Source organism: Puntigrus tetrazona, chromosome 7 (genome assembly GCF_018831695.1).
Source record: "Puntigrus tetrazona isolate hp1 chromosome 7, ASM1883169v1, whole genome shotgun sequence".
Classification (NCBI taxonomy): domain Eukaryota; kingdom Metazoa; phylum Chordata; class Actinopteri; order Cypriniformes; family Cyprinidae; genus Puntigrus; species Puntigrus tetrazona.
Genome location: NC_056705.1, coordinates 34,446,931 through 34,591,109, shown reverse-complemented (window position 1 = coordinate 34,591,109; position 144,179 = coordinate 34,446,931). Strand labels below are relative to the sequence as shown.

General features: G+C 37.6%; 6 protein-coding genes across 7 annotated transcripts in view; 1 reads left to right on the top strand and 5 right to left on the bottom strand.

Moving 5' to 3' along the window:
• ank2b (ankyrin 2b, neuronal) overlaps positions 1 to 22,491 on the bottom strand; it is a 58,631-nt gene extending 36,140 nt beyond the window's left edge. Inside the window, exons 1-2 of the mRNA XM_043243228.1 lie at positions 22,069 to 22,491; positions 10,786 to 10,887 (exon numbers count right to left, since the gene is read on the bottom strand). Coding sequence (XP_043099163.1) covers positions 10,786 to 10,887; positions 22,069 to 22,197 — 231 coding nt within the window. The 5' untranslated portion in view covers positions 22,198 to 22,491. The remainder of the gene's footprint in view (positions 1 to 10,785; positions 10,888 to 22,068) is intronic.
• Positions 22,492 to 57,046: 34,555 nt separating this feature from the next.
• nsmaf (neutral sphingomyelinase (N-SMase) activation associated factor) lies at positions 57,047 to 71,855 on the bottom strand. The gene is made up of 31 exons (XM_043243621.1): positions 71,581 to 71,855; positions 70,443 to 70,532; positions 69,725 to 69,803; positions 69,585 to 69,649; positions 69,426 to 69,462; positions 69,286 to 69,336; positions 69,060 to 69,131; positions 68,935 to 68,982; positions 68,769 to 68,821; positions 68,290 to 68,419; positions 68,115 to 68,186; positions 67,930 to 68,038; positions 67,400 to 67,576; positions 67,217 to 67,296; positions 67,046 to 67,136; positions 66,580 to 66,643; positions 66,444 to 66,495; positions 66,185 to 66,305; positions 65,867 to 65,998; positions 65,709 to 65,751; positions 65,407 to 65,570; positions 62,444 to 62,552; positions 62,302 to 62,360; positions 62,091 to 62,155; positions 61,897 to 61,964; positions 61,654 to 61,777; positions 61,183 to 61,266; positions 59,701 to 59,851; positions 59,485 to 59,587; positions 59,247 to 59,356; positions 57,047 to 58,510 (listed from the first exon to the last, which is right to left on the bottom strand). The coding sequence occupies exons 1-31, from the start codon at positions 71,616 to 71,618 to the stop codon at positions 58,416 to 58,418; spliced, it is 2,736 nt and encodes a 911-aa protein (XP_043099556.1). The 5' UTR covers positions 71,619 to 71,855; the 3' UTR covers positions 57,047 to 58,415.
• Positions 71,856 to 74,020: 2,165 nt separating this feature from the next.
• ggh (gamma-glutamyl hydrolase (conjugase, folylpolygammaglutamyl hydrolase)) lies at positions 74,021 to 77,204 on the top strand. The gene is made up of 9 exons (XM_043244096.1): positions 74,021 to 74,196; positions 74,288 to 74,396; positions 74,728 to 74,778; positions 74,850 to 74,934; positions 75,301 to 75,439; positions 75,562 to 75,668; positions 76,175 to 76,265; positions 76,368 to 76,502; positions 76,649 to 77,204. The coding sequence occupies exons 1-9, from the start codon at positions 74,097 to 74,099 to the stop codon at positions 76,768 to 76,770; spliced, it is 939 nt and encodes a 312-aa protein (XP_043100031.1). The 5' UTR covers positions 74,021 to 74,096; the 3' UTR covers positions 76,771 to 77,204.
• On the bottom strand, positions 76,895 to 99,331 carry unm_hu7910 (un-named hu7910). Of its 2 annotated transcripts, XM_043244095.1 has the most exons (18): positions 99,148 to 99,317; positions 96,676 to 96,745; positions 95,083 to 95,232; positions 94,484 to 94,543; positions 83,404 to 83,460; positions 81,045 to 81,080; positions 80,747 to 80,944; positions 80,571 to 80,656; positions 80,402 to 80,488; positions 80,136 to 80,286; positions 79,891 to 80,027; positions 79,705 to 79,803; positions 79,519 to 79,608; positions 79,307 to 79,444; positions 78,824 to 78,959; positions 78,524 to 78,615; positions 78,268 to 78,401; positions 76,895 to 78,004 (listed from the first exon to the last, which is right to left on the bottom strand). In XM_043244095.1, the coding sequence occupies exons 2-18, from the start codon at positions 96,710 to 96,712 to the stop codon at positions 77,854 to 77,856; spliced, it is 1,839 nt and encodes a 612-aa protein (XP_043100030.1). In that variant the 5' UTR covers positions 96,713 to 96,745; positions 99,148 to 99,317; the 3' UTR covers positions 76,895 to 77,853. The 2 variants fall into 2 exon arrangements, with proteins under 2 accessions (XP_043100030.1, XP_043100029.1); XM_043244094.1 differs by lacking the exon at positions 96,676 to 96,745 and having other exon boundaries at positions 95,083 to 95,234; positions 99,148 to 99,331.
• Positions 99,332 to 100,725: 1,394 nt separating this feature from the next.
• Positions 100,726 to 108,734, bottom strand: LOC122349355 (syndecan binding protein (syntenin)). Its single transcript, XM_043245366.1, has 9 exons — positions 108,193 to 108,734; positions 107,661 to 107,734; positions 107,489 to 107,576; positions 107,097 to 107,203; positions 106,133 to 106,294; positions 105,833 to 106,008; positions 102,514 to 102,685; positions 102,309 to 102,400; positions 100,726 to 102,211 (listed from the first exon to the last, which is right to left on the bottom strand). Exons 2-9 carry the CDS (start codon positions 107,709 to 107,711, stop codon positions 102,157 to 102,159), a joined length of 903 nt encoding a protein of 300 aa, XP_043101301.1. The 5' UTR covers positions 107,712 to 107,734; positions 108,193 to 108,734; the 3' UTR covers positions 100,726 to 102,156.
• Positions 108,735 to 108,873: 139 nt separating this feature from the next.
• LOC122349354 (cytochrome P450 7A1) lies at positions 108,874 to 120,450 on the bottom strand. Its single transcript, XM_043245365.1, has 6 exons — positions 120,301 to 120,450; positions 119,724 to 119,964; positions 118,292 to 118,884; positions 117,374 to 117,498; positions 109,797 to 109,975; positions 108,874 to 109,430 (listed from the first exon to the last, which is right to left on the bottom strand). Exons 1-6 carry the CDS (start codon positions 120,378 to 120,380, stop codon positions 109,125 to 109,127), a joined length of 1,524 nt encoding a protein of 507 aa, XP_043101300.1. The 5' UTR covers positions 120,381 to 120,450; the 3' UTR covers positions 108,874 to 109,124.
• Between the last annotated feature and the right edge of the window lie 23,729 nt (positions 120,451 to 144,179).

Here is a 144,179-nt window from a genome sequence, read left to right as displayed (position 1 = left end):
AAAAGCATCATCATGATGTGCAGGGAGAAAAAAAAAAGTATACCCCCTCATCCATTTCCAAGGTGTGTTTTCTGTCTTTGAGATTACAAACTCAATATCTGAATGTATTAAAGATAGTTAAATGCACCAACGTGCAACGTGCAGCAATAGCAGTTTTATAAATTAATAAAATAAATGACTACTACTAAAAGATGACTACTGCTGAGCTGGCTAACTTAAAAGATGGTGTAATCTTGAAATCACACTGATGCGGGATCTCTTTGGCAGCCGATCACCGACACAACCTTCATAATGCTGTGAAGTACCTAGAAGCCTAACCGTCTACACCTCGCTTGTAACAACCTCAACAACCTAATTCGGAAAGCACAGTATGCGTTTATTACTTCATTATTTATAGAAAGACTACCTTTCAAAGGTTTAGACATGTTCTTTTTATTATCATTTTCCATATTTTATATTAAGCAAACAAAACTAGGACATAACACAAATGTAATTAGCGTAAATGCAATGCAATTATGTGATGAATATGTAGTTTTTTAATTAAAAAATTAAACATTCAACAATTTTCCCATATGTTCCTCTCAATCACATCAAGCCAAATGACGAGTACTTGCTGAATATATCATGTAACAAATGCTGTAAACTGTTCTCTAGATTTAGGGGGTGGCTCAATTTACAACTTGTCTTATGCAAGCCTGTGAAATTACTACTTGTTAAAAGCCACAGTATGGCTGTTATTGTACATTTAAATGGGAACATGCTAGATTAAACAGAACTGCCTGTTTTTATTGTATTTAAAGAGACTTTATGTAGAATCCCTTTAAAATTTAAATTCCGCTAAAAGCTGTTCACACATTGACAATTAAAAAAGATTATTATCTGTAACATACAAATTATTATCAAAATGTGATATTTAAATAAATACACTATAAACTCTTTAAATGTTCACTGGAATATGTCCAGCATTCTTTGTATCTTTTCATTCTTTATCTGGTCTACAGATAAACTACTTTGGTGGGGTCAAGGTCAACCTGACAGACCCTTCTGTAGAAAACCTCAGATCAGAAACAACACTATGCACATCTACTATGCTACCCCAAATAAACAGCGTGCTAGCCAGAGGACATTTGATACTGCAGACTGAGCGGTCATGTGCCTGCTGTTTACCACACTAGGCACACACTGTTGCCATAGCAGAGCTGTTAACAAGCTAACATGCTTTGCACGAGGTAGGCACTTGATAATAGAGCTCCTAAAATAGCAACAAACTATCTGAGTGCGTGATGAAGCACCAAGAAATATGTGGCGTAAAAGTGTGTCAAAATTTGGTGTCTCAAAATAATGAAAATAAATAAAAGAATATATAAATATGAAATGTTGCATAAAATAATTTGATACGTAACTAAACCCACCAGTAGGTGGTGACATATTTAAATTAAGTGAACCATAGAAACAAACCAGCTTATCATGAACGAAAACTCTCACCATTTCCACACAAGATAAATCTGCCTCTAAAATACACTTTAGTATGAGAATGATCATGGTTGCCAAGTGTTATTCCAAATTTAGGCGATTAAAACGGACTACTTTTAAAGGACCATTTGATACAACTTAAAGGACTAAGACTTTTTAATAAGAAATTGGTCACTCTCGTCATTATACATCCCTGTCATTATACTGTACAGTGCTTTGATGCAACCTGTGTTGTTAAAAGCGCTATATAAATAAAAATGATTGATTGATTGATTGACTCTTCTATGATTTTTTTGCAGAGGCCAGATTTACTTACAGCTTGCACCAGTGTAAAGCATATTTTGGAGTACCGTGCAGTGAGATGTGCAGTGAAAAATGAACAACAAAAAGGCAAGAATATTCCCAAAAGTCATTTTTGAGGCTGACCTTAAAGCGTATGCATTTGTAGGAGTTTCCCTTTAAGGGAGCATTAATGGGAGGACGGTATTTAAAAGTCCCATGTCGCGCAACGTTTTGGAGTTTTATTTTAGGTGTTGATGTCCTTAAGAATATACATTTGTGGTATAAGTCACAAAAACCATCTCAAATGTTTTTACAGCTCTGTCACTAGTCTAATTACCATTCACGAGCCTCTCTTCTGATTAGCCTGTTTTTTCGGAGGGACGTACGACCAGCCCAATCAAATGTAACAATGTCACAATTATGTCAGCACTAGCTGGATGCAAAGCTCTTTCAAAACAATGCAGATTCGGCTATATAAGGAGGTTAAAATATCATCTTCTTGACCATCAGAATACAGCCTCAAATTAGAAATATGATCGCATACGCCATGTTACTGCCTGACAAAAATCCGACGACAGTGTAATAAAACACTAAAATGAGCAGACTGCATCTCAGAACTATGTCGTTAAAACAACAAACTGACAATTTATGTATAATCGTGTTGCTGTAAATGCATTGTTGTGATTAGCTGGACTAATAACTAATTGGAACGTTAGCTGTAAAATTCACCTCATAGTAACAATCCATCCTTGTGAATGTACATTTACGTCTGTTAAATTCTCTGGGCGTCAAGGCAGAGAAAATGGAGGTAACCTTTCCCTCGTATGAAAACATTAAAGGGAAGTTTCCAGATTGGGCCATCTGAGCTTTCATTTTCTCAAAGCAGAATACCCGGTGCTTGGTTTTATGCCTATCGCCATTTCTAGCCAGTGGGGGACCTTAGGCAAGCTAAGGGAACTCATATCAATGTTAAAAAACCTCATAAAGTGCCATTTTCATGCCACGGGACCTTTAAATTAATCACATAACATGATCTAATAAGGTTTGCGGTAATTTAAAAAAAAGATACATCTGCTTTTTTTTTATTTGCATATAGATAACCCATAAAATCACCCAATAGATAACCCCAAAAACTTTCCACTTCTATGTGCACCTTGTTTGGAATTGCACTCTCGCGCTAATATGCCTAGTTTAGTAAATATGGCTAACTGTATTGAACTTGAAGCAGCCTTGCACAGACTGGTCAGTGTATGACATCAAAGTATTGCAAGAATGATTAGAGAGCAGACGGTTTCATTTGCTTTCAAATAGGGCTTTCAGTACTTTGGTGTCATACACCGACTGGTCTGTGCAACGCCACTTCGAGTTAAACACACTTACTGGCACCTCATTAATTGTCTCATAAAGAAACCTTCACCCCTTAGAAGCTCTAAATCTGAGTTGTAAATACTTGAGGAATGAGGCATAGAGATGAGCTTTTGAGAATATAATGCAGCATGTTGCAGGAAGAAGCAACTTTTCTGTTAGCAAAATAGAGCAAAAAGACTCAAAAGGTATATATAAAATTGATATCACACATGCATTGTGCTGATATTCTTGTCTATATTAATGTTAAGAATTCAGATTTGATTACAAAGTGCATGCCAAAAGTATGCAGATATTTACAGAATATTCATAATTCTATTTATTAATAAATAATATATATATATTTTATTTCAGTGAATCACAGTGAATTTTAAATGAAACAACTCGGATGCAGTTGAAGTGCAGATTTTCATCTTTAATTTAGTGGGTTGAACAAATAGATTGAAATAGACTGACTTGGCCATTAAAGAATATTCCATTTCTTTGTTTAAATAAACTCAAGGGTTGCTTTAGCTTTATGTTTTGTGTCATCTGTATTATGAAATGCTGTCCAATCAATTAGACTGCATTCAGCTGGATCTGAGCTCACAGTATGTCTCTGAACACCTCCGAATTCATTTGGCTGCTTCTGTCCTGTGTCACATCATCAATAAACACTAGTGTCCCAGTGCCACTGGCAACCATGCACGCCCAAAGCATCACACTGCCTCCGCGGTGTTTTACAGATGATGCGGCATGCTTTGGATCATGAGCTTTTCCACGCCTTTTTTCTTGCTAGTATTCTGGTAGAGGTTGATCTTGGTTTCATCTGTCCAAAGAATGTCTTTCCAAAACTGTGCTGGCTTTTTAGATGTTTCTTAGTAAAGTCCAATAGCCTTTCTATTTTTGAGGCTTATGGGTGGCTTGCACCTTGCAGTGCACCCTCTGTATTTGCTTTCATGCAGTCTTCTCTTTATGGTAGACTTGGATATTGATACGCCTACCTCCTGGAAAGTGTTGTTCACTTTGACTGGCTGATGTGAAGGGGTTTCTATTCAACATGGGAATGGATCTGCAATGATTGACCACTGTTGTCTTTAAGTGGACGTACAGGTCTTTTTGCGTTGCTGAGGTTACCAGTGCTTTTTTTTTTTTCTTTCTTTCTTTCTCAGGATTTGCCACTCCTAATATTGTAGCAATTTCTCGGATGGGTTTTTCTGTTTTCACAGAGAGCTCCTTTTACTGCATGTTGTCTGTTCACAGCAAAATCTTCCATTATGCCAGCACCACACCTCCAACTCCAGGCCTTTTATCTGCTTCATTGATAATGACATAACAAAGGAATTGCCCACACCTGCCCATGCAATATCCCTTGAGTCAATTGTCCAATTACGTTTGGTCCCTTTATAAAGAGGGTGGCACATGTTAAGGAGCTGAAACTCCTAAACCCTTCATCCAATTTGAATGTGGATACCCTCAGATGAAAGCCTAGAGTCTACACATTATGTACATGTACATTATATAACCATTGGAATAATGGTTAATACTAATTAGAATAGGATTCAGTAAACAGGTAAAGAAAAAAGAAAACTTGTTTCAGTTTCCGAATATTTATGGCCCTAACTGTATATGTGGGCTAAATGGGTTGAATATGAGCACCAATCATCTTTCCTCTTTGAGGACCAGAAAGAACTTCCATCAAAAAAAATATAAGTAAATGTAAGTAAATTCCTTAAGGGATAGGTTTTTTTCTCTCTCTCTAAAAACAGTTTGCTGGAGATTGTACTCTTAAAAAAACACAAATTATCCCTGTTACAGAAAACATTGTGGCACCAATTACTATGAAGGGGGATCCTTGGGTTTGTTTTAGCCCCAAGGTCCTATGAGTTCTTTATCAAGGCCTGAACATGTTAGATGATTACTTTTAATGTCCAGATAAAATAATAAGATATCCACTGTATTTTGCAATGTGTGAATAAGCTATTTTATTTGTTTTCATGTGCAAGACTGTGCCGCTAAAATAATAACTAAAATTGTAAAATAATACAAAAAAGAGGTGTTCTCTGAGGGACTGAGTGCTATAGCCGCATTCATCTTGATGCTAATGCTAATTAGCACATTAACACATTAGAAAAGGCAATTTGCAATGATTAATTATAAAACCTTACTCACTTCTTTTTTTAGTGAAGCTGAATCATGAATGATTCGCATAAACGTAGATGTATTTAGGTACTATAGATCAGGGTACATTGTCAAAATTCTTCAGCGGCTTAGATGTTGGGACTAAATGACTACTGCTATGTTCATTATTACATTCATTATTACATTCAACAAAAAAACTCCTCAGTCGCTTAGGAAGTCATTATGCTTGTTTGAAATGCACTTCGAGTGTAGTCAAGACAGACACTTCTAACCTTTCAAAGTGGAACAGATAACTATGAGATCAAAGACAGATATTGCGTTATTAACATGATGTAATTTCAGTTCTGTTGCTTTTATATGAACATAAATATGATGAACAAGACACTCAAAGTGCTTATATAACAATAACATATCTCAAACAGAGATTGCAGTGTCATAATGTTTGGAAATACTCATGCATAATTTAAATACATAATCACATGAAATAAAAACATAAAAAATGAAATAAAACATTTTAAAAGAGGACGCTGCATCACAGTTGTCTGAACTAATGAGCATAAGGCTGTGTTGACAGTCAGTCATTTCCCATCAGTCTACCCCCCAAGATTACTGCTATAAAAATAAGTCATGTCCAAAAGGTAAAGGGGGAGGTGTTGCTACAATTTATAGCAATATTCTTAGTAATTCTCAGAGGGTAGGCTTTAAGTATAACTTGTTTGAAGTTATGGTGCTGCATATAACAATATCTAGAAAAACAGGTGCTAGTGATAAATCCCCTATGATCCTTGCACTGGCTACTATATACAGGCCACCTGGGTACCATATAGATTTTATTTAATTGTGTTTTATTTAATACTGTCACATGGAACTGATGTTAATGGTTTTAAAATTCTGCAGGGAAGTGACGATATTTTGTGTCTTGTGTGAACTCTGTATAGCAAAAACCATCAAACTCTGCACCTTGTTACAAGTATGATAGAGCTATCACTTCCACCACAAGTAATATTCCTGATTTATCTCAATTCCTTAGCACATCCAATATAGCAGAAAAACTTGATGTAACAAACCATGTACTTTCTCTTGTCTAGCACTTTAGATACAGTTGCTCCTTTATGCTTAAGAAAGATGAAAGAAAACAATCTGACTCTATGGTGTAATGAGCACTAAAGTGAGCAGCCCAGAAAATGGAGCGCAGCTGGAAAAAACAAAACTAGAAGTATTTTGTATAGCCTGGCGGGAAAGTACCCTATCATACTGAAAAGCATTAAAAACTGCTAGATCTGATTATTTTTCATCTCTTTTAGAAGAAGACATACACAATCCCGGTATTCATTCAGTACAGCAACTAAATTAACGAAAAATAAAGCATTTCCCAAGATCACAGCAGTAATGACTTATCTTTTGACTGTTATTAATTCATCATTGTCCCCAAGATATATCTCCAAAACCTTCAAGCTGGTTGTTGTTAAGCCTCTCATAAAACTCTCATTTACACAATCTCACATAGCTTTGTTCAAAATTGACCTGAAAATTAAGTGCTGGTCGTCCAGTCAGAGGAGAACTGTGATTGATCTTGATTGATCTTGCTTTTGGCATGCTGCTTCCGGGTCGCAAGGGTTTTTTGCCACACATCAGTATGACATCAGCGCAAGGCTGGCATAACTCAAGCGTTTTTGCATAGATTTTGCTCATCTCAGACAAGCCACTTGTCCCTCTTGGGGAAAAAAAAGCATGGATTTTTAACATTATGGGTGGTTGTATACACACACTGCTAACACACATTTCAGTTCAAACTTACAAAAGTGTATGTAGCACTTAGGGTTGTTTAAAATATGCTTTATTTTTGTAATTCACACTAGTAAGTGCATACTCAGTGTTAAAAGGAATCGGTCATCGGTCATGAACTGAGAAATCCAAATTTATCTTTTGACATATAAGAGGTCCTGTAACATAAGTACAAAGTAGTCCTTGTGACATCAGTCTGTCAACTGTAATTTTGTGAAGCTACGAGAATACTTTTACAGAGGACAGACTGATTTCACATGGACTTTCAGTAATCTTTGTACTGGGCCTTTGATTGTGGTAGTACCCTTTCTGCCTATGGGAGGGTCAAAGTGCTCTCAGATTTCAAAAGAAATATCTTAATTTGTGTCCTAAACGTGTAAGATGGTCTAAAACTATTATATGTTTTTTATCATTTGCAAAGAGTATATTTAAGAGCAAAAGTGTCTTATAATGTAATAATTTATACAAAATACTCTTATGCTCTTCCAGGTGCTTATTAAAAGAAATATTTCTTGTACCCAATCTCTAGTAGCCTTAAAGATTTTGTCATTAATCACTTATGTCACTTGTCGTTCCAAACGTTTCTAAAATGGTGCCAAGTTGAGGTTACAGTGCTGAATTGTTATGTAAAGTCGTTATTTAGTTTTCTTTCCATACACAAAGTATTATCGTTGTTTCATAATGTCATGGCTGAATCACTGATGGCAGAAGGAATATTCAAACATGGTCTTTCATACTTTTCTAGACCTTGACAGTGTAATCTAATTGGAAGTAAATGGGACAGTCGCAAGACTTCCAGTTTCATCCAAAATATCTTCAATTGTGTTCTGAAGACGATTCTGAAAATTTTCATTTTGGGATGGAGTAACCCTTTAACTGCCTTGTTTCCATTTGTTTAAGTAATACACAAATTCTAAACAATGTATAATATGCATCAAGTCTTTTTGGTGCTGTGTTATATGTAAAAAATAGAAAATATAACATGCTAATTTGGCGTGATAAAGTATGTGGGGAAAAAAATGTTAACATTATTAATGCATTCCGGTTCAGCCCAGACCTTTACATCATCTTACACTGCTTGCTGCTGATAACATAATGATGACTAACTCTGTGAAGCCTATTAGAATAAATTTTTGTCTTGTATTTCATATAAAAAGATCTAGTGTAGAGATATCACACAACAAATATCTCCATGATTACGAATGTAATGTTGATTTTAGAAAACAGTTAATTAAATTAATATTTAGTTTTAGACGCAGTCTTGTCAGCAATTATGCTCAAATTTGTCAATGAAATAGAATGGGTGTACCTTTCTGAGTAACACACGGCCAAAACGGAATAAATCCACGTTTTAGAACAAACTGAGTAAGTAAATAATTCAGTGACCCATTTATTTGTTCTTGAATGAATAAGCTGTTTGTATGAGTTTGTTGAATGAATGAATGAATGATGCTGTGTTCCATTCTGAAGAGCTAACCCCTATGCCCTAATCCCATTCAAGGGCTTGCCCTTCAGAGTAAGAGCTTTGAAGGGATGAAGGGTGTAGGGGACCAAGACATTACCACACGCGTCTGCATTAACTAAACTTAATTAACTTAATTAAACTTGCGCAAAGAATCATGGGAGCTAAGTGTCCATCACTTTTACTACATAATCTTTCATTTCGAAGTGCCCTTTAAAGTTGCCAGGTTCTAAAGCATCCCCTTAGAACAGGGGTGTCAAACTCATTTTGCAGAGGGCCACTTCAAAATTGTCTGTATTCAAAGGGCCAGTTGTAACTGTAAGACTGTACAAATCCTTAACGTATTGTTAAACAACTGTTTCTTTAATTATTACTTTAAGTTATAAATATTGCATATGCATTTGCATAGATGTAAAAATATATGTAATTGCTCTGTGTAATTTGAACATAAATCCTTTTGTGGTAATTTATCAGATTTAGAAATCCAAATTACTCTATAAATCAAAGTAAAAATAAAAAACAAGTATCGTTACATTAACTTCGTTAAAAACTAACCCGACATTTATGGGACAACAAGTAATTGTGAGCTGCTAAGAACGTGTGACAGATATGCCACTGGTCTCATGAAAATGTGTAACAATAGCAATATTTGTATATGGCATGCGATTTATATGCAGAAATTGACTTTGACGTGCATATGACATGCGCATGTTTGGTGTGCATTTGATACACAATTAATGCTTGTAATAGAAAAGTCTCTCACTCAAAAACAATTAATTTTTTTCATTTGTATAGCACTTTTCATGATACACTTTTGCTTCACAGAAAAAGGACATTTCTACATTAGATTTAGTAGTTTACAATACATTTTAATAAAGAAATTGCACGTTCTGAAAGAGGGGGACACCATAAAACCACTAAAAAAGCTAGCTTGACCTGACTCATCCAGATTTAGATGCAAGACGTTAGAATCCATTCGCGAGCTTTATTCAGAAATCATGGCCTATTTTAGGCAGGTTCAAGGAAGCAGACAAAACAGGTATGTAGTAGGAAAATCACAAGAGCAGTCCAGTAAACAAGCGGCGGTCTAGGAACAGCGAACAGTTTCCAGGGATAATAGTCTGACAACGATCCGCGTGGGTCTAGGAGCGGTGAACAGTATACAGGAGGTTTGATGAGAAGAGTAATCCTTAAACGAAGTACGATCCAAACAGGGATAAACTGTGTTGGATGAAAGGGATATCCAAAAACCAAGGCAAAGATCAGAACACGAGAAACACAGGCAAGGTTAGACTAGGATAAACTAGGGAAATAACTCGGGGCACCGCTAAACAGTGATATGTGCTTGACATGGAGGGATAATCCAGGCAAACAAGCAATAATCCAAACAGGGGCAAAACAATATCCGAGCAGCAAGACAAAGAGGAATATCCAAATGCGCAGGCTTTGTCAGAACACAGGAAACGGACAAGGTAATACTAGGAAACTAGACTTCAAACTGGGAGTGGCTTCATGAGGTAGTTATACAATACTCTGCAGTGATGAATAGGAAGTCTGTTGTTTAGTAGCGTGTGCTTGATTGGAAGCAGTTGTGTATTTAGTGGCGTTTGTGGTTAGTGGAATCAGGTATGTGTGTGTCGTCAGTGCAGTGGGTAATGGGAATTGAAGTCCAGAGTGAAATACGATAGTGGTGTGGTGCAAGAGTCAATGTGAAGAGGGAGCAACATCTGGCGGTGAGTGCACAGAAGTTCAAGGACCAGATTCATGACATTATGTTTCTGCCGGTGGATGCCCACATTTCAGGTTGCGTTTATCAAACTCAGGAGAGAAGATCATTTTTAAGCATCTCCGTTTTCTTTGAGCGTGAATGAGAATCCACAATCCGCTATAATGCACTCTGGAGTCATTAACCAACAGAAACTGCCTCAAACACAGTATTAAAACAGGAAGAAAACTACGCAATCATTCCTTTAAGGCGTCCACGCAGTCCTCAGCAACAGAAAAATCCCTCAACTGTAATCCTAACCATTATGCACACCAAAGTTAATTTCTTCATATAGATAGAATGCCAAATAGAAACAGAAACTTGTGTTATTGATACGCACTTTCAGAATTCATGATACAAAGCAGCATAGATCTTTATTTGAAGACAATCACGTGCGAGACTGAAGCGATTTTGACACATGTTCCTTAGAACCTCCAACAAAACCATACAGGTCCAAATTTTGTTAGTAATTCCAGTGGGAAACCTATACACATTCCTTTATTTGACAAAATATATAAAGAGTGACTCTTACTTGATTACAAGTGCTGATATCAACACCGCCCTTCAAATACTCAAGAACCTTGTCAATATTTCCCGCTCTTGCTGCTCGAAGGAAACTGGTATTGCTGTCCGACTAGAAAAAAATAGAAAAAATCACATCATTAGTACAGGTTAACATCTTTACTTACATTTTATTAGTTCAGCAGTTGCTTTAAACTGAAACAACAAATAAATTCTGAATACAAGTGATTCAGTAACTCAACAAGTACTTGGCAATGTGTGCTTAAAATTGTCAATTTTTCAGGATAGTGCAATCTAGAACAGTGAGGGGTAAGAAATATTGTTAACATTTTGTTATATTTTACCTTAACGTTTAGTTTCTATAGCATGCAGTGACATTCTACATTAAATCGGTACAAGTAATGTTTGATGGTGATAAAGTTGGATTTCCGATTATTCTGTTCTACAGTAATGGGAATCATGAACAACATACAATAAACATTTTAAAAAACGTATTGAAATGCCCAAGGCTGTCAGAAAGGTTCAAGAAGTCTAGTGGTTAATGCAAAGATAGATTTGTAAGAAGCAGCTAAAAAATAAATAAATAAACATTACAGACTGCATAAAACTGCAATGCACCATTAGTACCTCAGCAGAAAGACTGCAGACACTCAATTTTTTTTATAAACAGCAGATGATGAGTAAAGAACTACACAGCACACTTACTAAACTGAGTATATAAATGTGAACCCTATGCAGAGCTTCAGAGAGAAAATCTATTTAGGGAGTGAGTGTTTATGTGCAATTAGGTAACACTTTATTCATTCTACTAACAGTAAGTAACTCTGTAACTACATGTCAACCAACAGTAGAATATTTAGCAGACTGTCTGATGTGTCCACAACATACTGACTGTGGGAAACTTTGCAAGCATATGTCAACTTATTCTATTAACCCTAAACCTACCTTAACAGTCTAGTCTGAGAGTTAGTAGACATGTAGTTGTGAATTAATGAGAATTAGTTGGCATATAGTTACAAAGTTACTTATAGTTACAGTAGAATGTCTAAAGCGGTATCAAAATAGTCTAACCTGCGTTTGTTTTTAAAACAGTTGGCAAAATCGGGCACAGCGAGCAAATTGTCAAAATGTTAGTTAAGTTTTTTACATTCTATATATTTAAAAAGACTCTATTATATAGGATCTGTTGGAATCAGAAGAAAAATTATAGAGCTGCACCATTTGAAGAAAACAAAGTCAGTAAAAAAGCTATGTTACTCCTCTCAATAAAAGCACAAATAAAGCTAATTTTAAACAAACTAAAATTTTGAACTAATGCTTGTGAAAACCTGAAATTCCACTATTTTTTCACTGTTTTGGTCTGTAGCTCAAAATTACCCCATGCGCATTCTGATTAATTTTGCCAGAATGGATCACTTAAATTATATGCATAATTTATATTTAGTACCTGCTGAGAGATGCCGGTTTCATTGCTACTTGTGTTTACTCTCTGAATAGTTTTGAAAAGGTTTCTATTAGCAATATTTTTGCAGTGTCAGTCATAGACGTGCCTGAAGATTCTGCACATTTACAGATCCTCTCATTATAACCAACAATGTTGACAATTATGGGATTTTTTAGCAGGAGTGCTGAACTAAGTGAATTTGCACTAAACTAAAATGATTGACAAATTGTTGCAATCATGCTGCTAAAATGACAGATGAAAATGCAGTACTGATTGTGTAAAGTGTATGAGTTAAGTGTAAACACTGAATAAAAATGGGAGCAATGCAATTAAATAGCTGCATTGAACTTTACTTTTTTTACCATTTTTTTCTGCATATGCTCATTTCAGTTTGTCTCACAGCTTCTCTCCTCTCCAGTGGACCGTTCCGAGTGTGACGCAACCTGTTTGTGTTTGTAAAGTGTCACTTCTCCAGGGGCTACAGCAGGCGTCTGTCTGGCTCCTAAACTGTGTTTGTCCCTGTTTGTGATCTCTATATAGAGGAGGCATCTTAGGATAACACTCTGGAGAGTTATGTCCGTGATTGTGCTTTATGAGAAATGTAGCTGCTATAAATCAGAACGTTTCATTTAAGAAGCGCTAACTTTCAGGTGGCTAAGATGACCATCTTCAACCAAATGAGTAAGTTAGTAAACATTGATTAAAGATCCTGTAAAATTAAAAGTTTTGTGTGTTTTAGTTTATGTATGTTAACCATTATCTGGCATTATATATGTCTCTTCCAAGCAAAAATACCAAAATTCTTGATAACCTTATGTTTGTTCAATAAAATGGACTCTAGAATGAGATTTTCCCTTCCCCAGATTAAAAGGCTAATAGGTTTACGTTAATTTACAGGCATTATTACTGTTTAACTGTAGAATATTTTACTATTTTATAAGCGATAAACAATAAAATGTTTAATATTTGTCAAAATAAGACTTTTGCTTAACCACCATAAATAGCCAACAAACATAATATAAGTCAATGGATCACTAGTTGGCTAGTTGAGCATAAAACATTCATTCAGAGAGTGCTTCTCTGCTTGAATCCATAAACTGTGTGAAGGTTTTATGAATAATTCAGTATCCCATGACAAGTAAAGCTAGAAACATTCTCATCCCAGCTCAGTAACCAAGGAGACCGGCAGTTCTGCCCTTCTTAGAAACCACACAACAAATGTTCTTGTCTGTCAAGACGAATAATACGTCTAAAATAATTCCCCGAATACCCTGCCAAAAAAAAAAAAAAAAATACCAGTTTAGATTAGCATGATCAAGCTAGTGTACCACTATGGCCATCAAGCAAATCTTAAATTGGTAAAACTAAGTAACCGGCCTGATCTGGAAGCTAATGCATTAAGTCTTGCTGGCTTAGCTAATTAAAGAAGAAAAAGTGTCCCCTAAAAGCATCAAAATAAACAAGCCTAGCTAACTTGCTTTTATCGTCTTATTAGCATGTTTCTATTTGTTATCATTAGCACTAATCTACATACAGTAAACTAAATCGTTTCAAAACCTAGTGTATTTGATGAAGAAAAAAACGTAGCCACTGCCTCGGTAGGATATCTTCTAGTATGTCTTGACATAAGAATAGGGACATGCAAAAAATGACGTATTAAAAGAAAACAACTTCATGCATAATTAACCCTTAAATGCGTTCATGTTTTATGCAATCTTTATTACATTATGCCTCAGGTTGCTAAAGACCCAAGATATGCATTTAAGGGTTAAACGTTATATTTATGCAAAGGATTGAAGAAAATAAATTGACACACTATAAAACCATGCAATTTTAGAACAAACGCATTCATTCAATGCATAAGAAAGAAACAAATCAGCATCTGTTGAAATGCTAAAATATCCAACCTAAAAACACAGCTGTACTTATAGTAAGAGAACGTGTCAAGCACCATTTTTACAAGTTTCCATGAACTGCAGTGTGCAAATGCAGTGTTGTTTTACCAATTTATGTATGTAATTACAGCAAACAGATTCACCCGACTTGCACTGCGTTTAGCAAACCACTCGGCAGGTGTCGTTGCTTCTGGCTTTGCCGAAGTGGTTTCTTTTAATTGAACTTCTAAATTAAGACCTTATGGAAGATTATGGCTCTTTGACACAGTGTCTATTGTTTAAAGGTCTAAATAAATAAGATAATATACATAACCTGACAACAGTTGTAATATTCAGTGATATGTAAATGTCTGATGATTGCACAAAATATCTAGAACATACAGCATGAAGGTTGTATTCGCTACTGTGCTATTTCAGTGTTCTTCAGTCTTCAGACTGTTCTTCAGTCACTGGCTTAAGGGTTAGAGAAAAAACTAAGTGGCTTAGATAAACTTGCAGTACTCATTTGATAGTTTAGGTTTTGCTTTGTTTTTTTTCTTCCTGCAGTGCTCAAGGACACCGGAAGTCAAGAGGATAGAGTTGTGTAGAGCAGCAGTTTTGAATACTGCAGTCAAAGTATTTTATTAGTCACGCTCAGCTTGACGCAGGAAACTAATGTCACAGTTTGTAGGTTAAGAGGCAACAAATTATAAACGCACAACACCACACACGCCAATTTTCAAAAATAAATCAAAAACAGCTGCCATTCAAGGCCAAATGACCCAAATGATCACTCATAATATATAGAAAGACAACACAAGCTTCTCTCTTTTTGTACTGACGTTCCATTCATCTGGTCAGAGAGTGCTTGTCATTCATTGTTTCATGATACAGTCACACAGGACGTTATGATGTCAAGTTTATACAGTCCAACTTGAGCACTTGTCATCCATCAATAATTAAGCTTTTGACAATATTTGCGAGAATGCAAGTAGATAGTGTGTCATTTGCTGGTACACTTAAAAAAAAGTATAACGTTGTTTTAACCCAACTTTGGGTCTAATATGGGCTGACCCAACTATTGGGTTAAATTACAATTTTAACCCAAAGATTGGATTAGTCAAAATTGGGATTAGTCTTTCCTGGAGGAGCTTCCATGGGAGATCCCGATTTTGGAGTATATGTATCATCTACTCTCCCAAGTTTGGACCACAATGCATTACTGGCTGCAAATATTGGGTTTGGCTTCTGAGTTATGGATTTACACTTATCCTATAAACCAATAGTGTAAATCTTATCAGCTGTTTGTTTGTTTGTTTTGGTGGCCACAAAAGGGACGACACTGGTGTTCCTGCTACAAAACAAAGGACATGTTCATTACGTGTGTGTTTTTTTTGCTGAACAGCTGCCATATTACTGCTACAGAAGTATGGACCTCAGATTTGGCTAAACAAAATATTTTTCAACCCAAATCTTTAAAGTTGGGTTAAAGCACAAAATTATGGCAAGCTTTCTGCTGGAATCCTGTGGGTGTAGAGTATGTGCAGACTAGTCACCCACAAGATTAAACAAGCATCCAATTCACCTACTGCTTTGTATTTCTGTCTGGTTCCATCTCCTCCCCACCCCCCTTAATACTTCATAAAATAAAAAAGAGGCAAAGCAGATCTAACTATAGCTGTTTACCAATTCAATCTCTGTAACTATCACTAATTGCTTATGAAATATTGCACAACACGCAGTCTACGTGCAGCAGAGATTTATACGACATTTGTGGCCTCGGTTGGCCAATAGCTGTTTGACTCCACAAAATACCTAGCATACTTATCTACTTTAACTTGACATCACATTTTTGATCCCACTCACATTCATATGAAAGGTCATGCCAGGATTATAGCTGCCATGGAAACAGCCTTTTTAAAACCTTACAACACAAAGAACAAAAATCCATGTTAGTCTGCCAAGCAGTCCCTGCTACCGCAGGTGAAAACAGTGTTGATGACTTTATTCGAAAACTGAAATACCTGCCAAAACAAAGTATCTGCATCTCTCCAACAACATAATTTAACTATCTATCCATCCATTAGAAGTCCCAGGGGATTGTATCAGAGCTGTTTCCTTGAGCCAATCCACAAAGGAAAGCAAGCCAAATAACTTTAACATCAATGACTACATATATGAGAAAACATTAATATAATACTGTAAGTAATCAAATAAAAGAACACTCAGATTAATTTTGCATGTTTTAAACACCATTTATGCTTGGTTGGGAGCAGCATCTTGAAAACATGAATACTTGATTGAATCAAAAAATGATCGGAATTGCTTTCCAAACAATTTACGCAGAAATTCATTCAGCTTGTGTTTTGTGAATGAGCTCCAATGTATTCACAAATGCTTTCTGCTCGTGTTTCACGAGTAATGAGTCTGAATATGGCAAACATATTTGCATAATGAAGACGCATACGGCAAAACAAACCAATTGGAGACACCTTACACATGCCCATAAGGCCATAAAATGTCCCAAATATATATAACCAGGGCAGCACTGTATTTTTGATGGACTAAGTAGAATAAAACCCATGTAAAACTGGGCCTTGTTAGCTGCTAAGTTTTGCTGCCTATCAAGAAGAATCTCATGAGCAGCTATATCAAATGCACAAAAATGTCACAGCAAACCTGGATTCACTGAATTCTTGATCATTTATCACCCGCAACTAAACTTTCAGGGAAACGTCACATTCAGCTTTGTAGCTAAATGTACAATAAACATCAAAGTGCTAATTCTGCACTTCCAAAAATCCAGATTTATCAACTTCATGTCTGCTATTATTGAATAGAATAGAAACACTTGGCAAAAATCTGCCTCATTTAAACTCTGTATGAGAAAGGTACCTAAGCAAATATGCATTAAAAAAATTAATCTTACCAGGGAGTCCATGCTTTCACTTTGACCTGATTCAATGTTTGTAAGCATATCATCTTGTGCAGGATTTTCGACTTTGTGTGCCTTACGCATCGCTGCATTGCCCATGGTGGATATACAAGAATGTAAAACGAAATCCTGAAACCATCAAATAAGGCTTATCCTTTGGGTTCCCATTTGTGAGAAGCACCACATGGTCCTACCAGTTTATCTATCACGCAGACAGATAACTAGTCCCTTCTTTAACCAGTGGCGCTTTACCACAGCTAACTACTGGGTGCTAATGCTTCTCCTTCATTGCTAATTTGAGCCCTGGCTATTTTTACACCCACAAGCCAAGCTATGCATGTCAATGGTGGCATGTTTGGGATGTGGGAACAGGGAGGATGACATGGCCAAAACAGGGAGGTAAGGTGGAAGATTGCAGGGGCTCCTTCTCAGCGCCCAGTGCTCCAATGGCCACCAAGGATCATGTTAACAGAAGTGCCTCTGTCCAATCAGCAAGCATGTCAATATCCAAGGTTATTTGCTTACATTACTGTAAATTGCTCAGTATTACTTTATACAGCTTCTGTATAAATAACATTGCATGTTTGTTGTTTACAATTTTCTAGTGCAAAATAAAAAAAGTAGTACAACAACTGATATTTGTTTATTGCTGAATGTATTGATTTAACCTTCATGATCAGTGACACAGTTCATGTGTCATTCCTTGTCCTTTCAGTTGCCATTTCTTGGTGGGTGTGTGTGCGCGAGTGTGTATGTGTTTAAAATAAAAGATTGAAATATGTGTGTGTGTTTGTGTGTGTGACGTTTAACACAGAAGCAAATGCTCTTGTTCTCCTTAGAGCTGGCATTTAATGAGCTCAAAAACAGACCTTCTCTAAACAATAAACCAACTGTTTTGGCTAAAATATTTCCCATTCAATGAAATATTTAAGCATGGAGCCCATTCAACAAAGGGCCCATTTGAAGGTCCGTCGACTTCAGCTAACCACAAACCACATTTTCAGTGTGGTGTAAAGAGACATTGTTTATCAGATTGTCATCATTATCAAAATACACTACATAAAATCCCTAAATCAAGCGATCATGTGGCTTCAGAAGAAATCCTTCCTAAGAATATTTACAAGACTCTTTACCCTCTCGTGACCGTCTTTACATCCTCATTCTTTGGCAGTTGAAGGATCTATTTAGAAGACATGCATCTTGATATTTAAGTAAAGATTTGCTCTAAGCTTCATAAAGCACAGATGAATTTTCCAATGCAAACCACCAATTACAAAGCCCCTCCCCGTATTATGCTCCATGCCTCTCCACTAAGCAAACATCACATTTCTGCACTGATAGAGGATTTTATTTCAATTTTCCCCTTGCTGAATCCAAACTAGAGGACGTAATCTTTTGGTCTGGACAGACAACAAACTCTTTTAATCTCCAGTAAACCATATGGCCGGGGGGGGTTCGGTGGAGCAAAAGAGCTGCGGGGAACATAACCGCTTTATACACACCAGGCAGAATTTTTAAGAGCCACTTATGTATATATATATATATTTATATATGTAACATAATGCTTTAAACTCAACTCACAGTTTCGTCCAAAAATAATCTCTTTGTGTTTGCCCATACATTACTCACTGCTACAGTACCAGGGTATTGTGGGTGGCTGTAAGGTGTTGCTGTCATGCTGCTAAGGTTATTATTTAACGTGCCTTTATGCGGTTGCTTGGGTAGTTCTGGGTGGTTGACTACCATTAAATCTCTATGATATTCTGGTCCTAGATGTACCTGTTCCCCTTCGGTTTTTGCAGTCTATTTAGTCACATGTTATTATGAAAAGTCATAAAGTAATAGAGTCATACAATGTTTAACAAGGATTCTCAAACTGGTCAATTGGTCACTGTTGTGTTCAATCACGTGTATTTTATTTTAATATCATGCTTTTAACATGATGCTGTAGCACTACAATTCATAATTTGATTGCTGTTTGACAGGACTTAACCAAACAAAGTCTGTGAAAACTCTGGCCAGACTTTTAATAGCACTAGCATCATTTAGAGACATAATGGTTGTTTAAAATGTCACATCCACATAACTATTAGAAATTAATGGCAGTGAACTTTCAATAGAACTTTTATGGCAGTCATTCTCCCTTTAACACACACACACACACAAACACACACACACATAAAATCAAACAAATAAAGTGTCTGGGGCTATGTTTCCATAGCAACTCAGACATCTGCACTGCAACACATTTTAAAACACTAAACCCGTGAATGTCCTTGATGTTGCTACAAAGCAGAAAGCTTGGACTGATGATGCACATTATCACCTCTGGACAAAGATAAATGAATATTCTAATCTCTTCTGCAATGTTATGTAGGTCAGCCATTGTACTTAGTATGTTTCAAGCAGTTATATTTACATGCATATTACCAATACCAATATATATTTTGACCAGATTATTTAGTCATACTTTTTTTGGAAAAGTGACCGGTCCATATTGGTCTCTTGAGTGAGATAGCTGTCACCTGAGAGTTCATTTAATAAATTATAAAATTAATTTTGTAAAGTTAATTTAAAAATTATACACTTGATCAAATATGCTACAGTTCAATGAACATGACATATTACATTAAAAAGAAAACCTCCACACAGGTAGTTAATCACACTTACTAGACCGAGGTCATTTTGCAATTATACTAAAATAACAATTTCCACATTATAAATAATCTGCATTATGCCAGAACCATCATCCCACAAAATATAAATAACACCTACAGATTCTCAAAATTATAGTATGTATTAATCTAAATTAACCGCAATGAAAAATGTAATTCGTTTTCCTGAAGATCGACTCATAACTCATGGGTGTGATTGCCAGGAATTATTATTATTTTCTTTTCTTTTTTTAATAATGTTATGACTAATGTTATGATGTTTGTTTTTATTTATAATTCTATATATTTTTGTTTTCATATTATATATATATATATATATATATATATATATATATATATATATATATATATATATATATATATATATATAACAGGGTCTAAAATAAACTCTTTCTCACCACTGGCTACAATATTTTAAAATTACTGCTCGATTATGAGTCCTACCTGTTGTAAACCTCTCAGTGACCTCTATATTAAAATAACATTTTTCTTTTGTTGTAAACGTCAAATATAACTCACTCCGGCATGAGTGTTTAATGGTAAACACATCAGAGATTAGTGGGCAGGCTGTCAATTCATAAAACGATCAGCTTTGTCCTCAGAAGTCAGTCATTAAATACAGCACACTGAAGCCTCTCCTCCACTGACATCCGTTCAAAATAAAAAGACAATCCGTTCTTACTCCCAAGGCATCAGATGTAATAATAATAAAAACAAAAATGATAGGCTATTGATGAAAAAAGTAGCCTTGTCTCCTCTACAGTGCATTAGTTCCTTTCCTTAACCAGTCGGCAGATTTTATTGGTCAACTGTCAAGAAAGGCTCAGACTTTTGACTGTAACTGAATGTAACGGATCAGAGAGATTTGCCACTTGCAGTCAGGAGAGGAATTGTGTGCCAAGTCTACTATCTGGATGTGCTATGCCATAAACTCTAAAATCTGCCAAAGTGGCAGTATCTTTCCAAAAGGTACACCTTTTATCTCTAGAGGGTGCATAGTCCATTACAGGTAGGCTACATATTAGTACATTACGAAAGGGTCTTGCCCCAAAAATAGCGTTTGTACCTTTCTTTGAGAGTGTACCGGTGCTATAAGGGTAAGGTTGGGATGTAGTTTAGGGCAATGTAATTTTGCATGAAAATATGCGGTGTTGGGGTGCCTCCAGGACCAGTGTTGGGAGTGTTTGTTTTCATCATTATATAGACGGATGTTAATTTCAAACCCTGCATTTTATTCAGAGCGAGTGTTTGACAGCGATGTGAAGTATTGTATAATCGATTACGCTGATTACAACTGGCCAAAAAAATACCCACCACTAATCTTTTTTTGACTTGTTTATGACGCAGTTTGTCCAATTACTATTGCTATATTTCATCAAGACTGATGTCCTGTACAGTGGAGCAATGCTCGCGAAACATTACAAGGATTACAACCATGTAATCGGTTGACACGAACAGCAGTTCTGAACATAAAGCTCGCCCTCTGCTCATAAAATGTTGTGTGTCTGCTAGGTTGTTATTGTTAAAGCGGCCATGTTTTACAGCATAAAAATTAAAGAGCCAGTAATTATTTAAAAACAGAGTCACTTACGCCAATATGCATAAACAGGCACTCCTTTGTGCTATTATATTCAGAATGCATGATAGATACACCCAAACACACATTGCTTCTGAGCGCCAAGTCTGCGCTAATAGACTGCAGCTCTGACTACGTCCGTGATTTCTCTTTGCTAAACACAGATAAAGCCTTTTGGTTTCTCACGCAACAACACAACGCTTTACTGTAAAGATGCACAAACATGAAGATATGTGTCATTGACAGGTGTCGCATCAATCAATAGCCAACGATTGTGACTGGATGCCGTGCATTAGGATGCCAGAATAGTATGTGTGCAGATTGAGAGGATGTGAAAGATGTGAAATATAAGGACGTACATATTTTGATGAATGAAGCACAGTAGTAATAAATATAATGGAAGAGATAATCCCACATTGTGGTTTTGGGTGTAACCTCACTCTGAAAAGGTTAAAAAACGCTCTTTTAAAGATCTGAAAGATGAGAGCTATAGTGGATATCATGCATCAGAGCGTATGAATAAAAACTACAGGCTTTAACAAATAAAAAAGCCATTTATTCAAAGTACTGACAAGAAATAAACTAAAATAAATAAGAGTACATCCCCGAAGCCTGTTGTAATGTTAGTGTTCTTTTCTCTCAGACAGGTGCATCTTGAGCCAGACTTGAATGCTGATGGATGGTTGATGGATGGTTGGATGAAAGGGTGGAGGAGGTATTCTGAGGGCCCGTGTCCCCGGTGCTCTGGTGGAAGTAAGGTGAGATGGAAAATGCCGACGCCTGCATTACCTTACACCTGCGCTCGGCTCTTTCACGCGAGCGCCTTCTTTTCTCACGGGCTTTCTCCAGCGCTTTCAAATCAGGAGCCTGTTCCATCTCCACTCGGGCCTTTTTGATGCTCGCTGCAGCATGCGCCATGGCAACGGTCCCTCAGTATCAGTAGCAATAAGCAGAAATCGAAGGAGGAATGATGTTAGCAATGAAGAAACGGGTCTTAGGTGACTTTCAAGCCCAAGGGCAGACGAGTAACACCCGCTGTCACAGCTCTGGAAGTACGCAGGGAGGTAGAGAGAGAGAAAAAGGAGAACAGAGAGAAGCAGTGACGCTCAACTCCTCCCACGGCAGGTCGAAATAGACAAGCAGAAGCAAGCAGCATCCTCCTTCTCCCGCTCTCCGGGAAACTACATTTAAGGTGTGAGCGTATGTGTGTTCGTGAGAGAGAGAGAGAGAGAGAGAGAGAGAGAGAGAGAGCGAGCGCTATAAAAGGGGTGGGGAAACTATATGAGCTTAGATAAAATAATCAGAGGTAAACAGGAAGAGGGAAATAGGGCAAACCCATCCCCCCATGTGTCCTCAAGCTGCCGTTAGCTGCTTAGCTTTGGATTGTGGCACAATCAGTCATTAGACAACACGCCTTCCTGACCAATCACATTTTTTCAGGGGTCTCTGGGCAGGGTGCTTGGGATGGAAGGGTGTGGCTACCGTACTGTATCTCTCACTGTTGCTGAAGACGAGAAAACGGGTGCAGCCATGCGAGAGAAACAGGAGGGGGAGATAAAAGATAAAAGATTAAAGACACCTCTCGGTCTTCTGCAATTCCCATCTCCTCTGTGTTCCCACTTCTCCCTCCCACCCGTCAAAAGAGGAATTGGTGCAGTCCGTCTCTGTGTGGTGATACTAGCTGATTTCTACACTCAGAGATGCTGCTCTCTTTCACCCAGTCTTTTTCAAATCCATACGCTCATATTACTGATTACTGTACATATTACGCTCATATTACTGTTCTTTTTATAAACATGATAAGAGACATATCTGTTATGATTCATGAGGCTATGATTAAAAAATATATATATACGTATATATATGTATATATATATATATATATATATATATATGTGTGTGTGTGTGTATATATATATATATATATATATATATATATATATATATATATATATATATATATATATATATATATATATAAATTAATGTATATTAACAACAAGGCAACATATAAAGACACACACCTAAGAGAACACAAATAATCCCTCCCTACAAATAAGTTCCCCCAGAACGGAAGACAAATAGGCGAAGGAGTAAGAATGGTTTGAAATTCTTTAAATATTAACATCTAAACATTTTCCCCTCTCTGAGTTATAGGTCTTGTGGTACAGTAATCAGAATTAATAAAAGTTAGCTATGTGAAATAGAGCTTGCAGTGACCCCTTCCTAAATATCTTTGGATCGCCTGAAGAAAACACGCTCAGACAGGACTCAAATTTGGACCTTCTTGCTGTGAGGCAACCCAAGTAGGTGTTTATAAAAATATCTAATTTAATGCAAATTTAATAAATATATTTGATGTAAAATTCTGTCGATGGTATTGGCTTATTTTTCTTTTTTTTCTCTGTCACAATCTGTCTATTAATAAGTATGGTGCAAACGTTCCTTAAAAAAATGACCAAAAGAAACGTTTAGTCTGTTGTTACACTTAAAGTACGCTGAAAAGGTGTACTGCTAATTAAGTTTAGGCATGCTACAACTAGCCTCACATTAAGTGTTATCCCTTATAATAAAACAATAGAAACAGAAACACACCTGTAGCTTGTTCCTAATTCATTTAATTAAAGCTACAGCAACTTGTTTGTGTTATAACACTTCCTGATCTCCACTTTAAAACTAAAAAAATCAGATGCGCACAATTTCTGAAACGAAATGCACATTCATTTTACAATGTAGATAAGAAAAATATGCGTTCTAAGATATGTCGATTTATGAAAACAATTGTACCAACTAGCCTGTACTAACTAGGCTGTTACTGATCATTCTCCAAAAATAAGACAGTCGTCAGTAAATCTTGGTGCACAGCTAATATTGTTACACCTAAGCAAATTCCCAACAAGAACACATAGACAACTATCCCTTATTGCTATGTTCAAATGGAAGTGTTTTATGCTAAGGACGTACAGCAGTTGCTAGCACTGGCTAGCCGTTCACTTGTAAATAGTTTTTACCATGGCGCCATCTGCTGGATATCTGTTCTCTAGAGCCTTCATCCCCAACCTCAATTTCAACAGATATTTAACTATAGTGTTTCAACAGTTCCCAAGAGTCGGTATACCAAAAGAGAAAGTATTGTCATTAGAGCTTGATCCGTAAAAAAAAGTTATTTGTGGATCCCTAATGATTAGTTTCATCAAACTAAATTATGGTGAATAATAACATCCTTTTATGTGACATCGGGATTTAGAGTGCAGAGAAGGTGACAGATCTGTAAGTCTGTGTGTGTGTGTGTGTGTGTGTGTGTGTCAAGAGTGGGAGTGTATTTGTACGTATTTGAGTGTTTTTTCGAGAGTGTCAGTAGGCCGACAGGGGTGACTCACAGATTACACTAGTGATGCCATCTGTTTGGTTTTTCTTACACACACACACACACGCTCTCACACATGCAGAAATGGCAAGCCTAACAGTAACCTCACACAAGCCTTTCTTATATGGCCCGCATTTGGCAATAGATGGTTTTTACTGTATACATCATCCATTTTTAAATAAAATGTTGAGACCCAAGAAAAGCTCATTAAACAAAATGGTCCCTTTTGAACAACCTGTTGAAAATAAGAAAGATTTTACCTATATGACAACTAAGTCTCATAATATTAGTAGACTGTCTGCTTAATATCTGCTAACACTTTAACGTGACAGTCTGACTGTAATTACATTTTCAAGTAAAGTCAATTTTATTCTAACCCTACACTGTAAAAAAAAAATACTGTGGTTTTAACTGTAAAAAAACTGAAAATGCTACCGTAAAAACCTGTTAAATAGCTAATTCCTGTAAAAATTTACAGGGAAAACCCATAATCTGACTTTCCCAGAATTCCCTGCATGTAAACTTTTCACTATGATTGTGTTTAGTGCTTCTATATATGTTACTGTGACTTTTTTCATCACCACCTGCATTTGGTGGTTATCAGTGTGTTTCAAAAGTACAAACAGATTTCATTATTAAAATTACAATATTTTTATGGTCAAATTCCGGAAAACCACAGCTGCCAAATGTTTTATGAAATGATTCTTGATGTTATAAACAAAATTCTTCCAGCAACATGAATTAAATGTTTGTTAAATATAATCTGGTTCAATAATGGTTAATAACAAATTATGTATACACTGCTCATAGAATGTCTAAAATACAGTTTATTATAATTATAATTATAAACATTGCTATGCTCCAAATGTAAAATAGCATCACATTAATGTGTGCAATATGATGTTTTTCTTTAATGTTTTCTTTAGCTTTCAAATAACCAAGAAACATGTAAACATGTATATCTGGACATTTTGCTTTAATACGTCTGTTCTTGCATTCAGAAATAACATTTTTCATAACTTGATAGGAACATTAGCGAGACAAGTGAGAGCTCGGGTATGTTTCTTCTGATACAAGTTTAGAGACGTGTAAAAAACAGGTAAAATATAAAGTTATCTTGCTTTTTTCTTTTCTTTAATAATATGAGTCTGGTGTAGGGTTGGATTGATTATAGGCATGTTGTATCGCATTAAGCTTTTAGCACCACTCACAAAACCTTTCATTTTCAAACTGACTTATATGTGAATGAACCAGAGTAATACAAGGTCAACACAATCACATTTTTCTCAAATGTAACGTAATATCATTATTGAAAAAATGTAGCCATAGGCACACATTGTTCATGAGCCTGCGTCGCCACCATGCTAATATCTTGATGACATTTATACACACATATGATTTTGGTGCATAAAACGTTTATACGGGAACCTCTATATTTCAAGTTTCTACCAAAAGATTACGCTGGATATTACTTGAATATATGCAAATTCATCTACTACTGCACACTTGATAATTTACAAGTTTCTGCAGTTATTGCATGTGATGCAATGTGGTGTAATGCATTTACATGACTTTTTATTTTTTAATGTTCACTATGATTTAAATATTTATCTCTAAATGTGATTATGAACCAATTGTAATTCAATATGCTGTGTGGAAAAAAAAAAAGCGCTTTAGAATTTGGGAGCAGTTTAAAAACTAGGGATTCGAATTTTATTGGCTAATGGTAGCTGGTGTTTTCCCATCTGTTCAAGCGGATGTTATCACATCTGTTCAGAAATCATAATTAGAGTGTAAACATCACAGAAATAATCATATCAAGACAGCGACTGTCACTAAGCTTTTATCAATCAAATGCTTTTTGGCTCGATCATCTGGTTCCTGACATGCAGCTATTATCGGGCATTACCGAAGGAAGGTAACTATAGGCCCTTGAACATTTTTATTTTAGCTGTGAGTCGCAAAAACGAATCACACCCCAACGTCGTGAGCTCTTAGGCCAAATTATTCTGTGCTAAAACAAAAAATTCTGAAATGACATGCTAAATAGTGAAATACAGTGTGGGGGGAAAAAGAGGAAATACAAAATAATACAATTCAGAGAGCGTAGATTTGAAAAGCTTTAGTCTTTTCGTTAGGCTTTATTCAGACAACCCTTAAAAGCACGTTCTGATTCAAATTCGATGTGTTCCTAGGTCAGGTTCCACACCTCTTCATCTAAACCTAGCCTTACCCATGAGTGATGCCTGAAATCAGATTCAATGATAGATGAATGACACTGGTGACTGATGACTTTTCTCATAACCCGCTATACAAACTCCATGCACAGGCGCTTTTATTTGGCACTTTTCGTATCTCACTATGTTTTTGTTTTGCCACGTACACATGGTCACATGACACACACGCTCACGGTCTGATTGTGTACAGATCCTGTGAAAAAAGCAGTACGTACCCTGTGAATGTAAACAGAACACTGTCTCTTCAATGTAATGTTTGTTTTGCCAGTTTTAAATTCGTACATCCTTATAAAAAATGTATTTTAACCTCAGGTACCATTGATTAATAATATAACATCATGCAACTAGCTATTTATTATTCGTCACAATGTATGTTTTAGTCCATTTCTCCCACTGTACATCATTAATGTACCACATGCAGAAATACAAAGCAAAAGAAATACGGATAATCAAGATCTTCACCAGAAAGTCTATGCTGGTGAATCAGTTTCACCAGCTCCATTTTGGACGAGAATAGCATTGCTTTTTTGGCCTAGCACTACCGACATAAACCAGCCTGGACCAACATGGAGTTCATGCTGTTGTATGCTGGATTTTTTCAGTGGTTCAGGTATGTCTCAGTTCCCTCCCAAGTAATATTTTCACGTGCTGTAACATCTAGCAGACAGAAATCTTCTCACTTTGAAAAGTACCTACAAGGAACATATTAGCACCACCTCAGTGACGGCTTATACACTTTATTTCTATTATTCTACAGTATAGTTAGTTACTCAAGTAACTAACATTAATTTGAAACTAATTGTCTACTAACTCTCAGAGTGGACTGTTAAGTTTAGGGTTAGTAGAATATATCGACATATACCTGCAAAGTTTCTCATAGTCAGTATATTGTGGACCCATCAAAATAAAGATATTAAGCAGACAGACTACTAATACTCTAATAACTGCTAGTTGGCATTTGCAAAGTTAGTGGAATGTCTAAAGTGCAGCATCGAATGAAAGTGTTCCACACAGCTTTTTAGCACGTTTATTTTTCTGAGATTGCACGTGGGGGGGGGGTTAAAGTTGATCGATTTTTTATTACTGGGTGAACTATCTCTTTATGGATTTTATGACTAATGACTGATGTGCTGATGGCTTAACATTTAGATGCAGTTATTTGGCCACAGACAATACTGAAATACGTATTATTGTGGGCCAGCAGTGTAAAGGCTGCATCGGACCTCTGTGGAACTTTGAAAGAAAAGCTAAAATGCTGCATAAAACTGCGATGACAATAAATTACGAGCATTTAGCTAATGCACAGAATAAAACCTTACCTGAGCTGTTGCTCTGGTCACCATTCCAACACTCATGGGTGTTTTTGGGAGGTATATCCAAAAAAACGGGAATAATGAATAAAGAAAATGACAGAATACTGAGATAAAAGCAGGGAACAAGGGGTTGTGAGGATGTCTGCTGAGGAATAGCACTGGATAGATGGATTACTGAGCACCAGGCTAGAGGTATTAGTACACTGTGATTACACACACACACACACAAAACACTGAGATGGTTGCAGGAAAAAATGCTTAGAGGATTAAGTGGCTAGAAATAGTGGAGTCTTCAACTGACCCAGAATCAGATCTTAGTACAGGTATGCAACAGAAAAGCCCTCAGGGAAACACAAGCTAATACACACAACGTCTGCAAAGACGATGTCCAGAGTCCTAACCGTCAGGCGGAGGAGCACATTCACGCCGCATTCACACCGTTTTCACCTGTTCTCTCCACGAGACAGGCTCCTCAGTATTTGCTTCTTGTCTAAAACCGGTGCAGATTAAACTTGGACAAACCTGTTAATCAAAAAAGACAAATCCACTGCAGTGGATTTGTGTGGTTTATGGGCATTAAATCTTACCAACCCCGAGCCAGAATCTCTTTCAGTGATATTACGTCCTATTACGAAACAATAGTTGGCTTGACCGAGAGAAGAGAGGGGAAAAACGGAAGGCAAAGCACAATTTAATACATTTTAATTTGCATGTGTGAAATCTCACTTTTATGAACACGCTGATGTGCGTTTTGGCTTTAATGCGCATATGAACGTCCATCCGTACCAGCGTTAAGGCGATACCAAAGATCAGATTGTTGAAAAACAACAACAACAAAATATTAAGTGGGCCCGTCAATGTGTTAATGCACAAAATTAAAATAGTAAGGATTATGCAGTCATTATGAGGAGCTTCATACAGCGTATTAAACTTGATAATGCTAATGATCTACAGGTAGGCATGACCTAATGACCAAACATATCTGTCTCCACTGTTGCGCAGACACCTTATCTCACCCAGTCCTTATGGAACCCTATTGTGTATTCTGATTTTGAATATGAATTTGACCCCAAAAAATGATTTACAGTACTACTGTAGCTGCAGACCAAATGCTAACTTGCATTTACTCATCTCACAAAAACAGAATGTTCAAAGCAAAATGAATGAAAAGAGTGAAAAGCAAGCTGAAAATATAACACAATGCAAACCTGCAATAATTAAATGTTAAATAACACACATATCCCTTATTTATTCAGCTGAACTTCATTAATATATAAAACAAGCAAGCCCAGCCCAGATGAGAAAAAAGTAATGCAAAAGTAATATTACGTAATACTTTCTATAAAAATTAACTAGGGAATAATGCAACATTGTAATGCATTACTTTTAAACGTACACTGATAGGTGACTCTTGTTAATATTAATATAAACAAGCATCTTAGAGCTTGTTGTTTGGGTTTGGCTCATAAAGTTATCTAGTTCATAAATTGCGCATGGGGCATGTCACTATATAACAATGCCACGTTTTTGGTGGTCTCAAGAATATTATAGTCATAATCCACAATGGAAAAAAATTATTCATTATTTTGCAATAAAGTTCTGTACTAAAAGGGATGTGACATCACAGTTTCTAAGTTTATTAAGGTCTCTAAAGGGAGTCAATTTCAAAGCGCTGTGGGGCAAACCAATAGAAACGCTATACAGAGATCCTCCTACAGATTCTATTAGCTGGTGTCGTTTTGCAAACTTGGAACGAAATCAATAACAGCCCAGGGGACAAAGTGTGCTGTCGAACAGAGCAGAGCCTTATGCAACTCTTTACAGCTTGTTTCCAACTCCATTCCAGCTAGCTACAATGATGGACGCGTGAAACAACGTATGCGATACAATCTATTTTATGATAATGAACAATTGACCTTTTAGCATTATGAAGGTCTATAATGTTCTGAAGTGTTCGTCTTTTACTCTCATTGCATATAGAAAAGAGCAGGTTGGGCATATGCTATAAAGGGTCTGTAAATGGTGGCAGAATTTCTGTTTTGGGGGTAACTAAACAGGTTTAGTGCTAATTAGTGCTAATCACCTTCTGAAAAGTAATCATACACACTTGGGGAAAAACAGTGGGCGAAATGTCATTGCTCCAGCACACAGGTCAGTTCTCCTTCTAACCAACAAAATCCCCTTTCTCAGATGAATAATTGATAAAACCCTAAGGCGACTGGATCGGTCCATTATTCAGTACAGCCTGAAGCTCAACCAAGGCATGGTTCATTAAATGAGGATATGATTTCCATATTTTCAATTTCGGGCTGAGATAATGGTTTGACGTTTTATACTCTCTTTAGGGTGACAATAACGTGAACAAAAGATACGTCTGCTTTAGAGATTATTGAGGGAAAAACCTCGTTACCCAAATAATAAAATGCTGATGGTGAATGAAAAGTTGTATTTTAAGATTTTCAAAATTACGTTTGTACGTTTAAAAACTTGTAAACCTTAATGTTCAAGGCCATATAACTTGTACTTGAGTAACTATTTCCAGTGCCTGGTCAGAAATAGTTTGTAACACAGTGTTAATATTGTATTCTCAATATATCCTGCTACTAGACTTGCAACACCCACTGCCAGGATGTTCTGGTAGTAACCAGGGAATTGCCATCTACTTCCCTGTTTATATTCTGTCTTGTTTTCTTTATTTGTTGTTGTCTTCGAAAGTAGTTAACAGAGTTAGAGAGAAATATGCAGCATGTCGTGTAGTGTAGCATGTCGAATAACCAGCTGGTTAACAATGTGCACCCGTGACTGCTTGTTAGCTTGTTGCTATGCAGTTGCCATGGTATTATGCGAATTTATGAATGAATTTGAATTCATAAACACGTACGGTATTCTGATTTCGTAATCAAAAAGACTACATACATGAACAAGCGATATCGCTTTTTTTTTTTATTAGATATTGAGTAAAAATCACTAAATAAGGTTAACAAATATGAAAACAGCACATTTTGGTGTCTAACCGGGTTTATATTGATTTTCACACAACAACAATCTTTCGATCTGTATGTAATCATGTGAAGCAGGGATGAATGGTCAACCCGAAAGGCTTCGTAATGTGCAATAATAAAAAAGCAATGTTCTACTAATGTGGAGACGTTTGTCTGGCGCTGTCGAACAAAAGAGACTATAGAGGGAATGGAAAAGACTTGAGTGGAGAAATGATATTCCCAAACATTAGGAGAATGTTTCCAGGATCTTGGTCAAAGATTCCAGTCTGACACTATCTTCACTGTTTCAGCTTCAATGGCTCTTTCTTAGAGAACCGAAAGCTCATAATCGATCCTTTCTTTAACAGTAAATAGAGACTCTGTTTATCATGCTATATCTCTCTTTCTTTTCCACCCAACCCCCAAATCTACAGCCTTCTCTAAATTTCAGTTCATCACCTTCTTTCTCTTTCCCTCTCACATTCACACACGACTTACATTACCTTTACTTAATTTAATTACATTTACCTTTTATTTATATAACATTTTTGTCACATACGTTTTATTTTTATTCATTTGTATTCATACACTGATGCGGTTAATACAGCTCGAGCGACCTAATTCAACATCATTCATACATTGACGTATGCGTTTAACAGCAAAGTAGGACCGTTCTTTCACTATTCCTTTAAGTGAAAGCTTCACATTTAAGGCACATAATAAATAAAAATGGATTATAATTGCTTAATTTTTACTGTGACTGTTGCACAATGTTCACTTTGTCTTTTGTGTTATCTGGGTGGTGACGAGGGAATGACTCTGGGATGAAGCAGAACGAAAAACTGTAACAATCGGATTAGAAGGACAAAAGATTTGGCCGAAACAGCGAGGAGAGCAGCAGGGTTTGATGGGTAACTGGATTTCCCTCTCTCTACAAGATTTTGCAGTCAAAGCAATGGGCTTTCCTGGCCACAGGCGTGCATAGTGAGGGAACGACAGCTGGAAAAGAAAGAATATTTATGGTAAATTGAATATGCATAGCTATAGTTTATGTCATCTTGTCTTTATAATAAGCCATTCTTTCCTTGTATGAACTTTCTTATTTTGTGAAAAGGTTATATGGCACGTCGGATTCAGTAAATGTGTGAGAAGCGACAGATCGTGTCGGCCAGGCAGTTAAAAAGTTGACTTTTGTCTATTTGGCATTTGAAACAACGTGCCAGGTAGCATTGCATTTGTTAAAGAGATTAAAAAATAAAGAAATGACACAAAATCATATTGTTTTGGTCTCATTTCTTAGTTTTCTTCTGAAGAAGATGCAGCAGCACACTTAATAAATACCTTACACACTTACAAACATATATTGTATGTTAGCGCGCACGCACACACACACACACACACACACACAAATTACAACCCTCAACCCTACTAGTGCATAGTTTCTCTGGCCATTTCCAGCCCCCATCTGTCATTGCGTTTCGCATCATGTAACACCCACCGCTGACCGAAAAAGCAGTCTTAAGTGAGAGGAAGTGTATTCAACCAGAACAAACAACAAACTTTTACAAACGATTAGGTACAAACCACAGTAATTTTACTGACAGTTTTATTATAACTTGCAAAGACCACATGCATGAAAAGGTGTTTATCATTCTGAAGAGTTAAAGATTTTAAGTATTCTGCTTAATTGCAGAACAACCAACATAAAACTGGACTTTTCAACAAAATATGACTTCCCTGCCGTTGTGCAAAGTGGTTGGCAAGGGGTTGCTATGCAGCTGCTAACACATATCTTTGGTTTCTAGGGATATTCTTAGCGGTTGCTAAGTTGTTACTGTCTAGTTCAAGTCAGAAGAGCCTGCCCTCCAAGTTGATTATATAATAGTATCATCTCTTAATATGATACAGATCAGAAAGTGAAAAGGAACCTCTGCCCAACAAGCCATTATTTGTGATACCGTTCATATTATGTCCATAGCAAAAACAACACATGTAAGGAGTCTGTTCAAATCGCTCCTTCAATTCGTGCCACCAACATTCTCACTAAGAAAATACTAATTTACAAGATAACACTACGAGTGCCAAGGTTAAGAAGCGATGGATGCTTAATATAGCTCTTTTCAAATTCCCTCCAGCATGGAGTCTGAAACATAAGGAGCGCATCAGAGCCACAGGTTCTGTGGGAACAAGATAGAAATGAATGCTGATGATAAAGCAGGAGCGAGAGACACAGTGTGGATGAGATCTGTGTTTAATCTTTGAAAATATTTCTACTACAAAATTAATTAAATGAAAGATAAATCACAAGTTAATCTGTTTTAGAGCAGCATATAAGAGATTGTAACGAAAAAAGATTGCATTTAGATAAATAAATGTAAGATTATATAATAATAATGCTCAATTTTATACATATTTTGCATTCTTGAGTTAAAAACAGCTGGAAAAGCAGGATACATTTTGGTACTGTGGCTTATAAGACACTAAAAAACTGCAAGACGTGACACAAAAGCCATTGGTTATCAGTTTCGACATTTTTTAATTTATTATTTCTTTATATTAAGTCCATGCAAAAATTTGCTAAATATATTCAATACCTTAAAGGCATAGCTCACCCAGAAATTCTGTCATTAATTACTCAACCTTATGTCGTTCTAAATGACCAAATTAAGGTTCTGGCCTTGTGACAGCAATGCAACTAAAATGTTCCGAGGCCCAGACATGAAAAAGAAAATTGTTAAATACAGCCATTGTTTATTTATTATTATTTTTTTCTTTGTGAGCAAAAAGTATTCTCATGCCCAGCAAACAATAGCCATCATTTCAACGCCTGGGTTAACTATAGACTAATTCATTTACACAGCGAATTGGACAAACTTAATGTGCGTACTGGGCTGCTTTTCAGTTCCTGCGGCTATCACTGTGTTGTTATGAAGTCCGTTGCGCAGACCATTAAAGAGACAGATTGTGGGGTGCACTAATTGACAGCTAACTGGGCTGTCAATACAAATCAGAAATGTAAAAAACTGGTCATTTTTAACCACCTTAATCTGTATTATATTTTAGGGTTTTAAAAAATTCCCTCATGTCCAAATTCAACACGAAGGGGTGGTCCACTACAGGTATGTTTATAAAACACACTACATTCATCAGAGAGCTTCTCTCTTTTTATGTACAATATAGGTCTAGATTTGTAATTAGTAAGCATTCAAGCATAAAAAATATGACAAAAAAGCTTTTCTTATGCTATTTTTTATAACTTTAAAAGCTTAATCGACAAAACCAACAAAAATTATAATTTTTTAAAAGTAAATAAATGCATAAATACATAAAAAATTCAAACAGGCAGGATTTAATACAATAACAACTCATTAACTCATCTAATCACCCCACTGTGGCCCTTAACCTAAAATATTAATAATTCAAAACGATAATTAATAATGAATGCTGCTTAACATGTCAGTCAGAGATTAGGCTGTTTGTATCTATTTATCTTCCCGACAGACATGTTTGAATTCTAAGAGTTTTGACCTTAAATTCCAAATTAAGATTTACAAAATAAGGTTTGTTTGGATTATTATTAACGATAAATGTATAAAAAAAAATTAAACTGTTGTTTTTCATCTAAAATGACACGTACACCTGCATTCTTGTACTGTAGTAAAGATTCATTCAGAATTTTGCTGATATCAGTTCACCGCTAAACAATGCAGAGAGGCAGTAAAATCTATCTCTACAAAACACTATTGCCTACACTGATTAAAAGCATACCCCAAGAGGCATTAAATAATTCCTTATTTGTCTTTTATTTCAAACGCAAACTAAAGGCTCTACTATCACCACTCGCCGACCCAAGGTCTCTCTTCAACATCCACATCTTTTTTTTTATGTCTTTTCATACAAAAGAGCTATTCTTCCCAGGCAGGAGATTAAAGGGAGGGGTTTTATTATGCTGCTTTCTTTTTCTTTTTTTCTGTTCTTGTATCTGGTCTTGTATCTGGTTTAAAAGAACCGTTCATTAATACCTCTAACACAGCAATACACCCTTACAATAAGCGCCTCGATTGCTCAGTCTTACCCCTTCGTGTTTTATTGTCTAATCCTATCTTCCACCCCCACCTCTCTACAACCTACTAGATTATGGAACCATCCCCACAGACTGACTGTTGTCTTGGTAACGGGCCCCACCCTATCTAATTCAGAGGTGGCATCATGTACACTGAAAATCTGGAGGATGCATATCTCTCTTCTTACTCAATATAATCTATACTTAAATACAATGTGCATTCACAAACAACAAAACTTGTATAACACACACACACACATATATATATATACACAATAATATATTATGTTACTATTATATATGCATTATCATTTTTAGCGCTCAATTGAATTTCTAAATTAATAGAAGCATACATTTCAAAAGGTAAAGCTACCATAATATAATAGTTGTAATTAATTATGCAAAATATATTTTATTACTACAGCGGACTTTTTTAGATTACACTAATCATATGCATTCCAAATAAAAAAAGTCAATAGTAAATGAAGCTGCTTTTTCCTACATATACGGTACACAAATTCAGTATTCTCCTATTATGATAAAATGAATACATTCTGCATTTCACAAAAATAGTATTATGACAACACTGAACCTTTCTAAAAAGGTTACATCTCAGGCTGGAGGACCCTTTTTTCAACCCCTCGTTGCTGTGGTAACAGCTGAATGTCATTTCAGGAAGCGTTTCCCATCTGCGATGCTGTTCGGCATCCAGGAGACGCCCCAGGCCTTGAGGCAGAGACAGTGTGAGTTGATCTATGGATTGTCAGTGGTAAACACATCATCTTGCATCATCTTTTACATGACAGAGACATTCTTATTGTTTGGTCTGCGAATCTGCCTTCAGGCATTACAGAAACGTATGCACAATAGCTCTAAGAAGGTAGCTGTTAACAGTCTCTAAAGTAGTCCAGGGCTCTGAAGTGGTCCTGGAAGGTCAGCGTCCTTCAGATTTTAGCACCAATACTGAGTTTACCCATCTGTCTGTAATATGAATGCAATTCTAAACACCTTATTTTTGGTTAGGAGATAGTGCTGAACTCAGCAGTACGAACATTTCTGTATTTGATGGAGCAGTAATTCTCTAGTTTTACAATATTAGAATATTCAGTTTTCAAATGAGAAAATATTAGTGGTGCTTGCTGTCAGGATGCTAGAGTATATTGGATTTAATGTGGTTTTGCGCAAAGGTTCGGTTCCTAAGGTTTTTTTTTCACTCGTTAAAAAATCATAAATTCAGATGCTTTGGAAAACAATAGCCAGACTCTCCTTAAGTACCTGCGCAATTTAATAAACCACTTTAAATCACTGTTTTTACTGCAGCACACATACACAACATGAATGGTGTGTTGTATTTATTATGTAGACACAAGGGTTTTCAAAACCCTCTAATTCCAACAGTGGTCAACATTAATAGGGATACTCATGACAAACCACCACTAATTACATTTTAGTGTAGTTTTTTGTCAGGATGCTTATGGAAGAATGAGGTAATGCTCACAAGGGAATGGGCTTTGTTTGCAGAGTTGCACTTCTCACGTGTCAAACCTGAGCTATGTGGGCTTTGTGCAGCATTCATCAGAATATGAGAACATCTTCCTCAGCAGCATACTCATCATCTTTGAAAGAATGTGTCTCTGTTGAGTGCTCCGTACTAAAGTTCCGATCACTCCCTGAGAATATTACCAATGATGACAAATGACCTCAGATAAAGGACTGCATAGAGAGAAAGTGGAACATAAGGATAAAGACAGTAATTGTCCAGGTAACTGAGATGTGTTGACCACCATCATGCACACTGACAAATGGAGTATACTTTAAAAGGCTACTCATTTGGCTATAAGCATACGCTAGGATATCTGTACAAGAAGTATTTCTTGGGCTTTAATCAGTACATCTGAACATCTTGAACATCTGGAATTGAAAATCCGTGAGCCAAATACACTGCCTCAGACTGTTCCACTGGCCATCAAAGAGGTGCCTATTGCACATAGTACTGACCTAAGGTTGAAGCATGACTATGACGTTGAGAAGAAATATCTGCCCCATCAGAATTTCTCTTCCAGGGCAGCAAAGCCTGACAGCAGACCCATGCCACCTTGACTTTGGGCTGTAAAGACACAAATGGCTCTTTGCACTGCATGGTACAGAACGGTACTGTTCGGTACATTTCAATTTTTTCCACTAGGTACAGTACCTAGAACCTTTTTAGTACCACCTCGGTTCCAAGCGTACCGTACCAAAACATAATGTGTAAACTCTGCTGACTGCTCCGCAGTCTTTACTAGCATTTCAAGAGCAAGATCAGCTAAAGTCACAAACTTATGCCCCAACACCCTGTGAAAAGTCCTGGTGGTGAGAACCTTGAGGATGGTGGTACTCAACCTTGAGGAAGAAATCCCAATGTACTGCCAAACTCTGGCCAGTGGTCCAGCACCAGTCAATCTTAGAGGTAATTTATGTTTCAAGTCTTGGCTAATGACTCATCCTTTTGATTATCAAACAGAAGAAAATATGTGAAACTCAATCTCTATTAGTATTTATTTCCTGGTGGTTTTCACAAAAAGCAGTAGATCCCTAGATGGTGTGATGGGGAGGGGCACACTGATTTTCTACTACAGTCCCAGCTTGTACAATGGGGGGATGGTATGAAGTGCTTGTGACAGAGTCTGTCTATTGAACATTAATGTCTGCACCAGCATGCCTGAACATGGGGGAAGAGGCCACATTTTACATCTTTGTGGGATTGCTCTCCAGAACAAACTGTGGTGAGAAGCTAGACTGAAGTCCTTAAAAAAGCGGTTTGAGTAGCTCAACCTCAAATCCACCCTCCAGCAGGATACTGGGAGAGAGAAATGCACTAGTAGGCTTGTCGTTTGGTGATGAAGAATTAATTGGAACACACTCATGACACAATGGCCACATAGCCATGCTCTGCAGTTCGGTACACTGCTGGTCGATTCGTAATTCTGGCAGAATATCACTAGAACTGCGAAACCTTCAGTGAAGATACAGGTAAAATGAGAGCATCACTGGGAGGTAAGGCTTGGTGAGAGAAATTTCTCTTCATCTTTATTTATATAGCGCTTTTAACAACACAGATTGCGTCAAAGCACTTAACATTATCAAATTGTAGAATAGAGTGTCAGTAATGTAAAATAACAAGATTAAACACTGAATTTTCAGTTAAAGACATTTCATTATTGAATTCAGAGATGTCATTGTCTAGCTCAGTTTAGTTTAAATAGTACCTGTGCAATTAAATCGATAATAATCACTAGAAATGTCCCCAACTAAGCAAGCCAGGGGCGACAACCTCCATCTGTGACAGAATGGAGAAAAACACCTTGTTGAAACCAGGCCAGTCAAAATGAATTATTTTATAGGTTAATGTATTTATTATATTTGTGTTTTCGAGAGACGCATGACTTATACACCACTAGTGTCACTAGACAAAATAGGCTAAAACTATTGCACACCGAAGAAAAGAAAATAAAGGCCATGTGACATAGATTCTTACGGGCTGTCATTCAGAAGATTAAGATCCTATGAAAGGGAATTGTGATGTGATTTATTAACATCAATTATTGGAAAGTATTCACTTAAATTTTACTGAAACTCAGTCAATATTTTTGTAAAGGCCAATATCTAAAGAATAAGGATGTGTCTGGGCCTTGTACTGAAAGGTTTATCACTTAAAAATTGTGTGTCAGCCACCTACCAAAGAGCGTATGCTGTCTGTGTCCAGCAAGTATTGTCCAAAATGGTGCTACGCTGAACCAAAGGAGATAAACTGTTGAATAAATTTGTCATTTTTACAACATTATGGTTGATGGCAGATGGAGTGCTCTGACGTCTTTCATACTTTTCTGGGCCAAGACAGTGGCAGCTGTTTGGAAGTCAATGGGGACAGTTACAAGCCTAAATACCTTAAATTGTGTTCCAAAGATGAACAGAGCCTTCACATTTTTTCAACGACATGGGGGTAAGTGATTAACGACAAAATTGTAATTTTGGAATAACCCTTTAAGGTATTAGGACATAAGTGTCAGCTCTTAGAGATTGCATGAGTGCATTAGCAATTGTTCACAGAACAATTCTGGAAAAATTGTATTTCATGTTTCATCTATGAATTAGACTACATTCAATTAATGAACAGACATGCTTTATTTGCGTGTTGTACATGGGTTCCATAAGCAATTCTGCAGTGGTTTTCAACAAGTGGTGAGGACAAAGCTGACTTGTGGTTGGCTCACATCATACATACAAAAATCATGCATACGCACTATGAACTATTTTCCCTTTATTTGCAGATTTGTGTAATTTTAATTAGAAGATATTTATCAATATTTTGCAATAACAGTTTTTATTTAATTATACATGACCAAGGTTCACTGGAAATGCATGCTTCTACCTACATTTCTGCGATACTCAATTAACGTATTCTATTCTATTCTATTCTATTCCTTTTTACACAAAATATCAGTGCCACAGTTTCGATTAATAAAGTCAAAAATTGAAAAATTTAACAAAACAGCTAAATATGCAAAAGGAAGTTGAAACAGCATGGCATTTTATATCACTTCTGCATTTGTTCACACCATTGGACAGGTATATATGTCTATATCAGCATAACAAAAACGTGCCAGAGAGAACCACTTGTTTTTACTGCCGTAAAATGCGTACTGTATATATTGCAATGTGTTATGTATGGCGTATGTGTTGTGTGCATTTGATTAATAAAACATTACATTGAAAATTGGCTTATGGTTTTAGCCCCACTCACGTACGTTTGATAAGAATATAGATAGACAGGTCTATCACATTCTGGCCCACACATTCATTTCCTAATTCTTTTAGACCTTACTGTCATTTCTGCTTAACACATCTTAATATTTCACAGAAGATTTACCTCCAAATGCGCCTCAAAAAATTCTGTCTGGCTTTCTCATTAGTACAGTCAGCAGAGAAACAGATGCCTGCTCAACAAATCCCTGCTTAGATTAAACTTCAATCACCCTGCATCCCTCCTTAGCCACCCCATCCAACACCGACCAAGTGGGGCTGGGTTAGAAGGGGGGACATATCAATAATGCAGACATTATTGATCTTGCATGATCCCTCATCGCCTTTCCTCAGTTCCAGCATGAAAGCTAAAACACATTGCTGAGTTGCTGCTAATTCAGCGCAAAGACCTTTTGGACGGTGTTCCAGTAGCATATATTACAAAACAAATTTACAAAAGTGGTGATAAATATACTGAAGCAAAGTGTCCTTCTATTTTCACCCATTGATTTCTATTTCTTTTTTAATCGGTTTATATTATTAGATGATGTAATACATATTTACTCTTACATTTAGTTGTGGATTTTAAAATCTGTGCCTTTAATGAAACTTCAAGCAGCACTGAAAGGTTTGTCCAATAAACGACGAAGCCAAATTGTAGATGCTTAGGTCTGAATTTGGCTACTGTTTTGAATCAATATTTCAAGTCTGATTTAAAATATGGGTTCCGAAGCAAAACTAATTGCAAACTGTGACCTTAATGTATTATATGTGCCTATACATTATACGCTTTTGTCATCATATTAGCGGTTACATAATATTATGAAGTTATGCGGGCAGCAGGAAATAATAAAAATTAAAGTTCCTCATCTCCTTTTACAAGTCTCTAGTTGCTCTAGTTTTCTCGTAATCACTTATTTTCAGTTCAAAGCCAAGAATGGCTGAGACTTTAAGCACTCCAGTAGCAACAACAGCATTATTCTCTCATTTTGAACCACATACATTTATTTTGTCTGACATGGTTGAAATCATTCCATTTTACTATTACATTCATACTGAGAAAACAGTATTTTCGATCTCCCAACCCTCACAAACACCCTTAGCATATGTAAAACTATTCGTATATTTTTAATAGCCAATATATAGTATGTTTATTTCGAGCTATCGATTGGCGCCCAAAAGGTATATTGTACTATCCTTTTCGAGACAAACACAAACACGCATACACACGCGTACACAAAGGGCTACATAAAAAAACGTGATGTTGTTTCTTATATTGAACAGATATGTGTAAAGCGTACTCAAGCATACACACAAAGGGCAGCGGACCCGCCCCACTCTCAACGTCAAACACACGGAACAAAGGTGTTTCACAGCAAGAGATGCTTTGGACATTATTGCACTCACAGTGACTCACAACAGTCTCAATTTGCAATATTAAATATGTGCTGTATATTGTTGTTGGGTTTTTTTTGTATATACCATTTTTTGGGAGGGTGGGCGGAATATAATCATTTTGAGAAGTAGACTAATACAACATCTATGCTGTATTAGGATTTTTTTTTTTAAACCTGATAAAGAAAAATAGCAATGGAGGAAACAAAAAAACAAAAAAATTGAAAAGGGTGGGCACCTGTCAGTCAAAACACTTTAATCAGAAAATGAATAGACATATAAAATTATTGTATAGACTTCAAATCACACAAACGAGAAGAAAAGCTAAGCACTTTTGAACACACAACGCCTATTTCCACTTCAATACAGATTACTCAAAAATCAAAACCAGCATGCCTTGCAAAATCAAGGATCCGATCCAACGCAAGCAAACATAACGCAACATACATCCATGTACATGCACAAGACTTTCCACCTGTCCATCAACTGACCTCTTAAGAATGATCACATTGTCATTTAAGCAGCAGTTACAAAGAAAACTAACACCTTCACTTTGTTTTTCAAATCTATTAAAAAGAGTTTATTAAAGTAAATCACCAACAACTACAACTCAATTCCAAACTGTACTTATGATATCCAGTAATACTGGAATTTTAGCATAAACGGCATCAAGAACTTTCACAAGCGCTTACATCCTCTGATACTACATCAAGACAGAGCAGGTCTTTAAAGTGAAGCCCATGTTTACCTTCTTTGGCCGCCTCCTCCTCCCTCCAAGTCCATTGAGTTTGTCTGTAGCCTCCATCCTGAGATGGGACTGAGTGTCTTCATTCATTACCCTCTGAAAGGAGTTAGCGTATCCCTCTTGTTGTCTTTTCTTAAAAGTTAAGTGCTCTGTAAGTCCTTGGTTCAACCATCCAAAGGAGATCCCCTCCACTCTCTATAGTCTCCTAGTTCACAGTGATGGTAGTAACAAATAAAGAGCGAGGGAATGGAAAGGGGGAGTGGCCAAGAGAGGAAGAGAGAGAGAGAGAGAGAGAGAGAGAGAGAGAGAGAGAGAAAAAGAGAGAGAGCGACAGAAGCTGCCCGCTAAAATAAGGAGGGTGATGGGTTTGGAGGGAGGAGGGAAGCACAATGGTGTCACCATGGTAACAACTCCCACCAGTGTTTATTGGGAAGCGCAGCCAGTCCCAGTTGCCACCCATGTGTGTGTGTGTGTGCGTGTGTGTGTGTGTGTGTCACTTATTTTATCTTCTATAAATGGCAAGAAAAACGTAAAAAGGTGAATGTCAATGTTTTATGTTAAACTATTTATGTACATATAACAGTATTCCAGTCGGTGTTGTGTTGGATTCATGTAACATTATATTACCGTTTACTAAAAGTGTATATGCATTTCATTACAGTAAGGCGAATATTATACTTATTCAATATAAATTGCTATTTATACTGAATTTATATTGAAAAAGAACTACAAAAAAGTACAAACGTGCAGCTACGATAAACAAAAGCCTACCCACAATAGCAATAACAAGGCAAGATGTTCAGCTAAATATCTAAGTGTGTTTTATTTTGTCCAAATCGGAACAGTGTAACCTTAGCAAACTGGCTGCAATGTTTTTCCTGCCCGGTGAAAAGAGCTCTGTGTGATCTTTACACAGAAGAGATGCTGCTCATGTTAATGATTGCCCCTGGTCATGTCCCACTGCAACACAGCTGACAGAACATCATTACAAATCACAGCTGCTGCTTTAACAACAGTGGTGCTGTGGAGGTTATTACACTACAATACTACATTCTAATTAAAAGCGGCCGGAGGTTAAGCAGCCTTGTTAGAATTGACAAAGCATTACCCTTTTCACATAACGCATAAAACTGGTTCCGATCGGCTCACCTGAACGGTGTTCAATGTTAGCGGCCAATTGGAGACTGGTGCTCTAACAAGGAAGCTAAGGACTGTAGTCTTCAGCATCAGTTCTAGCGTGGCTCTTGAGGCACAGCTAGTACATCATACTTATTTTGTATTATGTATTATACTTATATACATTATACTTATCTTGTTTGTGAACTTTAAACATTCTGTCTACTAGATACATTCTTAATAATTAGAATAAAAGTCATATTTATAATGTGTAGATTAATTTAAGCAAACTGAGGGGGAAATCTTTATATTTGCCTTTTGTATATTGATATGGTGCAAGGCAGACGTACCGCACAGGTTTCGATGTACAGTCATTTAATTACCGGCCTTTTAAAAATCGCCAACCAAGTGACTTTGTGGTGTCAGCCATGCCAGCCGGACCACCTGAACTTCTTGGCACCCAAAGGTTGTTAGCATCGTTCTTGGGAGAACAGACAGATGGGAAGGTGTGTGTACATCCACATCATAACCACATCAAAGTTTCATTTTCACTGATGAAGATTTTAAGATGACTGAATATCTACCTTTCTACCTAAAGTAATACATTGGAGCAGGCTCTAATGTAATGTGACATTTGAAACTCTATTTGAAATTTGTATCGTATAATGCACAACATATAAAGAGTGTATTAAAAGAACAGGATACATATTAGGGATGTACTAATAGCAGACTGGATAATTGTGTGACTTCTCTTTAATTAATATAGCGCAGCTGCCATGCACCCAGACAGACATGCTTCCCAAGGTTTAGTATTACATGTGCATCAGTGAGCCTATTCATCGATTTCTATGGGCTCAATACTGAAAAGCAATAAAAGTGTAGTCCCCACTACATTCAAACAGTGTCTGAATGTCATACATAATGACTTTAAACATAAGTGTTAGTTGGTTTGATCTTTGCATGCTCTGCATGTTCAGAAACTACTGTACTATCAACCTACCAGTTTTGACCTTATTCTGCTCCCTAAATTAAATATTTCTGGGATCATATAAATCAAAGTACTCGTTATTGCCTCGACGGTGTGCTTTAGGTTTGGTACGCGTCCTTCAAGCTTCCTTGGAAAGGGTTTTTAACTCGCATAAAACTAACCATGGGGGTACCACAGGCTTCAGTCCTAGGCCCGCTCAACTTCTTGATATTCACAAATTTGCCAGGACCTACATTGCAAAAATAAATCAATAAAGATATATTAACCATAAGTTTGCTTAAAATTGATCATTTTACATGAACGGCTATTAACATCACACGTTAGCACCATTCTACTTCAGATCAGACTATTTTCTAGAAGTCTATTCAAAGGTCTTAGGGTAACAACAGAGTTAACAATGTGAAAAGTTCATGTTCAGCACACCCCAAACAAATAAAGGGGCAGCTTCACCTCCCCCAGCTGACTCGGCTTCCCTTCCCCCTGTGTCCCCCACAATCAAATCAGTTAAACCAAATGGGTTCAGGGGGGCTGACCAAAATGGACTACCAGTCATTAGGGGCTTATGGGGCTGACCCAACAAATAACTGCCTACAGTATCTGTTAACTGGTAAGAACTGGTACAAATTCAATAGTCCAGCTAGCTAATTACACTAACTGCACAGATACATTACCACAGGAAATATTAATTTATCACGTTCAGTGAGGAGAAGTGCCACTCGAATGCATTGGACTGGAGTGATGGACCGATCTACAAAAGCATTCTTTGGTAAAACAGCGCTGATGCTTGCAACTGACCAATAACCTGTCCAAAACGGATTGTTAATTGAATTTTCTGGGCGGATTCGGTGGGAAAATCTGTGATATTTTTCAAAATTAGTGCTCGCGTGAATGAAAGATGGTGCGAGGCAGACTGTGTGTGTATGTGTGTAAGCACGTGTATGGGCACCTTGATCCCTGCTGGGAAACTTTCAGGCCTGGGGAAAACGTGTTGCCATAGAGACACATGAATATCCATAGCAACTGCCGCTGAAACGGTCAATATCATAAGATGAGCAGTATTAGGGAAATATGATGGGGAATCAAAGCAGCGTGTGTTTTAGGAGAAGATGATAGGATGAAGGTTGTTATCTCATGCATAGTGAAATGCTTGTGTATATGCTTGAGTGTGTGTGTGTGTGTGTGTGTGTGTCTTCTGGTATGCCACACCTAAGTTCATCAATAGGTTGATAATATATCACTGTTGATATTTGTTCATATTATTTTACAAAGTTATTTCAGAACGTCCCATTTTTATCTATAAATATCAACCACTGTTTATAAAGAATATATAAATAAAGAAATGCGAACCAGTTAAATTGTTACCAAATGAATCTGTCTAAAAAATAAGCACAGCTTTATGATTTGCTCAAAACATCAGTCGGATTAAATCAATATTTCACAAACGGGGTCAATGGGTGTGTGTTCGCATTGATGTGTTGAATGTGATTGCATTTACAATCCACAAGAGGACAGCACTTCCTTTGCTTTCTGCTTAAATCATTATTCCAATATTTCGGCTTTAAGACATTGTTCACTAAAAGAAGCGTTGCTTTTTGTTTCATTTATACATTTACCACAGTGTATCCAAAATGTAGCACCAATGGTCTCTCAAAAAAAATAAAAAAATAATTTAAAAAAAAATGTATTGGTGGACGTTTCCAGTAGTGGACAAAATAAAAGCATAAATAAATATCACTCCAAACTATCCCTGAACTAACTAATTACAAAAAACAAGAATAATATAAGAGCACTTTTGAAAGCACCGTTATGTTGCTTTAAAAAGATTATTATAAAGATTTTGACCCTGTTCAAATCAAGCAGAGGAAGAATAGAAGTGTACTTCGGGCCAAGGTGAAGCATACTGTATGAGCTTCAGAGATTTAACTGCAATATGCAAAGAGGTCTGCCAGGAGTAAACGGTAGCCAAAGACCTCTCCATTCCTATTCATCAGGCACAGAATCATGATGAGATTAGAAATCTGACAGATACACAGGAAAAAAGAGGTACAAGGAAATTCTAAATGTTTCTATTTTTCCTTTACAGAGGTTTTAGTCCCCATATAACCAGTAATTAATATTCCTGATAAGCACATTATTATCCTTTTAAATTCGTGTTTATTTTGGTCACACATAGTGTAACTATACAATTTAGTATTGGTAATATTAATGAATGTACTTACATTTACTTACTATAGAGTTAAGGTTTTATTAGGTTTGCTAGCGCCACTGTAACCTAGCACCTAAAGGTTAGAAGTGTTTGTAGACTGAGTGAGTGCAGCATGGGGATGAGGCTCAGAAATCAGCAATTTCTGGGTTTTTGACCCTAAAAAAAGTTATTGGCGCTGGAAATATAACACGCAAATGTTGCAGAGATCAAGAGAAAGAATGTGTAGGTGTGTGTGTGTGTGTAACAATGTGATCACAAAATGATCCTGTCTATTTCCCATAAATAGAATTTCTGGACTGCATCTCCTATTTCTCATTTCTTCCTGTTACTTATACTCACTTACATAGCAGAAAGCTTATCTTATCACCCTTGAGTAAGATCAGGTTTCATTAAAGAGAGGGTTGTTTCAGAGAAAGTGATAGATCTGAGTATGGATAGGGCACTAGCGGGTGGGATCGGTGGGACTGAATAATGGGCACTGCATGTTTATCTGTGTGTTCAACATAAATAGCATCTATATTTTAATAACAGTTGTGAGCTGTCTCTCCACTGCGCAATACTGATTACATTAAATCCTTTTTAGGTCAAAACATTCACGAAAACCATTTTCAGTAACACTGCTATGTTGCCATGTGCAAAGAAAATTATGCGGTTAAAAAAAAATGTAATCTACAGATTAAATATGCAAACTAAAATATTTTTTGCGTTTATAATAACTACTAGTCAAAAGATTACATACACTTCACCTCAAAAACCTAAAAAAAAGATGATCTAAAGGCTTGTGCTAAGTATAGAAATTTGATGATGACATGATAATCAAAATAGGTTTTCTATGGATATTTCCATACAAATATATTTTATTAATAAAATGTTAAAAAGCTGATAAGCAGGACTACAGCAAATAACATTCTGCATGCCTCTTATGAACTGAAATGAATCAAGGATTGTTGTCTTAATTGAAAATACAATTTAATCTTATCCACAGGTCATTAGCTGAGTTCTAAACAAATCATTGGAGAAAGATTTGGCTGATTCCGATAAGACATACGCTTAAAAAAATTAAGAAATATATCCTAAAGTAACAACCAACAGGGTATTTTTGATAATATTTTTGACTGTAGTAAGCTATATGATGGATTTGGAATTATTATTAAACAATAAAATTTAGATGAAGTAGATGAAGATTGTTGAGAATTATAAGAGTTGCAGCCTAGGAAGGATGAGACCAAGAAGAGCAGTGATAACCCCTCAAAACTAAAAATCATATGCCAATATTCCTAAATACAAGATGACAGCGAAAATCTCAATGGCTTATGCAACAAACACATTGCCTTTACCCAATGACCCAATGAGTATGTTGCCAAAACCCACATACTTAACCAGATGACCTAACAAGTATGTAACCTGAGACATTTACACAACAACAGCAATGTTCTTAATAACAATAATAATAATAATAATACATTTTATATTCCCAACAGAACCAAAAGCAAGCATGTTCACTATACAACCGCAGCTTTAAGAACAAACATGTTCCTAATACAACTAGAGCTAAGAACTAAAATGTTCCTAAAACAACTACATGCGTGTTCCCAATACAGTTACAGCTTAAAGGGGACCTATTATGCAAAAATTACTTTTATGTGGTGTGTTTGCACTGTGCGCAAAACCGACATTACTGGTGATATGTCAGCGCCAAAGAGGAATTACAAGTGTTGTGTTTTGGTGTGCACCAATGAACATAGGAACATAGCTCTATAGTCTCCCTCCATCTGAGAAACTAAGGACACGGAGGAAATGTACCAAAAAAAAAAATCAATAAAGTCACGCCAATTATTTTACATTAAACTGCCTCATAAACGAGGGTCACCCGCTGAAAAGAGGGATCAATATCAATGCTTTGTTCATGAACTTCAGATCCAGGTGCGTGCTTCATAATTTGTTTTCAAGTTGCCTTTCTGAAAGAGCCTCTTGGCACTCTATAAGACTAATGTTGCTAAAGCTATCAGTTGCTGACAGTTTCAGTGTGTGATTGTTGTGTGTTGCCAGTGTGCTGGTGTAATGAGAAATCGAGTCCCCCGCCTTGACATCTGGTTTGTTTAGTACACTGACAAAATAAATACAGAAATATTAATGTAAATGGTTTATGGCTTACTATATAGTGCATGACAGAACAAAATAGTGCATAATGAAACAAATTAAATGTAAATAATTAGTTAATTAATTTTATTTTTTAAATAAAACATTTGACGTTTAACAATTAATTTAACACAATTTAAAAAACTATTTAATACAGACATTCATTGTTATGTAGTTTATAATGACAAGTTTATAATATTGTAGGAATTGTAATCAGGCACTAAAGAGAGTGCCTATTAAAAGTAATTTAAGCCACTGGGGTCACATGGGGATTTAGAGGGGGGACTCGATTTCTCACCACACCGGAAGGAGTATTAGCTCTTAAAGCTTCTAAAAAGGGGGCCAGGAGTACCAGTTCATTTCCATTTAAAGGGACATACCCTCATACCCTAAGTGGCAAATTAAAGGTGACACATCATGAAAATCTGATTTTCCAGATTTTGAATGCTTTAAGGTCCCCAGTGGATCTACCAACAAAAGAAGCGTGAAAAAGATTGACCCAGTAACTTTGTTCTGATAAGCCTTTTTTTGCAAGCCTTTTTAAAAAAAGAAAGCGCATCTTATCTGGATCTCATTACAATATTATCATCCTTTAATCTGTACATTATCACACATGTCACGTCATTTTGATTTTGCAACAACAACAGTGCAGCAGTTGTAACAGTACTCACATGCTGTTTAAACTAACAAGTTTAAACTTGATAGGTTTAGCATGATAAACATGATAATCAGAACCAACACAGATGTTTTTAGCAGGTACAAGCTGCAATGACACGGCTCTTCTCTGGAAAAGGGAGTAGGGAACATTTGAGGGAGGTAGATCTGTGATAAAATCCACTCCTAGGTGTGACCAGGGGCAATTTGGCACAGGTAACGGCAGGAACTTGCCAGATGGTAAGTGGAACATATAGAAACTCATATAGAAAGCAGAGTGGATTGTTAGGAGCTGGCTCGTGGGTTCAGGATCTTCATCATTCTTCATGGCATTGTGGATCCATGACAAGTCATCAGCTTTCACATTCCTAGGACCTGGACGTTACGTAATGGTGAAATTAAATCTGGTGAAAATGAGACCCCATTTAGCTGGTCTTGGGTTTAACCTTTTGGCATCACAGAGGTATTGGGAGATTTTTGTGGTCTGTTAACACTGTGAATGGTTGTGCTGCTCCCTCCAGCCAGTGGCGCCACTCTTCTAAGGCCAGCTTCATGGCTAGAAGCTCTCTGTTGCCAATGTCATAGTTCATCTTCACAGGGCTAAGCTTCCTAGAGAAGAAGGCGCATTCATGGAGTCTGGCTGGACTCCCCTGCTGCTGAGATAACACACCTCCTACTCCTGTAGTAGAGGCATTCACTTCAGGATGAACCAGAAGAGGTACAATGGTGAATGCTTTTCTTAAGGATGGTGAAAGCTTCGGTGGCTGCAGGTATTCAGAACACAGACTTGGGTTTTCCTTTCAACAGACTTGTCAACAAGTTGATGGAAGGTGCATTTTTTACCCTTGAATAGAGATCAAGTCAAGTCAAGTCTGCTTTATTGTCAATTCTCAAGGATGGGAGGGAGTTCAGCTTCCTGACAGCCAGATGTATGAAGTTGTATGAAGCAAACTAAAGAAGCTGTGTGTCAGGTGGGTAGGATCACCTGCAATGCAGGGGGCTTTGCGGGTGAGATGGGTACTGTAAATGTCCCGGAGGGATGGGAGAGAGACACCAATGATCTTTTCAGCTGCTTTTACTATGTGTTTTTCTGCAAGACGCGTTGCAGGCACCATACCAAACAGTAATGCAGCTGGTCAGGATGCTCTCGATGGTGCCTCTGTAGAAGATGCATATGATGGGGGCTGGGGCTCTTGCTCTTCTCAGTTTGTGGAGGAAGTAGAGACGCTGTTGTGCTTTCCTGGCTAGTGCTGTAGTGTTGTTAATCCAGGAGAGGTCCTCTGTGATGTGAACACCCTGGAACTTAGTGCTGCTCATTCTCTTCATAACCACAACATTGGTGGTCAGAGTAGCATGCTGAGTGTTCACTCTCCTGAAGTCAGCAACAATCTCCTTTGTCTTCTCACACTGTCCAGGGATAGCATAATCTCCTGGCTGTTGGAAGGAAGTGGAGTCTTCTGTGCTGAGTTGCTGTGTACTGCCTCAAAGCAAGCAAAAAAGGTGTTCAGCTCATTCAGAAGCGAGATGGAGCTGTTGCAGGTCTGGGGTGGGGGCTTGTAGTTTGTGATGGTCTCAATCCGCTGCCACAGATGGTGTTCTCTCAACCGTTGAAGGACCTCCACAACATGGTGGTGATATTCGGACTCACTCTGGTAATAAATGATGATGTCAGTGATGTAGACAATGCTGAATCTGTGGAGGCAATTCCAGAGTATCTCATACAAAAAGTCCTGGAATACAGAGGGATCATTGATAGTGGCCAGGTGTGGTGGTAGTTGTGAAGTCTTTGAAGTGGGCATATCAGGTGGGTATATCCATGGATCTCTTTTCCACTGGGTTTTCCATGGTCATGGAAGTCACTTGGAGTGAAAATGTGAAGAAGATGGTTTATTCGGGAAACATTCAGGGAAACAGTCCTTGCCCCACTTCAGGACCTCATCCGAGCTCCAGGATAAGATAGGATTATGTTTCACCAACCACAGCGCCCTAAGATGATGTCAGCGTTCGACCCCTCCAGAACCATTAGGTAGATTTCCTTGGAGTGTAAGTAGTCCAATGAGCAGTGTGAGGGGTCCAACACTTTTATGCAAATCTCTCAGAGTCAAAGGCTTCCCCATTTTCGACTGGAGCTTCAACTGCAAACTCCTGGAAAGGGTCTGGTTGGCTCATTAGTGTTTGCTGTGGTCAGATCCGATCTTCTGTAACAAAAGGGGCTCAGACAACAGGTAAGATAAAAGTCTTTTGTTTATTTCAACACTCAATGAGCAGATGTTAATCAAGTTGGAGAAGGTTCAGGTAAGTGAGTAGTCCATATGATAGTTTTACCATAAATGAAACCATAGATGAAGTAACAGGTCTTTGTATCTTGTAGGATGTCTGTAGTAGCACACACACAATGACAGATGGGGATACTGGAGACACTTGGAGACCTGGGAGGAACACAGGAGACACTTGGAGGACTATGAGGAACACAGGAGGTAAGTAACAGATAGAAAGCATTTGCTAAAGCAGAGCAATGATAGTGAGCCCACTTCGTAGGTATGAGATCGGACAAGTGCTGAGGGTGAGGTGTATGCTTATATACTAGTGCTAATTGGATGATTGGATGAGTGAATAGTGCATGTGCTTAGAACTCAGGTAACAGTGATCGTTGTGGTTGATTGGTGGCCGATGGAGTCTGGCAGATCCGTGACAATTCCAAGCAGATTCAGTTAGCATGGTAATGGCTTTTGTAAATTTTGTGAACAAATGCATTTTTTTTGGTTAACTTTTCAGATTGTGTATGTGGCTTTGATTCAGAAACAACTGGTCTGATCTGTTACCACACATGGATCAAAATTCACAGCATAATTCTATAAACTACATCATTTTACAATCAGAAAAAGTGAATGGGATAAGTATGCATCCTGGGACAAATGACTAAAGTCGTTTGTTCTGTTGTCTCACTGGCACTGATGACAAACTAAATCCGTTGTGAAGTTAGTCAGTGGGAAAGAATTTTCACAAAACAGCAGAAACAGAAAAGCCAAGAAGGCTTGCCCTATGAATGGTTTTACAGCAAAGAAGACAAGGCTGTGTCTTTGTTTTCCGGAAAGAACCAACAAGGAGCCATTCACATACACACATGTACTGCACAGCACTGCTCATGAATGGTTGCTTCTAACAAGACAAATGCACCCCATCTGTGAACTTTATAAGTGGGTTGTAAACAATCATGTGAACAATTTGAGATATTCCTGATTAACAAGATCCCAAGAGGGTGGATTAAATAATTGCCTTAATCCCAAACTAATCTACTTCCCCCTACATGGCAAAGAATTTCTAGTCTAGAAATTAAAGCAGCCAGTCAGATGACCTGCAGGTGAACTCAGTGTAATTCAAAAGGTTGAAATCTTTCACCAAAAACTTACAGTTTTCATTAACAAGAACCATAGTAGGCAATTACATGGACTTTTATGTTTTGTACATTCATGTATATTTTGAATATACATCTATAATAAATGCAAATGAGCTTCACTCAGGATATTTAAGCATCTTTGACAATATCTTACTGCATGTTATGGGCATTTGATGCAAAGTGAATCTCCTGATAAGTGAAAAAATATATCTTTATTTTAAGACACAAAATAATAACAAATTATTTATAAGTAGTGACAATGTTTTTAACATGTCAGCTGTCCATGTTCTTTACACTTAATTTTACTACTTTATTGTCTTCTCTATTATATTTGTCAATACAACAACCTAATACAAAAACTGTTTTCTGATTTTTGCACAAATTATGATAGGTATGACATAAACTGATAAACTAATTTTATCAGACACTTTATGTCTTACACATTAGGCATTAAAACTATATTAAAGAAAATGTTTATTATTGCTTAATGCATCAAGGCACGTGCATATTCTGGGCTCATCTGCTTGCCTGCATATAATCTGAATCATCAATAAGGTGCATAATTTCATCTGGTAAAAACTTAAACATTCTGCCTAAACGAAAAAAACAAAAAGGATGTGGATGCGGATGATAAAATTATGACACAGTGATAATGAAACAAGTGTCACACTCAAAATCTACTTATACCGCTTTAAATGGAAAAATAGATTTTTCAGTGTAGGTCTTTTGAACATCTTACATATCTTTAAATATGCATGTGCCATCACTTTGTTTCTGTGTGTGTGTACCAGTGCCTATGACAGACAGCCCTGCCAAACAATCTGCCACCACGGAGCTGAGCACAGGCTCCTCCTCAGGAGACTTTAATGACTGTGCCATCACCTGCTGAAACCCACATGACTCACAGATCAGCATAGATTTAACCCTTTAAACAAAAGACACAAACAACATCCAACTCTACACCATAAGACACAACCATCTCTAAGTTAAAGCACCTTTCAAAAAATCTTTAATTTGGAGATTAAATGAGAATACGAAGAGATTAGGAACCTGCAATCTACTACTAAAAAAAAAAGAGCAACACAATAATAAAAATCATTTTCAACATCATGCATTTATCAATATTGTTTTCACGACTGATACTATCAAATACTCCTATAAAAATAAAATTAAATTAAATTAAATAAACAACAGTATGGGTCATATGTTAACCCTAAATTATAGAAGCAATGCGAATAGGCTATATTTTGCATTAAAACTATTTTAGACACGTAACTATTAAAGCCATTCAGGATTTGTTGTATCTTGTAATTCCTCATCCCTATTATTAGTTCAACTCGACGGGATGTTTTATAATAATAATTCTTTAATATTAATTCAATATTCGAAATTGCACCTCTGCAATATAGACACGTTTGTAATGAATATAAGAACATTACCCTGCCTCATGTCATTGCTCTCTTTATGTGCGGCATAACTTCTGTGTGCCATAAACGTCCCAGGACAGGTGGGTGTCATTACATAATTATGAATAATAAATAACGAAAACAATAATTACATTGGCGTTTGTTGATACTGAATCAAGTTAAACTTATTAAAGCAAAAACAACTCAAAATAGACATGCTGTAAGAACCATTAGCTTACAACGCGTTGCTCAGACATCATTCATTCGTCGTGTAAAGTCCTCTACCTTCGGAGGCTGGTCGCGTGCTGCTGGGGACCGGAGGTCTACTCCGTGCGACGATGTTGGAGAAGCCATGTTCCTCTCCGTGCACCTTCAGGAGCAGGACACACCACCGCAGTGATTTCTTCCGAGCAGGACGAGCACTTTCAGAACAGTCTTAAAACGCCACATGTACCCCGTCCATCCGTTCGGCTGCCACGGGCATCTGAATGACCTACAGGAACTATGTTTCAGGGACAGTGGGCGCTAATTGCGCGACACGTAATCTTCCGTCGCCGGTGCTTCGGTTTGTTATTGAGCGCGCCCTTCCACACCCTCCGTGCAACAGTTTTGTCACCAAATCACAGCGGACAGGCACACACACACACACACACACACACACACACACACACACACACACACACACACACACAGAGAGAGAGAGAGAGAGAGAGAGAGCGTAAGAGTGTGGCTTGGGTAAGAGAAAACACACTGGGAGGGCAGCAGTTGCAGACGTCTGAATGTCATTCTTTAAATAGCAAAATATCACAAAGCTATGGAAACTTAAGCGTCACCGTTTAGTGTATATTTCATAAGTTTATTTGAATCTGTCGACACAGAAAGCAAGCTTTTGCCACAAAACACCTTAACATACAGTGCGGATATTACTGTTAAGTTATTAATAATAATAAACATTATCTTAAAGAGTGAAAGTTTAGCCTGTAGTGGCATGACAGACAAAAAATAAAATACACAGGGCTTTCCAAAAAAAAAAAGAAGAATACTCATATACTCTCGTTTGTTTCAGTTTTGTCATGCTGTCAGCATTGCAGTCCTTTTCCAGAAGATAAGAGACTGCTACTGAGAGACTCCACAGGTTTTGTGTCCTGTGAGGCTGTTATATTTACTCTATACAAGTAATCTTTCTTTTTATGATACTTACACAATGTGCGCTTATAGACTGCATCAAAGCAGGCATAAAAAGGAAAGTAGAAAAACACTTTTAAATGAGCTTTATTTAGCTATAAGCAGTGTATTCCTTTCACGATTCAGATGCCATCATCCAGATTAGTTCCAGTTTTGTTCATCTGATAGTGCAAGTCAGTGTGGTTGTAACAAATAACTGAAACTCTTTCAGATCCTAAAAGAACAAGATAAAACATTCAGGGTACTACGGATGATCAAAACTATAAATCAATCATTTTAATCTAGCTACATTGTAGGAATGAACTGGATTAATTGCAAACACTGAAATGCATCTAATGCATTGGTAAGCGTAAAGAAAAGCAATCGCTTCTTGTCAGTTATGTAACTTACTGTTCAGTTTGACCTCTGGACAAATATAAACCTCATATAGCAGGTGTAGGAAAGGGCCGGTCACATTTTTCAAATGTGTCAACTGCGTGAGCAGGGCACACCGGAGCGGGTCCCTGCAGTGTTTAGCTCCAACCATAATTAAACACACCTGAACCAACTGATCAACATTTTACTAGATATACTTAAACCTCCCAGGCAGCTGCGTTGAGACAAAATGCAGCCCTCCAGGATCAAGTATGGTGCCCCCTGCACTTGACCCTTTCTTTCCGTCCTCTGCCAGTTGTTCAGTTGTTATATAATTGGAATAAAGTGATTAAGGTGGGTTGACTAATCAATCAGTTCCTTTGAATGGGTGTAAAAATGTTTAAGATTCACACAAGAATACCAAAGCGGTAATTAACCACATTAACTTACGTTCCATTAACACTGGCGTAATTAAAATAGAGTACACTAGACGCCTACATGTTCAACCGAGTTTAAAAAGTGACTGAATTACTGGAACACTGAAAGAAACTTTATTTGAAATGCATTGGCTATGGCTTATGTACATAAAATGTTGTTTATTGAAAAAATATTCTAATCTAGCCCTGAAAATTAACTATTTTGAAGGCTCTTGGACTCCAAAGAACCATAGTCATTATATCCAAATGGACCCCTTTCTCAGAAGAAAGCTTCCAAAATTCTTCCTAGAGCCCAATAACTCATCCAGCAAAATCACAGAAGACCCAGGTACAACACTGAGAGAACCGCGGGCTTTTCTTGAAACAATAAATGTCACCAATCGTGAGTATCTGGAAGACATCAACCAAAAATGGCATTCATGGAAATGGCGAGAAAAAAAAAACTAGTACTAAACCAAAAGCAGATTAAGACTGAATTTTGCCAAAACACCTTGATGATCCTTAAACGCTTTGGGATATCATTTTGTGGACTAATTAGTTGAAAACGTAAGACATTACACTGGCATAAACCAAAAGAAAAGAAAACGGTCACTACAGTCAGTCACGTGCTGGATGCTTCAAATACTTGTAATATTTAAAAATAATATGAACTGCGTTGAAGTTAAAGAGCGACTAGATGAAGTGGCAAGCTCTGAATGGCTCAAACCATTAGGGTTTTGGAGAGGCATGGTCAGTCTTGAACCCAACTGAGATTCTGGACCTTCCAATGCGTCTAAACTAAAGCAGTTTTATGAATAAGAGTGCCAACTTCATTATAAAAGCTTCATCATTCTATAACAATGAACACACTAAAGGAGAGTTTTGAACAATGCAAATATATAATGAGACTAAGGGTAGTTTTAATCTAATCATGTAATCAGTTTTAATCATGTAACTATTTGTAAAAAAAAAAAAAAAAAAAGAAAGAAAAAGTATAACATAAATGGAGAAACACAACATTACTTTAGAATTCCAGCAGTTTTTCTTCAAACAGGCAATAAAATACATAGTTAAAAAAACCAACGCACATTAAAACCCAAAACATACAGAACGGAAAATGAGTCCAACATATAACCTAATATACTAAAACACACATTAAATGCCACTTTTTTGTATTTTTTTTAATCTAAAAATGAAAATACCGTTATAATGTACTCACCCTCTTGTGGTTCCAAAGCTGTATGCATTTCTACATTTCTTTTTTTTTACAGAACATAAAAGTGTGTGGGGGGGAAAAAGTTTGACCAAATACCTTCATTTGTGTTCCAAAGAAAATAAAGAAAGTTATACATGCTTGGAAAAAAATATGGGCATGGCGGTCATTTTCGAGAGAACTACCCCTTTAATAACTTGAGAGCTCGTTGAGGGTTTACATAATATTGTGATATAGATTTAATTTATATTTTAAATACATAACACAGAGAGTTCTTCACTGAAGAGCAATTTTTCAAGGCATTGTAGTAACATAAATAAGAGTGTATGAAATATAAAATTTGTATATACAGAAATGCATCCATAACCTGTTAAGCTTATTATATTGCAGAATGTTTTACTCTAACTTTTACTTAAATATATATATTGTAATACGTAATGTTTTTGGATACATTTTAGCTGAAGATGCACGCATATTTAAACAGTGGGCATTAAAAGTAACGCTCAAGTTCAAACTATTAAAAACTAAGGCACGTTAAAAAAAAAAAAAGAGCCCCATCAAATATTTATCGCTCAAAAAGTCTGCAGCAAACCTTCAGTACTTAAAATATGTACTATGCATAACTACTTAATACTTATGATCATTGCTCAGTCACCGATAATAAAGGTGTCTAGAGTTGATATCAGAATTTTGTCAAATTTGCAAGCATGATGTATTTTGATTTTTAATAAGCATGACTTGGCGGTTACATTTATCAAAGCGATAATAATACTGACAATCATAATAACTGATTGTCTTTCATAAATCGTATGAATTGTTGCCGTTTTATCCATGTTTTCAAAGAGATTCGACATGCCAAATGTTATACATGTATAATAAAAATAAAAAAAAACAACACCGAGCCAAACAGGACATCCGTATCTTCCGCTAACGTTCAAGCTAGCTTTCAGATCCAACAAAACATAAATAATAATGTAAAACCTCTACAGTGCTTGTATTTTTTTAAAACCCTGCAATGCATACAACCAACCTCATCATAAAACATTGACCAATTATATCAAGATTTCTATTTGGGAGTTTAGTACTGTCCCGTGGGATCACATGGTAAAAAGAGACCTTGGTCCGAACGGTCTGAAAAATGTCTGGATTGTTTTATCGAACGTTACTGAAGTGCTACTGTTAATATTCCGGTTTCCAAAGAATGATCTGTTTGTCCGCACCGCCCGTGATGATGGTACTGCACTGTTCATTCATCCACAAACACGTGACTGCACCTGCATTAAAGACACACAACCGGCTTCATATGAAATATGATATAAAAATTAAAATAACCCAGTGTAGTTAAAAAAAAAAAGTAGGCTTTTAGTCAACATTTATGTATTTCCATTCAGTGCAATGCATTGTTTGCTTAGCAATAAATGAATATCCAACAACTAGAATTTGTTTTACGTCAAAACATAAAGTGTGGGTGTGAGTTTCTTCCTGTACGGAGCATTTAAAGGGATAGTTCACCCAAAAATGAGACTCTCGTATCATTCCAAACCCATAAGATCTTCATTCGTCTTCGGGAAACACATTACATTTTTTTTGATGAGCTCTCTGACCCTCCACAGGCATAAACGATGCTGATTACGATGCAGAAATTATTATGTTATTATTGTAGCTTTGACTGCTTTTAGACTATTTTACCAATAATAACTTGTTCATGAAGGGTCAGAGAACTATCGGATTCCTTAAAAAATATCTTAATTTATGTTCCGAAAATGAAAGAAGGTCTTGTGGGTTTAGAAAAAACATGAGGGTAAGCAATTAATAACAGAAATGACATTTTTCAGTGAACTATCCTTTTAAAATGCCTAAAATCACTCCATTTCGGGTAGGATGCAGACTTAAGCCCCGACAATGATAGCTGATCACACATTTCCCAAAAGCAACTATGGGAACAAGTTCGGTTGTTCAGAAAATGCTACCATAGTCGTCCATCGATGCTTTCTGGGCAGACTCACTTACCTGAGTGAGCAGGTATCTTGTGAATAACTTTACTGCTAATGAGGTCCCATACACTCAGATCTCCTGACATCCCTCCAGATAACACAGTGTTACCATCCCAGCAGAAACACCTAAGAGGAGGAAAGTCGGAACACTTGTATATAAAAATATCTAGGAATATTTACCGTGCATGTTAATATAATAGGTCCTTAACATGAAACACTGTGCAAATATATGTGTGTGTGTGTGTTCTGGTCACCTCTGCTCTTGCTCTGCATGTACAGTAGCAATAAGCATGCCTGTCTGCACATCCGTAACCACCAAACACGAGTCCTCCCCGACGCTCAGTACATGTCTGCTGTCTGAACACAGAAAGAAAGTATCATATTATATCATATTACCCCTCAAAAAAATGGCAAAAGTCGAAGAGATCTTGATAAACATTCTTACATAAATATGCATCGCACACACTCACCAGGACTGAAGGCCACCTGATGAATCTTTCCAGAATGGCAGGTCAGCTGATGTAGCGGGAGAGGGTTGGCAATGTCCCAAAGAGTGAGTGTTCCTTCTTTAGTACCCGTTGCCAAAAGTGTGTGAGCTGGGCTGAGATCTAAAGTATTAACCTGGAAATATGTACATACAATATAAAACGTTACGATGAATTGTCTTCATTAGGCCACAAACAGAATCAGTGCACTCAAACACGCGTGATTAAAACGCAATAATGGAATGGCATGGGATTTATTTAGACACTTTGTATAACATGGTGGGAAGACATACACAACCTTTTACATACTGAATATGCCAGGTTTAACCAATTTAGGGAATAGAACACTCAATCCGAGCATCCAAGTATTTGCCATCCTCAAGAAAGGGCTAAAACTACATCTCTCTCATCTCTATTTGAACCTCTAGTTCAAGTTCACAGTCTATTTTAATTATATATATATATTTGCCAAAAGTAGCCATAGGGTTCAATATGATGTCGATCAACACTTTGCAGCTATAACAGCTTCAACCCTTCTAGGAAGGCTGTCCACAAGGTTTAGGAGTGTGTTTATGAGAATTTTTGACTATTCTTCCAGAAACGCATTTGTGAGGTCACACACTGATGTTGGACGAGAAGACTTGGCTCTCAGTTCAGGACTCTGTGAAGGCCAGTCAAGTTCATCCATGTCTTTATGGACCTTGCTTTGTGCACTGGCGCACAGTCATGTAAGAACAGGAAGGGGCCAGCTCCAAACTGTTCCCACAAAGTTGGGAGCATGGAATTGTCCAAAACGTCTTGGTATGCTGAAGCATTCAGAGTTCCTTTCACTGGAACTAAGGGGCCAAGCCCAGCTCCTGAAAAACAACCCCACACCACAATCCCCCATCCACCAAACTTTACACTTGGCACAATGCAGTCAGACAAGCACTGTTCTCCTAACAACCGCCAAACCCAGACTCGTCCATCAGATTTCCAGATGGAGAAGCGTGATTCATCACTTCAGAGAACGCATCTCCACTGCTCTAGAGTTCAGTGTTGGCGTGCTTTACACCACTCTATGCGCATTGGTCTTGATCTAATCTGAAGGCCACATAAAGTTTGGAGGTCTGTAGCAAGAAAGTTGGTGTCCTCTGCATCCGCTGACCCCGCTCCATCAGTTTACATGGCCTACCAGTTGATGTCGTTCCCAAACGCTTCCACGTTTTTATAATTCAGCTGACAGTTGACAGTGGAGTGAGAAAATTTCACGACTGGATTTATTGCACAGGCAGCATCCTATCACAGTTTCACGCTGAAATTCACTGAGCTCCTGAGAGCGACCCATTCTTTCACAAATGTTTGTAAAAACAGTCTGCATGCCTAGGTGCTTGATTTTATACACCTGTGGCCATGGAAGTGATTGAAACACCTGATTTTGGATAAATACTTTTGGCAATATAGAGTATATATATCTTCAGCACTTACCCCGGCCTCATGTTCAAATTCAGCAAGCAGATCAAACTGAGTCTTTTTATTATTGGACATGTCATCTGCTACACATTTCCAAATCTGTTGAAGAAAAACAGAGAAAGTAGGAAGTTAAACCTGTAGGTGATTTATATTAAAAAAGTAATTTGCTCTGAAGTATATTTAATAATTTAAATTATATATAAGAAATTAGAATATACCACTACATATTTTTTTAAATACACTTAAAGTTAAGAACAGATTTCATAAGTTCTTAAATTCACATAGAATATCAAGATCCTTTTGAAATGGGTTTTTTTTCAGTACATCAGGAAAAACTATGAAAAGTATTTTTAACACTCAGTTTCAAGTAAACAGGAAACCGTAGAATACTCTTGATAACTGCACAATACATGCAGATTTGCTCATAACTAAGTTGTTGTAAATGTTTCGCAAGAAACCAAACTTGGCCGGATTCATTTAGAACACCTTCACGGTAGAATCCCAAGAAGCTGTGTAAAGTTTGTCATCCCTCCAGCAAATATGACTAACTGCATCATCGTGACCCATCAAAGTGTCTTGTTTTCTTCCGTACGCTATTGAGTAAAAATATCTACAGGAAACAAGAAAGGGATTGAAGAGCAGTTGAACAGAAAAAGGAACAGAAGAGTGATAAATAAATTGATTACATTTTCATATGGATACATTTGTGGTTACTATGTAAATTCTTACATATTGTTGTCCCAGGAGGAGCACACAACAATCTTATCATCAGGCAGCACCAGACAGGAAGACAGTGCCTTGAGGGTAATTAGAGAAAAATGTTTTAGTTAGAGGTTAGCCAAAAATCATATACATACATTTTCACTTTTTCATTTTACACTCCTTGGAGTCACTGTGTTTACTACGGTCTCTTGAAAGCTTACCATGTTTGAAAAAGACACACTTCTTTGCAGTCCATTTTCTTTCGAGAACATCTTCAACGTTGAGTCTATGGGGAAAAAAGGACATGCTTACTTATACTTACTGTGAGAGGTGACCATTTAAGAATCATTTAAGTTCTGAGGACCTAAACTCAGCTAATATATGGGAATCTTTTATACACCAATGAGACTAAATAACTGATGAGTTCCTAACCTTGAGAAGTTGAGAAGATGAAATCCCCACTGAGGGTCACAGCAACGCCTGTTACTGCTCTGCGGAACCAAAATAAAATTCATTATTAATCCTTGCTTTCAAACGCACAATTACAACGATAAGCTACTTAACAGATACTCACTCTTTGTGTATTTTGTGGCAAGACTGCAAGGCAAGTTTGTTCATGTTGCTCCAGGCCATTTTCTTACTCTCCTCAGTCAGGTCCTCAAATGATTCCATACTTGGAGACGCTACACAAAACACTTTACGTTAGTAGGATTTTAACAAAAACAGAAACATTTTCTAATAAAATGACACTTATAAAGCCTCATTTGCATACAGGTACATCTAAAAAAAATTTAATATTGTTAAAAAAATTTTAAACTAATTTTAAAACAAGGGAAACTTTCATATATTTTAGATGCATTACATGTGAAGCACATTTAAAAGTTTTTTTTGTCTTAACTTTGACAATTAAAGCCTAAGCTTATCAAAATCCAGTATCTCAAAATCTATCCAAAAAAAAAAAAAATATTTTCAAAATCAGGAAAGTTCAAGTTCTTCAAAGTATGTTAATTTCTGCACTCCTGCAGCATGCTTGGTCGGGGCTCTTTTAGCACAAACTGCAGCATCAGTGAGGAGCGGCATGGAAGTGATCAGCCTGTGGCTCTGCTGAGACTGCTGTTGTTGGAATCGACTTTTTCTCTTCTTTCTCTTCAAAATATACCATAGATTTCCACATGGGGTTCGGGTCAGGCATGTTGACCGACCAATCAAGCTCAGTAATATAATGGTCGGCAAAGCCCTTGGAAGTGGTTTTGGCACTGTAGGCAGGTGCTAAAGTCCTGCTGGAAAAGTAAATCAGCATCTTCCTGAAGTTTTTTTAGCAGATGGAAGAATAAAGTGTGTCAAAATCACCTGACGGAAGGCTGCATTAACTTTTGACTTGATGAAACATAATGGACTGATTTCAGAAACCTTACACTGGACCTCAAGCTGCTTGGGTTTTGTGACTCTCCAGTCTTCCTCCGGACTCAAGACTTTGATTTCCAAATGAAATGCAAAATTAAATTTTTTTGGACCTTGGACCACTGAGTAACAATCCAGATATTTTTCTCCCAATTATGATGCTTCTGGTTATGATGTCTTAGTAGCCCTTTCCCTGAAGACGTCTGAGCGTGGAGACTCCTGATACACTGACTTCAGCTTCATTCCACTCTTTGTGAAGCTCTCCCAAGTGTTTGAATCAGTTTTGCTTGGAAGTATTCTCAAGCTTCCAGTCATCCCTGTTGCTTAAACACCTTTTCCTACCCGATGTCTTTCTTTGCATTAAATATGCTTTGATACAGCACTCTGTGAACAGCCAGCCCTTTCAGTAGTGGCCTTCCGTGAATTCTGTGAAGGCTGTCAGTGATTGTCTTCCGAACCACAGCCAAGTCTTCTCAATTACGGCATCAAAAACAAGAAATAACTGGAATTTCTATTGTAGGGTGGTCATTTAATTGAAACTCAAATATAAATGTTCTAATATTTTGAGATACTGGATTTTGATTTTTATGCTCTAATCATAAAATATATATTGTCGATCTAAAAATAAAAAGGTTCTATTTGCATTCTGAGCAGTTTTGAGATATTGAGCTAAAACGTTTTTGCATTCCATAGACTTGTGGAAATAGAACCCTTTTTTTTGAACCTTTTAATTCCAAGGCAAGAAAAACCTGAATAAAGCATGAAACAATTTATGCCACAGATGCTAGAAGAGCAGGTGTGATTCTAAGGCATGGTTTTCATAACCTGAGTTCCAAGGGCTACGATGAAAAGGAAGCAGGGGACTTTAAGACTTACTGAAAATTCCCACTGCTATGATTGAATAACACTGTGCTTATAAAATACGTGATACACTAAACCTAGAACTCTTTTGAACACATTTACTCTTTATGTTTTTGCTATAACACTAAATAGTCAAAGATGCATTTCTACATTTATACTTGTATTTCTCTCTAAAACAGCAATTTTTCATAAATTAAAGAAAAAAGCTCACAAGATCACATCTTTGATTAAATTCATGTTCAACCATGCTGCTGCAGAATGCATTTTAATGTGAGATGAAATAGGAAAAAAAAAAAAAAAAACATTTATTAAAAGTGAATACTCCAAATAATTATTTCAGCTGTTTCTGCAAAGCGAGAAACAGAAGCTGCAGAAAGGTCTCTGTGGTCATTTCTGAGAACAGCTGGAAATAGTTTGTGGTGAGCAGTTTATTTTCTGATCTGATTATTTGTGTTTCCAACTAGATCTGCTGAAAACTCAAGGAGGTGTAGACCAGAGACATTTGTTATTTTCTACTTTCATTACACTACAATGCAATCTGAAAGAAATTGGTCAAAATGGATACATTTTCAAACAACATATGAAAAATTTGCATAAAATTGTGCTTCATTTGACTTTTTGCAGCTTATCTTGCTAAATATGATTGGATTCCAACAAAGCTTCAAAGGGTTACTCAAGCTCAATTTGTTGAATAAAGTTGATATTTTCTTTTACTTCCATATAAAAGTATAAACACTGATTTAGTATTTCAACTTCATCAAGCATGAGTTTTTTTAACTTGATGCATCATGCATGACTTTTTTGAATGACCAATCATTTCAATTGATTGGACCCATATTCATCAACTGATCTCATTTACAGCATGCACTGAAAAACTTGTATAGCAATTCAAGTGCACTCAGTCCTGGAATATTTTCATCAAAAACTGTTTCTTTCGACTGTGTTCTGGAACGCCAAAGGGGGTAGTAAGTAACCCTTTAAACTATCCTTTATCCTTATTAAAACAACTTAACTTTGTTTAACCAAGACGCTATAATATCACTCCATACACCTACATCTGTTTGGCGAAGGTCATTGATAAGCTGAATAATTGCAGCAATAATGTTTCATAAAATAATTGTAATTTGATTGATCAATGACCAAGGGAAAATGTGGGTCTCAAAGCCGTATCAGCTGAAAAACAAACATTTATGCTCGCACCGCTAATGCGCACTTTAAAGTAAAACCTGAACTAAAGCAAACAATTAGCGCAGCGCATGTGTGATTCTGTGGTACCTGGCGAGGGCTCGCTGCTGCTGCTGAAGCTGGGGGTTGCCGAGAGGTTGTGGAAGCGTGGAGTGATCCTCTGAGGATGAGGAGTGACAAACAGCTGTCGCGGCGTTTGTCCGAACTCCAGTATCTGAGTTAGCATGGCTATTTTCTGATCTGGGTCCTCGATGCTGCAGAGACACACACATGCACACTGACAAATGTACACTGACGAATATAAAAAAAACATAAAAATCGGATCAAAAAAAAAATATTCAGGCAGTCAAGCCATTTCATTTAGAGATATATTTCAACCGAACGAAGTTTACCTATCGCAGTCGACTCCTCCTTCATACGTCAATGGATGGAAAACTGTAATATAGCAAACATCATTGTATTTCTCCATAATAAAATAATCAGTAACACACTAATCCTTTATTATCGTTTTATAACTGAATAGTTATTTATCTGCTTTTGTCTATTTTACCATTATGGGCAGCCACAGCTTCACTTCCCCTCTGTTTGTAGCCGAAAATCAGATCAATCCACTCGTGCAGGTGTTCAGACACATACTGGCTCTCCAGTGCCGAACGCATTTTCTCCAAAAAGTCATCTGGATCTGCATGCACACAACACGGAGAAACGTAAACTCCTCTGTCATCGTCTCGTCTATCTCACCTCGCTCGTTGAAAAAAATTAAACGTGATCCGCGCGCGACTGTCCATACCAGCACTTTAAAATGCATGAAGAAATATATGTGTACACCACGCAGGGGAGTGACAAGAACACAAGAAAGAATGAGCACCTGATGCCCACGGAGGAAATTCGACATTTTCAACCCTGCCTCCTCCCTGCCTCCTGCCCAGATTCAAACCTAGCAGATTCTTCAGAAAGCTGCCATCGCTTCCATAGAACTCAGGAATCAGCTGTAAATACACAGATAACAAAAAAAAACAAGTACTTACTGCATGACCTATAATTGGACGGGTTCACAAATAGTCAATTTTACGTCACTTAAAACAGTAATTTAATCAGGTTTAAAGGCAGGACATTCGACAACTCACCTCTTTGAAATCTGTGCCTCCTTCTAAACAATTCTTCCATGTTTCACCAATACTGCATACACGGACGCACATTAATGTAAGCAGATGTTTTTCAGTATGTGTGTGTGTGTGTGTGTTTGCTGGTGTGTGCAAATACCTGTTGAACATTCTGTCCGCCTGATCAAATCGTCCGTTCTGTAGGCAAAGCATGTGCTCTGGAGCTGCAGGAGAGCAAAAGACGGCATACAAAAGCTAAATGCATTTTTTCAGATCTATAGATTGCATGGTTTGCTCTGAAACGGGGACATCGATTATTTAAAGTTGTTTTTTTCCTTCCTTCGTTTTTTAGATGGACCGATCACTGGATTTATTTATTGCTCGCCGCATGAACAGTAACGAACGCATAAATGGCAACATTAACGGTACATCAAGTTGGATTGAGAAATTAGCTTGAATTTACGTGCTCAGATGCAAACAGTAGACTTCCTCATCGCTTGTATCACTTCCGTCGAAATCGGAAGAGGTCGTCCATTAAATAGACGAAACTCAAACATTATGTGTAACTTCATTTAACTCCCGTCCAAATACTGCTACAGAAGCGTAAAGCTAAAACCAATCCTTACCGACTCTGACGAGGTAGAAAAGCACGTATCCAGGTGATGAATAATGACTGCCGTACATAAAACGAGGTTCAGGCATGTCTCTGTAGCGTTCCTACAGCGCACACACGAGACACAAGACAGTTATAATAATAAGGAACATCTGTATATTTAAAAACGATAAGTCTTTCTCACCAGTAATCTCTCCAGTCTCTCCGTGTTCAAAGCTCCGATCGGTTTGCCGAGATCTCGAAATGAAGCAGGGTTCAGCAAATCTGAAAACAAGATCTTTTTCAGCATAAGTGTGTGTGTGTGTGTGTGTGTGTGTGTGTGTGTGTTGTGTTCTCAGGTGTGTGACTGCGTTAGAGAGAGACTGACCCAGCTGTGCGCTGCTGTAGTCACTGATGACCCAGGGGAACACCGGATACTGGGACAGATCATTCACACTGCGGTCTGCTAAGTTGTTCAGATGAAGCAGGTACTGATAGTTGGAGATGTGACCTCTCTGCCACTGCAGCATGTAGCTCTCGGCCGTGCACTCCGCTATATGGTTTTCTACATCACATTCACGCAGATCTTCAGTAAATACAAACGCGTTTAACCTGCTACGTGCACGCTTACAAATTCTGTTTGTTCTAGATCCTGCTCGAAAACCAGGATCTGCATTTGAAACAGCGTTACAGCTAGCTGGTATTAAATGCTTCTAATATGTCTGGTAGAACAGGTTCTGCTCCTTCGTGCTCCGTTCAAGTCGTACTTACAAGTAACAGCAATTCCACTACAATGTCATAACTAATAAGATTTTATTTTTCTCCCAATTGCTAAACACTCCTATGTTTAACCGAAATACAGCCCGTGATTTGTCAGCGAACCCTTAAATAATACGCGCACATCAAAATAAACCCTACCGAGAAAAGTTGCTATGTAGTAGTAAAGCTCGTCTCTTTCTTTAGTGCTGTAGAACTTCAGGTAGATATCGGAGCACAGATCATTCTCTGTGCAGAACACCTCCAGGCCCTTAACACATAAACACACACACGACATTAGGTCTTTGCCTTTGTCTGACACATACATATAACAAATAAGCACTCACCAAAGGCCTCAACCCATGTCTTCGTTTGTAGATGCGTCTTACACTATGTAACCCAATCTGCACCACTAAATCCTTTTAGAAACACAGAAACGCACATAAAAACTGCAGGGAAGGAACTGCACTGTCGATAAAAAAAAAAAAAGGAATATATGCCCAAGAAAGCACAAATACTCACAGGATATCCGTTCATAGGCTGGAAGTACAGATTGCCATCAGTGATGCAAACGTGACCAGCGTTTGTCACCAAAGGAGAAACCATCTCTGCCACACACTCCATGTGTGGGATTTCTGTCACATGCTGAAAACTGCAGACGCAAACGTTACGGTTAATCCTTTACTAGACCGCAAGTCAGAAATAAGAGAGGTTTGGGGTCTGTTAACTCTCTGAATACTACTAATAATAATATAGGAAACACATACTACTGTTCAAAGGTTTGTCATTTTTTTAAAAGTCTCTTCAGCTCAAAATGGAGAAAAAAAAAAAAAAAAAAAAAAGGGAAAGTCATACAACTACACAAATTTAAAATTATATATATATATATATATATATAATATATATATATAATTTATATATATATATATATAAATATATTAATTTTATATATATATAAAATTAATATGATACGAATGAATGAGATACTTGTTGGTTCTTACCTGTTTTTATCAAAACATGTTCTTGCTAACCTGGACTGCAGTATAGCTGCAACCTTCAGCAGAAAGACACATCAAACACAGATCACCCATAAATCTTACAAAAATAAAATAAGGGTAAAACAACAACGTTCTTATTATTAATGTACATTTCATTAACTTTACTGACCATCGCTGTTTGGTCACCCTGCTTGTCCAGACAGGATGCTCTGTGTAACTGAAAAAATTGCCAAATTATTTAAACAAATGAGACGAAAAGTCCCAGGGATCAGAAATCTGAAGGAGAAGGCAAACCTGTAATAAGATCTGCACAACATCCTCTGTTTTTCCCGGCACTTCCAATTGAAATGTGACCTTTTTCTCTCCCTAACATGCATCAAACAATCAATCAATACATTAAATACAAAAAAAAATTAACAAATATTATGTCTTAAAAACAGATGAAAATATCAATGTTGTAAATATTGGTTTCCCGCCCGCTTCTCATCTATCTTGGACAAAGACAGAAAAATTAACTCACCCTTTCATATTTATAAGGAGCAACCACATTTTCTTCTTTAATCAGATAAATCTGAGAATAATAATAATAATAATAATAATAAATACAAATCTGAAACTTTGTATATTAAAGAATGAAGAGGAACTGTGAGGCACACTCACCTGCTTGGTTTCTATAAGAATACAGGCAGGTTTACTTCTGCAAACATGCGTAAAAAGGAATTGAAAAAGAAGATCATTAAAACGATATCCACGCAAAATTGAGCTAAACCTAAATACGTCAAACAAATGATTAATGAGAACGTTAATGATCGGTATTACTCTATGAAAGGGTTGTGCCCAGTTCCCTCCGCTGCTGCTATTGCTTTGCAGTCTTTCAGAAGAATCTGCAAGAAACACATTTTCACATTGTAAAACGAGAAAAACAGCAACGAAGTTTGATGATAATGTGAAGATCGTACCTTTAAAATAGGCTTAACAGCAACATCGGGTTCAAAAATGACTGATTTGGAACAGATTTTTAGTGAGCCACTTGTTCGCCTGCGTACAAAAACAGATTAAAAGAGTTATTAAAGTCGGCAAAGATGTATTTGTTTAGTGACAAATTAAGTCACACAGAGGAAAGGAAGATTATCAGCAAACAATGAAACAGCTTTCTTTATTCCGACACGAAGCTTTTGCTATAATGTACCATATCATACTCATACTACATACTATTATGCTTTCTGTCTTTTTCAGCACAGTATGGAAAAAAAAAACTCACCTTTTCCAGAGAGAGAAAAAATCATTTGAAGCGTGAGTAAATTATGACAAATGTTTCATTTCTGTTTGAATCAACAAATCAGGTAAGGGTTCGGGGAATATCTTATTGTTTCAAAAATGAACCCAATGGCATCGAATCAGGTTCAGGCTCTTGTGTGTCGTGTTAGTGTTCGGACGCATGCCTGTGATGCTATGGACTGTTAACACAAGTGTTGGTAAACAGCACGAAAAAGCTGTCTCTAGCTAGGTTTTACATTTCATGATTACAGTTTTACAATTGACTCTGGTACAAGGGCTCTTCAAAGTCAAGTGGACTCCCTGTTACCAGACAAACACACAGCCAAGCAATTCAGTGTCACATTCTGAAAACCTCTTGCATTTCTCTAATAAATTATTCAAGTAATTGAGCTAGCTCACCTGTTTGCCTCCAGACCTCTGCTGGACAGATTATATGCAGTGTGCTGTTCAAAATAATGTTCCTCCAGATCCAGCAGCAGCAGCGAGAATCTGTACGTGAACACAGAAAACATAAAAAAAACATCTCTAGGAGTCCATATAATGCCAGAGAAAAGCATGGAACAGTATAGTACAGTATAAACTAGCACCTAAAAGTTCATAAACTAAATTATCTCCACGGTATCCCATAAAAAAAGCCAGAGGACTAAGCAAAACAATAGATATGCAAGAAAAAAATAGTAATATTTTAAGATATAAATCATCACTTCTGGCTAACTCGTCTTTTAAATTAAGAGAGCATTTTCAGTTTTGGGTCAAGTATGCTTTCGGTTTTAAATTGTAATAAAAAAATGCATTGTTTCAGTATACACACAGTTAAGGCCTGTTCACACCAAGGACAATAATCAGAGAAGAAGTTGCAAATGAGCAGGAAAATTCACGTTTTTAAACTAAATATTACTCGGGAACTTTTTTTTTATTATTTCAATTACTGCAACATTCTATAAATAAATAAATAAAACCATGGGCACTGCCTGGAGGGACTAAACAAATTAATAAACATAAATATAAGCCTACTGTATGACATCGCTGGTCACGTGACAGCAACAATCCTCATATCATGTGATTGCAATCAAAAAATAAATAAACTGCAAAAAAATAAACAAAAAAAAAGTTTATTTCTAAATTAGGTCAAAACTAAAACGTACTGCGATCAAAATGAGATTGTGAGTCTAAACAAATATTCACACGCTTGAAACAAACAAGGGACCGGGAATGATAAATGAATTGGACACCTCTCTCTCTCTCTCATTACAAGCTATGCTAGGAAAAAATGATAATTAAAGTCATAATGCAAGTATTAACAAGACAAGCTTAATGCGCATGTATACTCGCACATAAACGCTACGCGCAACCCCCCTGATACATGTGTTTGACGCGTTCACCGGCCTATGAGGAGCACGACCCAGCGACATAAAGTCGCGTAAAAAGGCCTGAAGTGAGAGTTCTACGGGACGGACGTGAGAGAGAACACCCGCCGGATCCGTCCCGGGACGCCAGCATAAACAAAGCGTCCGCTAAAACACGAATGCAACGATACCGTTCTTTGCTGCGATCCTTCTTCGTAACGAAAGCCATGAGGATCAGCGCCCGCTGCAGACATGTAAACACGGAAGTCCTCTGAAACGGAAGAACCGGCTGATTCGCTTCTCGTGCTGCCGCGGAGAAATAAATCACTATATACGGTTTTGGAATCTGCGTGTTTACCCGTCCGTAACTTTCTGTTTACGGGATCAAATGTAAAATTCCACTTGCGTATTTTAATTCCGGTCCTTGGTTATTATTGGCTGAGCCACGTGACACGTCGAACCCCCGCCAGAACAAAACACAAAAAAGAAAAACCGACATTCTATTACTTTTTATTAAATACCACTTACTGTTCTAGCTTCTTACGGTCATTTTCATTCCGTACTGCATATACTGCATATATATATATATATATATATATATATATATATATTATTAGCTAATCAAGGGGCTGTGTGATAATTATGGCTGTTTCTCAAACGGGAGGCTGCATCCTATGGAGGACGCGTTTCATAGGCATATTACAAAAATGTACGCTTAAAATAATAATAATAATATAATAATATATGTTAGGTTGGAACTTAAGTCTGCGAAATGGTGACTGCCACCTGACCCACCTGTGTCAACTGCATTCCTGCACTGCCTTATAAATATCTCTTGTGGACATATGGGAGAATAGCATTTGAACACTCTGCTCTTTTGGCATACTGATTTTAGCATATCATTAGCATATAAAAGTAGAAAAAAGTGCAGGAGGCAGGAGCTGGACCGGTTTGTTCTGCGTCCCGGATGAGCACCAGAAATAAATATCTTTTTGAGCACCGAACTTTGGTTGCAGCTCCCACATGAAATTAGATAGTTGTTGTTAGTTGGTGTATTATATGATTAAAAACTTAACCACAGCAAACAATCACAGAAGTCTGACAAATGATCTCGGGTGAAATTAGATATGAGTGGGTACTGGAAACAGGACGTTAATATGTGGGATTTTAATGAATTCCGCTAGGAATAATAACAAATAAATCAACATGGTGATTTTAAATGATTTTTTGGGAAAAACAAAAATGCTTGATCATAACCATCGTTGACGTCGCAAATGATTGCATGAATACATTTCTACGGATAAAACAAGATGCGTGTGTGTCCCAGCAAGGTTGCACACTCCATCAGGAAGGCCCTCTGGCGTAAACCCTGTGCCAGATGGCTGTGTGGATAGTTCTTCTGGGACGAGGCCTAATGTCAGGTATGCTCACGATTTTAGGCCAGATTTTTATTTGTCAACATTTTATTTATTTATTTTTCCCAGGTTGCACACCAAAGCTTGACACATGAGTGCACAAAGTAAAAATAACAAAGTAAAAATAATTATATATATATATATATATATATATATATATATATATATATATATATATATATATATATATATATATTTTTTTTTTTTTTTTATTATTATTATTTTTTATTATTATTTTTTTTTTACATTTAATTAAACATAAGATACAATTGTTGAAATAGTTTGTTGTAGGAGACATGTAAATGTATGTATAGGATGCAAAACACATCATCCAACTTACTTTGCCGACAATAAATAAACAGGGATAGTGCAGGTAACATGGAGAAAGAGTATTCACTGGTCATTTTCATATATTACTAGTTGAAAATTAGAGTCGGAACATTAAGGGGAAACACAAGATAAATGTGGTCATCCATAGGGTCACCATACATGCCATTTTTCTGGGACCCATCCTGGCCTGGATTTCTACGTCGTTTTGATCAGTCTACATTTTTTAGGCAATATAGAAATCCTGGCCAGGATGTGTCCATGAAAAATGGCACGTATGGTCACCCTAGTCATCCAGAAACAGTAAAACGTATAATCCTTTCTGTGTTGCATATGAAAGATAAATATTTCATCTAGACCTAGTCTGATAGGTAGCAGGATGCGCCTTCTTCGACGGTTTACACAGTAAAACATCACATGAACCAGAGCGCAATGGTCTCTATAATTCTTAAATGGAGGTCTGAAACAATCACAAATCTTTATAGAACTGAGAAATTGTGGAGAAGGTCCTTGGTGAGAGAAGAACCTGATAGTGAAAAATCAAGAAAACTTTCTTATGGACAGCTATCACCAAAAGCCTTTGGAAGCCTTTCCTCGGTGGAAGACCCATGGAGTCCTGTTTAAAAATCGAAAATGTTACAGACGCACATTAATTCAACTATACCCGACAACGTTTGTTGGCGCTTGTCGCAATTCATGTCTAAAGAAAACCCCATCCTAATGACATCATCCTATGGTCAAAATTAGACAGTAGGCAACAAAAAATATTGAGGGGTCTATTCTGCCACTGAAACAAATGACAAATAGAGTCACTGAAAATATATTTCATTATTATGATATTTATTTTTATGTTAATGATTATTATGCAGGTTTTTGATGCGGCGTTCGTTTGATGACGTCATGAACCCGGAAGCGAGCTGGAACTGTCGCGTGGAGAAGCGCAACATTTCCAAGCTGAAGAAAACATGCTTCACGTCTACCTCGCCTGCCTTTTTACACTTTCAGACGCCGCGTCTGCTATTCGTATCGGAACACCGATAAAAACAAACGACAGACCAATAATCGGTGAGTTGCAATTAACATGTATGCCGGCTCCAAACACAGCGTTTTATCATTACGTATTTCATGAAGTAAACTATATCTAAATCCCGTCTAGGTGTTCTCGCCCAGGATGTGTATGACCCGTCGCCACACAGAAACTCGTATATTGCGGCGTCCTACGTCAAGTTTCTGGAATCCGCTGGCGCTCGTGTTGTGCCTGTGACGTAAGAGAAAAGTGAAAGTACTCTCACTGTAAACATGCAGGGGGTTGTTGAATTAAAACGCAGTGTTGTATACTGAAATTTTGTTAAAGTGAAAGCAATATGTGAATCTCGTTCATAAATAGTACTTTTTTTCAGTACGTAACATTTATTCCAACAGTATTGTGTTTATTTCAGCATATAACTGCACACAATAACTAGCAAATTAGTTACATGCTTTTAAAATAAATTATGAATAAATAAAGCAGTGTCTGCTCTTTATATTTATACGCCTTCAATGCTGCCCTTTTTCTATGAATGTGCAAGATTTTATTTTTTTTAAATACGTCTTCAGGATAAATAAATCTGATGATGAGTACAGAAGGCTCTTCAAATCCATAAATGGGTACGTAAAGTCTTCTATAATTATATCAGTCATTACGAGGGATTTGTGACACCTTTTTTCTCTCTTTCTAGAGTCCTTTTTCCTGGTGGCGGAGCCAGTTTAGAATCATCTGGCTATTCCAAGACGGCTGCCATTTTCTACAGACTTGCTCTTGAGGTTTGTGCACAAACGGACAAATTGGTACAAATATTCAGCAGAACAAGTACTTTTTTTGAGCGACATTGTAAGGTAAAACAGAAACAAGTTAAATTTGTAGACATTTTGAAATAAAATACAATCGGAGCTGCAGAGGTCAGACTTTGGGTTTATAGTCCGTTTTGTGAGTTGTGTTTATGAGTGACAAAAGATGTCTGGCTAAACATTAACCTCTAAAGTCATAATGATCTCCATTTTACAAACATATACACTACATTTTTGTTGTTTGGATTTTCTCTTATGTTGGTTATAAGAGGAATACTGTACAGTATGTTGGTGTAATTTAAATTTTTCAGCCAATTTATACCTATGTTTTTGTGTTAACAGGCCAATTCAAATGGTGATTACTTTCCTGTCTGGGGAACCTGTTTAGGATTTGAACTTCTCACATTACTAACAAGTGGAAAGTTGCTGTTGTCCCACACCAACACCAGTGGTATTGCCTTACCACTGAACTTCACACACGGTAAAGCCATTTTTTTAATAATTAACTGTAAAATCTAATACATTTACACTGCTATATGTGAAAATATGTTAGGAATAAGTGTTGTAGCCGTCTTATTGTTGATTTTTTCCAATGCTATTTAGATGTTAGAGACAGTAAACTGTTCAAAGACTTTCCTGAAGATCTTATGAAATCACTGGAAACAGAACAACTCACGGAGAACTCTCATCAGTGGAGTCTTACTACTGAGGTAGAGTAGCAAATATTACTAATCACCATTCAACAACTTTTTGAACTGTGTTGCTCTTAGATGCTCGTTTTAAAATACATAGATTTTTGCCATCAGAATGTCCATAGATGCTAGTATGGATTAACATTTTAAAATAAACTGATTAACAAGTTCGTGTTTCATTTTTTTAAACTTTTAATTTAATATTGTGTGCTTTACTGGTAAACAGTTGTACACAACAGGAGAAAATACACCTTCATATCCTAGTAAACCGTGTTTAATACGTTTGTTTGGAATGTATTCACTGAACGTAGTAATAGTTTAACACTTTACAGCTTTACCAGACATTTAGCATACAGTATACACGCAAATGCACAACATCATGTCCATAAAAGAAACGTGATCCAACGGAGGTGACTGGGAAATATTAATTCAATACTGCAATATTAATATGATGCATGGCAATGGTCATTTTATATTTTTGTTGGATTAAATAAAATGAGGCAATTTAACACTTTTAAATCTAGAACTTTACCAAGAGTGAGACCCTGAGAAAGTTCTACAAAGTTTTGAGTACCAATACCGCTGGACAAAACGAGTTTGTGTCCACAATGGAAGGTGAGTGATAATAATCAGATGGATTGGTAGAAGAAGCATATAGACTTTTTATAGACATATAGCTTTTTGCCTTTTTCTGTTTGTTTCTATGCATACCCACAGCATATGATTTCCCCATCTACGCTACTCAGTGGCATCCAGAGAAGAATGCTTTTGAGTGGACCCGGCCGTATGTTCCCCACACGCCTTCAGCCATTAAGACCACGTTCTACACGGCTTACTTTTTTGTGAATGAAGGTATGGTTGATAATAATAATAATACTGAGCAACATGAAATGTGTTTTTATCAGCTCTTAATTAATTGCGTTAAAGGAATCTAATTTAATTAAGAAGTTAGACCTTCACAGAGTAACTTTCTCCTCCTTATTTTGTTGATTTTACAGCAAAGAAAAGTTTTCACAGCTTTCCTAATGCAGAGGAAGAGGAAAAAGCTTTGATCTATAACTACAAACCTGAATACACTGGACCTCTGAGTGCATTTGAACAGATCTATTTTTTTAATTAGATTAATTCTTTAAATGTACAGAGTCTTTATTAGTGCTTTCTTTTTATAATTATTATTATTATTATTATTTAATTTTAAGTTTGAAACGTCGCGTACACACAACATGAAAATGAATCAAACTGAATTATAACTGAGATAAATTATTATTATTGTTCTTTTTAGACATATCAAAATGGAATGCTTCCCAAACAACGCAAAGAACATTCATTTTCACATGATGAAATGATGTAAATAAACACGTATACAAAAAACGTGCAGAATTTGTAGTGTTAATAACATGTGCTTGCTGTGAATCTGAAGAAAACATACCAACATCACATTTCACAAAAACAACAACAAAAACAAAGTCATTTCTTTAGTTTGATGACCTGGATGAGTTCTTTACAGGTCTCCCAAGCGCACAAGATCTTAATAAAATTTCCATGGTTGGGAAAGGCACGAAGTGATTTTTTATGGCTGTGCACTCATCAACACATACGCTCATTTATGTATTCACCTGAACATACATTATATAAAGTAACCCACAACATACAGTGCAAAGTTCAATCATGGTTCTATAAAAAGCGACTGAGGTCTCCTTTTTTCCAGAAAGAAAGAGCAAATGCAACTCATTCCTTCGTATTCTGATCTGATCTCTTAATTGGTCCCATCACACGCACCTCACTGTACTATTATTTTTCTAAAGGTATCACTTCAATCTAACCTAAAATATGAATCTCAAAAATGTACATTTTAATCCTTAGTGTATCTTTCATTTTACCGTTTACTGTTGAGCCCTAAAACACACTTCTGAAACATGATTACAATTTGTATTTGCTTTACCGGAATTAAGATATTGAATATCGGGTGAACTGTCTTTTTAAAAACCTTGACCTTCTGTTTTTTTAAATAAGCATACTTCTATCATTTACAACTAATCGGCATGATTGTTTTTCATAGGACTTATACATTCACATCGCCTTGTAACCCACAGGACAGCACGATAGATGTGTGATTTATGAAATCTGTGATTGGCTAAGGACAGTAAATCTGTCACTTCGATTGGCGGTTGACCTACTTCTCAAAACTTTCTGAACAAGTCATCTATATTGGTGACAGAGTCTGCCTCTGTACTTGGGTGAGCTCCGGATGCCAGACATCCACAATGAAGATGAGTCTGTAGCTTTCTGCTTCCTGCCAGACTTCATGTTCGAAAGAGTCGTCAAATATTAACACTTTTCCTTCCTCCCACTCCCTGAAAGACAATCATCGTTTACTGAATGCAACAGTAAAAGCCATGTCATAAATTCCAAAAATAATCAATTAATAAAATTAAACCAATAAATCCAAGGTTCAATCCTTATTTACGTTTGATGCTCGTCAAGCGTTCATTTAAATACTAGCGACCAACTAGTTTGAGTGGAATTGGGTTTTTCAACAGTGAAACATTTTAAAAAGCTTTGTAGTCGATGCAGTTTTAATGGACGTGTGTAAACTTGTGTTTCTGATTTAACTGACCTGGTTTGGTTTGTACAACGGATCCTGCATCCCTTAGAAGGGATGACGAGGCCTAAATGCATTCGTAGACGACAGTTGGTGGGACCAGTGTGAGGCCATACATGAGTACCAGCTTGCATTACTGAAAATTTTATCTAAAAGAGGAAGATATAAATGAGTAGGCAATATTTAATAAACAAAAATGAGCACTGTAAAAAGAGACATGGTAAAGCTACATATATATATATATATATATATATATGATTTCTGGACAGACCTGGCCTCTTTTGCAGCTTGTGGCCTCTGCATAACGTTCCAGCAAACCACAGGTTTTAGGGACGTACTGACATGAAGCAGCAACCTTTCGACCTGAGGAGGAGTAAAAAAATGTGAAATTCTGCATTACATGTGAAATTCCTTAAAGCAAGAACCACTAAAAAGAAAATCCTGGGTTATGCGCTAAAATCCATATGTCCCTACACAGGTCAAGCTGTTACAAAACAGGTGGATGGATGTATATCCAGTGCAATTATATAAGGAATTTGTATTTTTATATTATACATTAATTATACTTTACCCTGCTGCCACAGTGTAAACTGGCCCCAGTCTCCCGTCTCTCTCAGATTTTCATCTTCGGGCAGGAACTGTCCACTGTTGCCGTCTAACACTGACAGTGCTTCATCTTTAATGGTCAACCAGTTCCGTTCCAATGTCTGTAAAGACATATGAACACAATGAAAACAAAGCAGAGATAGACAAGCATACAAAAAGCATAATAATTCTAGGGGCAGATATGGCCTAATGGTTAGGGATTTTTTTTCTCTCCTGCTCTCAAAGCCTGCATTTACATGATCCAACAAGACAGCAAAAACAGTCCCCTCTGGCCACTGTGCAGGACTTGTATCTGTCACTCCCAAGATGAATTGATACTAAGGAGGAGGCCCTACACCATACTAATGAATTTTTGTGGTCTAAAACCAGGGATTTCAAGTTTCATTGCCCAACCCCTGTGTGTGTATGTATGCATCTACACACGTCTTTGTGTCATATGTGTCTTTACCTTGACTAAAGCTGTATATCCAGTCTCCTCAGCTGTCCACCAGGGTTGAGCACGAAGCCCTGGGACATTATACAGTGATCTCTGCCATACAGACGCAAAGTGACCTCGCTGATGTCCAGCCTCATACCAGTCATAGGCCTAAAAACATGCACTTTTTATTTTCTGTAAACTTCCTTTTAATAATCTCTTACTAATAATTGCTTTCATCTTACACTCTTGTCTCCTGTTCTCTGTAAAGCATCTCCGAGATGAAAGTAAAACCTTCCGTCATCAGTTCCTGGCTCTCCAGACTCCAAACCCTCCTAAGCACACCAAACACGGAGAAACATTCAATCGCTTGTATGTGTGTGTGAGTGGAAGTAAATGCTGTACATTTCTGTTCATAAAATCTGAATTACTCTGAGGTACGGTATGCTCTCCTCAATCTTGTTTTCGGATTTAAGTATGAACCCGTAATGCACTTTAGCAAATCCATCATGTGGGGCATGAGCTAAAACCTAAAGAGGCATTTCAAAAAGGAGAAAATTAGTAAGTCATATCATATTGCTAAACGTAATAACAACAACGACGATACAATATCTTACCTCCTCATATATACGTTTTGCACCCTTGTTGTCACCCAGAAGCAGATGTGCCACTCCCAAGTCATTCTTTAAGCTGACGTCTTCTGGGAAAATCTCAACTAGCTTCTCCAAAGTAGCCAAAGATCCCCTTGTACGACCTGAATGGAAACGTGACAAAGGAACATCTTTTGGGAATGTTCTCGTATTGTTATCCAGAACAGTCAGTGAAAAGTCACTATAATTCTACAGCTGCATTACTTGCGTACCTAAGAACTGCTGTCTGTCTGCACGTCTCTTTAATGTTGCTTTGGTGAGGTCAGGCGGTACGTCTGGGAGCTCGGCTACTTCTCTGTATGTGTTCACTGCCTTCAGAAGCATCTCATTACTGCGCATTTTCTCAGCCAAATCATCTTCTGCCTGGACATACATCATACTTCTCAGGAAAAATAACTATTTTGTTAAGGATTTTCTGCAAAATAATGAGAGTGACTATTATGTGATTTAATCAGTAACTTTAATGATTATGTGTTACCTGGGCTTTGCCATATCGGCATCTCGGACTTTGTGGGAATTTCTGGACAAGAGCTTCAAAAGCTTGGAGAGATTCCTCAATTTTCCCCTGAAAAAAAACGTAATTGTTTGATTTTGAAAACTACCATCTCCCAACATTTTTGGTTCATTTTAACAGTATTGATTCTTACCTTCTTGCGTAATTTCTCTGCAGCGTTGATCTCAGATTTGATCGTTTTGTCAAATTTGTTAAGAAGCTTTGGTTTCTTCTTTTTGGCTGTAAAAGAATTCACTGCAGCATTAGACGTACTGTTTCACACTGTTTGGTTTGTTTTAAAAGAACAACATTAAAACAAGTTGAACATACCTTCTTTTTCTTCTTTGGACTCTACTGAGGGTTCTTCGGGGAGTTCTGTTGTCTCAGTGATTGATTCGGGTGTGGAGACTGATGTAGGCACGGGTTGAGTTTCAGGTGGCAACTCTGGCTCTTGGTTTGCAGGTCTTGATTCCTCTGTTGTTAACTCTAATGAAGGTTCAGCATCGTGTGGAGTGTGTGATGTGGATTCTTTACAGGACACAAAAAGTGTACTTTAACATAACTATAATACAAAATGTACACAATACATAAACCACACATAATTATTTTAGTTAAATATTTATCTTACCTTTGTTTTCGCCAGATGGAGATTCTGCATGTAACTCTGAAATGCCAAAAAAAAAAAAAAAAAAAAAAAAAAAAAAACATTTAAAAGAAAGAATTTTGTCTTGTGTCTTCATTTTAAGTTTCATTTTAGTCTCTAAATGCTGGTCTTAGTCTTTCAGTGCAGCTGAAAACTGGTATTCATCTTCTTTGTTGGGACTAATTTAGCTTGAATGAAGGACTTGCAACCCTGCAGTATCAATATGAAACAAAATGACATTCTCAGGACATGCACCAAGTAACAAAATGTGGTGTCTTTGAAAGAAATTGTAAATACATATAATTTTCATATTATATATATATATATATATATATATATATATATATATATATATATATATATATATATATAAAATTAAATTAGAAATTCAACTTCGTAAAGCAAAAACCCTTAGGTGATGCTATGCACTACTTCCACGTCAAAGGCGGTTTTTACAGATATGAGCTATAGAATGGATTTAAGCGCGAGCACACACACACACACTCTCTAAAATCAAAACTGTGCATATGAACACTATAAATGAGACCATAATACTAATCCTTCAAGGTCTCAGATAAAAATCAGCACAAATGGCTCAGCAGGTTGACTTTAATTTCAAAATACATAAATTATCCAATAGTTTAATATTGTTTAATGCAACATATCTGCAAAGATGATGTGTATTTGTAAAGGCTTTTAGGTGACTAAAGAGTACTTTCATTTTTCTATATCTCTGAATTCCACTTTTATGCTCATTTTGATCAAACAGATGCATTTTTTTATTTTTATTGTATAGGTGTTTCATCCAGATGGATCCAGCGTTTTGAGAGAGTCAACCTAATATTTTTTTTAAACTGGTCCCAGAGTGGATAAATCTGAAAAAGCCCTGTAGGGGGGGGTTCTCGTTTGGACAGACAATCCAATTTTAGAAAACGTCCATCAGCCCACGTCACGTAACAAAAACATGACCAAACACTGAACGATTGTCTTTTTTAACCAACATAAACACAGATTAATAAATGTATTGTTCTATATTAGTTTGTATATTTGAGCTGATTTAAAACGTGAAAAAAATGGAAAAATCTAAAATGGAAAATTAAAACCGTCATTAGGTGGCAGCAAATCATGTTAATAAGCGAGTCATTGAGACTGAACAGAGTCATTTAAATATTGATTCATTCAGAAATGAAACAAGGTCATGTTCCTCAGAGACAATCATTTTTGTTATAGGTATAGCAAAAGCTTTATTCCCACCAAGGGCATCCATTTAATAATTTAATGTAAAATTTTAATATTCACTCAATGTTATTATTTCATACTGTTTTATAATGTAATAAAATACTAAGGTGCAGATTATTGCCACTGTTTGCATTAACTAGTATAAATAGCAGAAAATATTACAGTGTTAATATAATCTATAGCTATTTTCATCTATTGTTATGCGCACTTAGCGCAAACAGTCACTGCCAAGACGTTTATATTTGTTGAGGCTCTGTCTGAAAACAAATGAAAAGAGTATGACTAAGTGCATTACTGACTGACTACAAAATTGCCATGCAGTGTATTAATCATTTTTGTCAAGAGTTTCCATAATAACGTAAAATAAAGCAATGTTATTTTTTATTGCAAGATCTGAGGCTGTATCTCCAGATGATACTTTGGCAGACTGACATGAAACTTCGTATTTGCAATATTACTATTCCCCTAACAACGTCACAACAATTTTCATCTCCAAAATTAAGTGACATTTCTGTCATTAGTGTGCCAAAACCATGTTTTTTCACTTTTTGTCATAAGCCCTCAAACTTGTTTGGTTTAAATATGCACTTCTAATGAGGTTCACAGACATCATCTGTGTGACACTAGATGGCACTAGTAAGTATTCTACGGATGTTTGGGTCCCTACAACTTAAGCACTACACTACACTGTGAATAAGAAAGTTGGCATTCTTCTTTTGAGGACATCCTAACATTAACAGCCAGTCAAAATTCAGTGGTGAATGAAGTCAAATCTGTATAGACAAATTGGACATATACGGTCATGTACACTGTGTGAAAATGACTGTAAAAGATTATTTCTTTTAAATCCTTGCTTTAACCTCTAACAAGGATATATCTAGTTTTTATCTATGCAATTTATCCACAATTATACATTTTCAAAACCTACTTTTTCTAATCCTTTAATGACATATCAATTAATTTTTTAACCATTTTCTTTGTATTCTGTGTGAATGAGTTCTGATCCTGGTGTATAATTGTTTGGAAAATACTGGCATCGCTTTTATTTTCGCTGTCATGGTGTAGTCGGTCATGGCATGAAGAATTGCTTCTATCATTTACTTACCTTTTTTTCCTAAGGGGCTCTTGGGTGATGCCACCATAACAGGCTTCTCTGTCAGACCTGTATGAATGTTGAGTTATATCAGACACATTCACAGCAAGAAGGAAAGGAAGACAAAGAGAAAGGCAATTCTACAAAATATATAAAAATTATAGTATTGCTAGAATACAGCATTACTTTATATAAAAATTATCTTGGGTTGCTAATAAATACAGATAAACTTCTTGTATCAGTGGACACAGAAATGAGTATGAGTATTTATTTATATATAAATAAAAGATAAATAAAAGATTAGATTCGATTCGATTCAACTTTGTCATAACACATGTACAAGTACAAGGTAACGAAATGCAGTTTAGGTCTAACCAGGAGTGCAATCAGTGGGGGGCAGAACTCAGTATTGAGACAGCTCTGGTAAAAAAAGCTGTTCCTCAGTCTACTTGTTCTAGTCTGGGTGAATCTGAATCGCCTGCTTGATGGCAGGAGGGAAAACAGTTTGTGGGCAGGATGAGAGGAGTCCTTAATAATACTGCGTGCTCGACGCAAACAGTGTTTTTTCTGGATGTACTCAATGGATGGAAGTGGAGTTCCAGTGATGCGCTGGGCAGTTTTCACCATCCGCTGCAGTGCCTTACGCTCAGCAACAGAGCAGCTCCCATACCAGACTGTGACACAATTTATTAGGATGCTCTCTATTGTACAGCGATAGAAGTTCACCAGGATGGCTGAGGACAGCTGGTTCTTCTTAAGTTTCCTCAGGAAGAATAAACGCTGGTGAGCCTTCTTGACCAGGCTGGAGGTGTTGGTGGTCCAGGACAGATCTTCAGAGATGTGGGTTCCCAGGAACTTGATGCATGAGACTGGCTCAACAGCAATCCCATTAATGTGGATGGGATCATGTGTGCCTCTTCTCACCTTCCTGAAGTCCACAATGAGCTCCTTGGTTTTGGTAGTGTTAAGGAGCAGATTATTGTCTTTGCACCACGTGGCCAGACACTGGACCTCCTCCCTGTAGGCAGTCTCATCGTTGTTGCTGATGAGACCGATCACCGTAGTATCGTCTGCAAACTTGATGGAGTTAGATCCAAACACAGGCCTGCAGTCGTGGGTGAAGAGGGAGTAGAGGAAAGTGCTCAGCACACAGTCTTGTGGTACGCCAGTGTTGAGAGTGACAGTAGTGGAGCGGATGTAGCCTGACCTAATATGCTGAGGTCTGTTGGTCAGGAAGTCCATAACCCAGTTACACAGTGAGATGTTAATGTCAAGATCTGAGTTTGGTAATTAACTTAGAGGGTATGACAGTGTTGAATGCTGAGCTGAAGTCAACAAACAGCATCCGTGCGCAAGTGTTTTTATTGTCCAAGTGTGTGAGTACAGAGTGCAGTGCAATGGAGACTGCATCCTCAGGCAAACTGGTGGGGGTCCAGTGTGGAAGGCAGAGAGTCCTTCAGATGTGACAAGACTAGTCGCTCAAGACTAGTGGTGGTGGTTGGGTTTGTAATCACTGATGGCCTGGATGCCCTGCCACTTGCGTCGAAGATCAGAGTTGGAAAAGTGCTCCTCTAGCTTCAGCTTGTAGCAGTACTTGACCTTTTTGATGCCCCTCTTCAGATATGTGCTGTAGGCCTGTGCGTCACCTGATCTGAAGGCAGTGTTGCATGCTTTCAACAGAAGGCGCACCTCCTTGTTCATCCATGGCTTCTGATTTGGGTATGTGGTGATCTGTTTCTGGGTAGTAACATTATGGTGTGGTCTATGGTGGTGTTGATGTAACCCAGAACAGAGGAAGTTTAGTGATCTATATCCGTATGAGAGCCACAGGTAGCCTGGGAAGCAAACATACTCCAGTATGTGTGTTGAAACCTGTCCTGGAGTGTGGAGTCAGCCCCTGCTGGCCAAACTTTGATGGCCCTCACTGATGGCTTCACACGGTTGATGAGGGGGGAGTATTTGGGGGTGAGGAACAAAGAAAGGTGATCCGATTGTCCGAGATGGGGAAGGGGGGTCACAGCATAGGCTTCAACCATGTTTGTGTATACATGGTCCAAAGTTTTGTTTCCTCTGGTGTGACAGAAAACGTTTTGGTGAAATTTAAATGGGATCACCGCCTGCAAGTTAGAGTGATAAAAATCCCCCGCAACAATAAATGCAGCCTCTGGGTGAGCAGACTGTTGGTTACTGATGGCTGCATGAAGAACGTTCATAGCAAGCTTGGCATCAGCATTGGGAGGAATATAAGCAGCAGTTACAATGGTGGAAGTGAACTCCCGTGGCAGATAATCTACTCTTAACCACTAGAAACTCTAAGGTTAGCTGAGCAGTATATATATATATATATATATATATATATATATATATATATATATATATATATATATATATATATATATATATATTAAATAGAGTTACTTATTAGTTACTATATTATTATATTATTAAATACAGTTAAATATACATGTCTTTTGCGTATGCATGCCATTTTCCCTGAAAACATTAATTCTGTAACATTATTAAAGCATTGCTGTGTGTTGAAACAGACATGCAACCTGACTAGTTTGAGTAATGGCAGATGGGAAAATTGCTTAGCAGGTTTATTCATTTATTTATTTTCAGAAATCTAGAAACATTACTCTTGTCTGTTTGGTAGCACTATTGGTAAAGAATTAACACACTTCAACTTCAAAACATTAACAAAATTCTACCATAACACTGTTGTTATATGATTAACATAATTAAACCTTCACGTTTCACACAAAAATAAAATGATTCACACAATAACAAATAGTTATCAATCAAAGAACCAGTGAGATCAAGGTCGTACTATAGTGAACAAAATAAACCAAAATGTAAACACAAATAAAACAACTATCAGGTAAAAAACAATACAATTTAGCAGACATTGTCTGAACTGAAAATGTTGCTTGAAAAACTGCAGACAATTGCTGAATAAATATAAGCAAATGTTAAAATCTTGATCCTCAAAGTAGCTGCATAGCTTCACTTCCTGAACTTAAGTAGTGTCTTCGCTTATTAGCTCTTTCATTGGCTCAGAAAAAGCAGAACTGATGATACTGATCAGTCAAAATCTGATATTTATTAGCATTTTACAATTTTTTTTAATATGACCTATTAGGACCAACTGTCTGCACTGTCATTTTGCAAATCAGATGAAACCGCATGTTTGTTCAGTATATCTAAACTGAATGTCATGGTAATGATTTAAGTGCTAAGCAAGAGATTTTCTTGCTAGTGAGAACAACTGTCTGTGTGAATAGAGAAGATAAAAAAGGCAAACAAACTAATCAACAATCTTCATGTATTCATATAGCATCTCAAAGTGGTGCTAATCTTAACGCAAAAGAAGCGTTTTACGCATTCATGAACACAGTGTTTAAAATGATCATTCCAAAAATACAAATAATAATAAAAAAAATAAATGTCATAGTACACACTACTGTGTTGTGACATATAAGCCATGTCACGAATGAAAAAACGAAAACTATGAAATATAATCCATGTGCAATTTTAAAACTTTAAAACTAATTATTACTGTAATTCACGCCACTAAATAGATTTGAGTTAGCAGCACCCTTACATAACCTATTTTTTATATCATTGTATCAGCCAAGTCAAGTCAAGTTTACACCTGGCATTAACTCTTTTATATTTCTATTATATCTTGACACCGTTTAGTTTGACTGCGCTCATGTCTTCACTGCGTTATCAGATAAACGGAATCGGGTTTCCATGTCCCTTCTTTCAAATGTTTCTACAATATAAAATGTTATTAATTATTAATCTCATTGTGCTAAAAGTGTGTTTGATTATCACTGAACCAGATGAATGCGGCAACATACTACACTGCACCTTAACTGTACTTGACAGTGTTAAAAGAAACGCTCATTCTCCAACTCCCCCAGAGTTAATGAGTTGAGATTTACCGTTTCGAAATGTATTCGGCCAATCTCCAGTCCTGGCGATAGCACTTTTAGCATAGCTTAGCATAGATCATTGAATCCAATTAGACCAGTAGCATCACGTTCAAAAATGACCAAAGAGTTTCAATATTTTTCCTGTTTAAAACTCGACTCTTCTGTAGTTTTGTTGTGCACTAAGACCAGCGGAAAATGAAAAGTTGTGATTTTCTTTGCCGATATGACTAGGAACTACACTCCCATCCCAGCGTAATAATCAAGGAAATTTGCGCCTGAAACAGCCAAAGCCTCTTGCTTTGCACAGGGAGCGTGGCTCGCAAGCTAGGGACTATTTTCCACAGGCGCCGTGTGATATCACTGTGCCTTCCTTGATTATTACGCCGGAATGGGAGCATAGTTCCAAGTCATATCGGCCTTGTACTTTCTGGGAATATAAGTAGGCATCTGGCAAACAGACAAGAAAAATGAATATGCATTTACACGTTCATAAAGAGTCAAAAGTCTACCCTAAACCAGACCACCACCAAACTTTGTGGCCTGCAAGATCTTGGGTGCATTTACTCGAAAGATTAATGCCATGTGTACAGGAGCCCCGAACAGAGCGCAGTCAAGATATCCTTAATAAAGTAGTTAACTACAGTAAGAGCGGCAATATTAATAAATACAAAATTCCTTGAAGCTAAGAGTTTAAACTTAATAAATATATATGACTAATAATACATAACTTTCAATTGATATTTAATTCCACAACTAGGTAAGTTTTTATCTGGCATTAAAACAAAGAGTATAGCACATACTAATAAATATTCACAGAGTAAAATTATTGAAACACACCGATCTACACAACTCGCTATTTTCATAATTCAGAAGTCCAGGCTGAATGGCTCATTGCAGACGTGTTTCCTGGAGTCCTCCGACACCGCACTTTTTTGAATGCGTCCCATTTCAAATCTTGGGGTCTCTACTTTGTGAGGTGATGACGTGAATCAAGTGTTTGATTGAACGGTTGAAGAGGGCTCAAGCAACGGGCTTGAAAACCACTGGCTTGTTGGATCTAAGAAATCACGTTTGGTTGCACGAAACCTCCAATCACAGCTGGGTCCTCCATCACTCAGCTGTACCGTGGGACCAACGGTAACGTAGAGTTATGTTTTACTACACCGCTAGCTAAAAAGTAGCCTGTTAGCATTTTGAAGAGCTTTCACCGTCACTAAGTTAGTAGTAACTCTACTTCATTTACTTTGCAGCACGGTTCCTTGTAAACGCCTCAGGAGTTTTTATTTCCAATCAAATGTCACGGTTATGGCGGTTTACTTTTTATTTCTTGCTATTTTTCTTCGAAGACTTAAGTAGATCACGAGTAGATATTTTCTCATCTCTGGTATTTTTTTCATCTGCTGATTCTTTTTCATTTTCTGACTGACCAACTTTTTGTCCATGAGCTTTTTTATTTAATTTAGCCTCTTTTTCTTGTTTGTAATTGTTCGCATTTTCTTTTTCCTCCTTTAAATTTTTCTCTGTTTGCCCCTTTGGTGAACTTTCTTTTACTTTGCTAAGCTTTTCCTTTTCTGCTTTCTCTTTCTCCAGTCTTTGTTTTTCTGCTTTTTCTTTATTGAGTCTTTCTTTTTCTGCCTTTTCTTTGGCCAGTCTTTCCTCTTTTGCCTTTTCTTTCTCAAGTCTTTCTTTTTCTGCCTTCTCTTTCTCCATTTTTGCTTTTTCTGCTTTTTCTTTAGCCAAACTTTCTTTTTCTGCCTTTTCTTTAGCAAGTCTTTCTTTTTCTGCCTTTTCCTTATCAAGTCTTTCTTTTTCTGCCTTCTCTTTCTCCATTTTTGCTTTCTCTGCTTTTTCTTTTTCTGCCTTTTCTTTCTCAAGTCTCTCTTTTTCTGCCTTTTCTTTGGCCAGTCTTTCTTTTTCTGCCTTTTCTTTGGCCAGTCTTTCTTTTTCTGCCTTTTCTTTGGCCAGTCTTTCTTTTTCTGCTTTCTCTTTTTCTGCCTTTTCTTTGGCCAATCTTTCTTTTTCTGCTTTCTCTTTCTCCAATCTTTCCTTTTCTGCCTTTTCTTTGACCAATCTTTCCTTTTCTGCCTTTTCTTTAGCAAGTCTCTCTTTTTCTGCTTTCTCTTTTTCTGCCTTTTCTTTGGCCAGTCTTTCTTTTTCTGCCTTTTCTTTAGCAAGTCTTTCTTTTTCTGCTTTCTCTTTTTCTGCCTTTTCTTTGGCCAGTCTTTCTTTTTCTGCCTTTTCTTTAGCAAGTCTTTCTTTTTCTGCCTTTTCTTTGGCCAATCTTTCCTTTTCTGCCTTTTCTTTAGCAAGTCTCTCTTTTTCTGCTTTCTCTTTCTCCAATCTTTCCTTTTCTGCCTTTTCTTTGGCCAGTCTTTCTTTTTCTGCCTTTTCTTTGGCCAATCTTTCCTTTTCTGCCTTTTCTTTAGCAAGTCTCTCTTTTTCTGCTTTCTCTTTCTCCAATCTTTCTTTTTCTGCCTTTTCTTTGGCCAGTCTTTCTTTTTCTGCCTTTTCTTTAGCAAGTCTCTCTTTTTCTGCTTTCTCTTTCTCCAATCTTTCTTTTTCTGCCTTTTCTTTGGCCAGTCTTTCTTTTTCTGCCTTTTCTTTAGCAAGTCTCTCTTTTTCTGCTTTCTCTTTCTCAATCTTTCTTTTTCTGCCTTTTCTTTGGCTCTTTCTTTTCTTTTTCTTTGGCCAATCTTTCTTTTTCTGCCTTTTCTTTAGCAAGTCTCTCTTTTTCCGCTTTCTCTTTCTCCAGTCTCTCTTTTTCTGCCTTTTCTTTGGCCAATCTTTCTTTTTCTGCCTTTTCTTTAGCAAGTCTCTCTTTTTCTGCTTTCTCTTTCTCCAGTCTTTCTTTTTCTGCCTTTTCTTTGGCCAATCTTTCTTTCTCTGCCTTCTCTTTCTCCATTTTTTCTTTTTCTACCCTTTCTTTCTCCAGTTTTTCTTTAGCAAGTCTTTCCATTTCTGCTTTCTCTTTCTCCATCTTTTCCTTTTCCGCCTTTTCTTTAGCAAGTCTCTCTTTTTCTGCCTTTTCTTTCTCCACTTTTTCTTTAGCCAGTCTTTCCATTTCTGCTTTTTCTTTCTCCATCTTTTCCTTTTCTGCTTTTTCTCTGGCTAGTTTTTCTTGTTCCACTCTTTCTCTCTCTGCTTTCTGTTGTTCTCTTTGTTTCCGTTCCTCTTGAAGCTTAGCTTCTGCTTCTTCTTTGACTTTTTTCGCAGCAAGAGCAGCTCGTCTCTCCTCTTCCTCTTGAGCCAAAACATTACGGACTTCAGCCAGGGCTAGTTTGGCAATCTTTTTAGCTTCAATCTTCTCATGAATAATTCTTAGCTGCTCCTTCAGAGCTGCTTTCAGCTTTCGCCCAATATCCCTGGTAGGATGTTCTGAGAATGAGTGGGACAAAAGTTCATCTCAGAAGGCTCATCATTCTCAAGTCCCATGCAAACACGCATTGAGCTGTCTTAAGTGCGAATAACTTTTTATAATTACTGAGAAAGGAAAATCCACATTCAGATTTTTCATTTAGAATTAGGATTCCTTTTTGATGACATTCCATTTATTTGTCAATTTTAAGAATAAATTTGCAAGCTATCAGTAATTTTAGTTCAAGTCTGCGCTGCTTCAGTAAATTATTGATTAAGTGCAATTTGAAAATACAACTGAAAAACTCCAATTGTGATGCATCTGATGAAATTACATTTTTAGTCACGCACACACTCAGAATTTGTATGTATATGCATAAAAACATACGCATTGTGTGTTCTGCCGAAAAAAAAAAAAACATCATGCAGGTGTTGGAACAACATGAGAGTGAGTTCGTCATGACAGACCTATTTTTTGAGCATTACTGAAGCTAATTTATTATGCTGCTAATTCCATAACTCATGCGAAGTACCTGTGTCTTTAAGCCCCACTTCTTTAGGTCTCTCATCTGCATTGAAAAAGGGGCAAACAGAACTTAATGACATGGAAAGATGTTTATTGTCGCAACAAGTTACAGAACGCATGCTCTTCTATAATCCAACATCCAGAGCAAACACATTTAGTTGAATACTAAAACATATTTAAAATAAGTAAACGGGAATGCGTTGGGTGAGATGTTGCAAGTAATCAGATGATTTTTAGTGTTTAGTTCTTTCAAACTAATAAAAAAAACCCAACTAAATTTAGGGTTAGTTCACACAAGAATGAAAATTGTGTCACCATTTATTCAACCTTATAACATTCAGTTTATCTTTAGAAAACGAATGAAGTTTTCCTTTATTTCGCCTTAGCATGATAAGAATGATAAATAGACTTCCACAAATCCACATGCAAACTAACTATCACCAGACAATATGGTCTACAGCAGTAATTAAACACTGTAAAAAAAACAATGAAAAAATGGAAACCTTTAGAACTTTTAGAAAATTGGCCTTGTCAGAAAGCGTATCCCCGTGGTTAAGACGTTACAGGTTTTCAGAAGAGGCAAAATATTGGCCTGCATCAACTACAATGAGCTCACTGAAATTCAGTGAGCAACTGCCCAATGCATTATTAAAACCTAGGAGCTGGGTCACCTTTTGGTTCACTATAAAAGTCACGTAAGAACTGTAGTCTTGAAGGACTATTGATTAAATAGAAAAAAATCTAAACAACCGACTATGAAGCACTGGTCAGGTCTAGTCTAGTCTCTCTAGACGGTAAAATGAAGTCAGCTGAGTACTTAATGACCATCCAATGACAACACTCACATATTACAGGACGACAATGCCAAAATTCATCTCTCTTGAATTGTCACAGAGTGGTTCAGGAAGCACAATGAATCATTTCACAAACTGGGCACCACAGATTCCTGACCTTAACACACAGAGCTGGGTAGATAAGTTATATGCGTTAAATAAGTATTAGGTAATAAGTTTGATTACTTTTGACCTGATTAAATAGAATAATCTTAAAATATATTTTATTTTTCGTTGCATTTTAATATAGTACATTTATTATTGTTACTGATGTCGTATGCATGTAATTCTATTACTATCCTATTATCAACTCACACTGCCGTCAGTATGTCCTCTTGACGTAACAAGACAACCAAGAACGTGATGCATACTCTATTTGTAATATATTTGTTATTTCATTACTTAGACCTGCTACATCTCATCTCATCTGCCACAGATACTTTTTGGCGTGTTTGTCTGAGACGCTTTTAGTTCACGTGACAGAACAATTATAATAACTCTCCAAAATGTTTGCCTAGGTGACCCGCTTCGAACTGCTGAATCGAACTGATTTTGTTCGAAATGAATGATCAGTTTGTTATTCGATTAGGTTTGAAGCATATCAGGGCCTTAAGAGGCTCATATATGAGAACACCAAGCCAAAAGCTAACAATTCAGTCAAACGTACCACAACGTCCACGTACTATGGTAAAGCTCAAATGAAATTAAACCTAACATCAGCCAAAACGATATGACTAGGAACAAATAATATACTGATGCGATCACAAATGCCTATTAAGCGTACCTAAAACGAAAAGTATCTCGTTTCATCACTACAGAACCATCAGAACCAGCGGCAAATGTCGGATGTACGATCCCAGCTTGAGGCTGCTCCATGTGGATACATGAGCACCGAGCGCTCATTAAATCACACGCAGCCCCAAAAACGGCCTCGAAATACACCTAAGGGACGATTCTAGTCGAACATTCAACGTTTAGCTTCACTCCGGGTCGAGAGGGTTACTTTCAAAATGTATTCCAATATAGTTACAAATTATTCAATAAAAAAAATTAGGTAGGCTGCAAAGTTAGTTACTTTTTTTTTTGTGAACAAATTGTATGTAGATTTTGTTAATGTACGAGTACATTACTGATGTGATGCTACAATGTTGAAGCATACTGCATTACACACACCTCTCTATATAAATGTTGCAACACAGACTGCATCATGCAGGGGTCTACAAAGATGTGCATCAGGCAAATATACGGAGCGTCACTTAAAAATAAATTCAAAAGAAAGCTTCAATTATCGTATTAATTCAAATATAGGTAAAACAAACAAACAAAAAAGCTTTTCAAATTGACAAATAGATTTAATGTAAGTTCATGTATTTGTTCAAAAATGCAGCTAAATCTACCAAATGCTTTAAGTGATCAATGAAAACAATAATACCTATGCAAAAATCACATTTACATTAACAAACTCTTTTTTGTTTCAAATAACTATTCATTTGTCAATTTGATAAGATTATTCTCAATCATAAACTCACGAATCCACTTCAGTCAAGTTCGGGTGCCAAGAGCAAAGCCAAAATAAAAAGCTTGTTTCCTCAAACAACACACCAGTCAATAGCTTCTAACATGCGAGTCTTATAGGAAAGCTGCATCTTTTTGCAGCTCTCTCAGTGCAACCGTCAAACACTAAGTATAGGTGTACAGGCCACAAGACTGTCTTTACACGGAAGCTTGGAATGGCCTGCTTGGATACTGTCTCCCTCTGTTGTGATATTTTTTCTTAAGGTTTTTTCCTTAGTAGCCACAGTAGCATTTTCTGAAGGGAAGAAAGTTATATGATACCGATAAATAGAAAGGCATAGATACACACGTACAGAAAGATAAATAAAGCTTGACTTTATCTACAGATTGTAACAAACTATTCTTGGAGCAAAGCCAATTCATATGTTCATGTGCAGCTTTAGTGGAAATTATTTCATGCTTTATAAAATTTCCACTGTCTCGACATTAATTTTTTTAAAAATAATAATAGAAAATTGGAACAAAATTTGATAAAAGAATCTCCCAGATCAAATCCCAGCGATGATCCTAAATGTCATAAATAAAGTTTATTATATGAGCTTTGAGGTGCCAGCCTCACTGACACGATACCAAACAGTTTCATGCTACGAATTTTGTAACACCTCAAATGACAGGAAACCTCAAAAAGAGACACTTCTGCATTTGACAGACAGAGTACACTACCATGTTCACGACGGCCTCGCTTTTAAATTTAGTGGCCCGGAAAAAGCTTGCTTAGACCACTTTTCTCATCTTAAGTCTGAACAATGCCAATGTAAATAAATAAAAGAAAAGAGAGACAGAAAGACACTTTTGATTGGTATTGTCACTTCAGTCAGTCACGTCAGAAAATAACCACATAGACAAGTAAGAGTCTCACTTACCCAACAGAACTTTGGCATCTTCTACGTCAAAGTCCCCATCGCCATCAGCATCGTACACTCCTCCAAGAGCAAAGACAAAAAGACAATGCTTGTGAAATGAGCAAGTAAATAGGGTCCAACTCAGCAAGACAGTACACCAAATGCATTCCTAAACTGATTTTTTTTTGTCTTTTGTTGGTCGTGTACATCCACGATGTTGGGACCCATTCACACCGAGCATGACTTAACAATAAAAACAATAAAAAGTCTTTCAACTCAATGTATGACAACATTTCTAAATCTTCCCAGGATAATTATTTTTTTAAAAAGTTCATTAATATATTTCCTGAATAAAAAAGCTCAATTAAAATATGTTTTATATTCAATAGATTTTTTTCTCTTCCCCTTTCATTGATAATTCGACACCTTGAATACTGATCATATTGTTTTCGAAATGATAACAGTTTATATCTTGATTCAGTAATGTGTTCATTTTATACAGATATCTAGATCGGCATTAATCTTTAGGTGACAAATCGTTTATTTAAAAAGAACTAATAATTTTACCACATAATGTGAGACGTTTACATGCAAAACTGTAAAAAAAAACAACAACTTACCAACCACACTGTTGTAGTCAACTAGGTCAAACCACATGACCCCTACAGACAGCCACGCTCCCAGCAAAGCCAGCACCAACAGCCAGCTGAAGACAGAGTTTCCCTCCGTCTTCTTTTCGCTCTTAATGGCTGTATTTGCACCTGGAGAGTCTGAGAAGATACACAGGAACGAGATACTCAAAACTATTAATGTACGATGAAAACTGAATTCAGAATAAGGTTAGGTTTTCAAGCATGCTAGTTAAGCAAAAGCAGAAAAAGCTATTATTTTTATGTAACCCCCAGCATCAGAAAATTATAGAATTATTTTCTTACCCTCTTGCCATTCCAAATCCATAAGGCTTTTGTTCATATTCAAAACAATAATGATGACTATGCTAAATACACCATCTACTGAAAACTATCTTCTCGATAATAAAATAAACACCAAATATGAGTGCTATGTAATGTAATATCCAGCCATTTTATCCCTCACAGCACAGGCTCATGTTCATTCCTGGCAAAATGTTGATCTTGTGCTACTCTGATTAAATGGTTAGTTGACCCAAACATCATTAGTCGCTCTGGATTCAGTTTTATGTTAGGTGCACGTAATTCATTTTACTTCAGATGTCATCGGCAATGTTTATGGTCATTTTGGGCAGGATAGCGATATATTTAAACCGCTTCGGCGGTATGGTGTCCTGCTGGACTGTATGTAAAACTAGTGTTTCCTGGTCTTTATTGGAAGAAATATGATTCTCCGTCAGTATGCGAAGACCATTTTATTAAGTGCACTTAGTTACAGCCTTTTATTCATGTTTTTAAATGAAAATCGAGCTGGGTGGTTATGCATGTACACATATGCGCTCATCTCTGTTACATTTCAGTATTGGCCATTAAAAAAAAAAAACAGTACACGACATTGTACGTTTCTGAGCAAACTATCAAAAAAGTTTTCAGTTCAGTAATACTAGCTCTTCTGCCATTGTGCGCTTCTTATTCTACTAAAGGTCTTGTAACGTCCTGAAATTAGGTCAAATATTGAATGCAAAAAGCCACAGGGAATGGTTCGCTCACGGAGGCGAATAACAAAGGGTTAAAAAAAAATAACACGACTGTATAACAGATTGTATTACACTTGACTGGCAAGGTCGCCTGTATGTTAAATGCACACACGGACATGTGATCATACACCAACAGCTCTAATTTTCAACTCAAACTATGAAAGGGGAGTGGCTACATATAAGTGGGCGTGACCTCAAGAGGTCGACAGGGACAGTGCAATTAGTATCACAATGATTAGACAATCCAAAACGCATCCAATTATCAAACTTTTAAACATACATTTGTTAAATGAAAATGTAAAAATAATTACAAAAAGTCGTCACAACCAATGCAACAGCGGCACGTTATGAACGAACTACAAACGGCGCGACAAAACAAAACACGATACACAAACACACAAAGAGATGAACTTTAGACTTCATGCTCAAACCGGCACTAAGGTCAACAACCCCATGTTGAAACGTCACACTAGATTCTGACAGATACAGATTTTGCTCACACCACACCAGTAAAAGAACCAGCAAAAAAAAACACGTCAGACTGTACCTGTCATTTTGGCTCCATCTACACTGGTTTCAGCCATGCTTGGAGGTTTCTAGTTTTTCCAAACTAAACTGTAAAAGAAAAGCAAAGCTTTTTCTGCTCACATGAAGCACATCTCACTGGTTTAGCTGCAACACGATATATGCTCGGCACCTCCTGGGTATTTTTAGAGCTGCTGTACACACACCCTCTTTTGGACCTCATATGGAGACAACAGTTATAGCTAACACACACACACTAACACAATTGACCCTCACTGAGTCCGCCTCCCTACATTACTGTTTCATCGAAGAAAAACCACCAGACCAAGTTGCAACTTTGAGGGGTTTTTTTTAGTGTTAAAATAACACCTAAACTGAACTTTGTAATAAAATGTTTAAAAAACATCATGCCAGTACCAAAATACATCCAAGCTAAATATGGTACATTCTGTTTAGGTAAATATATCAGAGTAAGATGAGAGAAGACCTTTAAAAGAATGAGTATTTACTTGTATATTGTAAAATGATGTAAGATGATGATGCTGCGTTATTTTTCTTTATATTATATTTATATCTACCTGAGGAAAGGCAATGTGAACAGCTGAATATATATATATTTTTTTTTTACAGTGAAAACACATACCTAACAAAACCAAACAACTATGTAACTTTGGGATTCCTTAAACATATTTTAAACTGTTGATATGATTCTTTAGGCTCTTAAAGAAAAGAGTATTACATGCTTTGGTTAACATTTCTTAGTGGTAGTGTAAAACACACTTTTTACAGTAAAAATCAACGTTGTTTTCATCAAGCCATTCTAATCTAAGTTTCTTTAAATGCTAATGAGTCCTGCCAGCCCTGTTTACACTGTTAAAAGATTGGGTTCTCACTCAAAATACTATCTGACCTAGTATTTACGTGCCAAAATTCTTACAGGTTTGTACAAGTTTCTGAAGTTTTTTCAGTGAGAATAGTAAAGCTGTGTATTTCTTTTATAGATATGATAAAACTAAATACTTCAGAGATATGAAGGGTTCACTACTGCTAAGGACTATAGGTACTCTGGATTAACAAGAGATTGTCTTGACATTGTGTGTTTTATGGGCCCTTTAAATGTCAGCCACAAAACTTGCTAACTAGCATATTATTTGGAAAAGCGATATGCAAAGATTAACAAAGAAGAACAGTAAATTATAGCGACCGTCAAATACTAACAACACAGAACTATTGCAAAAAAGTGACACCAAATTATCACACTGATAATGACACGGTTTCTAAATGTGAAAATGAAGGTGTCAGGACTCACGGTCCTGGTCAGTTTGGACATTTGGAGCACCAGGATGCTTTGGTACCTGCTTTGGCTAGGTCACCTGGCTTAAATATTATCAACAATTGGGGAAAGCTTTTCAAAACGAGAGCGAGAACCGGTTTCCTTCCATTCATTTTTACTTAAATTTTTCACTTTCACTCATCCCTCTAGATTAACATAACGCTTCATGTATTGGTCTACGGCACAACTGCACTATACATTAGGTTATTGTTAGATGTGTTCTTATTTCTTGAAGTATGATGCTAGGTTTCATTTCTCTCTGAAGCCACTGGAAACTATTTTTATAGCCAATACAAACTTGTGACTTCTCAAACGTCATATGGATCTATTCTAAGAAGGTTAGAAGCTGTATTAAATGCACCTTGATAACGTCACGCTGCCTGTTTACCGGATGTTCACATTATTTTATCCGACCCCTGTACAAAATAATGGAAAACATGTAGAGTGCGACTTGATTTCAGTATTTTATGCAGCTGTTAAGGATCAAAATAAGTGCAAATGGATAAACAATGTGACACTAAAGGACTTTTTGGTTGCTTGTAAAAATAGTTAATTGAAAAATTGACTTTTTTTTTTTATGATTAAACCATACAAGACCTCAAGACGTGCACAATCCGTTACTTCCTCCTGCTTGCCTTGTCCACTTGAAGCTCACTTCAGGATTTTTAAATCAGTTAAAATCACTGCATAACATATTCATTTTATTTGTTATTAATAAGGCATATGTCTAACTGATATACTTTGCCACAATTTATTGAAAAACATCATAGTAAAATACTATGGCTATGTAATAAAGTAGCTCGACAGAACTAAATGGCATGGTGCTAAACGTTTACACTGCTGTATGAAGTACGAACACTATGATATTGCTGTCATAGTTTCTGGTAAGAGAACTGCAATTCTGATAAGCATACACAGTATCAGAAAGACATTGTATACTGCTTTCTTTTCTGCAAATCTTTATTATTAAACATCCACCGAAAACGTGTGCGAAACGCATTCTCTTACTGCGTGAATAACACACTAACACCGCCTGATCAAAAGTAACACTTGAATTGCAACATTTAAATAATATTGGGTAAAAAAGCACATGAATTTATGTATTTGGGCCCCACATAAAAAAAAATACTAATATGCGACGAAATTTTAATTAACGTTACCTTTTTGGCCTGGCTGCGGACCGTTTTCTTCTGCTTCATGGTAACTGAGGGAGATGTTTGAAGAGTGTTGTTAATGGCTGGTTACGCTCACAATCTAAAAGTTCTGCATTTCCAATTGTGACTTGTGCAGAAAGCTTTTCTTCCTCTTCTTCGGGTGTAAGAGCAGATCTGTGTCGTGAGCACATGCCGCCACCTGCTGTACGTTGTGCTCTTTTTCTTTCGCTGTTGGAGGATGCTCTGTGCTCTTATCGCCGCGAAAGTGGTGAAACGGAAGTTCTGAAACGGAAGGCTGCATCTTTCCCAGTCCAGTCCTTCTAAGGCTTCAAGGATGGAGTCCTGCTTTGCTCAGCATTAACGCTTGAATGAGACGGTCTAGTTACTGGGGGTGTATAATGGCATTGAAATGATCATTTGAAGGATACTTATTGAAAAACTTTATGTTGGACTTACTACAGAGCAGTACAGACAATCGCCTGTGGTTTCCCTGATGTTACACTTATGCACAGTTCGGCAGTATGATTAACTTAAGGGAAAAAAGCAAGACTTGAGGAGCAAGTTTGAAACTCCTAGTGTAGAGAAAACCCAATGAAACCCTAGGAACATTTGTGGAATGCCCAGTAGGTGTCAGTGCTGTATTTTCAGTGTCTTATGCTTATGTTCATTTGTCGTTTAAATATTATGCATTGCAAGATGCACAGTGGCCAGAGGGATTTGGAGACATTCTTCTTGCAGAATAGTGACCAGGTCACTACGTGATGCTGATGGAGGAAAATATTTCCTGACTCGATCCTACAAAAACATCCCAAAGTCTCTCAATAATATTTAGACGTGGTGACTGTGCAGGCCAGGGGAGATGTTCAGCTTCACTTTCATGTTCATCAAACCGCTCTGTCACCAGTCTTGCTGTGTGTATCGGTGCATTATCATCCTGATACACGGCACAGCCTTCAGGATACAGTGTTTGAATCATTTGGTGCACATGGTCCTGGTAGTCCTTGGCAGTGATGCGCTCATCTAGCACAAGTATAGAGTCTAGAGAACGCCATGATATTGAGCCCATCACTGATCCACCTCCATGCTTCACTCTGGGCACAAAACAGTCTGAGTGGTACTCTTCTTTGGGGATTCTCCACACCGTAACTGTTTTTTTTGGATACAATGGCTTTCAGACAGCATCTACAGTTACTCCTGTTGGATGTGGTTCATCCTTCTTGGTGGTATGCTGACATTACCCTGGATAACATGGCTCTTGACACAAAGACTTGCTGTCTGGGTCACACATAATGTTGTGTGCATTGCAATATTTTAAGCAAAACTGTGGTTTTAGTACTAATTAAACCCTTACATTCTGCTCTTGTTGGTGGAATGTGCAATCAATGAAGATTGGCTACCAGGCTGGTCAAATTTAGCCATGAAACCAGTGTTTCAGTCTTATTCTCCAACATTCTCCAGTTTTATATACACAGTTTTAACTAAAAATAACTTGTCATAGCACTTGCATGTTGTTTTTGACTGCTTCTATAATTTATTTTGGATAAAAGCATCTGCTAAATGAGTAAATGTAAATGTAAATGTAATGTTAAAATTAAAATGTATAGTTTTATTTGAAACCAGTGAAAATAGATTTTACATGTGTGACAGCCTCACACTGTCTAAAGAGGTTTTAGATGAAAATGTAATAGACAGATAGCAAAACGATCTGCTGGTGTAATCATATCTCCAGAGACACCAAGAAAAAAAAATCAAGTTCTGGTGAAGAAAGAAAACAACTGTTTTAAGTAGCACATAACACAGGCCACACAACCATAAACATGAAGAACAAGAAGAAAGAATGCATGGTCACAAAATGGACTGCAAATACAACTCTTAAACATAAAGTTGTCATATAATTAATCTCTGAATTCTGTATTGTTTGTTTATATATATATATATATATATATATATATATATATATATATATATATATATATATATATATATATATATACAAAAAACTATCTTCATCAGTGCATAGTTTTTAATGGCTTTTAGAATGTAATTTAAACAGCATAATTATTCTGACCGATTTACAGCATCAACATGCTGTATTGCATGTTTATGACAATTCTGAATGCTTCAGTTTTAACAAAAAATATCTAAAGAGGAAGGAGATAAATTAAAGGCATTACCCAACAATGAAAATGTTTCAATATTTACAAATCTTTACAGTATGTTGTTCCAAACCTTATTCTAAGCTAAGCAGAATATTAAATGACGACATGAAGTACTTCAAATCAAAAAAGCACTATGAACATGTCATAAAACTACCATATCACTTGTGTGTCTTCCAAGTCTTGTATAAAAAAATCTTTAAGTTGTTATTTGCTGAAAACCTCCACTCTAGCTCCCTATTTGCATTTATGTAATTTTGAAGCATGAAGACAAGTCACACCAACTTTGGCATTAATGACGCCAAACAGCATAGTTTGTTGTGTGTGATGACTGATCATGATTAACCAGTTTTAATATGCAAAAATGTGAATGACATTTGACAGCTATGGCAGATGGAGGGAATAATGAATTTAATCAGTGCATAATGACATTTCATTGTGTTCCACACTATTTTTGCCTTCATATGAGTTAAAATATAGCAGAGTAAGTTATAGAAAATTATCTTAACTTTCATGGTTTTGTGCATTTGTTAGGTTCAAAAGTATCCAACCCCACTTTCAGAGTAAGGACAAAAGCATTTTCTTTTATGTGGCTTATGGGTTTGGAACAACATGAAGGTGAGTAAATGATTACAGAACTTGTCATTTTTGGGTACACTATTGATTCAAAGGAAAAACTAAAACAAATAACTCTTGTGATTTCTTTGCTTTCTTTGCCTGACAACCACCTCTCAAACATACCTAAAAACCTAAAATAACATGATTGTGGACACAACTGAACTTGTGCTCCAAACAAAAAGCGAGCTCTCCAAAAACTGTGACCAAATCATCCTCAACTGTACAGTTTGATCCAAACGATCTCACACTTCAGGAATAGAATGGTCCATTAGCGACTTTACAATACTGCTGGACATCCTGCAGTGAGAAAAATAATATTAATACGTTTGTGAGATGCAACAAAAGAAAGAAATATTGGCATTGGGTTTTGTCCACCCGCGTTTATTTTCCATACCTTTTCATCATGTGTTCAAAGATGACCACTGGCATCACAGTAACCGTGACAACCCCACCGCTGGAATTAAGGATGTCTGTGATTTGGGAGTCCTAATCAAAGAGATGAAAAAAAGGAGCTTAAATAGGAACCAAGTGTTTTATAGGGCTTTAAAACAGACAGAGCAAAAGTGAAATAAGGTAAACCTTATTTGAAGGTAATTTACCTTCAGTCCGATTATATTCTGACCATTGATCTCACAGATCTGATGATCAGTAAGGAGGCCGTTACGTGCAGCTGAGCTGTCTTTTACTATTGAGGTGATTCGACCCTTTTTAAAAAGAAAGCCGAGCTGCCCGGTCATGTCCTTGTGAAGAGTAAGAGTTCGCTCCAATGGCCTGTAAACAGTAATAGTATTTTCAGTACTGGTTTCAGAAAAACTGGGCAAAAAAAACACTTTTTAAAAAAGTTATAAATTGATTTGCATTTTAATGAGATATGTATTCGATCCCCTATCAATCAACGGATTTCTGGCTCCCAGGTGTCTTTTATAAAAGCTGAGTTTAGGAGCACTCTCCTAAAGGGAGTTTATTACCTTAGAAGACACCTGTCCACAGAAGCAATTAATCAATCAATTTAATTCCAAACTCTACACCATAGCCAAGACCAAAGAGCTGTCCAAGGATGTCAGGGACAAGATTGTAGACCTACACAAAGGTGGAATCATCCAGCAGCTTGGTGAGAAGGTGAAAAACCTACCAATCTACCTTGTTCTTGCAAAATCTCACCTCATTGAGTTTTAATGATCATGAGAATGGTGAGGAATCAGCCCAGAACTACACGAAATCATCTTGTCAATGATCTCAAGGCACTTGGAACCATAGTCACCAAGAAAACAATCCCTCTGCTTGAGCAAGCCTGCTGAAGTTTGCCAATGAGTATCTAAATGATTCAGAGAGGAACTGTGTAAAAGTTTTGTACCAATTCAACTTGGAGGAGGTGGACATGGAGGTGGAAACAATATGCTTTGGGGGTGCTTTAATGCTAAGGGGCAGGACAACTGCATCACATCAAAAAGACCATGTACCATCTGGGCCAGGGCATTAATAATGGTCGTAGATAGGTATTGCAACATGACAATGACCCAAAACACGGTCTAGGCAACTAAGGAATGTCTTAAGAAAAAGCACATTAAGGTCCTTGAGTGGCCTAGCCAGTCTCCAGACCTTAATTCCTCATAGAATCTGTGAAGGGAGCTGAAGGTTTGAGTTGCCAAACATCAGCATTGGAAAGGAGGAGTGGGACAAAATTCCTTCTGAGATGTGTATAAACCAGGTGGCCAACTACAAGAAATGTCTGACCTCTATGATAGCCAACAAGGGTTTCTGCACCAAGTCATGTTTTGTGAAGGGGTCAAATACTTAAATACTTTGAAATGTGTTTTGGGGATTTCTGGATTGTTATTCTGCCTCTGACTGTTAAAATAAACCTACCATTAAAATAATAGAAAGATAATTTCTTTGTCAGTTGGCAAAAGTACAAAATCAGTAGGGGATTTTTTTCCCTCACTGTATGTAATGAGCTGTATGTCTTTATCAAGCTCAGACAGAGGAGTTATGTCAAAAGGATTTATTGAAAGTAATGACAAGGTACAAATGGATGATAATGAGGAACAAAAAGAGAAAAAAAACCCAAAAACTTAATTGTCAGTAAGAGATTGTTAGTAAATGCTTTCACAAGTTTTTGAAAGAGGACTTTTCATAGTTTCTATAATCACTGGTCGTGGACCTGGGCCTGTGTTACTTTGAGGTCTGGTACAAATGGCCTATGACATGGGGTAGAAAAATCATATGATGGTGATTCTGCTATGCCTATTAAACAGATGGACTATTTTGATGACGCACTTCATACTTTTCTGGGACTTCACAGTGTTATTTACTTCAGTCAGAAGCCTCCTGGGTTTAATGCAAAAATCTTAAATTGTGTTCCAAAGATGAACAAAGCTTTTACTGGTTTGGAATGACATTGGAGTAAACGATTCATAACAAAACATCAATTTGGGGTAGAGTAGCTTTTTAACATTAGTCATACACAGGTGTGTTAAACAAGAAAAAAATGCTAATTTTGAACAGCAGGGAGGATTAAGAGCCGCTGAAATAGTTATAACATGCCATAACTTGCCTTAACATTTTGTAACAATTCACTGATAAACTAGTTTTTTTTTTTTTGTTCTTAGCTAAGACATGAAGTTGGCGACCCTGACCCGCTTCCGGTTTGCTTTCATTAGTTCACAAAAAGCTAATTTTCTTGTTTTTGTGAGTGCACACAAGTAGACATACAGTCTTTGTAGATTAGAAAGATGTATTTCCCTTATCTGTATGACCAAAAATTATGAAGTAGGCCTATTTTTAGTAGTATCTGTCCTGTACCAGCGAGCTACTGTTCAGCTCCACACTCCACACTTAAACGGTGCATATTTCTCGAGATTAACATTAGATTGAGCGGCCATGTTGCTGATACGTCCTGCCCCATGTACTGTATTACTATAGGCTGGGTGTTAACAACCTGTCCATAACAGATTCCGTGACTTCCCCAATGTGTGTTTTTTTTTCCTGTGACTAAGTGACTAATTAAATTTCGATTGACCAAGCCTCTTCTGGAGGACTAACTTAGTTTACTATTAGGGGGCATCCCTAGTAATTATATACATTTGATTTACCCCGTTACAGGGGCATGGCAGCTATTTAAATGTGGGAGAGACGTAATTGTCAGGGCAACAACAAATTACAGGACATTTACTACTGCCGTGAGACGAAATAAAAAATAAAAGTATAAGGGACAGAATCAGTTAAACTGGTTGCATCTTATGGTGTTCTCAGAGCAGGCAACGATGCAATGAGATGCAGTGAGTCGTTTCCTATTCAGGGGATCGGGGTTACATATGTAACCAATATCTCTTTCTGAAAACTCATACAGAAGCCATAAGTGTACCCAGAACCCTGACACATAACATGGTTGTTCTCCTGGCGAGTCAAGTTCAAGTTCTATCTTTTGTGATCCATCTCCATCTCCTACATTATTTTCTGTCCAATTTACACTCTGCCAAAATTAAAGTAGTTGGGCTGTCAGAACAATAGCCCTGCAGTGCTTTCGAGTAACAGTGCTTGGTGTTTAATCAATGATCCAAGCTTGAATTCTGACTCAAGGTCTTTTCTCATCCCCCACTATCCTGTGTTGCAAAAAAAAAAAAAAAATAATTTGCTTATACAATTTGACAAATTAAAATACTCTCGACAACTCTTTTCATAAGTGTTTCTGATACCTACATACTCTATCAACAATGGTTTACAACAACAGCTTGCACTGCTGTGCAGATGAAAGGCTTAACTACACACACACACACACACACACCCTCCTGCTTCTGATCTCTTCATGAATAGTTAATGACAACCTGATCCTCATAAATTAAACATCATCGTGCAGAGTATTTGAAACCTGTAAAAATGCTCTGTGTATGACGCGTGTGTGCGTGTGTGTGCGAGTACCTGTCTCGCACAGCCAAAGTGATCTTCTCTGGGTTGGCGTTCTTAAGCTCCTTATGTGCATTATCACTACTCCAGCCAGCACAAGATTTGCCATTGATCTGCAGAATCTGATCACCAAAGCGCAGCCCAGCCAGTGCTGCAGGAGTGTTAGCCTGCACTAATTGCACAAACACGCCCTGAAACACACATTTGGAAACTGAGATTACCATTATAATTTTAGGGTGCAATGATATTATGTGGATGCCATTATTTAGATTAATAAATTCAAAAATGTAAAGTATTTAAATATTAAAGATATACATTATCTATGACTTTGAGGCGGAGACCAATCTTCCCATCCATGTCTTTGCACAGCACCAACTCCCGCACGCCATGTCGAATCTCTGCCCGCTTCACCCCCAGGTCACTTCCTGTTATGGGGGCTGCCGCCCAGCTCATTCCATACGTGCAGACACTAAGAGCCTAAAAATCATTGGGGAATGTATTATACTATTATAACTATTTTGTCACATTACCCAAAATATACTTCATGCAGTAACATCACAATTAATTGTTTTTACTCAAGTTAAATATATTATTCGAAGTGACTGTAATCAAGATGACATACTGTTATGTCAATGAAAGAATTTCCAAAGATAAGGTAAAAACAGCTTCTTAAAAGGTGCAGTATGTAATATTGATAGCTAGCAGCTGAAATGTGTACTGCGGTTCAAATTCAAGAAACTGGAGACAGTTATTTGTCCCAATTCCTCCTCTTCAGACTCAAGGATCACACGGGTTGCCAGATTAGAACACGAAGTGAGAGCAACATACAGTGGAAGGCAACAAGTATTACTTGTTGATGTGATTTATCTATCCTCTGGTTCTCAGTTCTTTTTAGATGCATGCTGAGGATTTTTAGGTTTGGTAAAATCTCTGATCTCCTACCCAGTTTATTCATTGTCTCCCATGGCTGCAATATGCAGTGTTTTTCCACCAACTGGCAACCCCAGTGACAAAATACTATTAGGTAATTTGGCAGTGGGTCGAATCACACACAGCCAAACAAAACAAAACAAGAACATTGGTTCTTTTCTTAACACCGCCAATGTTTTATTAGCGGGTTAAATTGTGTCTTTTTTGTATTTCTCTGTGGATCTGCGCTTCCTTCTTTTTGTTTGTCTTTTAGTAATGGATTGTTTTCACTTGTATATAAAAAGCAAAAAGCAAATCACAAGAGAATGCGTTGTTCTTGTGTCTTTTCTTTTCAGTCACACACACTCACCCCACTGGTCTGGTCAGGAACCGAAGAGGAAAGAGTTTGTTGAGCTTCTTCACTGATATTTAGACCCATAAACTCATTCAGCTCAGGGTACAACCTGCTGGAAGTACCTAAAAAGAAAGACAGTAACACTTTATTTTAGAGACACTTTTATCTATTTGCGTATTAGAACGCATATTGCTTGTATATTGGCTGTTTTCGAACAACTACCTTAATGTTATAAAGAAGATTAAAGCAAATTTTGAGTTTATTGAGGAACAATCATAGATAATAGCGAGAACTGGTTCCCAAACTAAATATGTATTTTGCTTTGCTATGGCACTCTTATTTAAGGCTCGGCTTCTGTCACAAATTACAGAATCATACATAAGTACAGCACAGTATCTGATTCTTACCTATCTCTTCGAACTTTGTATCGTAGTAAGGCTCGGGTTCTGCTGGAGGTAAAGCTTTTAATGGACTTGCAGTAGGAGTGTTCTGCGACTACATAAAATGGGGGGTTAGCATTTAGGATACACACACACACACACATACATATACATACATACAAATAAATCAATGTCCAACCTTCATGAACTTATCCACCTTCATGTCTTCTAGGGATGGATACAGCGACATTTCGTGCACACTGGATGAATTTTCTAAAGAAATGTTCACGTTTAGTCATTGTAACAACAGAAATAACGTAACAACAGACATGCAATTTGCTACCTAAAATAACAAAAAACGCAGCCCAGAAAATTATTATTATCGGTATTTTTGTGGTTTATCTATTGGCAGTTTATTTATAATAATAATTTATTTTTGAACATTAGCTTATTTCCGTGTGTGTTTCGCATAACTCCACAATTTTGTCGAGGTCTAGCTAATTTTCGCTTTATAAACACACTATGACAACGCAGGCTATTAGGTTACCGCGCTCGCGCGAGGAAGGTTTGCTTCGTGCACGTTACAGGTTTTGCACGTCATTGGAATAAAGAAGAGAGCGCGATTTAAAGGATGGTTAATATATACACACACTAGCTGTTACTGTGGCAGGTCAACGTTAGCTCGTTTTCCGCCTCTTTGTAAGAATGCAGTCAGGAGGATGCGCACTCACCTTGACGCTGAAGAAGGCGAACCAATAAAGTATTGTATGGCTTCGGTGCTCGTCTGTCAGGTTTATTTGATGGTAAACGTATGACAGCTGATTCAGTTCTCTGGATCTCAAGCGTAATGGATGTAATATCCTCGGGTGCGCTGGATGAGGGAAACGCAGCCTATACTCGAGAGCAAGTCAGCACATCTCCCCTGAGTGAGCGCCCTCGTTCGACTAAAAATAGCTGTGCTCTCGGTACAGGAAAACGCGTGGACTGTGTTTTTCTGCTGGACTGCAACATTTTTAATAAAATATATGTTTTTGATGATAATAATAATAATAATAATTGTCAACGAGACGCTACTTCAAACTAATCAATCACTACGCTACATCAAAACAGACAAAATTACCAAATAAACAACATATACATCTTATGAGCATGTTTCATGAGCATGAGTTTATGCGCATCTTACAAAGTATTGGTTTTACTGGTTTTGAAAAGAATGTACCTTACGTAGGCTCACTATGTAAAAGAAATGCATAATACATAGCAACCTGATACACACACGCACACACATACATACAGACGTTGTGTATGTTTCTGTGAATTGTGGGGACTTTGAATAGACTTATTTTACTTTTATACTGACCGAACAATATTTTTTTATCCCCTAACCCAATCTTACACCTCACAGAAAAATGTAATTCTAAAACAATACTCTTTTTAATAGTAAAAGGTATTCTTACACGTTGTTTACAATCATGCCCACCTAATCTCAAAAAATACATTTTAATGTAAGCAAATATACAATTACTTTTAAATATAAACATTTTCATCATACAGAAGCGGTGTTGGTGTAAGGCAGTTTACTATTGTGTGGCTGATTTATTAAGCAATTTAACAAAGATCTTCATGTTCCTTCTTGCATCTTATACTTTTCATCCATTTCCTATCATAACTGTTGGTTAGTTTTCCTTCTGTATCTGAGAAGTACATCTCGTGATGGTGGCAGTATACCCAGGCCTGCACGAGTACTGTCTGGAACCACAGTGGCATCAGGGTCACTGAGCTGTAGGTCATAATTCCACAGTGTCAGCGCGAGGAACTGTTTAATCTCATGTACTGCAAAAAAACGGCCAGGACACTCGCTTGCGCCAGAACCAAACGGCAACAAGTAATGCTTTAGTTTGCGATCATTTTTGAAGAAATTACTCTTTCGTTGACCTTTTTCATCCAGGAAGCGGTTATATTTGAACTCCTGGGAAACAGAGAAACATTTTATTTACTGCACATGGCTGTCTGTGTAGAATTGGTCAATGGGATGTTTAAGACATTGCAGTATCAAAGTTACTACTGTATAATGTGTCTTTGTAATTAATGCATTGGTTGACATTTTATACCAATTACATGCTGTATTTTGCGATAGGGACATTGCATTCTTTGTAATCTTGTATACATTTAAGGTAAGTGCAAGCTACGTACAAACTGCTTCCATGCTTCCATGCAATAACCATAGCTAGCATAATTAAATTCTAAATAAAAGTATCCTAAAAATGGAAATTGTTAAAACATGTCTTGCAGTTTGAGAGAGATCACTGGTTAATAAAAAATAAATAATACATACTGTAGGGCTAGGGTAGATTTCCGGATCCAGGTGTATGAGTTGGGGGTAAAGAGCAATGTAATCTCCTTTTCTCACATCAGCTGTCTGATCTGAATCCAGTGTCAGTGTAAAGTCATCACTGGCAACACGTATCATCATGGAGGCACTAGACAGGCGAAGCGCTTCTTCAATAATACTTTCTGAAAACAAAGAAACAGTAATCCACCAAGCAGTACGGTTCAGTATAGTACAGTAAAATAGGCAATTATTTTCATTTCCATTGTCAGAACTTGTGAATGGCACCAAAAACGTGAACCATACATTAACACATTTTTGTCACCCTTCCATATACCTAGAACAGCAAAAAAACTGTAGTAAATATAAAAACCATAATAAACTGCAAACGGATTCCACCTTGGCTCCCACCTCCTCGTTACAGAATACTTCACCTCCCACAAATCCAGCGGAAGTCTCCAACTAGCGGTGTTTGCATACCAAAGCAAGCTCTTGAAAAATTACCCAGAACAACTCACAAAGCAACAGTCTGTCAACGAACCCCTCACGCATTATAAGCTTACTCCGGTAAGCTTTTCTCTCCCTACTAAGTTTGATGGCTCGGCTAACCACTGTAGAGGCTTTATTCACCAAGTCAAATTATATCTCAGCCACCAAGAGGATAAGTTTGAGTCTGAGGAAAAGAAGTGCGCTTTCATAATATCGTTGCTAACTGGCAGAGCGGTAGACTGAGTATCAGCAATGTATTTCCTGCAGCAAATTCGTGAAGTTTTTGAGTATCCAGCCGAAGAGAAGGATATATCCACGCAGATCCTCAGGGAGAATGCTCAGCTGCTGACTTTGCTATAGAGTTTAGAACACTAGCCACACAAAGTGGGTGTAATGATGTCGCTTTGAAAGCCATATTCTTGAGACTAACTTGTAGGGGGGAGGATTTGACTTTCTCCAATCTCGTTACCCTTGCCATCAAGGTGGATAATTTGATGAGACAAGCACCTAAGAGTAAAACTGTCCAAACAAATTACCCTCAACCTGCCACCCCCATGTCAAGTGATCATGACCATGAACTCATGCAACCTGGGCTCTCACGACTTTCAGAGAAAGAGAGAGAGAGACACCGCCTAAACCACCTTTGCTTCCACCTTTACACTCTTTCTCTATTATAGGAGAAGAAGACTTGTACAAACTTGTTAAATAATCTAAACCAGCAACAAGTATGTTAGACCCTATTCCATCTAAACTATTAAAAGATTTGCTTCCAGAAGTCATAGATCCTATTTTAAACATTATTAATTCATCACTGTCATTAACATAAGTTCCCAAAACCTTCAAACTGGCTGTAGTTAAGCCTCTTATTAAGAAACCACATGATCCCAAAGACTTAGTAAATTACAGACCAATCTCTAATCTCCCTTTTCTGTCAAAGATACTAGAAAAGGTAGTATCCTCACAACTGTATTCCTTTTTAGAAAAAAATGGTGTCTGTGAGGATTTCCAATCAGGTTTTAGACCGTACCATAGTACTGAGACTGCTCTCATTAGAGTTACTAATGACCTGCTTTTATCATCTGATCGTGGTTTTATCTCGTTATTAGTGCTATTAGATCTTAGCGCAGCATTCGATACTATCGATCACAACATTCTCTTGGATAGACTAGAAAACTATGTTGGCATTAGAGGAAGCGCCTTAGCATGGTTTAAATCATATCTATCTGAGCGCTATCAGTTTGTAGCATGAAATGAGGAGGTATCATATCGCTCAAAAGTGAAATATGGAGTTCCTCAAGGCTCAGTGCTAGGACCATTACTTTTCAACCTGTACATGTTACCTCTGGGAGATATTATCAGGAGTCATGGTGTTAGCTTTCACTGCTATGCTGATGATACTCAGCTCTATGTTTCAGCGCAGCCTGGTGATACACACCAAATTGAGAATCTAACAGAATGCATAGTCGATATAAAAAGCTGGATGATGAGTAACTTCCTAATGCTAAATTCGGAAAAAACAGAGGTGCTAATAATTGGACCTAAAACCCCCACAGATAGTAGTCTAGAACACAGCCTATCACTTGATGGCTGCTCTGTTAATTCTTCATCATCAGTTAGGAACCTAGGTGTGCTGTTTGACAGCAATCTTTCCTTCGAAAATCATGTTTCTAGCATCTGTAAAACTGTGTTTTTCCATCTTAAAAATATATCTAAATTACAACCTATGCTTTCAACCTCTAATGCAGAAATATTAATTCATGCGTTTATGACCTCGAGGTTAGATTATTGTAATGCTTTATTGGGTGGTTGTTCTGCACGCTTAATAAACAAACTTTAGCTAGTCCAAAACGCAGCAGCCAGAGTCCTTACTAGAACTAGGAAGTATGATCACATTAGCCCGGTTCTGTCAACACTGCACTGGCTCCCTATCAAACATCGGATAGATTTTAAAATCTTATTAATTACCTATAAAGCCCTGAATAGTTTAGCTCCTCAATACTTGAGCGAGCTCTTATCACATTATAGTCCTGCACGTCCGCTGCATTCTCAAAACTCTGGCCATTTGATAATACCTAGAATATCAAATCAAATTCAAATTCAAATTCAAATTCAAATTCAAATTTTATTTGTCACATACACATACATACATGGTACGACATGCAGTGAAATGTTCTTTACAACCATCCAGCATCAAAATAGAAACAAAATAAAATTTAAATGTATATATAAATATAAAATATAAGAAATATATATAAAAAAAGAAGTGTGCAAAGTAGAATATAAAAATAAAATAAAATAGAATATAAATATAAAGTATAAGATATAAAGTGTAAAGTGTAAGTGTAAGGTGGCTGTGCAATGTCCAGTGCAAAGTGGCTAGTGCAATTGTCCAAATGTAAGTGGCGAGTATCTGGGGAAAGAGGGGTGCACATGGGAATTCCGGTATTTAGGTGCTGGGTGTTCTCTGGTTCAGACTCCGAATGGCCTGCGGGAAGAAGCTCCTCCTCATTCTCTCTGTGTTTGCCTTCAGGGAACGAAAGCGCTTTCCTGAACGCAGCAGAGAAAAGAGTCCATTGTTGGGATGGCTGAGGTCTTCCACGATCTTCCTGGCCCTGGTACAGCACCGCTTGTTGTAGATGTGCTGCAGCACAGGGAGCTCAGTGCGGATGGTGCGCTCAGCTGACCGCACCACCTTCTGGAGAGCTCGCCTGTCCTGCATGGTGCTGTTTCCAAACCAGGAGGTGATGTTTCCCGTCAGGACACTCTCGATGGTGCAGGTGTAAAAGTTCCTGAGCACCTGAGATGGGAGTCTGAAGTCCCTTAAGCGCCTCAGATGGTATAGACGCTGCCGGGCCTTCTTCACCAGGGTGTTGATGTGACAGGACCAAGACAGGTCCTGCGTGATGTGAACACCCAGGTACCGAAAACTGTCCACTCTCTCACTGGGGTCCCGTCGATCTTGATGGGATGGTAAGAGCGCACCTGCTTCGTGCTGAAGTCCACTATTAACTCCTTTGTTTTGCTGACGTTCAGGAGAAGATTGTTCTCCTGACACCATCTCTCCAGGTTGTTGATCTCCTGAAGGTAGGCCATCTCATCGTTGTTGGAGATCAGGCCCACCACGACAGTGTCGTCAGCAAATTTAATGATGGTGGTGGAGTTTGTAGTGGCCACACAGTCATGTGTGTACAGCGAGTACAGCAGGGGCTCAGAACACAACCCTGAGGGGCTCCAGTGCTGAGAGTGAGGGAGGATGAGGTGTGTTTTCCCATCCGTACGGCTTGTGGTCTGTCGGTCAGGAAGTTGGTGATCCAGTGACGCAGGGATGGGCTGAGTCCCAGGACCTCCAACTTCGAGGTGAGCGTGGAGGGAACTATGGTGTTGAACGCTGAACTATAGTCCACGAACAGCATTTTCACATAGTTCCCTTTCCTAAAATCCAGGTGGCTTGTGGTTGTGTGGAGGAGGTGTGTGATGGCATCCTCCGTAGACCGGTTTTGGCGGTAAGCAAACTGTAGTGGGTCCAGTGTGTCCGGTAGTGATGCGGTGATGAAGTCTCTGACGAGTCTCTCAAGCACTTCATCACTACAGACGTCAGAGCTACAGGGCGGTAATCATTAAGGCAAGATGGTTGAGGTTTCTTCGGCACAGGAACAATGATGGACTCTTTGAAACACGAGGGGACTACAGACTGTTTCAGGGAGAGATTAAATATCTCAGTGAACACCGGTGCTAGCTGGTCAGCACAGGCTCTCAGAACCCGACCTGTGATGCCGTCAGGTCCTGCTGCCTTCCTGGTGTTCACTCTCCTGAATGCCCTCCTTACGCTCGTGCTCCGAAATGGTGAACGCGATTTCCTCTCCGGCTCTCTCGGCGTGCGTGTTGTTCATCATGCGCTAGCGGCGCTAGTGTGATTAGCGTGATTAGCTGCAGCCTCGAAACGAGCATAAAGGTGTTTAGCTCGTCTGCCAGAGAAGCATCCGCGCTCCACTCTGGAGGTTGGCGTTTTATAGTCCGTGATGTTTCTCAGTCCCTGCCAAAGGCTCCTAGAGTCACTGTGTTGAAACTGTGACTCTAGTTTCCTCCCATAGCGCCTCTTTGCCTCCTTTACCGCTCTCATGACGCTGTACGACGCAGCCTTGTATTCAGACATATCCCCGTTGACAATCCCGTATTATAGGCTGCGGAGCGGGATCTCAGAGAGTCGCGGATAGTTTTGTCTACCCACGGCTTCTGGTTGGGAAACGCCCTGATGACGGTTTTCTACCGTGTCATCCGCTAGTTTCGATGAATCCCACCACCGCCTCCGTGAACACGTTGACGCCCTCGGAGCTACACCTGAACATGGCCCAGTCTGCGTCATCCAAAGCGCCCTGCAGAGCGGCCACCGAATGGTCAGTCCAGCGTGACACCTCCTCTGTACCGGGCTTCCTGTTTCAGCCTCTGTTTGTAAACAGGTACGAGGAAAATGGCGGCATGGTCCGATTTACCAAACGGTGGGCATGATTTTGCCTTGTAGCTCTCTCTGAAGGGTGTGTAACAGTGATCCAGTGTCCTTTCGCCCCTGGTGGGGCAGGTGATGTGCTGGTGAAAGTTCGGCAGTGCGCGCTTGAGGTTTGCACTGTTAAAATCCCCAGCACAATGAGTGCGGCGTCCGGTGCTGTGTCTGGTGTGTTGTGAGGTGGTCGTAAAATCCCATATTGCAGCGTCCGTGTCCGCTTGAGGTGGAATATAAACGGCGCTGACTATGACCGAGCTGAATTCCGTGGAAGATAGAAAGGGCGACATTTGATGGTCAGAAGTTCCAGGTTTGGTGTGCAGGAGCGTGAGAGAAGAACAACGCTCGCGCTGTCGCACCAGCGGTTGTTCACCATCAGACACACTCCACCTCCCGTGTCTTCCCGACTCCATTGTTCTGTCCATGCGGTAAACGGAGAAAAACTCGGCCGGTTGTATGGCGTGGTCCGTACCGCTGGGTTCAGCCATGTCTCGGTGAAGCAGAGGAGGTTGCAGTCCCGAATGTCTCTCTGGAACTTGATCCTTGCCCTGAGGTCATCGAGCTTGTTTTCCAGAGACTGGACGTTGGCTAACAGGACACTAGGTAGGGAGCGCGTGTGAGCGTGCCCTCAACCTGTTCCTGACGCCGGCTCGCTTCCTCGTGGACGCCGGTGCGGGTCGCGTCCTTTGTCTTCGTCAGGATCTCGCCCGGCCAGCATGGGTCCGGGTTTAAAAACGGCGAAAGTTGGGTGCATTGTACACCAATAGATATAAGAGTGGCTCGGTCGTATGTAATAATAGCCATCTTATATAAAGAAAACCGCGCAGACTGTCCAAAATACTAACAATTAAAAGAAAAACAGAAAGTTTTGCAGGAGCGGTCGTGACGGCAGCCGAACTCAACGGCGCCATCTTGATCGAAATCAACTGCAGGCGGCAGATCCTTTTCCTATCTAGCACCTAAACTCTGGAACAATCTCCCTAACTCTGTTCGGGAAGCAGACACACTCTGCCAGTTTAAATCTAGATTAAAGACACATCTTTTTAACTTAGCCTACACATAACACACCAACACACTTTTTATTATTCAAATCCGTTAGGATTTTTAGGCTGCATTACTTAGATTTGCTGGAACCGCAACACTATTTCCTAAAATACGATGTACTTGTGACATCGTAAAAAGAATGGCATCTACGCTAATATTAGTCCTGTCTCTTTCTCAATCTGTTTTCACAGTTTGTATCCAGACTAGATGGTGGATCAGCACACATAGATTATGTTCATCAGAGACCAGAAAACCTAGATGCGTCCTTGGACAGATCACCAGATCCTGATGCACACACACACACACGCACACACTAAGTCATTTACACTACCTGACACAGCTGCGTTTAAAATTGAACTGGAAGTTAAGTGCTGGGCGTCCGGTCAGAGGAGAACTGACCCCAACTGAGTCTGGTTTCTCCCAAGGTTTTTTTTTCCATTCTGTATGCATGGGGTTTTGTTTCCTTGCCGCTGTCGCCTCTGGCTTGCTTGGTTGGGGACACTTAACTTCTAGTGATTTAACGTCGAATTGATTACAGAGACCGTCTCTGCATTTAATAAGAAATTGGTCACTCTCTTCATTATACATCCCTGTCATTGTCCCTACATTATACTGTTCAGTGCTTTGATGGAACCTGTGTTGTTAAAAGCACTATATAAATAAAAATGATTGATTGATTGATTGATTGATTCTACTGTGGTACAACCGGACATCAAAGCAAAGGATATCCGCACAAACTCTTAGCAACCAGGGTTAATATCAAATCCCCACTCTACCAGTAACTCTAATGTTTATCTCCGTATCAATTGACTTAACAGCAATGATAGATTCTGGAGCCACCTTGAACCTGATAAGATTGCAACTTCATGTCAAAACACCAAATATTTACTCAGCCCTGTAATCCCCCCATACAAATTAAAGTAATCGACAATACTCTCATCGGTAAGGGAATCAAGAACTCAAACCCTTACGCTCTAAGTCGGTCTCCTTCACCAAGAATCTATATCCATGTGGTGGACTCTCCCAAGCCCAAAATTATTTTGGGATTTCCATGGCTTGCCACTAACGATCCCCAAATTTTTTGCCATTGCGGTGAGTTATTAAACTGGTCATCATTCTGCCATAGTCAGTGTAACACTACCACTGTTGAGAGCCCAGCTAACCAAATAAGCAGTGACTGTTCCCTCGTGTTACAAAGATCTCCTCAAAGTGTTCGGTAAAACCCAAGCCACAAAATTACCACCTCAAAATAATGGCCACTATCCAACAGCATTACCAAGCTTGGAAGAGCTAGGATAAATTTTTTAAAAACTCAGACTGTGTTCATCTGAAAGAAGAAAGTCATATACATCTAGGATTATTTCAGGGTGAGTAGATTGTGGGGTTATTTTAATTTTTGGGAGAACTATTCCTTTAACTCGACTAGTGTTAACATTTGAGTTAAACATGAGATATAATTCTTCTTAATGCGAGAATGACTACTCTCCTTCATACATGACACCTAACAAATAAGGTGTCCACATAAACCAATCACCCACAAGAAATCACCTACCTAACACAGCCATAGAGTCCAGCTGCTCTCTAGAAAGGCAGATTGTTTGGTCCTGGTTGTTTATTAACTGACCTAAAAAAACCCTGTTGACCTCTGTGCAAGCAGCGGTGAAAGCTTCAACAGACCTGAGGGTCAGAACACACAAAAAATACATGTAAATACATACACATGCTTTAACTTAATTTTTACTGTAAATGTATTATTCAACAGGCCTACAGAAAGGTGGAAAAGTCAGAGACCACAATAAAAATAGTATTCTAATTGAATACGATTCTATTCTAATTGAATATTCTAATGAATCCTACTGTTTGCCAGGCATATATTTTTTCCTTTGTAGGGAAAATTATATTTTAGTTAATAAATAGAGACTATATATTTGCCAGAATTCTAAATCTGGATGTCATATTTTCAGAGATATCAGATGTTTGGATGTTTGAGCTTGAGAGCTTCTCCTGCTTTGTCTTTAGATTTCTCTAAACAATAAACCAGCTGTTTTGGCTAAAATATTTCCCATTCAATGAAATATTTTAGCATGGAGCCCATTCAAATAAGGGACCATTTAAAGGTCCATCAACTTCAGCTAACCACAAACCACATTTTCAGAGCTTACAAAGTTTGAAGAGCTGGTATTTACTGTGTAATATTTGTGTATATCTGATTAGTTACAGAGAGTAAGTGAATGTTCTTTGCCACATTTATATATATTTATATCTACAGTATATTTAAAAGAAATTAACCATGCATGTACGACTGTTAAGTACAACCGTGTTTCTTATTTGTTACCACGTACATACACTTCAGATAAGTACCTTGTGTTATCACTCACTTGCCTGTAGATACAAGATATTTACCATATATGTACCAGGGAATTACACATACTGTAAAATAAAGTGCCCCCTTGATAATATGCCAACTTACCTCAATGTATAGTACAGGCTCCAGAAAGCTGCTGGCAGAGTATTAGCCTGTGATGCCCATAGCATGCACACATGTGTCTTTGCTTTTCCACTTTCATCCAAATGCATGCGGTCAAATACATTCATTCTGCGCTGAATCAGATCTGAGATGCATTTCCGGCAATGAAGCTTATCATTTAGCAATTCTTCTGCTAAGGCTTCCCTTGCCCGCCATGCTTTTGTGCACAAACCAATGGGAACCCCTGCAGCCAGTACAGGGAAAGCATGATCAAACACCAAAAAGTCTTGCACCATTTTCTGCATGCATATTCTGGTGCCTGACATGTCATCGGCCTGTAGAGACCCTGGATTCTTTCCAAACAGAGTAAGAAACCCTGCCTCAAACATGATGCGGTTTGTGAAGCTCTGAAGACCCTCTTCAAGCCAGTCATGCTCATATGGTAGACCGCGTTCCAAAACCATCTGCAGATTGCCTAGCATGGACTCTGATAGCTGCTGCAGGGACAGGCCTTGAAGTGTCTGTCGAAAAATGCTGTGAACTTCCTTATAACTCTCACTGAGCAGCAAAGAGCTAAAGTCAGCATGACCAAAGACCTGTGTATATATGTGAAAGAGAAAGATAAACAGACATGCAAAAAATGCAGGCAGAGAATCAGGATCAAACTCATGTTTTACATTTATTCCATTATATTCGAAGTGATTGAAATGAGGAACATCGCAACACTTTGTCACAAAATCCAACAGTTTGTAAGTTCTCTTTCAAACATTCACTCATAATCCTCACTCTAAAGGGGTCTGTCATCGTTGGGAGATAATTACAGAGGTTGAGTCTCCTGAACTTCTACGTTCAGCAGAAACTCCTTACTTTCTTATCAGAATACTTGAAGAGAGTCTTCTGAAGAGATTGTAACTTAGGTTTTCAGTGGCATCTTTAAGAACTCAGTCATCTCTAGAGTATCTATCCTTCCACACTAAACAGTGCATGAACGGGAAGACATCTAAAACCTGCAGTGGTGGGGGAAGCACTGCTCTAGAAAATATTTAGAAAGTTTCATGACTTGTTCAGACATGCAGCTTCATCATGGATATCTTCATGGATATTTTATGGTATTTTAAGGTCCTGCATAACTTTTTGATTTGTCTGGTACCTGTACTGACTTGAAATGACATGAATTTCAGTTAGAGGAGGGGAAGAAATCAGTGCTATCTGTGTCCATGCATGTGTAGAGTAGCCCTACTAAAAACATAAGAGTACTTAAAAATTTTCAATGAAGTACAGATTTAAAAATTAGACATTTCTCTAATTATCTTATTATTCTTTTTAAAGGCCAAAAAATAAGATTCAAAGAAAAGCCTCTTGAGATCAGAAAACAACACTCTCTTGATTCAGGCTTGTTTCATAATGCCCCAATCCCTCATATTAATTTACTTACCCGGTGTGAAAAACCAATCGCAAACTTCTGAAAGTCAAGATTTTTGCTTTGCCGCATCACAATGGAGAAAGAAAATGGGTCTGTTACAAAAGTGAAGTACTTCCCAGCAATCTTACATGTGAAAACATTCCCATATTTTTTCTGAGTCTCTCTTAAGAAGCTTAAAGGGTTTGAAACATAATCCAACGTGACACCAATGAATGGCAGCCAACCAGTAATTAATGGAGGTTCCCCTTCTCTCCTGTAAATACATCCATACAATGACAGAGAGCATAGTTAGCACGTATACGCACATACAGTCATGGCCAAAATTGTTGGCACCCCTGTTGGCACAATTTTACTTCCTGAGAAGTTTTACTTTAAATAATGTAATGTTGTAGAATAAAATAAGTAATTGTTTAGGGCTTTTATAAATAAAATGAATAAAATGTTGTCCAAAGAAAAGTACTATAACATATTTTGATTTACTTAATACTTATACTTAGTAATAATTCTACTGTACGTGGACTGCTGTAACTTACGAAAGTTAAGCGTTATTCAAGAGAGACTTCTGTTAATAAATGCGAGTTCATCTCACCTTTTCCGTGAGTATCCGCATACCCACACTATCCAAAATGTAAGAAGAATCGTCGTAATAATGACAAGAAAGGTAGCCATATCGGGTAACCTGCGTTTTGCTTTCCCCCCAACTACATTTTGATCGCTCGTTCCCTGCCCTCGCCTTAGACGCGCACGCAGCAGGCTTGACGCAACACGCACGCGCGCGTATTTAGACACTTTTTAACGAGACCTGTGAACTGATGGCATACGTTATTACTTAGGAAAGTTTCTGAGGAAGTTACTCATTTGGCTTAATATTTTTTGATCTGATACGATGACAGTGATACATTTTCTGTATTGCGGATTAAGTGCCCAAATATGTTTCAGAGCCACTGAATAAAGAAAAAATTGAAGACTAAGTGAAAAATAAAGAATAACCGATGGTGTCAGACTGTTGGACACAAAAACACACTGCTGTAGCAATCTTTTTGAGTAAGTTCAGAGGCAGTTAGTGGTCAGGATTTAGACATTTCCTGGAACCAAGAAGACTTTCTTAAACAGCAGTCTTATGTGTGTGTGTGTGTGTGTGTGTGTGTGTGTGTGTGTGTGTGTGTGTGTGTGTGTGAAACAGGGTAGTCTGGAACACAATCACACTCCAAACATCATTTTACACTTCAACAACATCATATTTCAAATTAGCAGAACAGATTTGTTTTATGTGCAGACCAGCAAACTCACTCAAACTGCACTTCTTAACTGAACTTATACCGTTGCATGATGCTTTAATAAATAATTTTGGAACTGAGACAATGGAGTTGGAGATCAAAATGCAAAAAAGCTTTATTTACAGATGTGGTCAAACTGACAGGGTCAAACGTATAATTCAGCTGGTGGAAGAGCCCGGCAGATCCGTAACACTGTGCTTATGCAGGTAAATGAAAAACTTAAATGAGTAAATTAAAATGTACTTCATCTAAAAGTTAAAGAAAAATGTTACTCAACTTAAATGAACACTGACTATTTCTATAGCGACGGGAAAGCTTCTAATGGTCAATGATTGGAATAATGAGATGACTCTACTGATTATTAGCTCTTTCATTGAGAAAGTGGGGCTTCCTGGGATTGAGTGACCATAATAAAGCATGTTTTTTTATATGGCACACAAAAGTGGACCACAACGATGTGTTCAGTGAAACAATGATGCTGTGACACCAAACCCCCTCACAAAAGAAGCTGCCATGTTCACAACTGTGATGACGAGTGCTTATCAGGACAAACTAAAGGCTGGATTTTTCAAAATTATGTAAAATTAGAATCGGCGTAGAATCAACGTCCAAAAGTTTTAAACACCGGTTTGTTATTGAGGTGACTTTCCACTCCCAAAACATGACAAATCTGCGATTGGTTGTTTGAACAAATTGCCTCATGTGCAGGCCTTGGCCAGTGAAACCTGCCATGGATTCCAGACCTTCAGTCAGAAGGTCTGGCTATGTGAGACTAGAAGCTGAGTGGAGTTATGAGGTTTGAATGAAAATTTGAGGAACCAATGGCATTATTACGTTTAATCACAACTACTTCGAAATGCTTTTCATTAGATAAATATTTGTAGAACCTGACATGAAATTGACCAAAAGCACAGATTTAAAATAACAAAAGTTTTTACAGCGCTAAAACAACAACAACTGGAACACGATCTTAACTTTAATTTATATTTAGACCAGTGATACGCACAAACATGCACACAAATATATATATAAACAAATATATATATTATATATAATTTGAAATGGCTGTACCAAGGTGTTCCTCTTATGCTTTCTTAGGATCTGACAAATCAAGATTTAAAGTAGGGATGCCCTTACCGATAGGCCATCATTTGTAATCGATTGATTTTCATTTTATTCCTGTGATCGGGGATTGGACAATCCTGGCTACTTTATTTAAACTGCAAAACACATGCTGAACAGTGCTGCTATAATGAATAAACACTTGATGAGCCCTTGAAGCATGATATTAAGGCCACTAAAGATAATTGGCATTTAATTACTAAATAATTTATGACCTCAAAAATGAAACAACCAGGACATTAAAGCAACCAGATACTTGGCTTGGCTACTGCATGAACAAACACCTAATATAAGACTTAGTGGAGGATTAAGGGTTACTCTTAAAAAGAAAATCGCAATAAAGTGTAGCAATCTTATTGAGAAAGTTCAGAGGCAGTTTAGACACGCTTTAGACATTTCCTGGGAACTATAACGAAGAAACAGCTCGACGATCTATGTAACGCAGCAGTCTCATGTGCAACTATTCAGTTTTAAATACAATGACACGAATACATTATCAATGACGTAATGAAAAGACAGCATGAAATGGAAATCTGGGAATGGTTGTAATAAGCTACTTTTTTGTTTCGATGAACCTGCATCCCAGTGTTTATCCATCATTATAGTAGGCCATGTGAAATTAGAATAAGTGTGTCCCAAAGCATAATGTTAAAATGAGTATGACACGATGAAAATTGATCTCAAATTGAACAAAATGATAACATCAAAACCAGTGATGAAAATTACAGAAGATTTGATCACTTGCAGTTAATTCCATGACAGTCTGAAAATATATGATTTAAGAAAAATCCAATTGATCTGCAGTCTAAAAACAGCCTGACACAGGAAACTGACTGTTAAAGCTAAATTAGTCAACTTAAATCACAAATTAAACACCTATGTGACATCACGTTTCATGACAGTCTGTGTAGTTGGATGGTTGAGGTTCTATACCACCGACATTTTTAAAGTTATTTCTAGGGGCGTAAAACCAGAAGTTGTTATTTATTAGAAAAATTTTAACAGTTCATCTTGCATGTCCCATTCATACAGTCAAGGTCTATGGCCTGTAAACCTCCTTTTTTTGTAGTCTTTCACTAATGTCCCTTTTTGTCTCTCTGCATCCATCTGTCCAAACTGGCCTTACATTAATCAATCCTGTGCAGACTTAGCTCTTTATCCATGGTAATTAAAATGTTGAGATATTTGATCCTGAATTTAACAGGTATATTGTACATTTGTGGGAGTGGAGATTCTTTCAATGTCATTATTTCACATTTACTAAGATTCAGACATAAGCCTGGGGCATTTGAAAAATGTTTAATAATCTGAATTCTTTATGTTAAGACTGTGTCGTCGGCTAATTGACTGATCACTATGTCGTCATCAAAATCTTCATCTGCTCAATGGCAGAATTTTTAATTGTGAGAGCAAGCATTTCAGAGGCCAAAATAAAAAGTAAAGGTTGAGATCGGACAGCCTTGTTGAATATCTCAGCTTATGTTAAAGCATTTAGTAGTCTCTTCAATCAATGAAACTTCTACTGATATAAACTACTAATTATACTTGTGTTCAGCCTTGTTGAACGTTTCGTACAATTATTTATCATTTGAGATAGTCCAGTCTTTAATCGATTAGAATAAATGTGCAATTTATAATCATTATTTAATAAATTAATGAGCCGCAAATGATCTAATATTTTATGATCTATGCCTGGTTTGGGAATGAGAATTATATCTCCTTGCTTCATAGTATGGGAAAGTGAAAGACATTCAGAAACCTCTATCAAAGCCTTAAATAAAATACATTTTACTGAGTCCCAAAAAGGATTGTAAAGCCATCGGAGCCAGGAGACAAAGCATTCTCTAATTCCGGTAAAAAAATATTTGCATCACAAATCTCTTCAAACTCCAAACTGATCTGTGGAGTAAATGGCTTAATACTAGAAAGAGATTTGACTTACAGAAGTTAGTATAAAAGAAAAAGATACTTAGCATTTGAAGATTCAATGACGTCAATAATTAAAGATCTTATTTTATTTTTCTCCTGGCTGCTCTTTTACAATCCACAGAAGTACTCTGAATTTCTTTCTCCTTGTTCTATTCCTTTGGCCCTTGAGGGAATATAAGCACTTTTCGCCTTTTCAACATATTAGGTGTGGACTGAATAGAGTAAAAGAGTAAAAGAAGAATAAAAGCTTTGTTCTGTCTAAATCTTCTAAACTACTGCTACTTCTGCATCCACTTATCTCTCTAATAAGATTAGCTTCTTCTAAATGGGTCATTTTTTTTTGCTGTTTACCAAAGGAAATAGAATATTTGCAAACTTAAATTTCAAATATTCCCATTTACTAATATTCCAGGACATTGAACAATCTACACTCACTTCTGAAATAATATATTCATTCTTTGAAAAAAAGACGAATTAAGAAGATTGGCATTAAATTTCCAATAGCCCTTACTACGCCGTGCGGTTGGAGACTTGTTGGAAATTGGTGCATAAAGACATTTTTCTTAATGTGGAATGATACAAGTCAGAAGTCCATTCTTGATTTGCATGTCCCATCTGGTTTTAACCAAGAATACTAAGATAAATTGGGATATAGGGGTCAAAACATGCCAAATGAATTAATTTTTTTCCACTTTTCCACTAAATTCATTCTTTTCCACTAAGTGTCGCTTTTGGAGTGTTAAAAAAAACTCACAGACGCTGATTTAAATGAAATTGACTGCAGAATTAGTGTAAAACAAATAAGGGGCTTTAAAAAATGAATTGTTAAAGAAATGATATGGGAGTTGTTGAGCAAATAAGGTAAAAATAAATGAATATTATAAGAAAATTCAATTGTTTTTGACATTGCGTGCATGTCCACCTGGACTCCCAAAACCAAAATATGAACATTTCATAACCCGTAATAATGCACTTTAAACTGGGAAGTAGTTTTGAGTTTGTAAACTCGCAGAACCTCTCGTGTGTTAATATCAAGAACATGATAATTCTCCTTTCTATGACCCTTTTAGGTAAAGAGATAAATGAAATGTAGGGGAAAATAAATGCAGTTTCTGATTCTTCTGTCCTGACATTTTATCCTACCTGTCAATATTGTAATTAATTTTCACACTGAACAACATTTAATGTATCTGCATCTGTCAAAGTTATCCACACTTATTGAGACAATGAATATTCATTTTGTTTATTTAACATATCTTTGCAAACTAGAGCGGGAAGAGAACTTTGTTCTAAGTGCACCCTGGCCCATAGAAATGCAAGGTCTGTCCGTGGGCTGAAAGTGCGAGGATAGAGCAGCACTATCAGGGGCATGGCCCCGCAATAAGAACATGTTCCCACCCTTAACACGTCCTCAGCACGCAGGGCCCTCAGACACTGAAGACAGTGCTCGTGGACAGATAAGGACGGCACACCAAGAGGGCACAGCCGAAACGACATCTTCAAAAAGATGCAAAACGACCACGCATAAAAATTGCTCGTAGTAGCACTTCAAAGCTTGTAGTCATGAGACAGTTGGCTTTGAGGCAAAATCTGAGTGTTAAAACACTTCTCGGAAAAGATGAAGGAAACAATCATATGAAGGAAAGGATATGCGGTCCGCTCCAAAGCTCTGCCAGTGAGCAATGAGCAAACAAATGACACCCAGCTGCCATCTATGGGGTAAGGAAGAGGTTGTTGGTTAATGAAGAGAAAACATTGAGGCGCCGTCATATTTGTCTGGGAGTGAAAGACGCTAATTGGCCGTAGCGTGACTCATGGTGGGAGTGGTTCGTGCAGGCAGGGAGGCGTGGAGGTTGAGGACGGAGCAACCACGTATAGAGCATGCAGGGTTCTCACCAATTCTTTGGTGAGTGAGGTGAGCTTCTGTAGCTGCAAGATAATGGCTTGAGCTGACACTTTGGTGGAGGGGCTGCTGGATCCTGATCAGGTGAAGTCTTGTAATGAGGGGTCAGAAGCAAGCGGATCCACACTGAGAGTACGAGCACAGCTTATAAAGGTGAACAAATGAGGGACACCTGCAGGTGATTAGTTCTAGACACAGTGTGTGTGAGAAATGCAGTCTGAATGAGAGTTAACACTCAAGGCCTAACTTGTGAAAATAGCAAATGTTTAAACATTAGACCCCAAAAGACACAAAAGAGCCCATAACAGCGGGGCATCACTTGTCTCAGTTTTCATGACCCCACCATAAGAAAGAGACTGCATGGTGTAGTTCCAAGACAAAAACTTTTTGGAAGGTGTGTGTCCCATTACATCTGGCATAAAAGTAACACTTCAGAAAAAGAACATCATACCAAAAGCAAAATGTGGTGGTGGCGGTGTAACGGTCTGGGGCTGTTTTGCTGTATCAGGACCTGGAAGATGATGTGATAAATGGAACCATTGTTTCTCTATTAATTCTCCTTTATATAAAAAATTGTAAAACTGCATGTTGTGTTATCACTGATTAATATGTCAAGTTGTTTGATGATCTGAAACATTAATGCGTGACAAACATGCAAAAATAAATAAATAAATAAATAAATAAAAATGTAAAAAACGGGGCCAACATTTTTCACACTACTGTATGTTCTGCTATATTGAGAAATGGCATTAGATCTGATTATTTTCCTATGCATCGAGGCACCATGCAGGGTTTATCCCCTGTCACTGCTTTTATTTGCGATGGCTATAGAGCCCCTAGCAAAAGCAATTAGCTCAGCAACATCTATTTCAGATTTAGAGACAGGGCTTTTACATCATAAGATTGCACTGCATGCTGATGATGTATTGCTCTTTTTTTTTTTTCTGAGCCTGAGAAATCAGTTCCCCCTCTATATGAGTTGATTATCTGGTTCAGTACCTTTTCTGTTTATAAAATTAATTGGTTTCAATTTATCAGATGCTACACCCTGGACCCAACTATTTTGAGATAGTTAAACATTAGTTATGCTATCCATGTTCTACTGTGAACAAAATACTGTCTCTTGATTTCAAATATTTTTTTACATTGAAATTTAAAAACTGTCCCAACAGTTCTGGAATTCGGGTTGTAGATTGATTCGCACTAAAGATGATAATTCCACAAATTTCTTAATTCTGCAGTTTTTTTTACATTATTTGAAAAAAAGTATTGATGTATGAATAATTTACAAGTTGCTATGGTCCTGCAGGTTTGTTTATATTCATAACTCATGCCATTAGAACGTAATATTTTTTCCCTCAGCATTGCGGCTTCAACAAAAAGATGTTAGATCTAAAGGCCATTACTTCACACCCGTAGCTATGATATAAGGATGTTATTACCTAGACCGGCAAAATGCTTTTCAGACCATCAAAATGCTATCTAAATGATGTATGATTTGATGGAATTGACTGAGCTACACCTGTTTGAAGTCGACGGAGTTCATTTTGAGAATAATCACGCTGAAGCTTTCTGAAGGTTCCATAGCAAATATAGCTTTTTTTAAAAAATTATTTTAGCACTGTTATTATACTGAGAATAGACAGAAAAAAACAGATAAGAAGTAAACATTCGAGTAAAAAATGAAATAAACCAGAATCAAATGTGTATATAAACCTTACGTGTGTTAATTACGAATAAATAAATTATTAAAACTACAAAATAAAATTGAATCAAGAGCAGCAAATGATTGGATCATTTGTGAAGATTGCTAAATGTGAATATTAATATCCTGGTGAATGTAAATGGATAGGGGTAACAACTAATTGATTAATTTGTCCATTTTACAAAACACCCTGTTTTGTCCAACTTCTGAACAATCTGTGAACATTTATTGATTGATGCTATTCATTACACTGTAAATTAAAGTGCAAGTGAAAGAATCTACGGATGTGAACTCCATAATGATGCCAATTATCAACTTTATTTTTAAGTGTTTCTCATTGTTATGCAAAAAATTATTTCCAACTGTGCTAGTTTATATTTTAACCAAATTGGAACAAATGAAACAAACTCTATCCACTAGATGGCGGCATGGACCAGTGGTCTTAAATCATGTTTCTGGGGGTACAACAAACGCTTCACACTGAACATGACTCATTTGTTTCAAACACCTGTTTTGGCTCAGCGTTTCAGTTGTTTGGTTAAGGAGACTACAAAATGTAATGCAAAATGTAAAAAACGTTCCAATGTTACTGGCCTGACAAAGAGATCCCACTGAAGATGTTTTCTACATGGCAAAATGGAGGAGGCTCCATCATGATCTGGTGCACTTTTTCCTTCAATGGGATAATGGATCTTCAGGTTGTGCAGGGGCGTTAAACGGCGGTGGAGTATGGGGACAGGTTGCAGGGGCATCCCTCTTGACTGAGGACCTTGTCTGAGCGGTAATGACTGAGTATTTCAACAAGACAACACTGCAGATCACAAAAACCGCCTGATGAAGGACTTTGTCAGTGGTGATAGCTCTGTTCTGAGAACACTTGCTTGTGCGCCTCAACAATCCAGCAACACTCAAAAACAGAAAAACAGTCTTTGCCATCAGGAAATCATTACAGTGTTACTGCCTGAAGAACAATGACATGAAAACCATGTTTTTGTGCAGATTTTAACTTTTTAAGGCTATTTTTCAGACAATGAACAGCCTGTTTGAATTTGACAACAGTCTTTTTTTGGCATTTTGAAGCAGTACTTAAAACCTGGTTATGATTCACCAGCGTGAATGGTTTTGGCACTGTGGGCAGGTGGAAAAGGAAATCAGCATCAGCAAGTTTTTTTTAGCAGATGAAAGCAAAAAGTGCTCTAAAATCACCTGACAGAAGACTGAATTGACTTTTGACTTGATGAAACACAATGGACAAACACCAGCACCCCAAACCATCACCAACTTCAGAAACCTCACACTGGACCTCAAGCATCTTGGGTTCTGTGCCTCTCCAGTCGTCCTCCGGACTCAAGACCTTGATTTCCAAATGAAATGCAAAATGTACTTTTATTTGAATAGAGGTCCTCAGACCACCGAGTAACAGTACAGATATTTTCTCCTTAGCCCAGTTAAGATGCTTCTGGTCTTGTTTCTGTTTCAGAAGTGTCTTGGTGGCTCTTTTCCTGAAGACGTCTGAGTGTGGAGACTCCTGATGCACTGACTTCAGCTTCATTCCACTCTTTGTAAAGCTCTCCCAAATGTTTGAATTGGTTTTGCTTGGAAATATAAGCTTCCAGTCATCCCTGTTGCTTGAGCACCTTTTCGTATCTTCCAGTAAACACATTACAGCACTCTGTGAACAGCCAACCCTTTCAGTAGTGGCCTTCCGTGACTTAACCTCTTCGTGAAGGGTGCCAATGATTGTCTTCCTTTTGAATGCTCCAAATAGACATTTTAAATTAAATATTGACCTTTTCCATTTATTACTCATAAATTTATCATTTACAACCCCTGGATCAATGTTGACCTCTGAATCCTGTGTGTGCAATTTCCTGACCGACTCCATATATCAGACATTCCATAATTATAATGCATTTTATTATAAAACTCTTATTATAAAACCGTTTGTCCCTTACATCCAGTGCCTGCTTTATTAGGAGAGAGAGAGAAAACACAATATGACTGAACATGCCAGTACCTCATTTTCCCAATAGGAGGGTATTGAAGAGTTTTAGTGCAAGTGGGTCATATTCTTTCACTGATGATAGCAACCAAAGAGCATGACGAACACATCAAAATCAACACCAAATGCTCTAAACCAATAAAGATCTACATGGTACATTAACTTTATTGCTCACACAACCACAAGCAATTTAAGATGATCAGATGCAGAGGTATGCCCCCATATGATGAAATGCTTCATTTGCAGCATTTTCCTTAGATGTTAGTTTGCCATAAAAATGATAGTTCCGTAATTTTAGGGCACTAAAGGTGAAAAGTTGCTGTACACAAATAACAAGCACATGCACAGTTTAAAAGACATGTATACCATGTGTCTCCCCTCAGAAATACAAATATGAGAGAGAGAGAGAGAGAGAGAGAGAGAGGATCGCTTGTGAATCACCCAATACTTATATCCCTCCACACACATAAAACACCTCCAAACACTCAACATCAGCATGATTCAGGGTTGCCAAGCAACCGTTTGGATTTCTCTCCCTCTCTATCCCTTTTTCATTTTAATTTTCAGCATACATCTGCTCAAAGTCATTTAACGTTAATTCCAGAAACCCTCTTTCCGAAAATGCACCTCCCCATCTTCATTCCTCTTAAACTACCTATGAATTTCTTTGTGATGGTAGAAATAAACGTACATATAACATTTTCACAGTGCCTGACACATTAGTTGTAGATTAAATGTAGGTGTGCATTGGTATAAAGTGCACAACATGTGATCGTTAATAAGCAACTATGATAACTAATTATGATAGTTGCCTATTAAACATCACATGTTGTGAGCTTTTAAGGAAGATTATGATCATTATTGTAATGCGCGACATATTCTATATCGTTCCTGGGCCCAGTTTTATCTCAGGACCTTTATCTCAGAAATACTTTATATCAAACGTAAAAAAATTCTGTTCAACTGGATCAGCAATACATATCATTCCACAAAGATATTAAAAACAACATACCACATACTGAGAGAAGCAGTGTATAAAAATGATTTATTTTAAATATTATGCGCCCTAGGCATTACATATCATTTTCCAGAAGGCAGTAGAACAAACTGATCACACATGGGATGAGTAGTATCTTTAGAATACACTCGGCTTTTCCAACATATATTAAGATTTACACTCCCCCCTAGATTTATATGTGGCCTGCCTATGATTTTGAAAGCTATATTAGTAAGCCATGACAGGAAATTGTTCTGTTTACAGTTAGTGTTTCCATACCAAGATAGAAAGAAGTTTATTGTTATGGGCACAACTGTAATCTTTACCTAGTAACTCTGGTTACCAATTTTTACTAATTTCTAATTCCACACTTCAAGGTTTGGTGGAAGTGTTCCAGAGCCCTTTGATTTTGTGGATGGTTTGCATTAGAATGGCTTTGATTTGGTGGCGCTAGAACACAGAAAGTCACTTTTATCCCAGAAGAAAATGGATGTGTTTGTTTTTAATGGTATCTGAAAATTGTTTTTTTCTGATAAAAGTCACAGTGATTACATAAAAAAAAAAAAAAGTTCAACGGCAAAGAATTGTTGAGAAAATAGTAATCGATGTTAAGTCTATATAGTTTTATAGTTTTGAGCCTGCTAAAAAAAAAGGCTGCTAGAGACACCAGACTTTGTGGAAAGATACCGGGAGCTAAGGAGACTATAGACAGAGAGAGAGAGAGGAATGCAGAAAGCAATCCAGAATGGGCGACATTAGTTTATTCCAGCAAAGCTAGACATCAGTTATTAGAAGATTGCCCCCATCGAAGCAGTCTTGTGTAAAAATGCACTTTCATCAGATTTTACACAAAGCTGAGTATGGACATTCTTCTTTCTCCATTTGCTCAACAATCTCCTGTGTTCTACCATTTTCTCCCACTCAATCCCCACCCCCCACCCATTTGAGCATTCAGCCATCTCCCAGCTTGCAACACTAGTTGTAATCTAGTTCTTCACCCCTAGTTCCTGCGGTGGTTGCAACACATTGCCACTCCTATTTTGTCACATATTGATGCTTGGCATAACCCCTTTAGCATCACTTTTCGATGCGCAGGGTCCTCTATTGCATTGCATTTAAAAAAATATATATAATTGTATATAAATGTATACTTTATTTGGAGCATCTAACCCCAACCTACCCTAAACCTACCCACTTCTGAACAATATAAAAACATGTTTGTTTTTTTCAAGTTAAAACAACTATTGTTTTTTAAGGTGTATAGTGACTGCATTTCTGAATAGAGACAAGTGGAGACCCCATGTAAAAGCTCAAGCAGCAATAAGAACACATATTTTCTCATAACTGAAATGGTTTGGGAAGAGTTATGGTACATGTTTAACAGTTCTAGTGAATCACAGATGATGCCACTGCCATCAAATCCAGCATACCATGAAATGTTTTAAGACAAAGGTATTTTTCTTAGCTTGAAACAACTTAAGAGCTCTTACACGTCCTTTGCTGAAGGCATACACTGACAATGAAACACTTTTTTCCCACTGAGCGGGAATGAGAGCGTTCGTTGTCAAATTGACTATGAACCCCGAGCTCCGCAATAGCTCGAAGAGTGCACGGACAGGAGGGCAGTAAATTGTTATGATGTTCCTTCGAATGCATCAAAGTTGTCTGTGATGAAGGACCATTTGGGCATGAAAACAAACATCTTTAAGATGAATGTGTGAAGATCTCAGAATAATATCTAATTAATCTGAAAAGCTGCTTCACCAAAGTGTGCTTCAGTTGTCTTAGATATAGAATAGGGCCAGCGTCCCAGTGTGTTTTTTTTAAGTGTGTTTTTTCAGAAGAAAATAACAGCTGTAAAAAGCCTGTCACGATCTGCTGCTGCAATTTCCACAGTGTGGTTTGTTAAAAGGCTCTCCATTTCTGCCGTAACATTGGCACATCTTTTTGATGAATGGCAGATGAAATAACGCCACTGAAGCATGCTTGAAAGCAAATTGGAAGGTGTATTTGAATTTGATTTTTTTGAAGGCCCACGCTGAAATGACTCTGAGTACTTCCCACACTTCTGCATAAATCGATAGAGATTGACTTATGTTGCGTGCTATAAGCAGAAATAAAAAAAACAGTCATTCCCTCACTCGCCTCACATTTCTCCCCTGCTATCAGAGTGGTATAATTCTTTTTTGACTTTACTACATACAGATATTGTCAAACACAAACACATGACATTTCCTCTCTGTTGTAGAGGAGGTTGAGATAAAATGAGCACTGAACAGACTCTCCTTTAGCTGACACATTCAGAAAAGCAATATAACTCTGTATATAAATATAAAACAGGGCAGAGTGCAGACTGAAATGACTCAAAAGGTTCATCCAGATAAATAATGCAAATTTCAGACAAATCCAAATTTTGCTGTGAAGCAGCTGTGAAAATAAAGTTCAGTTTTAAGCAACTTAAGAAAGTAGTTGAGAATTAGTGGAGGATAATTTTTTTACATTTAGCCTGCACTAATTGTACATTTTTAAGCTTGACCTGACATAGTTAAGAAACACAGCAGCATGACCATAAAATGGAACAGAATGCTGCTCTACTAAAGAAAATCAATCAAAAACTCAACTGCAGTCAAAATGTGTGAAAGAGGAAGAATTGATTATTTTGTCTTCTTTTATACTACTGTCATGTTCTGAGAATCTTTTCTGTTAATGCACTCATCATGCCTCTTTTACAAATGCCTTTTTGAAAAGTGGCGGCTTAATTGCTACTTTCATTTGCTAGACTCACAAAAGAAATTACATCATCATTAGTGTATTGTAAAACAGTTGAAAGTCTGCACTGAGGAGCTGGTTGCACCAGCTGTGTGAAAATTACATCTTAGCCTAATTGCAATGTTAAAAGGCACAAAGTTACAACTCATGCACTAGTAAATATGGTTGCGCTGCACCTATTAAAATTAACCTACCATATAAAATTTACCTTCCGGGTTAGGGATAACAGGATACATGTAACTTAGCTGCACATTTAAAACATGAGTAACAGTATTTCATTACACTTACATTTTAAATGGTTGATAATCAAATTACAATTACATTTGAATTTATATATATTGTGACGGGGTAAAGTCACCCCCAACCCCAATGATGGGGTCGTAATATTGTGTCCATCATTCATTGGAACGTCACTGGAGCCCTATGGAGGCCAAAAGGAAGGATCTGGTATTGCCAGTGGCCACTAGAGGTAGAAAAGGCAGTTTTAACTTCTGCGGATTCAGTGGTACTTGCCAGTAGCCCTTGGTCAGGTCGAGGGTGATGATGTACCAGGCCCTTCCCAGACGGTCCAGCAGCTCATCAACCCAAGGCTTGGGGTATCCGTCCAACTCTGATACTTCATTCAGGCGTTGGAAGTCACTGCAGAAACGGAGGGTGCCATCCAGTTTCAGAACCATCACTATTGGGCTGGACCATGGGCGATTACCCACAACGTCTGCATTTGTTGGATCTCTTCCTCTATAGCATGCCAACGAGCCTCAGGGACATGATCAGTCGTCCTGGACTGATCTTAATGTCATGTTAGATCACGTTGGTCCGCTTGGGTTTTGGGGAGAATAAATCAGAGAACTGATCAACCAGGTGCTGGAGCTCCCTCTTCTGGGCAGCCGTGAGGTGGGGGTTGACATCAACAACCACAGGATCGAAGACAGCAAAGGGCGGCTAGCGGGTTCTTGTCCCCGACCCACCATTTTAATAGGTTGACGTGGTATAACTGTTCAGTCCGTCGTCGGCCTGGCTGATTCAATTTGTACGTCTCTGGCCAAATCCTCTCTACTACGGTGTAGGGCCCTTGCCAGGTGGCCAAAAATTTGCATGCGGCCGTACAAACAAGAACCATCACGGTCTCTGGGCTGGAAGTCCCCTGGTTGGGCTGCCTGGTTGTAATGACACTGCTGCGCCTGTTGCGCCTTACTGAACTGGTCCTGGACTAATGGTATGACTCAGTCGAACCATTCCTTCATGTCCTTGACGTGTTCGACAACGATCCAGTCGACTGCCGACTGCTGCTACCAGGCTTCTGCCGGCCAAAGAGGAGTTTGAAGGGCGTGAAGCCTGTGGACGCTTGGAGCACCTCCCAGATTACGAAAAAGACATATGAGAGCATCAGATCCCGGTCCCAGAGGTCTTCAGGCACCACTCTGCCTAACATCTGCTTTAAGGTTTGGTTAAAACGTTCCACAAGCCTGTGGGGTGGTAGATGGTGCTGCGCACCTGTTTCACCTGCAGCAGCCGGAAGGAGGTCAGCCATTAGCCGAGACATGAAGGGGATATCCTGGTCAGTCTAGATCTCTTTTGGGATGCCGACCCGGCTGAACAATAGAAACAGCTCTTTTGCGATGTTCTTCGTGGTGGTGGTGTGGAGAGGAACTGCTTCTGGATACCGGCTGGCATAGTCCCACCTCGATGATGGGTAGGGCTGGGACTGGGAGGAGGTTGTGAGCTTGGGGTTGTGAGCTGGCAGGTCGGGCAAGCCTGGCAGAACCTCTTTACCTCAGCCTCCAGGCCGGGCTAGTAGAAACGATTGCGGATTCGTTGGGTGGTATTAGCTGCTCCCAAATGTCCCGCCATGGGATGGGAATGGGCCAACTTCAGTACGGTTTCTGTTTTCGTCTGTGGCACCACCAATAGCTGTTTCTCCCAATAGATCAGGCCATCCTTGACTATGGTTTTCTAGGTTTTCCATTCACTTTCACCTCTACCGTCCACTGGGGTCTATCGGTACACAATACAGCCTGTCAGGCAAGTTCTTGCAGGCAGCCCTTCATCTTCAGTGGGCATGGGCTTGTCTCGCGCATGTCACTCCTGGACCACCCTCCGGGAAAACAGCGGCTCTCTCTCCACGGGTTCCCAGTGTTGGGTGGTTTCAAACATCTAAAGATTCCACGTCATCATTGTCTGCTGCCGAACTGAGAGCGGCAAGCTCCTGCTCCGCCTCTCCCTGGTGGGTGGCCAGATGTTCAACAATCTGCCGCTGATGGATGCTAACTTCTGTAAGTCCCTGTAAGACTTCCTCCATCGTTGGGGAAGGAGTGTGGTGCCAAACAGTGGAACCTGGAAAACAAAACATTAAAAAAAAATTGGGGAAAGAAGGATCACTTGCCTTCACTCTCTTCACATTCTTCACTCTCTTTCCTACATTCTCCACAAGTGTGACGGGGTGAAGAATCACACGACAAGGAGAGCTCAAGAAAAATGACCCCGGAGGGTGGGTATTGATAATCCAATGAAAATATGTGAAAACGTGATCCAAACTGTCGTCTCGGTGCTGAGGTGCTTGTGCTCTTGACTTACCTTGTGTGCTGCAGTAGGTCTGTGTCGTGAGGAGTGGGGCTGATCAATCACACACTCTTTTGTTTCCCGGGCGATGCTGATGACTAATCAGGATATATATATATATATATACACCATTCAAAAATGTAAACATTTGAGAAGTCAAAAGAAGTCACAAAACTTTCAGATGTATTATGGAAATTGATGGCAATAGGAACTGCAATAGGAAAAGTCCTATGTCTGGGATACGGTGTTACATACTAGTTTTTCAGGTTACACTTTACTTTAATAGTCCACTTTAGACATTCCACTAACTTTAAGTAACTTTGTTACTACATCTCAACATTCACACATGACATTTTGATGGTAAGAATGTTTTACATTAGTGAGGTGACGTTTGGCATATTATTGTTGCTGCTTTAGATGTACTGAAACATTCTAGCTCCACTGATACTACGATTTTGTTTCTGAATATTTTTTATTTAAAAAGAAATTAGTAGCATGAAATGTCAATAGCAGGATTAAATTCATATTAAGCCACAGGCTTGTGCATTTTCATCTACTTTGAACACCTGCAATTGCATACAAACAGAATCATTATTTTTGATTGACACATCTAAGAAATTTACAATCAGCAGACTGTTGATTAATTTCTTAGTGTGCGTGTGTGTGTTTGAGTTGACTCAGGGTGCGCATTCGAAGGGTAGATGATTGTGTGAAATGTCAGTATTAATCAACATTAAGATGGTATAGGTTTAATAATCAATTACGATTCATTTATGTTTGCATGTGACCAGACCTACAAATGAGCACACACACACACACACACACACACACACACACACACACATTTCACACAGCACCACCTTATTGACCCAAATTCTCTTTGTGCTTTTTTCTTCATTTTATTTGACAGATCAAATGATTATACATGTTTCTTTCCTTTTTCAACCTTCTCTATATAGTATAGATCCATTTCTGTAAGATAAACCTTGTGTGATGTGACAGATTGTGTTTCTGTGAGTGACTCTTCATGATTGTTGTTGCACAAAAGGTGAAGAAACGGCAGCCTGAGAAGTACTTGTCATTTCAGGCCATTAATGGCTCAATTCTATTGTTTAGTGAAACAAAGTTTTAACTCCCTTTTAGTCACAAAAGGATAGAGAGGAAAGGATAAAGATTGAAAAAGGGAGAGAATGAAACAAGCACTTGATGACAAATTATTACACGTTTGCAACAGATGTTTGAAGCAATTAAAAAATACAATATTTTTTCACTCAGCATGAAGTGCATACAGTAAATGTAACTGTGGCCATTACTGGGTAACTGTTTTTGAGCTTTCTTTTTTTTGTACATTTGCATTTTTATAAAAAAGGTTAATGAGGAAAACTGCAAATAATGACAGTTTAACACAAAAAAATGCTACAGTAAAACCCTGTTGAATGGTTAACGGTAAATTAGTGTAAAATTTACAGGTGGGGGCAGGGGCATGCTTTCAAAACTGTTTCATCAGTCTCAAAAACAGACATTTCGTTCATATCTGTAACAGGGCAAATGGAACGAGAGAGGTGCGGATAGCTTTTATTAACAAACGTGGTCATAAGCAAGGGTCAAACAATGGCAAACAGGTATATCATAGGCAAGACTCAGAGTATTCCTAGGGCTGGCTTGGGTCATTGATCAGCGAACAAAATCCAAAGGCTATCCATAAACAATAGTCCAGGCAGGGGTAAACAGAATCCAAATGCCAAGATGATAGAGCAATTCAGAATACATGGGTGTAATGATGGAATGATCACAAAAGAAGCAGAGGGATGAGTGCAGGTGAGGGCTCCCTCTGCTGCCTGGGCGTTACAATGAGCAAATGTCAACACTCATATTCTGTAACACGAAAAAGAGATTTATGTGCCAAAAACACGGAAGGGTTTCAATAAAGTTGCTATCGCTGTGAGAGTGATAAATGCAGACAATAATTGGCTATGAGTGAGGGAAAGCATGTGTTTGACTGCATGCAGCTGTGTAAACAGGTGAGTGTGTAACTGAATGCAGGTGAAACCAATCTGTGCAATGGAGTATGAGAAATGAAGTCCAGGGTCATGTCTGTATGGTGTGATAGTCCATGTTGTGAACAAACGGAAGTTCAATGACCAAATTCATGATAATAACACACTGATTTTAAAAAAAAAACACTAAAAACAGGCAGCATGACATAATCAATGAAATTGATTTTTTCCTTTGGAGTTTATGTGATTTGTCACATAGGTATTTCATATTTGAATAAGAATAACATATTACGCATTGGTTTCCTCTGAGTTTCTCCCACAGTCCAGAGACATACAGGAGGTGAACTGGAGACTGCAAGTGAACGTGAAAATAAATGTGTGTGATGGACTGGTCATCTGTCCAGAGGGTGCTCCTCCCATCGCCCCAGAACAATTTGCTGACCTTGGTGCCCGCAGGGACCAGAAATGAGTACTCGACTACTGGAGAAACTGGCTCTATGTGAAGAATGTGATACCTCACGAAGGTGTATTGTGTCGCCCAGCCAGCATCTCTGCAGACCCAGGTGGAGTGAGTCCTCATGATCTTAACATCTTAAGAATGATACCTAATACCTAATTACCTGTTAGTTCTTAAATCATTTCTTAGTAGTTATGCAGTAAGTAAGAAACAGTATTCTAAAAAGTAGCCGATTGATAATGTTGTAAATAATATTCAGTGTCTCCATGAGGCCTAAATATCGGTCTGAATATTAGGTATCACAGATGATTATAGTCATAAAGCGAGAACACTACTGTTTTATCATCATGCTTTATTTTTATATAGCCATAGCCACACATTACACACTGGAAACATACTATTGCAAATAGCTGCGTAACTTACTTACTATTGTAATAACACAGTCGAAAGAAGTTCACTCTGCTGTGTTTTGGTGAATAATTGCCAGAGGTTCTTTAAAAAATCTTCACATCAAAATTATAATGTGTTTTGAAACAATGCTTTTGTGGAAGGAAACATCTCTAAAGTGGCATTCTTCTGTAACAAAAGCATGATTGTTCTCAAGGTCAATTTGCTGTGACTGTAAAAAAGAAACACTACCCCAAACCTTTTTTTTTATTATTGTTATTATTATTACGGCACTGCTCCTGTTAAGGCGAATGCTTTCTGTTAGCCACACACCTGAATTTTATTTATTTTGTACCTTTCAATTTGTTAAAGGAATGGTTCTTCAAAACCAATATCTGCTTTCTTTTGACAGCCGTTATTTCAATCTTTATGTTTTCAGTCTTCTTTAGGGACAATGTTTACGGCAATCATTTTCTAAAAGAAGTACTTTCAGGTTCTATACCCTAATTTTACCCTACAACTAAGACTTTCCAATAACCCACATTGAAACAAGCTCTATTCAACTTTGCAACTTCAGTGACCCATATATGACAGAAGAGAAATCCAGGCTGATAATGAAAGGAAACATTATGATATCACAAAAGCTTACATTTATAAATGTAACACACACACACACACACACACACACACACACACACACACTTTTTGCTTAAGTTGTAATTTTCATAAATTGACCATGTTTGACAATTTTCCATGTTTAGAACATACTAAGATAGAATATAGCAGCTACTGTAAAACAGGCCCTCGCAATAAATAATTCAATACATAAACCATTTTTTTCTTTTTAAGTAAATACATAGCAGAAGTAAAATAGCGGACTTCTCTTTTTCTGATTGGATAACGATGTAATCACATAATGATGTACCAGCCGTGTAAATTATCCGTGCGTGCCTTTCCCGAAATGTTTTATGAAACTTCGCTTTTAAATCTCAGGGCACCGTGATACAAAGCATTCAAGGAAGAAAGAAGGTAAGAGGGGGCAGATACTTAATATGTGAACCAAAACATAATTTATTATCTATAAAAATACCCAGATATTTGCACTCTGACACTTCTCCCTGAGAAGTGTGAAGGTCAGCAGGACTCCCTGAAGTCTTTTGCCAGTCTCTCCACAAAAAAATCACATGACATAAAATGTTTCCATTAGATATGGTCAATGTCCAAAAATGACAATGTGGTAATTTAAGTGTCCGCCTAAGATGTAGCCAACGTTATAAAACCTTATTTGATGAAGGGTAGAAATGGTGAAAACAGATCAATCGGAGAAAAAAAATGTCCTTCTTGGGATAGGCCAAGAGTCCTTCGGAAAGATTTTTTTGGGCAGCTGCAATTCTGCACCAGAAGTAGCACGAGTAGCACGAGTTTTCCTTTAAACGAAATCCTCTACAAATGAGACAACCCATTGCCCTTCAACCAAACTCCACAACAAAACATTCAAACGAGTGCCTTTTCCCAAACAATAACCCCCTAAAATGCATCACAAAAACAAACGATGAAAAACAAGGCATCAAACTCACGGCTGAGCAGCAATCCTCTAGAGAAACGGCAGTATCCGAAATCGCCCCTAATACCCTCAAAAAACTACTGTACGACCGATGTACACTCAAAAGCTAAAAATCCCCACAATGCAGTGTGTGTGTTGCGCGCAGAATGAATTCCCACGTTTTGCCAAAAGATGGCGCCCACAGCTGAATCCTCCATCCATTCACTTTACAAAGCATACGTCCATGGCATAATACAGCGTAATACAACATCATTACAAATTCATTGTGCATTGATTAACATTTAACTATGGTTTATACATCCTTTCTGATGTATCAGAATAAATCCTTTCATTTTATTATCAGCAAGCCATGAATAAGGGTATAGGGGCGATTTCGGTTACAGCTGATGGGATAACTCCAACTCAATCTACCTCTCATTCTACTACTTCCTCATTTATCCCAAATGGAGATTTGCTATTGGTGTCCCCTAGTGGTCAGGATGAATAAAGCACTCAAAATTAAATGCACTGAACCATGTAACTGTTATTAAAACTAAATTTAAAGTGTTAAATTAAAACTTGTCCATTAAAGACAGGAACATCAAATGCTTATTTCCAAATTTGATTAATTCATGTAATTACTTTTAATTAGTAATTACGTTCAAAACAGCAGGGGCAATATGATCAGGGCCTGGTGATTTGTTCACATCGAATTATTTTAAAGCAGAACAAACATCGGAGAGTAATTTGTTGGGAAACAAACTCTCCTATCCAGAAATTAAAAATCAGAAATCATATTATTTCTCATTGGAGTTAAAGACTATTAAGCATTTGACTTTTGTACAGTCTGCCACTACACAAGGGGAAGCTCTGTGGATGTTCTATCAGTTAGTAATTTAATATTTTCCCACAGCTTCCTAGGATTTGTCAGATTTTCTGTAGTTCTATCAAGAAGGTAATCAGATTTTGATTTTCTAATAGCTACTGTACACTTGTTACAAAGCTGCCTAAAGCGAAGCCAGTTGGAATTTAAATGTGTTTATCTGGCCCTTGCTACATCATGCTTTTGGGTGAGATCAAGTAGACCAATTCAGAACCAAGGATTTTCACGATATTTAACTCTATACTTTCTCAAGGGTGCATGCTTATTGATTATCGGCATAAAAATATTATAAAAATAATCCCAGGCACAATCTATCTGCTATAAAAAAGGCATCTATCTGCATCTATCTTGCTATAAAATTAAGCCAGAGATGACTTTATAACCAGTAAAAACTGTCAGTGACTTCAATTCTTTCTATAAAATGTGGAATCCTCTGCTTTTTTATTGAGACCATACATGTATTATAGACTCTTTTTTAATAAATTGAATTATTTATTTTTACTTTATTATAAATTTTTTACTACCCTCCCTTTTTTTTGAGTGAAATAAATTGGGCTGGGAAGAGATTACCTGTATAAGTGTATTTTTTATTATTATTTTTTTGTGGTTGTTACAAAAAATGTTGTTGTATGTGTATGTATACATATATTTCAGTAACTTCATCATGATTAAAACTCAAGATTCGGGCTGAAACAGAGCAGCAGATGGTCACAGTCAACATGACTTGATCCGGATAATTTGTAGACAGACATTGTGTGTGGTAAGCAATGCTTTAAAATAGTGCGATTTATATCCAAATCCAAGTCATGCAGGTCCAGAACTACAGGATTCAGGCTCAATGAAATAGCTTAAGCCAAACAACATGTGGGCTGATGGCTTTGTGCGATATAGCAAATGTGAACACTGAGGCCTTTGAGCGATGCAACAAACTTGGCTCTGAATGGCGTTGTACGATACGGCAAATGTGAAGATGGGGGGGGGCCTTTGAGCGATACAAAAACGTGAAGGCTGAAGCCTTTGATCAAAGCGTTTTCAATGCTGTTCCTTGGGAACCTTGCATGTCTCCCTTATCTGACACACTCATTTGAGGTTATGGAGCTCTTTCCTAATGAGATGATGGTCTGAATCAGGTGTGTAAATTAGAGAGACGTGCAAAATGTGCAGAGCTGTGGGTCCCCAGAAACAATCTGAAAACCACCGACATGCTTAGGTGCGTTTGTACTAATCTCTGCCGATAAAAGCCATAGCTGAGGATCCCTGGCTTACATGAACAGGTTCTGAAAAGGTCTCCTTTGGTTACAAAAACCTGTATGAGCCACACTGGGCCATCATGGGATTAATGCAGACAGTCTGCTAGTTTGGCCTACAAACACAGAGCCTGCCGTGAGCCCAAAGCAGGCAGCCTTTCCTGGGCAAGCTCACACTGGGCCTGTTTAGCATGAGCTCCGACAAGGACATGTTTTCAGGGCAAGTAACAGTCTTCTCAATGTAACTAAAGACTTCCAGGTATAAGAATAAGACATTTTTGGTGTAGGAAAGCTGGTGCAGTCCATAAAGTTGAAGATGGCTGAATAATGATCTTGCCAGCATTTTCTCTACTTCATTATCAACGGCCTGCTGTTCATGCACAGGTGTTTGATCAGCTTTATGCCTTACTTAATCAGTGGTGCTAATGCAATGGCAGTAAATAATATGCCGTTTTCCAGAGAAGAATCTTTGCATATTAAACAGCAAACTCTCAAGTTGATGCTCAAATCGAGATATCAGCCAGGCACACCAATTCTTTTATTATGACTCTAGTGAATTCTAATGGATTTTAATTGTTAGTGGTGCTAAATGTAACCTTGTGACAGATGAATTAATACTGGTTACCTTAGGCATTTGTCGAGCATCTGCTGGCGAGTCAAAATTGGGGCTAAAATCGTGGAGTCTGAACTCGGCATTAGGCATCAACACATTCTCACTTCCAAATCATCACATTTTGATGCTCGGTCAGGACCCTTGGGAGTCACATTTTGATGCACAGACAACCCCTTTAGCGTTACACTTTATTTTGATAGTTCACTTTAGACATTTTACTAACTATAAGTAACTTTGTATCTACATGTCAACACGTTAATTTGCAACTACTTGCTTAATGATTCTCAGAGTAGATAGTTAGGTTAGGTTTATACTAGTAGAATAAGTTGACATATATTTGCAATGTTTCTCATTGTTCACAACATCCACTGCAAAGCTCCAACGCAACAAATGCTCAGATAACATCCTATCTGTGCACAAATTCAAAAATTGTCACCAGAAGAAGCCTTAATGTCAGCTTTGGCTGTGAAATGCAATTGGCTTTCGTGTGTCTCGTAGCTAATTGCATCATGCTAATGTTTGGGAGGGCCATTTTTCGTGAGATGTGAGTGCTTTGGTGTAGCCGGATCATTTTCAGCAATTAAAACCTTATTATTTACTCTGTTGTTTGCATGAAGTTATCATATGTCTTTGGAAGACTTGGAATATGCCACAATGTGTCACAGAGAAGCACACCACACACAAACAGATTTTCATCCAGAGTCCTGCAAAATCTCTCGAGATTTAAGAAAAAACATGTTTTCCAGCACACATTGTATAAACACTCTGTTGCTTCAAATTGACAAACTGATCCTAAATCCCATGGCTGCACCACGACTGCATTTGTTATTATGCGTTGATCTTCCGTCAGCTTGTTTTCTGATTGGATATTGTTTCTTCCAAGCTGATTCAGTCACTCTTAACAGAGGTCAAAGCACAGGGAAATCTGATAAGATAATCTTTAGAGCCACCAGGATAATCGAGACATTACCTAGGATTATCGGAAGAGGAGAAATCAGCCCCAATCAGCCCCTGCACCTAGAAAAAAGCTGCTTAAAATTCAAAGAACTTAAATCTAAATATTGATCTAATTTAGTTC

Excerpts from the sequence above, each read along its gene's own strand:
- nsmaf (XM_043243621.1), bottom strand. The coding sequence starts at position 71,618 with ATGGCTTTCGTTACGAAGAAGGATCGCAGCAAAGAACG. Across the intron at positions 70,533-71,580 it reads AAGGATCGCAGCAAAGAACG|ATTCTCGCTGCTGCTGCTGG; the intron begins GTATCGTTGCAT and ends GTTCACGTACAG. Across the intron at positions 58,511-59,246 it reads CAAGATACCTGCTCACTCAG|GTGCAGTCACGTGTTTGTGG; the intron begins GTAAGTGAGTCT and ends TCTTTAATGCAG.
- ggh (XM_043244096.1), top strand. The coding sequence starts at position 74,097 with ATGCTTCACGTCTACCTCGCCTGCCTTTTTACACTTTCAGACGCCGCG. Across the intron at positions 74,197-74,287 it reads AAACGACAGACCAATAATCG|GTGTTCTCGCCCAGGATGTG; the intron begins GTGAGTTGCAAT and ends AATCCCGTCTAG. Across the intron at positions 76,503-76,648 it reads TTACTTTTTTGTGAATGAAG|CAAAGAAAAGTTTTCACAGC; the intron begins GTATGGTTGATA and ends TTGATTTTACAG.
- LOC122349355 (XM_043245366.1), bottom strand. The coding sequence starts at position 107,711 with ATGTCGCTGTATCCATCCCTAGAAGACATGAAGGTGGATAAGTTCATG. Across the intron at positions 107,204-107,488 it reads TACAAAGTTCGAAGAGATAG|GTACTTCCAGCAGGTTGTAC; the intron begins GTAAGAATCAGA and ends CTTTCTTTTTAG. Across the intron at positions 102,686-105,832 it reads ACTTTGGCTGTGCGAGACAG|GCCATTGGAGCGAACTCTTA; the intron begins GTACTCGCACAC and ends TACTGTTTACAG.
- LOC122349354 (XM_043245365.1), bottom strand. The coding sequence starts at position 120,380 with ATGGCTACCTTTCTTGTCATTATTACGACGATTCTTCTTACATTTTGG. Across the intron at positions 118,885-119,723 it reads CGATTGGTTTTTCACACCGG|GTCTTTGGTCATGCTGACTT; the intron begins GTAAGTAAATTA and ends ATATATACACAG. Across the intron at positions 109,976-117,373 it reads GGACTCTATGGCTGTGTTAG|AAAGTATTATTGAAGAAGCG; the intron begins GTAGGTGATTTC and ends CTTTGTTTTCAG.
- unm_hu7910 (XM_043244094.1), bottom strand. The coding sequence starts at position 99,185 with ATGAAGCAGAAGAAAACGGTCCGCAGCCAGGCCAAAAA. Across the intron at positions 79,804-79,890 it reads CAAAACGTATATATGAGGAG|GTTTTAGCTCATGCCCCACA; the intron begins GTAAGATATTGT and ends ATGCCTCTTTAG. Across the intron at positions 78,402-78,523 it reads CAAGCTGCAAAAGAGGCCAG|ATAAAATTTTCAGTAATGCA; the intron begins GTCTGTCCAGAA and ends TTCCTCTTTTAG.